The 144,179-nt window shown below is 42.1% G+C and overlaps 2 protein-coding genes across 3 annotated transcripts; one reads left to right on the top strand and one right to left on the bottom strand.

Moving 5' to 3' along the window:
• The first annotated feature begins 31,125 nt into the window (after positions 1 to 31,125).
• Positions 31,126 to 99,785, top strand: NCMAP (non-compact myelin associated protein). Its single transcript, XM_075850513.1, has 4 exons — positions 31,126 to 31,414; positions 80,982 to 81,071; positions 92,985 to 93,069; positions 99,122 to 99,785. Exons 2-4 carry the CDS (start codon positions 80,987 to 80,989, stop codon positions 99,261 to 99,263), a joined length of 312 nt encoding a protein of 103 aa, XP_075706628.1. The 5' UTR covers positions 31,126 to 31,414; positions 80,982 to 80,986; the 3' UTR covers positions 99,264 to 99,785.
• A 9,297-nt stretch (positions 99,786 to 109,082) lies between these two features.
• Positions 109,083 to 142,791, bottom strand: RCAN3 (RCAN family member 3). Of its 2 annotated transcripts, none has more exons than XM_075853211.1 (5): positions 142,684 to 142,791; positions 139,152 to 139,398; positions 134,689 to 134,862; positions 124,732 to 124,900; positions 109,083 to 116,369 (listed from the first exon to the last, which is right to left on the bottom strand). In XM_075853211.1, the coding sequence occupies exons 2-5, from the start codon at positions 139,350 to 139,352 to the stop codon at positions 116,209 to 116,211; spliced, it is 705 nt and encodes a 234-aa protein (XP_075709326.1). In that variant the 5' UTR covers positions 139,353 to 139,398; positions 142,684 to 142,791; the 3' UTR covers positions 109,083 to 116,208. The 2 variants fall into 2 exon arrangements, with proteins under 2 accessions (XP_075709326.1, XP_075709327.1); XM_075853212.1 differs by lacking the exon at positions 142,684 to 142,791 and adding an exon at positions 139,557 to 139,723.
• Between the last annotated feature and the right edge of the window lie 1,388 nt (positions 142,792 to 144,179).

Genomic DNA, 144,179 nt, shown 5'->3' with positions numbered 1-144,179 from the left:
GACGGACCCCATTATGTTATTGACACTATTAAATGAAATAGCTATGAAAGAAATATTCCTGTATATTACACTGTTTTTTTTTTTTTATATACTACTTAATGCTTACTTAACGTTTCAGGTGACTTTTCAAAATGCTGTAATATGTGTGTACATGAGAAATAACACAATTTCTGGCCATTAAATGACTTGTATTCTGCATTTTTCAGCAGTTTTCCTTCTGTAGGCGCTAACTCTAATTCACAGTTGTCTCAGGTAGTGAGTGAAGCCTAAGTGCTTTCATGTCTTCTATACACTGCACACATAGAAGAGGAGAATCCTGCTCTCCTATCTCTATCTATCACATATATAGAAGCTGCAGCAGCATGGAGGAGATTATACAGCAGTAATGAGCAGTGTAGCTGATAATTCAGCACGGGGATGACATAAAATTCTTAACAGCAGCCTATGTCTTTCTCACACTTCTCTTGTTTCCTCCCTATGCTCACGCCTCTCCATGGACTTATATTAGCAGTGTGTCTGTGTCTCTCTCTCTCTCTCTGCTTCCTCCCCTCCTGCTCCCTTCTACCCTCTCCATAGACTTGTATGGACAGGCAGTTAAGTGACACACCCCCAACTTTTGTAGCCCATCAGTTCTGCTCTGTAACCAGGGATGGAATTTGCGGGACAACAGGGGGTGGACAGTAGATTACAGGAGCAAAGACACCTAGTAGCAGTAATCTCACACAGAATTTTCATAAATAAAACCACTACATTTTAACAGTAATAAATTACAAAGTTGAGGAGCCTTAAGAATAATTTTAAAGAACTAGGCTACAAGCTGAAGGGAAGGACTTCCAAGGTTGTATTTTCTGGAATACTGCCGGTGCCATGTGCATCACAGGAAAGACAGCGGGAGCTCAGGGAGTTAAATGATAGTTTAAAGAGGCTCTGTCACCAGATTATAACTTGACTATCTCCTACATAATCTGATCGGCGCTGTAATGTAGATAACAGCAGTGGTTTTTATTTTGAAAAACGATCATTTTTGAGCAAGTTATGAGCTAGTTTCGATTTATGCTAATGAGTTTCTCAATGGACAACTGGGCGTTTTTTTTACTTTTTACCAACTGGGTGTTGTACAGAGAAGTGCATGAGGCTGACCAATCAGTGACCCATCAGCGTCATACACTTCTCATTGTTCCAGCCCAGCATGATCCGCAGCACAGTGTGATTGTGCAGTGAAAGAAGAGGGCTGGAACAATGAAAAGTGCAGTTGTCCATTGAGAAACTCATTAGCATACACTACCGTTCAAAAGTTTAGGGTCACTCAGAAATTTCCTTATTTTTGCAAGAAAAGCACAGTTTTTTTCAATGAAGATAACATTAAATTAATCAGAAATACACTCTATACATTGTTAATGTGCTAAATGACTATTCTAGCTGCAAACGTCTGGTTTTTAATGCAATATCTACATAGGTGTATAGAGGCCCATTTCCAGCAACCATCACGCCAGTGTTCTAATGGTACATTGTGTTTGCTAACTGTGTTAGAAGGCTAATGGATGTTTAGAAAACACTTGAAAACCCTTGTGCAATTATGTTAGCACAGCTGTAAACAGTTTTTCGGCTTAGAGGAGCTATAAAACTGACCTTCCTTTGAGCTAGTTCAGAATCTGGAGCATTACATTTGTGGGTTTGATTAAACTCTCAAAATGGCTAGAAAAAGAGAGCTTTCATGTGAAACTCGAAAGTCTATTCTTGTTCTTAGAAATGAAGGCTATTCCATGCGAGAAATTGCCAAGAAACTGAAGATTTCCTACAACGGTGTGTACTACTCCCTTCAGAGGACAGCACAAACAGGCTCTAACCAGAGTAGAAAGAGAAGTGGGAGGCCCCACTGCACAACTGAGCAACAAGACAAGTACATTAGAGTCTCTAATTTGAGAAATAGACGCTTCACAGGTCCTCAACTGGCAGCTTCATTAAATAGTACCCGCAAAACGCCAGTGTCAACGTCTACAGTGAAGAGGCGACTCCAGGATGCTGGCCTTCAGGGCAGAGTGGCAAAGAAAAAGCCATATCTGAGACTGGCTAATAAAAGGAAAAGATTAATATGGGCAAAAGCACACAGACATTGGACAGAGGAAGATTGGAAAAAAGTGTTATGGACAGACGAATCGAAGTTTGAGGTGTTTGGATCACACAGAAGAACATTTGTGAGACTCAGAACAACTGAAAAGATGCTGGAAGAGTGCCTGACGCCATCTGTCAAGCATGGTGGAGGTAATGTGATGGTCTGGGGTTGCTTTGGTGCTGGTAAAGTGGGAGATTTGTACAAGGTAAAAGGGATTTTGAATAAGGAAGGCTATCACTACATTTTGCAACGCCATGCCATACCCTGTGGACAGCGCTTGATTGGAGCCAATTTCATCCTACAACAGGACAATGACCCAAAGCACACCTCCAAATTATGCAAGAACTATTTAGGGAAGAAGCAGGCAGCTGGTATTCTATCTGTAATGGAGTGGCCAGCGCAGGCACCAGATCTCAACCCAATAGAGCTGTTGTGGGAGCAGCTTGACCGTATGGTACGCAAGAAGTGCCCATCAAGCCAATCCAAATTGTGGGAGGGGTTTCTGGAAGCATGGGGTGAAATTTCTCCCGATTACCTCAGCAAATTAACAGCTAGAATGCCAAAGGTCTGCAATGCTGTAATTGCTGCAAATGGAGCATTCTTTGACGAAAGCAAAGTTTGAAGGAGAAAATTATTATTTCAAATAAAAATCATTATTTCTAACCTTGTCAATGTCTTGACTATATTTCCTAGTCATTTTGCAACTCATTTGATAAATATAAGTGTGAGTTTTCATGGAAAACACAAAATTGTCTGGGTGACCCCAAACTTTTGAACGGTAGTGTAAATCTAAACTAGCTCATAACTTGCTCAAAAATGATTGTTTTTCAAAATAAAAACCACTGCTGTTATCTACATTACAGCGCCGATCAGACTATCTAGGAGATAGTGCACTTATAATCTGGTGACAGAGCCTCTTTAAGTGTTGGTGTAAGGGAGAAGGATTTGGGTTCCTATATCACTGGGCTGACTTTTCAATGGGGTAGAAACTGTATTCTATAGATGATTTGCACCTGAATGGAAGAGGATCTGTTTGCTGTGCTGGGGGAGAGAATTCCAGCTAGGGTGTCAGAGTAATTAAACTAGGGTTGAGGAGGGAGGTCAATGTACAGTTAGGTCCAGAATTATTTAGACAGTGACACAATCTTCATGATTTGGGCTCTGCATGCCACCACATTGGATTTGAAATAAAACAATTGAGATGCAATTGAAGTGTAGACTTTCAGGTTTAATTCAAGGGGCTGAACAAATATATCCTGTGAAACGTTTAGGAATTGCAATCATTTTTCTACAGAGCCTCCTCATATCAGGGGCTCAAAAGTAATTGGACAAATTAACATTACCATAAATAAAATGTTATTTTTTTAATACTTTGTAGAGAATCCTTTGCAGGCAATGACTGCCTGAAGACTGGAACCCATGGACATCACCAAACGCTGAGTTTCCTCCTTTGTGATGCTTTGCCAGGCCTTTACTGCAGCTGTCTTCAGTTGTTGCTTGTTTGTGGGTCTTTCTGCGTTAAAGGAACAGTGTCATCACAAATTATTTTTTTTATATGTTAAAGATGTTAGTGCTTTATTAAAAACGTTTATATTCATTTGTGTGTTTGTGTTTTACTTTTTCTTATTTTTACACTTTTTCTTCCCTATGGGGGCTGCCATTTTTTGTTCCATTTCTGTCTGTGTCGATTAACGACACATACAGACATGGAATACGGCAGCCACAGTCCCATAGGGACTGCGAACGGCTCCCGTCCCATTGACTTCAGTGTACGGCGTCTGTGTGGGAACTGCGCATGCGCCGCTCCCACACAGTCCAATTCGAAATTGGCGCCGTCCGGCGCCATTTTCCTGTGGACCGGAAGTCGCGGCCGGACAGTAATATTACTACTTCCGGTCGCGGCTTCCGGATTTGTGCACTTGGACCAGCGGCAGCAAACGGAGCGGACGGGCCGGAGGGAGCCGCGGCGGCAGGAGCAGGTAAGAGATTTCAATGTATGTTCGTGTTTGTGTGTGTTTACTACTGTATGTAAACCTACTACACTGTGTGTTAGCTCAAAAAATGGCGACACACAGTGTAGGAGGTTACACCGTTCAAACCCCTCGTTTATCCCGGCACTAGCCAGGATAAAGGAGGGGGGGATGCTGAGAGCTCACTAGAGCGAGGGCTTTTAACCCTATGTTGCACTGCTGCAATTTTGGGAATAGCTCCATCTAGTGACCAAAAATGGGTAGTATTATAAATTAGAATTAATTTATAATATTTCCTGACTATTTCCTGACTCGTGAAAAAAATAAAAAAAAATTGAACAATGTTTAATCACCCACACACTAAATGTTTAATTTTTAAAAAAAAACCATGTTTTTCTGGCAACACATTCCCTTTAAAGGGAAGGTGTCACGAAAAATTTTTTTTTATATATATAATATTGCTTTTAGTTTGATATTAAAATGAAGTTTATTTATTTGTGTTCTTGTGTTGTACTTTTTACTTTATTCTTACTTTTACTTCTCTATGGGGGCTGCCATTTTTTTTTTCATCTCTGTATGTGTCGATTAACGACATATACAGAGATGGAATACGGCACATACATCCCCATAGAGAATGAGAACGGGAGCTGTTCCATTCACTATAGCGTACGCCGTCTGTGTGGGAACGGCGCATGCGCTGCTCCCACACAGACCAAAAGGAAGGTCTTGGGCAGAGTGAAATCCGGCGCCATTTTCATGTGGACCGGAAGCCGTGGCCGGACAGTAAGATGACGACTTCCGGTCGCGGCTTCCGGCCATATGTTAAGGCAGCGAAGACGCAAAGAATAGGAGCGGAGGCGGCAGCGGAGGCAGGAGCAGGAAAGTTATGTTTGTGTATGTGATGTGTGTTTTACGTTCATGTATGTTTGTGTTATACTGTCTGATTACCACTGTATCTAATCCTCCTAGACTGTGCATTCATTCAGAAAATGGCGGCACACAGTGTAGGAGGTTTGAAGATTCAACCCCCTCCTTCTCCTGGTACTAGCCAGGATAAGGGAGGGGGGATTGTTTGAGGACACTAGAGCGAGTGTGTCTACCCGAAATTTGCAGCATAAAGCAATGAGGTTGCTTTACCAAATTACCAATGCTGCAATTTTGGGAATTGCTCCCTCTAGTGAACAACACATGGAAATGTTATAAATTAATCTAATTTATAATATTTCCTGACTTGTGGAAAAATTAAAAAAATTAAAACAATGCGTAATCACTTATATACTAACTGTTTAACTGGAAAAAAATAATTCTAGAGATACATTCCCTTTAAGTTTTATCTTAAGCAACTGAAATGCATGCTTTATCGGGTTGAGATCTGGTAATTGACTTGGCCATTGCAGAATATTCCACTTCTTTGCCTTAAAAAACTCCTGGGTTGCTTTCGCAGTATGTTTGGGGTCATTTTCCATCTGTACTGTGAAGTGACGTCCAATCAACCTTGCTGCATCTGGTTGAATCTGAGCAGAAAGTATATTCCTGAACACTTCAGAATTCATCCAGCTGCTTCTGTCTTCAGTCACATCATCATCAATAAACACTAGTGACCCAGTGCCTTTGGCAGCCATGCATGCCCATGCCATCACACTGCCTCCACCATGTTTTACAGAGGATGTGGTGCGCTTTGGATCATGAGCCATTCCAAGCCTCCTCCATACTTTCTTCCTCTTATCATACTGGTATAGATTGATCTTATTTTCATCTGTCCAAAGAATGCTGTTCCAGAACTGGGCTGGCTTCTTTAGATGTTGTTTAGCAAAGTCTAATCTGGTCTTTCTATTTTTGAGGCTGCTTAATGGTTTGAACCTTGTGGTGAAGCCTCTCTATTTGCTCTCATGAAGTCTTCTCCTTATGGTAGACTTAGATACTGATACACCTACTTCCAGGAGAGCATTCTTCACTTGGGTAGATGTTGTGAAGGAGTTTTTCTTCACCATGGAAAGGATTCTGCGATCATCCACCACTGTTGTCTTCCGTGGACGTCCAGGCCTTTTGGAGTTCACGAGATCACCAGTGCGCTTTTTTTCAATAATGTGCCAAACTGTTGAGTTGGCCACTTCTATCATTTGTGCTATCTCTCTGATGGATTTCTTCATTTTTTTTTCAGCCTAACGATGGTCTGTTTCACTTGCATTGAGAGCTCCTTTGACCTCATGTTGTGGGTTCACAGCAAGAGCTTCCAAATGCAAATGCAACACCTGTAATCAACTCCTGACCTTTTACCTGCTTAATTGATGATGGATTAATGAGGGAATAGTCCATGCAGCCCATTAAATAGGTTTTGGGATAATTGTCCAATTACCTTTAGTCCCTTGAAAAAGAGGCAGCTACATATTAAAGAGCTGTAATTCCTAAACCCTTCATCAAATTAGGATGTGAATACCCTCAAATTAAAGCTGAGAGTCTGCACTTTAGGCCCATATTGATTATATAACAGTATATTTAATATGTTTTGGTAAACAGCTAAAATGCCAAAACCTGTGTCACTGTCCAAATAATTCTGGACCTAACTGTGGAAAATAAAGGGGTAGTTCGGTTAGGGAGGGGTTAGACTATATTGGTGGTGGGAGAAATGGACTGTGGAGGGAGGATTAGGCAAACAGTATAAGGTGATCCATTTGTTACAAAACAACATTGAAGATAAATATGCCCACAACATTTAAAAAAAAAACAAATTTCTGATAGTGAATGCGAAAAATTTGAAGGCAAGTTAAAGTGTATGATGAATACCTATATAGTAACAGACCAAACGATAAACGTTCACGATAAACATCCACACATATCAAAAGAAAAACAAAGAATGAATACCCATGACTGTATGTGTGGACATATCACACATCCCAAAAAGGGACAAAATCAAACACCAAGTACACAAGTATGACTTGTAATAATGACAATACTTTATTAAATCTACATAAAAACATGTTGGCCATGCATGTTCTTGCAAATAAAGAAGTTCAAAAACCACAATGTGGTACATGCCACAGTGCCTGCATAATAGTAATGAGCCTAAAAGTGCACACCACACCACGAGCCCCAACGCACGTTTCACGGTAGCTTTCTCAAGGGGTACCCTTATATATAACTTGAGAAAGCTACCGTGAAATGTGCGTTGGGGCTCGTGGTGTGGTGTCCACTTTTAGGCTGATGATGCAGTATACCGGTTGGTATAGGTACTGGGACCGGATTTGATTTGCGGTTACCCCCTGGTCACTATATCTTTACACTCACGCATATACCAATGTGGGTGGGCTCTGCTCACTATATACTCTGTTTGGCTCATTACTTTCTCTATTATGCAGGCACTGTGCATGTACCACATTGTGGTTTTTGAACTTCTTAATTTGCAAGTTGTTCTTTGAATTGTTTATTATGCTTTTCTTTGCCTCTTGAGTATTCTTTACTTGTTACAGCTCTTGTGTTCTCCACATCCATGCATTTTAATTGTATGTCTTATTTTAGGTCCTGATGGCCAACATGTTTTTATGTAAATTTAATAAAGTATTGCCATTATTACAAGTCATACTTGTGTACTTGGTGTTTGATTTTGTCCCTTTTTGGGATGTGTGATATGTCCACACATACAGTCGTGGGTATTCATTCAAGTTAAAGTGTATGTTCACAAGTACCAGATGTCTAGCAATCAGAATGGGGGAGATTGAGGCCTTGATACTAGAGGAACATATCGATATAGTTAATTTTGCCAAAACATGGCTAGACTTTTACACTGTTTCGGCAGAGTATGTCTGTATGTGGGAAAGGCGGCAGAGTATGTCTGTATGTGGGAAGTGATATGAAGGTGAGTGTGAAAGAGGCAGTAGTGGGTGAAGATTGTAAGGAGGTTGAAACCTTGTGGGTGGAATTACAAATGGAGGTAAACACTGAAAAAATTATTTTTGGTGTGATCTATAGACCAACCAATATAACTGAGGAGATGGAAGATCAGCTATATAAACAAAAAGAGTGGGCTGCACAGGCAGGTACTGTAGTGGTAATGGGAGATTTTAATTACCCAGATAATAATTGGGGTCATGGTTCAGCTACATCTGCAAAGGGGAGAAATTTACTCAACCTGTTGCAGGAAATTTTTATGGCGCAGTGTGTGGAAGACCCAACTAGAGGTGAAGATCTGTTAGTTCTGGTCATTTCTAACAATGAAGAGCTTGTTGGGAATGTCACTGTTCGTGAAAACCTTAGTAACTGTGACCACAATATAGGTGCATCTTACCTATATTAAATTTTAAGAAGGCCAATTTCCCCAAGATGAGGGCTGCAATTCAGGATATAGACTGGCAACAACTAATGTCAAATAACGGTACAAATGATAAATGGGAAATCTTAAAATCTAAAGGGCATTTAAAAAATATAAATCTGAAGGTACAGCTCTACCCTTTGTAAATTACAAAGAGCTTAATAAAATCTGTGAAAAAAGTAATAAAATCAGTAAACATACAAAATGAAAGGCAGGTGGCCAAAGATAGACACATTCCCAAAAATTCTTTAAGTATATAAATGCAAAAAAGCCAAGGTCAGAACATGTGGGACCCCGAAATAGTGGTAATCGGGAGTTGGTCACAGGGGATGAAGAGAAGGCAGAGTTACTAAATGGGTTCTTTAGCTCTGTATATACAACAGAATAAAGAACAGCTGATGTAACCGGTGCCAGTGCTGTTAATACATCAATTAATATACTGAATTAGATGAAGGTAGATATGGTCCAAGATAAGTTATATAAAATAAATGTGCTCAAGGCTTTGGTACCAGATGGGTTACACCCAAGTGTCCTTAAAGAATTTAATTAAGTTATTTTTGTCCCCCTCTTCATAATATTTAAGGATTCTCTAGTGACTGGTAAAGTGCCAAGGGACTGGCACAGGGCAAATGTGGTGCCTATTTTCAAAAAGGGCTCTAGGTCATCCCCAGGTAATTATAGACCAGTACGCTTAACATGAGGGACTATATTCAGGAGTATGTGACAAAAAATAGTATTATAAGTGACAGCCAGCATGGATTTACTAAGGACAGAAGTTGCCCAACCAACCTGATATTAATTGATTTAATTGAAGAGGTGAGTAGAAGTCAGAGCCACTGTTGATATAGTGTTTTTGGACTTTGAAAAGGCATTTGACACTGTCCCTCATAGACGCCTAATGGTTAAATTAAGGTCTATAGGTTTAGAAAGTATAGTTTGTAATTGGATTGAGAATTGGCTCAAGGACCGTATGCAGAGAGTTGTGGTCAATGATTCCTACTCTGAATAGTCCCCGGTTATAAGTGGTGTACCCCAGGGTTCAGTGCTGGGACCACTATTACTCACTTTATTTACTGATGATATAGAGAAAGGGATTAATAGCACTATTTCTATTTTTGAAGATGACACCAAGCTGTGTAGTATTGTTTCCGTCTATAGAAGATGTTTGTAAATTAAAAGCTGACTTTGGCATACTGAGTGGGCATCCACTTAGCAAATGAGGTTTAATGTGGATAAATATAAAGTTATGCATCTGGGTACCAACAATCTGCATGCATCATATTTCCAAGGGGGAGCAGTGGCGTAACTACCGCGGTAGCAGCAGTAGCGGCTGCTACGGGGCCCGGGGCTTAAGGGGGCCCATGCCGCCAGCCGACACGCCCTCCCAAATGGCCGGTGGCGCCGCTAGCAGCCGTTATGGCTGCTACAGGGGTAGCACCGCTACTGTGGGGCCCGCGCCACCGAGCCTTACACAGGCACTCTCATGCCTGTAGGTGTCGCTAGCACCGGAGGGAGCCCCGGTGCTAGCGGCAGCCAAATACATGTATTAGCACTGAATGGCCGGGCATGTTCCGTGCCTGACCATCCAGTGCCTTACAATGACACTGATTGGCTAGCGGCGCGATGACATCATCGCGCCGCTTCCATGCTTGGAAGGTGCTGATTGGCGGGGCAAGTCATTCTGCCCCGCCAATCAGCGTCATTGAAGGACGCTCATTCAGCTCCTGCAGACATGCTCAGAAGAGAGCATGTCTGCATTGCCAGTGAACAGCGTGGGAACGGGAGAATGCGAGTATGTCAACTTTATAAATATTTTTTCCTCATAAAAATGTGAATGCAATTATCTATAGTGGGGGGGTCTATCTACAGGGGGGGGTCGTCTTTATGTGGGCTATTATATATAGGGGGGTCTATATGTGGGGCAGTAGCTACAGGGGGTCTATATGTGGGGCAGTAGCTACAGGGGGGTCTATATGTGGGGGTGTGGGCCACTATATACAGGGGGGTCTATATGTGGGGGTGTGGGCCACTATATACAGGGCGGTCTATATGTGGGGCAGTAGCTACAGGGGGGTCTATATGTGGGGGTGTGGGCCACTATATACAGGGGGGTTTATATATATTTTTTTTGGGGGGTCTGTATGGCGTAATCTACAGAGGGGGCTGTATGGCGTTATCTACAGAGGGGGTCTGTATGGCGTTATCTACAGAGGGGGCTGTATGGCGTTATCTACAGGGGGCTGTGTATGGTGCTATCTATAGGGGGGCGCTGTGTGGTGGAATCTATAGGGAGGCACTATCTACAAGGGGGGGGGGGGGGTTGTGTGATACCCAGCAGAGGGGAGGGGGGCCCAGTCAAAAGTTTGCTATGGGGCCCAGTCTTTCCTAGTTACGCCCCTGAGGGGGAGCTAAACTGGGAGAGTCACCTGTTGGGAAGGATCTGGTTGTACTTGTAGATCATAAATGAAATAACAGCATGCAATGTCAATCAGCTGCTTCAAGGGCCAGCAAGATCTTGTCGTGTATTAAAAGAGGCATGGAGTCGCGGGACAAGGATATAATGTTACCACTTTACAAAGCATTAGTGAGGCCTCATCTAGAATATGCAGTACAGTTCAGGGCTCCAGTTCATAGAAAGGATGCCCTGGAGTTGAAAAAAAAATACAAAGAAGAGCAACAAAACTAATAAGGGGCATGGAGAATCTAAATTATGAGGAAAGATTACAAAACTAAACCTATTTAGCCTTGAAAAGAAACTACTAAGGGGGGACGACATGATTAACTTATATAAATATATGAATGGCCCATTCAAGAAATGTAGTGAAAACCTGTTCCATGTAAAACCCCCTCAAAAGGCAATGGGGCACTCCCTTCGTCTGGAGAAAAAAAGGTTCAACCTGCAGAGGCGACAAGCCTTCTTTACTGTGAGAACTGTGAATCTGTGGAATAGTCTACCGCAGGAGCTGGTCACAGCAGGGACAGTAGATGGCTTTAACCAGTTCAGGACCGGGCTATTTTGAGCCTTCAGGACCAGACACCGTTTTGCCCTTTTTAGCATGTGTTAGTTAAATGGCTATAACTTTTTTATTTGTTGGGCTAACGACGTGATTTTTGCGACGTTTTTTCTGTAGACAATGCAGGTTTCTTTTTTTAGAATTTTTATTCATAAAGTTTGAAAATAATAGTAAAAAAATTGTAACTATATATATCAGGTAAACTATTAGATTAGCGCAAGATGTTCGAAAGGGTATTGTCCATTTAAGGAACCAGCAAATTGTTACTATATCTTGCAATACCTCTACTCAAGATTAAAGATTAAATATTACTCTGAATATAACACAGAGCTCTCCCCTACATGGGTTTGTTTGGAAATTGTGTTTGATAATATGTTCCAACAAAAGCCATGTCTGCTATTTGTATTCTTTTATTTAGGTAGGAACTAAACTCTTAATACTATGTAACTTAATATTAAGTACATTACATTTGATAAAGAAAGTTTGAAATCAAAAGATAATTAAAGGCATTATATTACAATCAGGACAATACTGCTATTGTGGAAAAGGGAAGGAGTTCCCATGGTATGCATAAAGGAAAGAAAGATTATATTCCACACATACGGAACCCCAGTGGTTTGTGGTTATTTGTTTATTGAAGATAATAACTCTTTGGCATTGTACATTTTAGGACATATTTGCAGTATTCCTTTGTTATATTATGTCACATCCCGTTTACATTAACAAGCATCGCTCTTTAAAATGTACCTCCAGTGAAAAAGAAAAACTTCACAGTGTTCTTAGATCCTAATGTACAGTATTTTTTAGTCCTAATTCACTGATGGGAAGTTAACTGTCTGCCATGTTACAGATTCAGCAAAGTTGCTGCAGCGTGGTCACTTCTACCACCTATTCTGACTTCATGAATCAGTGCTGATGCTGCTGTGATCACAGGACATTATCAACTAACAAGTTCCCTCTACATTCGCTCATACAGCTTGTAATTTAATTTGGGTGAGATATTTACGTTATTTTAGCCATGTCTCTCTCTTTGGGCATATGTTTCCCCAGGCTATTTAATGGAGAACATATTAAATAATTTTCCCCACAATTTAATTCTTGCACAGACATTTTGCATTTCTAACCCATGTTTAGCATGGATTGGATATAATCCTATAATCCTCCCATTTTGAAAAGCGAAAAAGCGTGAAACTATTTTTCCAACACCCCCATTCCTTATTTAATTTACTTCAATAGGAACATTTATTTAAAATATTCACTGGAGCTACACTTTCTTTAAGCACAAATCCCTTTGGGGATATAGTGAATATGTATGCAATTTGCTTCTGACCATCTCTCATAATGGTATGGGTGTAAAAGTCACCAATCTGTGTTTCAGTTATTAGTTTTTACATGTAATGAAAAAAGTCAATGACATCATAAAATAAATATGTGTATTTCTACTTATATAGCACTTGACACAGTACTAGATGGGTACAATGTTTTTAGTATTTATTAAAATTATTCTTATTATTATTATTATTATTATTATTATTAATATTAATATGCAGAAAGAATGTTAAGAAGAGTCTTGGCTGGACCACCTCTATAATAAAATATGCCCAGTGTGACTAAGAATCTTCTGCCGCTGCTAAAGGACAGCCCCAGGGTCAGAAGATGCAAAGGTCTAGTTCACATTTTCCATTTCCATTGCACTTTTTTCTGTTTTCATTTTTTACTTAACATCAGAAGTGGAGCCTGTAGACAAGAAAAGTATAACTGAAAGCTTCATGAGTATCCTAATTTTTTTCTATTGCTAGTTTTGTCTACAGACACAGCATCAAAATGCAAGGTAAGGGGGAGGCGTGGCTAGGCGCGCTGGAGAACGGACGTGTGAGGTGTTCTCTGCATAGGCCTCGGCTTCTAAGGGACAAACGGCTGAATAATGGGGAAAACGCACTACAAAAGACCCTTAAGGGCTCCCAGGTGACAGGGGAATCTAATACTCCGATCTCAAACTTTTTTCCGCCACTCTGCGACCAGGGTGAGAGTGACTCGGGGTGGGATAGGCCCGTTACGCCACCATTGGCAGACATTCCTGCAATGTGTGCAGAGCAGAGGCCTGCACAGATCACACAGCAGGGGGTAGAGATGGTATCCCCTGCGACCGGAGAGCAAGCTGCATCCGAACAAGCAAGTGGCAGCTTAAGAGAGAGTTCGGGGGGGGGGGGGCATTTCCACGGTGCCGGAGAACGCACGAGGTGGATGGTGGATGCCCGGAATGGCGAGGTGAGGAAGAAGCTAGAGAGGACGGTGGGGAAGGAGGTACCTCTGCAGCGGAATCTTCGCTACTGCTGGGACAAGGTGAGGGCCCGAACTTGAACTGTTATGCCACTGTGCCAGGGAGACTATTTCTGCAGGCATCCGCCCAGAGCCTCATGCTCCACCATTGCGGATGTGGGGACTTCCTCCTCAGATGATGGGTGGAACCCCCGTTGACATGTTTGCCTCAAAGATCTCTGGGTATCATTGCGGAGGAGTCTTCTCCGATATACCTTTCCCATAGGAGTCCAATGGCAGACCTACCTCTGCCAGAACTTGCGGCCCAAACCCTTAAAGGTCATCCGGAGTTGCAAGATCTGTTGGCACTCCTTCCTTCAAAGCAAGACATGGACATTCTGACCACTGACCTGAAACTGGCATGGAGATATGACTTACATGTAGTAAAATCTGAGGTTATGACCCTGAGAGCTGAAGTGGTGAAACTGGAATCACTGCAAGAATCTATGTCTGCATCTATTCAACAACTTAAGGAGGCTCATACTATATCCTCTATGCAACAGCACCAATCTCAATTGGACGACTTAGAAAATAGAAACCGGCGTAACAACATACGGCTTAGAGGCCTGCCGGAAACAACTCGTACCCCGGATTTGATTCCAATGCTATCGGTTATCTTCAATACTTTGCTCAATCGACCAGTGGATACCTATATTGAGATTGATAGAGCACACAGGGCATTGAGGCTAAAGAGTTCTGATTCCACAAGACAGCGTGATGTCATTTGTCGTATCCATTATTATGGCCTGAAGGAGAACATTATGCAGAAGGCAAGATTACAGAACGAGATTGATTTTGATGGAGCAAAACTACTCCTGTTTCCCGATCTATCGAGACGCAGGCTACGGCAAAGAGCATTGATACTACCCCTTTTGTCCATCCTGCTACAGCGCGGTATCCCATATAGATGGGGATTCCCCTTCGCCTTGCATGTGAGGATGGAGGACAAGGCTGTTTCGTTGTCCACGCAAGCAGACCTTCCATCAATTCTGTGGGCCCTGGGTCTGCTTGATATTTTCCTACCAAACTGGGATTCCTTTCAAGTAGATCGCTTGCCTATGTCTGGTGCTGCACCCATCTGGACGACCAGATCTGGATGGAGGGACAGATCCAGGTCGCCGCTGTCACAGCGACAACATTGGAGACAAAGACCGTCCCCTCCAGGACACCGTGAACGTTGAATGTTTCATGTTTCTTAGTCCATTTTTTATACAGGTACTCATTAGTATGGGGGCTTTTAGTGTTTTCTTTCCGTAAAGTGTTTAGGACAGTCCCCTAGAGATACCTATTGGGATGGAGAATAGTCCCTGTTCATTCTTAGTGTTGGAGTTTTAACCGGTTAAGGACTAAGCTGTTTTACAGCTAAATGACCAGATCAAATGTCACAATTTTGCTATGCGCTTCTTTAGATGACTATAACTCTGCAGGTGAATAAAGTTCATCTTTGAATTTTACACTCTTTTTAAAGGACAGATAGGGCTTTGTTTTAGTGGCATTTGTCAGTATACATCATTTTTATTTTTTTCTCTAAAGTGGGCAAAATTGGAAAAAAATGCAAAAATTTAGCAATTGCGTCAGTTTATGATAGCATTTTTCACACATAGTATGGACCAAGGACAAAATTTATCTCCTTTCACATTCTTCCACTTCCCCCGTGCATGGGGATACCAAATATCTGTGCTTTATTCACTGTGCGGGCATGTGCCAGGGCTTGGTATAAAAGGAGGCATTTTGGCCTTTTCGGTCCAGGAATTCTGCATTGGATTTTATAGCAGCATACTGTTTTCTGGGGGGGTGTAATGCTGTTGAAACATTAGAAACACCCCATAAATAACTTCAATCACACAAGTAGACCCCACAAGGTTTTCTTCAAGGGGTTTATCATATTTTTAGACAGTCTAGTTTTCTTCTGAAAGTTTCTTGAATAAGATGGAACAAAATAAAATTAGCAATTTTTTAGCAAATGCGTCAGTTTATGCCAGCATTTTTCACACACAGTATAGACCACGGCCAAAATTCATCTCCTTTCACATTCTGCCACTTCTCCCGTGCATGGGGATACTAAATATGTGGGCCTTATTTATCACATAGAGATGTAGGAGGGCGGACGATAAAAGAAGCTTATTTCACATATCGCCTTTTTTCAAAGTCGGTTTTACAAAACTCAACAGAGTTTCTATAACACTTCCAAAATATCTGCTCTTGAAGCAGAAATCCCAAAATATTCATCTAGGGGTATAATGGGAATTTATTTTTTGGGGGTTTCTAAAATAAGAAATTGCAGGTTTATGCTAATGGCACTATCCAGCAGATGAACTTTAGAAAATATGCAAACATGACATCCACCCCCCCCCCCCCCCCCGACCCATTCCCTCCCTCACCCTTGGAGTAAAATCGGGGGAAAAATAAAAATGTAATCTAGGGAAAATATATTTTCAACTAAAATCTAATAATTCAGAACAGTGTGGTATTTTTTAAAACATGGGTCAATGCACAGCACTGGTTTCGAGGGATATGAGGGACATCAATTTCGGGAATCTTTGCGGTGCCCGTCTTTTCTGCAGATGCGGCACTTTTTCTGGGGGTTGCTTCTAGTTGGTGTTGGGGGAATGCGAGTGATGAAATGTCTCTCAGTCAGTCGCGTGACATCCTCAGACTGGGGGCATTCTCTGGTGTCCTGAACATCAAATATGAGGCCTTCGATAATTTTCTCCTGGAAATCCAGATATGTGTCTCTGTCTCTGTTTTTTTTTAAAGCGCACAAATGAATTGTGGATTTCCACCTGTAACAGATAAATGGCCACTTTTTTGTATCAGGTTTTTGTTTTGCGTTTTACAAAATACGGCTGTAAAATCTGGTCGCTTAAATCCACCCCCCCATGTACTTGTTATATTCGGACACGCTCACTGGTTTGTGCTTGTCCAACGTTGCCCCCCTTTCCCTCACTGCCACTGTTCCTCTGGTATGAATCGTGCTTAGTACATACACATCTTTGCGATCCCTGTACTTGACCGCCAGTAATTCCTCAGATGCATAAGCGCAGGAGTCCCCCTTTACCATGCGCTTCCCCACTAATTGCTGTGGAAAACCAATTTGGTTTTTGCGAATGGTACCACATGCCCCAGTCCTTGCAGCATGCAAATGCCTAAACAGGGCACACTGGAATAAAAATTATTGCAGTACAGGAGGTACCCCTTGTGAAGCAGAGGCTGCATTATCTCCCACACGATCTTACTGCTGGTGGAAAGATCAGGGGGGCATCCAGGAACATTTATTGTGCGGTCCCGCCCTTCATAAATCCTGAAGGCGGTGGTATATCCTGACCCGCTTTCATACAATTTGTAAAGCTTAACGCCATATCTTGCCCTTTTGGAAGGTAGATATTGGCGAAAGCTAAATCTTCCATGGAAGTTGAGGAGGGATTCGTCCACACTTACATTCTGCTCAAGTTGCAGGAATTTATTAGCGGTCTTATTTTGAACAACCGATCACGGTTTGCATTGGTACTTGGGGGGGCCCCTGTGCGTTGTCATTGAAGTGGAGGAACCTCATTATTGTCTCATAACGAGACCTGGGCATTACTGCAGAATACACTGGGGTGGCTTGGGCGGGTTTTGTTGACCAGTAAGACCTAATGGAGGGCTTTTTGACAATACCCATATTTAGGGTGAGCCCCAAAAATCTTTTTAATTCCTGTAAATTGGTGGGCGTCCAATCTCTGGCATGAGTGGATGAAGGTTTCTGCCTTATATACTGAGCGGCATATAAATTAGTTTTGTGGACAATCATATTTAGGATGTCGCCAGTAATAAATAAATGGAAGTAATCCATTTGGATCAAATGTGTATTGTCCACAGTTATGCCAGGAGTGGCAGTAAATCAGTGGATTTTAGGCACAAAAGATGGAGCAGGTGCCCATACAAGAGACTGAACTGGCGGGACCAGGCTGTCCCGTGCTACAGCGCTACTAGGCCCTGCTCTTCCATGTTCTGCAGTTTCAACTGCGTCAGGGACAACTTCCCCTGAAGATGAACCTGAAGTGATGCTATCATCGTCACTACCTTAAACAGGTTCCAACTCTGACGCCATCTCTGATGCGGTCTCAGACTCAGACCACAGCATGGCGTATGCCTCCTCAGCACTAAAAAACGTCCTCGCCATAATGTCACTAACACTAACTAAACAAACTTTTTTTTTTTCATAAACACACAAACTAACTGGTATATATATATATATATATATATATATATATACCGTATATGTCGGCGTATAAGACGACTGGGCGTATAAGACGACCCCCAACTTTTACCCTTAAAATATAGAATTTAAGATATACTCACCATTTCGTGCAGGAGCGCTTCACTATGGCCATCGGCGGCAGGACCCAGGACTCTCTGTCTCTTTGAACTCGCGCATGCGCAGATAGGCTGCTTCATCGCGCGAGATCTGAGAGGCAGGGAATGAGAGGAAAGGGCGGGCCAGAGGATCTTACAGAGATGTTCCCTGGCGGCTAATACCGGCTTCCCTCAGATCCGTGGCGGATTCCGTGCATCCCGGGAGCCTGTGTACCGGACTGCAGGCTCACAAGGTAACACACAACCTGTGTGTAGACAATATGTAGACTAGGGATGTCACGATACCAGAATTTGGACTTCGATACCGATACTTCGTTTAGTATTGCGATTTCGATACCAATTTCGATACTTTTGCCAACAGTAATAAAAAAAAAATTCTTCCGTTTTCTGATGTGAGGCGCGACGTGTGATGAATTTTGAACGCACCTCACATTAATAGTAATTAATCCCATCATGTTGGGTTAATGTGCGAGGTACATGATGGGGTTAATTACTATTAATGTGAGGAACATGGAGGGTAAATTCATCGCACCTCGCGCCTCACATTAATAAGTGAATGAAAGCCGTGTTTATTTCATTTTTTTACAGCGTACACATCATAAATGATGCAAAAACATTGTTGTCCGCGCCATTACTGAATGTGTGTATTTTATGTATTGAGACTTATTTTAATGTTTATTGTAAAAAAGGTGAAGGTGTATTTTTTTTACAATTTAACAATACTTTTTTTTAACTTTATTTTTAAACTTTAATGTACTGACATATATCAGATATATGCCAGTACATTAACCTGTGGACGGATAATACACAGGCAGTTGTTAGGACATACTTGGGTATGTCCTAACAACATGAAATATGGTAAGACAGCCCTGGGGTCCGTCAATAGACCCTGGGCTGTCTGCCCATATATGGTATGGCCCTCGATCGTGTCACAGGAATTCCCTGTGACGCGATCCAGGGGCATCCCCCCTTCTCACTTTCCCCTGAATGCTGCAGTCAGCTGTGATCGCAGCATTCAGGGGAATAACGGCGGAGATGAGCGGTTTCTCTGATCTCCGCCGTTATAGAGCGGGGCTGCGGCTGTGTAATACAGCCATTGCCCCGCTCCTGACAGGAAGTGCGCGCGCGGTCAGCATGAGGTGATGCGGCCGGCGCTGCACTAATGAGCGGCAGTTCAGGCACTGAAGACAGAACATGGGGGTGTTTTGTAGCGCGCCCGCCATGTTCTGTCTCCAGTGCCGCCGCTCATTAGTGCAGCGCTGGCCGCATTGCATCATCCTGACCCCGCAAACTTATCATGACTCAGGAGCGGGACTGTGGCTGAATTACACAGCCGCAGCCGCGCTCCCATACATTCATGTGTATTATACTGAGCTGTGCGGCTGCAACGTGCATCCCTAATGTAGACAATATCCGGCATATAAGACGACCCCACACTTTTGACATTTTTTTAAGGGTGTAAAAAGTCGTCTTGTACGCCGATATATACGGTATATATATATATATATAGAGAAACATAGAACACAGCAACGGCATCAGGACTTCAGAGTAGATGAAAGCAAAAAGTGGATTTATTCACCTCAATAAAGCAACGTTTCGGTTCAACAGGAACCTTTCTCAAGCCATAACACACTAAACAAAGTGTCAGGTATTTATAGGAGGAGTATACATAAATTGGCAATCACACAATTAAATGCATAATACCATCAAAACATATACATACAAATGTGTCAGTTATATAAAAAGACATATAAAACATGTGCATAGTTCTCCCACTGTAAAGCATATAGATATCATAAAATAAATACAACAGTGTAGTGGTAAACAAACAAAGTGCTATGATTAGGGGCAATTATGGATGATTGGAAGCAGGCAGAGACTCATTAAATCTAAGCAGAAGTGTACTTACTGTACAGACGTTTATCCATGCCGAGAATAGGGAATTGCGCCCGACACACACATGTGTGTCAACTGCGCATGTCCCAAGATGGCGCCCAAACCGGATATTAAGTCCGGTGGAACGCATCTGGCAATAAATCCCCACTGCGCATGCGCCACATCGGAACATGCGTTCCACCTCTATTGCGCACGCGCCAGCTGGGATTTGTAAAGAATGCAGAGCAGAGATTGCTAATATTAAAAACAAAACTGTTATTTGTCATGATCCACATGATATCGTGGATTATAAGGTTCAACCCCCACAAAGTTATATGGGTTTTTGTACCAAATTTCCACACATCGGGAGATTTAGATAAAGGGAGCTGAAAAGACACTACTAATAGTGTACTCTGGCGCCCCCTACTGATAGAAACAGAAAATTGTATGTCATAATGGATCACTGTTATTAACTATGATCACCAATGGGGCAAAAAATGAAAATATTGTGCTATAAGGAAAGTTAGCACTCAAACAGGAATATACCACATTCCCACGTGAGTGTCACCTTCAAGGAGAAACGCATCTGTCTTGTATATTTCAGATACACAATCACATGTCAAGCAATTTTTGAGAGATATTGGAAAGCGGCAGAAGTCTTCTTGTTTCTATTTATAAAAACGTCAAATTCATGTTTGGATTATATATGTACTGAGCCATATGAGATAGCTTATTAAAAATAACATGGGTCGTAGAGAATTATATAACAGACCGAGCAGAAGAGTCGGTGCGGAGGACTCCAGGTAAGCTGCAGTGTAATGTAATGTATTGTGTTGTAATGTTATGTATTGTAATGTAATGTATTGTGTTGTGATGCCTTGTAATGTATTGTGTTGTTTGCGGTGGAGAGGGGGGGGGGCGTTAAATCACAGCCCCCCCCTCCTCCACCGCAAACTGCACAATACAACACAATACAGTATAGTACACATGACTATGAGAGCGGGGCTGCGGCTGTGTAATACAGTCACTGCCCCGCTCCTGAGTCCTCACATGTGCGCGCCGTCAGGATGATTCGATGCAGCCGGCGCTGCACTAATGATCTGCGGCACTGAAGACAGAACATAGCGGGCGCGCTACAAAACACCCCCGTGTTCTGTCTTCAGTGCCTGAACCGTCGCTCATTAGTGCAGCGCCGGCCGCATCACCTCATGCTGACCGCGCATGCACTTCCTGTCAGGAGCGGGGCAATGACTGTATTACACAGCCTCAGCCCCGCTCTATAACGGCGGAGATCAGAGAAACCTCTCATCTCCGCCGCTATTCTCCTGAATGCTGCAATCAAAGCTGACTGCAGCATTCAGGGGAAAATGAGAAGGGGGATGCCCCTGGATCGCGTCACGGGGAATTCCTGTGACGCGATTGAGGGACATACCATATATGGGCAGACATCCCAGGGTCTATTGACGGACCCCAGGGCTGTCTTACCATATTTCGTGTTGTTAGGGCATACTGAGGTATGTCCTAACAACTGCCTGTGTACTATCTGTCCACAGGCTAATGTACTGGCATATAGCTATAGGCCAGTACATTGAAGTTTAAAAATAAAGTAAAAGTAAAAACAAAGTAATGTTAAATAAAAAAAATACACATGCATCTTTTTTACAATAAACATTAAAATAAGTCTCAATACATAAAACATACACATAATCGGTATTGGCGCGGCCGTAATAACCGGCACAACTATTTTTTTGCATCATTTATGATGTGTACTCTGTAAAAAAATAAAATAAAAATTGCTTTCTATCACTTAGGCCCCATTCACACGACCGTGCCCGCAATCACGGCCCGCGATTGCAGGCACGGCCGGCCGCCGACTGCCACCCGCATTTTCGGGCCGTGCTCCCATACAAAGTATGGGAGCACGGCCCCGCAAAATGCAAATGGGCGGACATGTTCCATAATTTTCGGAACATTTCTACGGCACGGTCACCCATCCGTAGCGCTACGGAAATGTGTCCGTGCTCAATGAAAGTGAATGGGTCCATTTTTGCAGACCGCAATTGCGGTCCGCAAAAACGGAGGTTATTTACGGTCGTGTGCATGGGGCCTAATTGTGAGGCACAAGGTGCGATGATGAATTTAACCTCCATGTGCCAGACATTAATAGTAATTAACCCCATCATGTACCTTACACATTAACACATTATGACTGAGAAACATGATGGGGTTAATTACTATTAATGTGAGACATTCAAAATTCATCATTGCACCTCGTGCCTCACATTAGAAAACGAAAGAACTTTTTTTTTTTTTATTACTGTTGGCAAAGTAAACGAAGTATCGGTATCGAAGTCCAAATTTTGGTATCGGGACATCCGTACACTGTGGGTCGCGTCCCCCTGGGGGTTCGTGAGTCACTCACCGAGGTCCCGGTTCCAATCAATGCTGGAGCAAGGAGCTGACATCTCCTTGATCTAGCATTCCCTGTGCCCTGAGCGGCTCGACGCAGGCAGGCGGGATGTAGCGACATCATCGCGCCTGCCTGCGCTGAGTCACTCATACCACACACCGGAGGAGGCGAAGGATCCTCCACTCGACGTGGGAACGGGGATAGGTAAGTAATTATGCACATATGGGGGCATTATACTGTATGGGGGGGGGGCTGATATTGTGGGGGGGCATTATACTGTATGAGGGGCTGATATGGGGAGCATTATACGGTATGGGGCTGTTATGGGGGGCATTATACTGTGTGGGGGCAGCTATGGGAGCATTAACTGTGTGGGGGCATTATACTATGGGGGCTGTTGGGCAAGGCGTCTGGGCATAGGAGCGCGCAGGGGTCTGATGATGATGGTGGTGCTGGGGAGGGGTAGGGGGGCCCAAGCTGAATTCTTTAGCTACGCCCCTGTGTGGATATGTATATATATAATTATACAGGGTGGGCCATTTATATGGATACACCTAAATAAAATGGGAATGGTTGGTGATATTAACTTCCTGTTTATGGCACATTAGTATATGGGATGGGGGAAACTTTTCAAGCTGGGTGTTGACCATGGCGGCCATTTTGAAGTCGGCCATTTTGTATCCAACTTTAGTTTTTTCAATGGGAAGAGGGTCATGTGACACATCAAACTTATCGAGAATTTCACAAGAAAAACAATGGTGTGCTTGGTTTTAACGTTACTTTATTCTTTCATGCGTTATTTACAAGCTTCTCTTTGTTTACAGCCATTGACATGTCGCAGAGGTTAACACGTGAGGAGTGGATAGAAATTGTGTTGATGTCTGGTGAATGCAGTACCCGGGTCATTGCAGCAGATTTCAATGCAAGACACCCTACGAGACCACCCATCTCCCATGCTACAGTTTGCAAACTGCTTGCCAAGTTTCGTGAAACTGGTTCAGTGTTGGATTTGCCCAAATGTGGACGCATGAAAACTGTCACTAATGAAGAAACATCAGTGGCTGTCCTAGCTTCATTCAGCAAGAGCCCACAGCATAGCACTCGCCGCATGTCACTGGAGAGTGGCATCGGCGGATATTAGCTACTCACAAATGGCACCCTTACAAACTCCAGCTGCTGCAGCATCTCAACGAGGATGACCCAGATCGGCGCACTGAATTTGCAGAATGGGCAAAACAAAAATTGGAACAGGACCCTCAGTTTACACAGCACATTTTGTTCAGTGATGAGGCAAACTTTTATGTGAATGGTGAAGTTAACAAACAAAACCACCGCTATTGGTCTGACACTAACCCACATTGGATAGATCCCTCCAAGACTGTTGGAACACAAAAATTGATGGTATGGTGTGGTATATGGGGTACAAAGATAGTGGGGCCATTCTTCATCAATGGAAACCTCAAGGCCACGGGATATCTGAAATTGCTACATGATGATGTGTTTCCCTCTTTATGCACTGAAGCTGGCACGTTCCCTGAGTTTTTGCAGCAAGATCGTGCACCACCACATTATGGGTGTCAGGTCCGAGCATTCCTAGATGAACAGTTTCCTGGAAAGTGGATTGGTCGTCGTGGGCCAGTTGAATGGCCCCCTAGGTCTCCCGATCTGACCCCCTTAGACTTTTATCTTTGGGGTCATCTGAAGGCAATTGTCTATGCTGTGAAGATACGAGATGTGCAGCAACTGAAACTACGGATACTGGAAGCCTGTGCTAGCATTTCTTCTGCGGTTTTGCTATCAGTGTGTGAAGAGTGGGAGAAGAGGGTTGCATTGACAATCCAACACAATGGGCAGCACTTTGAACACATTTTATAAGTGGTCAGAAACTTGTAAATAACTCATGAAAGAATAAAGTGACGTTAAAACCAAGCACACCATTGTTTTTCTTGTGAAATTCTCGATAAGTTTGATGTGTGTCACATGACCCTCTTCCCATTGAAAAAACTAAAGTTGGATACAAAATGGCCGATTTCAAAATGGTCAACACCCAGCTTGAAAAGTTTCCCCCCTCCCATATACTAATGTGCCACAAACAGGAAGTTAATATCACCAACCATTCCCATTTTATTTAGGTGAAACCATATAAATGGCCCACCCTGTATATTTATGATGATTGGTGAATGGTGTAATAAAATGAATAAAATAAATAAAATGAAACAAATGTGAAAGTACTTTATTTCTTAATTGCACACAAAATTATATAAAATATAACATTATATATATTTACCCCAGAATGGCACCTAAAGAAAGTACAACCTCTCCCACAAGAAAACAGGCCAAAATTGTTTCAGTCCTTAAGAAGTTAAAGAAAGTCCACAAAATGTCCAATAGAAATTATCATTGGTAGGTTATTTGTCTTATGTGGACCTTTCGTGTATTTTCTCTGGTCCTCTGATTACTTACGTTCTTCAACCACTAAAGGTGATTAATATGAGTTAATCTTAAAATGCAATACAAGTCAATGACAGAAGGCAAGATAAATGACTTGGGTACCAAAAAGTGAAGATATGTAACCTTTACTATGATAAAGCAACTGCTTGTAAAACCCTGTCCCAGAAGAGAACTTCTGTCCCAGAAGAGAACTTCTTTAAAGTATTCTGTCCAGACTGATTAGATCCCCATTTACATTGCATTGCAGGGTTTGTCGCCAGCTCTCTTGGTGTCAAGACAAAGTCTTCATACTTGTTCATGCAAATCTGCATGATAACTATCAAATGGACAATCATTAATTTAATTGCCCCCTGTTCCCCTCCCCCAAATCCCTAGTGTTTTTATGTGAAATACATACTCCACTTTTCTTTCTGCCCTCATTTACTCCATACGTGTGCAGGTCTCATTGCAGGGCTGGCGGTAGTAGGGTCTGCTGGCTCCGGCAGCTTTTGTTCTTGCTCTATCCCTCACAACATATATACTAGTCCTTCTCAATGAATTAGAATATCATCAAAAAGTTAATTTATTTCAGTAATTCAATTCAAAAATTGAAACACCTATATTATATAGATTCAGTACACACAGAGTGATCTATTTCCAGCATTTTTTTTCTTTTAATGTTGATGATTATGGCTAACCGTTAATGAAAACCCGCAATTTAGTCTCTCAGAAAATTTGAATATTGGGTAAATATTCAATTTTGAAGACTCATGGTGTCACACTCTAATCAGTGAATCAACACAAAACACCTGCAAAGGTTTCCTAAGCCTTTAAAAGGACTGGTCTGTTGCTCAGTATAAGTACATTTTGCACTTCATTTGGAAATCAAGGTCCCAGAATCTGGAGGAAAAGCGGAGAAGCACCCAATCCAAGTTGCTTGCGGTCCAGTGTGAAGTTTCCGCAGTCAGTGATGGTTTGGGGAGCCATGTCATCTGCTGGTGTTGGTCCACTGTGTTATATCAGGTCCAGAGTCAACGCAGCGTCTAGCAGGAAATTTGACAGCACTTTATGCTTCCCTCTGCTGACAAGCTTTATGGAGATGCTGATTTCATTTTCCAGCAGGACTTGGCATCTGCCCACACTGCCAAAAGTACCAATACCTGGTTTAATAACCACAGTATCACTGTGCTTGATTGCAAACTCGCCTGACCTAAACCCCATAGAGAATCTATGGGGTATTGTCAAGAGAAAGATGAGACACCAGACCCAACAATACAGACAGTGGCGTAACTACCGCGGTAGCAGCAGTAGCGGCTGCTACGGGGCCCGGGGCTTGAGGGGGCCCGGACCGCCAGCCGACACGCCCTCCCAAATGCCCGGTGGCGTCGCTAGCAGCCGTTATGGCTGCTACAGGGGTAGCACCGCTACTGTGGGGCCCGCGCCACCGAGCCTTACACAGGCACTCTCATGCCTATAGGTGTCGCTAGCACCGGAGGGGGCCCCGGTGCTAGCGGCAGCCAAATACATGTATTAGCACTGAATGGCCGGGCATGTTCCGTGCCTGACCATCCAGTGCCTTACAATGACACTGATTGGCTAGCGGCGCGATGACATCATCGCGCCACTTCCATGCTTGGAAGGTGCTGATTGGCGGGGCTCTCTTCAGCGTCATTGAAGAGAGCATGTCTGCATCGCCAGTGAACAGCGTGGGAACCGGAGAAAGTGAGTATGTCAACTTTATATATTTTTTTCCTCATAAAAATGTGAATGCCATTATCTATAGTGGGGGGGTCTATCTACAGGGGGGGGTCGTCTTTATGTGGGCTATTATATATAGGGGGGTCTATATGTGGGGCAGTAGCTACAGGGGGGTCTATATGTGGGGCAGTAGCTACAGGGGGGTCTATATGTGGGGGTGTGGGCCACTATATACAGGGGGGTCTATATGTGGGCCACTCTATACAGGGGGGGTCTATATGTGGGCCACTAGCTACAGGAGAGGTCTGTATGTGGGGATGTGGGCCACTATCTACAGGGGGGTCTATATGTGGGGCAGTATATATGAGACACTATACAGGGGTGGGCTATATGTAGAGCACTATCTATAGGGGAGCTATTTTTTAGGGTACTTTCTATAGGGGTGGGCTATGTGTGGGACACTATATACAGGGGTGGGTTACCTGTGGGGCACTAGCAACAGGGTGGCTATATGTAGTGCACAGTCTACAAGGGTGGGCTATATGTGGGACAATATCTACAGAGGTGGGCTATACGTGGAGCACTAACTATAGGGGAAGCTATATATAGGGCAGCACGGTGGCTCAGTGGTTAGCACTATTGCCTTGTAGCTCTGGAGTCCATATGTGGGCACTATCTACAGGGGCTTCTATGTAGGTCACTATCTACAGGGGGCACTATCTACAGAGGGCACGGTGTGTGTGTGTGTGTGTGTGTGTGTGTGTGTGTGACAGTTATATTTAGATGTGTTGAGAATTGTAACTTTGTTTACAGGTGCAGAAATGTTTTAAAAGTGAGAAGCTGAAGACATCTAAACGGAAAACTGCAGAAATGGGTCATGCCCGGGAGAAATCCATCATAGATGTCTGAATCGGAGGGAGAAGAAAAGAACTAGAATCTGAGACGTCACCGGTGAGTCACTTAATGTAAATGTTTATTCTGCCTCTAATCAGTATTGTAGTCACTGTATGATCTGCAGCGAGATGATGGTGGTATGATTTTTTTTTTGTGAAACCGCATCTCCCAGCATATCCTTATCATTGTTTTGGCCATGCTGGGAGCTGTAGTTTTACGCCGTACAAACCTATGCGCAGTGGCGTAACTACCGCTATAGAAGCCGTAGCGACTTCTACGGGGCCTGCAGCATGAGGGGGCCCGTGCCACCCGCCGGCACGGCCCCTCCCATGGCCGCAGGCTCCGCTAGCAGCCGCTATGGCTGCTACAGCGCGACGCCACTGAAGGGGTTGTTCCTACAAAAGACATGCATCCCCTAACCACAGGATAGGGGATACATGTGGGATCGCTGGGACGCCCAGCGATGAGGAGAACGGGGGACCGAAAGTCCCCCCTAAGTTCTCCATGACAAACCTCGGACTTCCGTAGTCTGTCTGCAGCTCCATGGAAATGACTTGCACACCGGTCGTGCTTGTGCGCATGCGTGACCAGCGCTCCTTTCATTTTTATTGAACTGCGCAGACGCCGGAAGTCCGAGGTTAGTCATGGAGAACTTCGGGGGACTTTCGGTCCCCCGTTCTCCTTATCGCTGCCAGCGATCACACATGTATCCCCTATCCTGTGGATAGGGGATGCATGTCTTTTGTAGGACAAACTATAGGCCGTTTTTTTTGGGGGGGGGGTCTGTATGGTGTAATCTACAGAGGGGGCTGTATGGCGTTATCTACAGAGGGGGTCTGTATGGCGTTATCTACAGAGGGGGCAGTATGGCGTTATCTACAGGGGGCTGTGTATGGTGCTATCTATAGGGGGGCGCTGTGTGGTGGAATCTATAGGGAGGCACTATCTACAAGGGGGGGGGTTGTGTGATACCCAGCAGAGGGGGGGGGGCCCAGTCAAAAGTTTGCTATGGGGCCCAGTCTTTCCTAGTTACGCCCCTGAATACAGACGAGCTGAAGGCCGCTATCAAAGCAAACTGGGCTTCCATAACACCTCAGCAGTGCCACAGGCTGATCGCCTCCATGCCACACCGCATTGATGCAGTAATTCATGCAGAGTCAGAGCCCGACCATGTATTGAGGGCATATACTGGACATACTTTTCAGTAGGCCAACATTTCAGTATTAAAAATCTTTTTTGAAATTGGCCTTATTTAATATTCAAATTTTCTGAGATACAAAATTTTGGGTTTTCATTAACTGTTCACCATAATCAGCAACATTAAAAGAAATGCTGGAAATAGATCACTCTTTGTGTAATGAATCTATAGAATATAGGGTTTCACTTTTTGGATTGAATTACTAAAATAAATTAACTTTTTGATGATATTCTAATTCATTCATATATATATATATAAAACAGTAAAATAGTGCACTTTTGGGGTCAATAAAGCACCCTCTTTTTTCACTATAAGCCTTTTGTGAGTGGTGCCTATTTACTGCTTTTTGTCTAGAGGGACATGACTGAAACCCACTTGTGAAGTCACAGTAGCTTTCATGACCGAAACCCTCTTAAGATATCATAGTTGGTTTCCTGACTGAAACACAGTTGTGATGTTACAGTAGCTTGCCTGAATGAAACCCCTTTGTGAAGTCACAGTACCCTTCCTGGCTGAAACCCCCTTATGATGTCCCAGTAGCTTTCCTGACTGGAAAGTTACTGTGACATTCAGAGTAGCTTTCCTGACTGGAAGCCACTTGTGAAGCCACAGTAGCTTTCCTGCCAAAAACACACTTGTGATTTCATAGTAGCCTTCCTGACTGAAACCCACTTGTGATGTCACATGAGCTTACCTCACTGAAACCCATTTCTGATGTCACAGTAGCTTACTTGACCAAAACCAACTTTTGCTGTCACAGCAGCTTGACTGACTGAAACCCCCTAGGGAAGTAGTCACAGTAGCTAACCTAAATAAATCATAGTTGTGATGTCACAGTTGCTTTCCCAGCTGAAACATAGTTGTGATATCACAGTAGCTTACCTGACTAAAGCCCACCAGTAATTTCATAGTAGCTTTCATGACTGAAACCCACTTGTGAAGTCACAGTAGCTTTCATGACTGAAACCCCCTTACGATGTCATAGTAGGTTTCCTGACTGAAACACAGTTGTGATGTTACAGTAGCTTGCCTGACTGAAAGCGCCTTGTGAAGTCACAATAACTTCCCTGGCTGAAACCCCCTTGTGAAGTCCCAGTAGCTTTCCTGACTGGAAGCCACTTGTGAAGTCACAGTAGCTTTCCTGACTGAAACATAGTTGTAAGGTTGCAGAAGATTAGCTGATGGAAACCCATGTGATGTCACAGTAGCTTATCTGACGAAAACACCTTTGTGACTAAGACCCACTTGTGATGTCAGATGAGCTTACCTCACTAAAACCCACTTGTGAAGTCATGGTAAGTTTAGTGACTGATACTCAGTTGTGTTGTGATGTCAGAGCAGTTCACCTTGCTGCAACGCACTTGTGATGTTACAGTAGTTTACATGACTGAAACAAAATTGTGATGTCACAGGAGCCATCCTGACGTGACAGAAAGCTACCTGAGTGATACACAATTGTGATGCCACAGCAGCTGACAGCTGTTCACTTGCCATATTCCACATGTGATGTCACAACTCCCTTGTGGTATATCAGTAGCTTATCTTTGGGCAGATGCTAACCATAGAGGGCCCCTCTCCTTTTTTACTGCTAATTTATTAACAGCGTGCCAGCCATAGACCACCCCATTCATTATTTTTCAGAAATTCCTCACCAGTGTACAAATTCATCAGTAATTGAGAGAAGTACAGATGTAGCCAAGTTTATCTTGACTCTGATAACTTGCTGCAGCGTGATATTACACAACAAAAGCCATTGAAAAACTCAAGTTAAAGTTTCTTGACACTGTGTATTTAATGCGTTAAAAGTCAAGAATAAAGATGACTACATCTGTAGCAGTAGCCCTGTTTGTATGCAGGGCACCAGGTGGCACATATTTTATGTCCACTCCTGCCACACACTTAAGACTCCAGCTACACACACACACACACGCACACACTACTTACACAACGTCTTTTCAGGTGGTATCGTAACCTTTATCGTTATATACCTCAATAGGTATAACAGATTCAGAGATCAACTGATGGCGCCGGTTCCACTATTGTACACTATATATACGACTATATCATTTATTTGTACAATAAATTGTATTAAGCCTTTTCATTCCATATTTCACAGTTACATGTTTATTCAGAATCTTCCGGAAGTCTTGCCGACTCTCTTTAAAATCTGTGACTGCAATTCTTCTAAATGCGCTTCTATTTTTAATTCAGAAACAGGAGAGTTGCTTGTTCGACCTCCAGTCTGGAATTCTTCTGAATTAAAAATCCCACAAAGAACACAGTCTTCTGGAAACAAAGGAGGAATTTATGGACTTACCTATTCTAGTTCACCGAGGCTATATGTGGTTGAAAATATCAGCTGCTGTCTACTGAGTGGAGCACGTAAACAACGTAATTTTTCTTAAAATTCATGACAGTTTAGCAATGATACTGTAAGCAGCATGGGGTGGGTCTGTGGTTTATGGCAATTACCCAGAGGGAGTTGGGAGTAGAATCAGCCGTCTGTCTGCAGCTACTGATTTACAGAATACACAGTGGACAGGAGTGAAGGAGGAGGAGAGAGATTAATAAAGAACAAAAAAAAGTCACAGTACACCTGAACAAGGAGTGGTCGAGCCAGAAAAACAGGATCACGTTATAGTTGCAATATGGCGTTGAACTAACTCTGGTGGATAGGAACTGTATATTATTTTATACTGAAATTCAGACACCAAACAGAAGGGATCATCATGGTGAAAAGGAAGAAGAGGTGTTGAGTGGAAGCAAAGTAGAGCTCTTGCCTAGGTTTCGAGGGGTGAGGAAATCTATCCACTTTTTAGCTGTAAGCACAGGTAAGTGATAAGCTTCATTTCCTTTTTTGTAAGATTTCTACTAGACTTGTATTCAGTGTGACTTGGGCAGTAATCGGTTCCGATTCTAAGAACTAGTTTCTTATCTTAAACACCTTAACATCTACTCAGTTCTCTTGACACTTATGATAGACTTCTACACTATACAGCAAAACTTCCTTATTGCAGAATTGAAGAGTTTCGGCTAGTTTTGTGTCTTAGGTTGTTTCATATAAACCAGGAATGTCTGATAAAAGTTTTTATAGTTACTGTATGCGTCAAATAATTTCTTGGAATATGCCTATTACTAGATTTTATCAACGCAGAACAATAGATGACAGTTCACTATAATAATAAAAAAAATAAAAAACCTGACCATAGATGTAATGACTTTTCTGATGATCCCTGATAAAGTTCTTGCATCAATGATACATGGTATCATAATTATAGGATATGATATCCTAAAATCCTTTAACTTGTTAGGATTTTTTTTTTTTATATATAAATCATATTAATTAATTTAAAGTGTAACTAAACGTTTAACAAACTTCTGACATGTCATAGTGACATGTCAGAAGTTTTGATTGGTGGGGGTCCGAGCACTGAGACCCCCAGGAGTACAGACTCAATAGAAAGTCTATGAGCCCGTACTCCGATACATTTATTTCCGCAAAAAGACACGAAGCGGCTCAGCACTCACACGAGCGCTTCAGCTGCTTCTTTTTAGCGATTGGTGGGGGTCTCAGTGCTCGGACCCCCACCAATCAAAACTTCTGACATGTCACTATGACATGTCAGAAGTTTGTTAAACGTTTAGTTACTTTTTAATGATTGTTAGTCATAATTGTACCATGTATGTATCAATCTGATGAGTCATGATGATCGATAATCCACAACGGGGCATTGTTGGCCGATTTTCAGTAGGTGATCAAACATTTGTGTTGTCAGTCAATTGAATTAATATAATGTACTATTTTCATTGATCATTTTGTTTAATATTTATTGAATACAGGATTATTCTGAATACTGATTGTAATTCATGTTTAGAAAAAAATCGTTACGTCTATTGCATGCTTGGCCCAGGTTCTTACACACAGTTAGTATTGCAGCATGTAGCTCAAACAGTATCACATCTAAAAGAAAATGGCGAAAGTTGTGCATTACTATATACAATATAGGAAGTAATGTAGTTGTATTCCCTAGAAATTGTCAGAATGGGATTAAAGGGGTTATGTGTACTAGTACAGCGATTACATAGAGTTCAGCGGGGCCGTTCACATGACGAAGAGCCATATAGTCATCATTGAAGACTGTGCAACTAGACTTCTGGTCCGCCAGAAGCGCTGTAAAAATCTATTAAAATCTCAGAATCAGTGCGATGGGGAACCGGAATGTATATTAGTGAGTGTACTCCCATACTGCAGTGAGTACACTACTAATACTTTTCGGTCCCCACATAACCCCTATAAACATCCCATGGACTACTACAGTGTAGAGAATATTACAAAGCCACGGCATGTAAATGCACTATGTATGTAGTGAATCCAGCAGCATATCCTATACAGAATGTCTAGACAATCTGGGGTTTACAGATTTGATTTACATGAAAATAATCACACATTATTGTTGTTTTAGTGCGTGTACTGTAAAACCACAATCCTTTTTTCATCCAAGAACAATATTGTGTAAACAGGGTTATTAATACTTGAATGAACTTCAACGTTAGCGTTCTAATAAAAAGTCTATTTAACACATTTAACATAAAAGAATGCCAAAGCACAACTACAGTGAACTGCACCAGCTACAGTTCAAAGCCTCAGGAAAGTTACTGTAAAGGAGGGGAGGGGGTGTAGATAGAAGGGACTGACCTTAATGGATTTGTGTCTTTACTTTAATAAATATGTAACCATGAGATCTTATTGATAAAGCCGACATAAGGTAAATAGCTGAAGATCCTATGCCTGTCTCATAAACCTTGCTGCTATAGTCATTATCATGAGTGCCAAAGTGCAAAACCCATGTACATGAAGCATTCGCAGAGTAACGTCTGTTCACACCTAACATGGGGAGAGTTAAACGTCAACACATGAATAGGAGACTGAGTACATTTAATTTATTAAATCTATATTTTGTCAACAATGAATGTTCTCTTTATCGCTTTGCTATATTGCATGGGGGATTAATCAGTGTGCTCACTGATAGCCATATGGATATCAGGCGCTGGCTACTGTTATAGGATCCTTGATGAATAGGATGGATATGTTATGATCTAACATGTTCCATTTGATGGATTTGTTATTATCCATTGTGATTTTTATTGAGTCTGTCAGGTTTCCATCATGTTACTGAAAAGGATACCGCAGTAAGCTATACTATTCAGTCAAAAAGTCACTGAAACCAGACGGAAAATAACTAATCCAAGTATGTATAGAGCCTTGATGATCACTCTTTTCTCATGCTAATCCCTGCATAATGGTATCCCTCCATTAGCTTTCCATTGCCCCTAATGGGCAAAATAATGGAATCCGCTTTACCAGTCTTCCAATTAAATAAACAAAAGACCGATAAACCCATTATAAGTCAATGGGATCCATCAGGATCTGTTACAAAATATATCTGTCATAAATGCTATAAAGCCGGTAAACATGATTCAGGTTCGAACAGAGCCTAAATGGGCCTCAAATCTGACTATCAATATGCATATAAAGTTAACAACAAATATTACATTATACTTACACCATTCAGCCATGACATTAAAATCACCTGCCTAATATTGTATAATTTCCCTGGTGCTGCCAAAACAGCTCTGACCTGTTGAGGCATGGACTCCACAAGACCTCTGAAAGTGTCCTGTGGTATCTGGCAGCAAGACGTTAGCAGCAGATCCTTTAAGTCCTTTAAGTTATACTGTGGGGCCTCCACAGATTGGATTTGCTTTTCCGGCACAGCCCACAGATGCTCGATCGGATTAAGATCTGGGGAATTTGGTGGCCAAGTTAACTCTTTGTCATGTTCCTCAAACCAATCCTGAACAATTTTTGCAGTGTGGCAAGGAGGTCAGCAACAATAATTTGGTAGGTGATACATGTCAAAGTAATATTCACATGAATGCCAGGATCCGAGGATTCCTAGCACAACATCGCCTAGAGCATTTTGCCTCCCTCCTATAGTGCATCCTGGTCCCAGAAAACATAATTGATAAAACCAGATCACCTTCTTCTATTGCTCCATGGTCCAGCTCTGATGCTCACATGACTGGCGTAGGCACTTTTGACGGTGGACAAGGGTCAACATGGGTGCTCTGACCAGTCTGCAGCTATGCATCCGAAAACGCATCAAGCTACAATGCACAGTGTGTTTTGACACTTTTCTATCATAGCCAGCATTAACCTTTTCAGGAATTTGTGCTACAGTAGCTCTTCTGTGGGATAGCGTTTGCACCCCACGTGCATCAATGAGCCTTGGGCGACTTTGACCCTGTTGCTGGTTCACTTGTTGTCCTTTCTTGGACCACTATTCGACAGGTACTAACCACTGCATACCAGGAACACCCTACAAGAACTGCCGTTTTAGAGACGCTCTGACCCAGTCATCCAGTCATCACAGTTTGGCCCTTGTCATAATCACTTAGATTCTTACACTTGCCCATTTTTCCGGCTTACAACACATCTAACTTGAAGAACTGACTGTTCACTTGCTGCCTAATATATCCCACCCCTTGTAATGAAATAACAAAAGTTATTTACTTCACCTGTCAGTGGTTTTATTAGTCATTAAATAGGCTCTGTCACCAGATTATAAGTGCCCTTTCTCTTACATAATCTGATTGGCGCTGGAATGTAGATAACAACAGTGGTTTTTATTTTGAAAAACGATCATTTTTTAGCAAGTTATGAGCAATTTTAGATTTATGCTAATTAGTTTCTTAATAGACAACTGGGTGTGTTTTTACTTTTTACCAACTGGGCGTTGTACAGAGGAGTGTATGAGGCTGAGCAATCAGTGACCAATCAGCTTCATTGCACTTCTCATTGTTCCAGCCCAGCTTCTTTCACTGTACAATCACACTGTAACAATGGGCTGGAAAATGAGAAGTGTAGGACGCTGATTGGTCACTAATTGGTCAGCATCATACTCTCCTCTGTACAACGCCCAGTTGGTAAAAAGTAAAAACACGCCCAGTTGTCTATTAAGAAATGATCGTTTTTCAAAATAAAAACCACCGTTGTTATCTACATTACAGCGCTGATCAAATTATGTAGGAGATCGGGCACTTCTAATCTGGTGACAGAGCCTCTTTAATGTTAATGAGCTTCTGGCAAGAACCCATAGATCTTGCTTTTGGTGCATGGGGGTAAGCACCATTCTTCTGTTTCATATTAGAACAATCAACAAAGCAAACAGAATCCAGAAGTGTAGCTTCATACTATTTCTCATCCATCTTATTGTCCATAAAAATTGAAAAAAAATTTGTACGGGTCAGCATTCCTAATCCATTCTTCCTAAGAACTGCCCTATCTATCTGCAACTACTGTCTCTCAGTGCTTTATCCAGGATGCACTAACCACAGTCCTTGATCTAGGCCAGACTCAATATCCAAGAGAACAATTGTCTGCCATTATCTGCAAAGTTAAGTAGCAACCAAAACAATCCTTTCAGGCTTCGTTCACATCTGCATCAGGGCTCCATACTGACGTTCCGTGAGAGCTTTTCGTCGGAACGGAGCCCTGACTGACACAAACAGAAACCAGAGGTTTCCGTTCCATTACCATTGATTTCAATGGTGACAGATCTGGTGCCAATGGTTTCTGTTTATCTCAGTTGTGCAGGGGTTCCGTCATTTTGAATAGACTACACTATTGCTTCTGGCAAAATGACGGGTCCGGTGCATAACAGAGACAAACGGAAACCATGGGCACCGGATCCATCACCATTGAAATCAATGGTGATGGAAACAGAAACCTTTGGTTTCCCTTTGTGTCAGTTTGTGTCTGTTCAGGGTCCCATTCTGGCGGAAAGCTCAGACGGAATGTCAGAACGGGACCCCAATGCAGATGTGAACAAGGCCTAACTCTAGTACTCCAGAAGACAGCAAAGCCTCCCTAAAACAGAAGGATCCGAGCTTACTCCCCTCATATATCTAAAGACCAATAATGTTAATCCTCATTTAAGACTAATGGGCGGAAACATGTAAGCGTCTTCTCTTACACGATCCAAAATGGGCCGTGTAAACAAGCGCCAATCAACGAGAGAGCTCATTGATTGGCGCTCATTTGCTCCTTTCACAAGAAGCTATTATGGGTTATGTATGGGGACAAGAGCTCGTTTACTACTATCGCTAGCCCTCATACATTTTCATCATTTCGGCAGCATCTCTCCCTGTTTACACAGGGAGGGGTGCTGCTGACAACGTTTACTTGTTCATCGGCTGATCGTTGTCGTGTTTACACACAGCAATAATCAACAAGAAGCGTTCATATGAACGCTCGCCCGATCATTGGTCCATGTAAAAGGGCCTTAAATGTAGATGAAGATTAGGTCCCTTTTTTGTGAATAACCTATGTAAATACCTTGTGTTATAAGATCTTGTTGTGTATTTAGGATGAGAATAATATCCCACATTTAAGAGATATCAAATCTGAATTTTAATACAACGTTTAGAATATTCCCATTAGAATGTCTACTGTTCCAATTCTAAGAAATCATATCTTTGAATAAGCCAAAGGGAGGTCCCAATGTCCTCCATAGATGAGCCCCACTGGGGTAGATAATCTGTGCTTTTATGAAGACTTTTCATTTGAGAAAAATGGGTTTCCAGGAAAAAAAATTACAACACTGCCAACTTAATGTCTTTGGGGTCAGTGAATATCCCCTAGGAGATATCTCCATGTTTCTCAAAGGATTTTTATGAGGGAAGTCGTTTTTAAGAGTATCAAACAGTTCACTTTCATATTGCTTGCTATACAAGCTGTTTTCCCACATATGACTTCCCCCTCAATTGGTCCCACGTAATGAAAAACATGTTGCCTAGTAAAGATATGCAGAAGAATTGAGAGGCTCTATGAGTTAAGAAGAAATCTTATGGGTACAATCAAAATCATTGCCAGCTGACCGTTTTCTGGTCTATAAATGGGATTCTTAAGAGCGGTTAAAGTAACTTAACCCTCATGCTGAGTCTACAAAATAAGGAGCATTGTGCTTTAAAGTAAATAAGTCAGAAAATGATGGTATGTATCTCAGCTTCATAAATGCAGATGTTAGTATTACAACGTATATTACAAGCAACATTTTTCTTGGTCATAAACTAAATGTACTTTGAACCTAAGTACTGCTATTGAGCAACACTGTAGATAAAGAAATATGACTATGTACAGATGTAGCCATCTTTAACTTGATTCTGATAACTGGCTCCAGCGTGATATCACACAATAAAAGCCATTGAAAAGTCATTGAAAAAGTCAAGATAAGGGATACAGCCATTGTTTATTTAATGTGTTAAAAGTCAAGGTAAAGACCCTGCATAATGAACCACCTCTACAAAATGAACAATCATTTTAATTAAAATCTTATTATGGTACCTATTCTACCCATCCATAGTAATCATTAGTTAACGGAGGACATTGCTTAAAAATATATATGTTTTTGTAATTCCCAACATGCCCAAACTATTCAGTGCTGAGAAAGTACAAAGAGGGACAAGTGCCTTTTGTGTAAGAATCTGTGATAAACATTGCCTTCAGAGTCAGCAATATCCCTTAGTTATCCATTTACCAATTTCCACTTATTTCCAGTTAATTTGACTCAGAACTGTGTAGAAAGAAGAAGAAAATAAATCTCATTTTGCCATTTGGAAACCATCAACATGCAGGGTTGTTGTATATGGATGTAATCATCAGTCATGTAAGAATATTTAATTATCCTACAACTTTAATGTTTCAGTAATAAAAAAGCATTATTGCTTCTAGGGTTTCCATCCTTAGGGGCTTTGGACAATTGCCCAGTTTGCCACTCACTAAAACCAACCCTGTTCATATATGGGGAAGGGGAGTGACAACCACTAACTGCACCACAAAATTACATTTTGTTCTATGGAATCTTTTTGGGAATGTCATTTAATTGCTATAAGTGCCACATCCTCCCATTACACAAATCACCCATTTCTCACTGAGGTATATGATCTTGGGGCAATCTTACAAGGTAAATGTCTCACCAACACTGGAAAATGTTGAGTCACAGCTTCCAAAGTTATATTTTTATGTTTAAATTCAGAAAAATGCTTCATACCAGCAAAATGGATCAAGCTCCATAAGTCAAATGAAAACACCTATGGGCACCACAAAATGGGACCTACACACACACACACACACGTATATTTATATATGTGTATATATATATATATATATATATATATATATATATATATATAGGGAGAGACATAGGACACAGCAACGGCACCAGGACTTCAGAGTAGATGAAAGCAAAAAGTGGATTTATTCACCTCACTAAAGCAACGTTTCGGTTCAACAGGAACCTTTCTCAAGCCAGCTGTTGAACCGAAACGTTGCTGTTGAACCGAAACGTTGCTTTAGTGAGGTGAATAAATCCACTTTTTGCTTTCATCTACTCTGAAGTCCTGGTGCCGTTGCTGTGTTCTATGTCTCTCCCTATTCTTTTGGGGAATTGATTCACCCCCAGGTAACGAGCACATGGCCTGATTTTTTGGAAACCATTGGAGTGCTGTGTTCATCTACCATTGGACTGTATATATATCTATATATATATATATATATATATATATATATAGTGCCCAGTGCTAGATTAATGTGAGTCCCCTTGCCTCTCACTTTTGTGTGTGTGAGTACACGCGCGTGCGTGTGTGTACACAGCCCGAGATAAGGACCCCAGCATTCCCCCAGTATTTAACGACTCCAAACCCTCTTTGCACTGTGTGTATGTGTGTGTGTGTGTGTTGTCCGCCCAACCCAAGCAAGACCGAGGACATGTATTATGTGTATTAGTACAAATATAACAATTACTGTATTAAATCAAATGTTCAAACTAATGTCCTTCAACAACTTGACAGTGTCCTAAGTGAACGTAAAACGTATCGATAACGTTATTTATAACATCTGGTGTGATTGAATTCGAAATGTTCACTATTCTTTCCCGCAGCTCGTCTAAGTTTGCGATCCTAGTCTCATAGACTTTACTTTTTAAATACCCCAGTAAAAAAAAGTCTAATAGGGTCAGCTCTGGTGATCTCGGTGGCCATTCTATCGGGCCTCTACTACCAATCCATTGTTCAGAAGATTTCGAGCTTGCAGAGAAAAATGATCCGGAGCTCTATCTTGCTGATACCAAACATTGCGGAAAGCTTCTCCAGCAATATTTTGAATAGCCGGTATCACTTCGTTTCCTAGCAAATTGCAGTCATTTTCTGCATTTATGTTTCCTTCAATGAAAAATGGTCCTACAATATGATTGAGCAATAATCCGACCCAAACATTACCCTTCTGAGGATACTGGGTATGACCGTCTCTCATTCAATGTGGATTTTCGTCTGCCCAATACCTCATGTTCTGTCGATGTACAGAACCGTTTAGTTCAAACGTAGCTTCATCCGAAAAACAGGTCCAGTTGAAAATCTGATGATTATCATCAAATCGTGTCATCATTGTATCGCAAAATTCCACTCTTCTGTCATAATCATCTTCGGATAGTTCCTGAACTAGACGTATTTTGACAGAAGCACATTAAGGTCATGGAGTGGCCTAGCCAGTCTCCAGACCTTAATCCCATCGAAAACTTATGGAGGGAGCTGAAGATCCGAGTTGCCAAGCGACAGCCTCGAAATCTTAATGATTTACAGATGATCTGCAAAGAGGAGTGGGCCAAAATTCCATCTAACATGTGTGCAAACCTCATCATCAACTACAAAAAAACGTCTGAGTGCTGTGCTTGCCAACAAGGGTTTTGCCACCAAATATTAAGTCTTGTTTGCCAAAGGGATCAAATACTTATTTCTCTGTGAACAATGCAAATAAATATATATAATTTTGACTATGTGATTTGCTGCTTATTTTTTTATATAATCTATCTCTCACTGGTAAAATTAACCTAGCCTAAAAATTCTAGACTGTTCATGTCTTTGACAGTGGGCAAACTTACAAAATCAGCAAGGGATCAAATACTTATTTCCTCCACTATATATATATATTATATATTTTAATGGAGATAAAAGAGCTTTTTCAATGCCTCATCATACCAGGATGGTGATGAAATTCAATAAGGAACAGCGTAGGAGACCTGCCATGGAGAGATGATGTCCCTTCCCCTGCACTAACCCAGCGGTTAGTCAGATATCTCCCTGTTCTAGCAGCAGGTTAGAAATGCATAATCACAGATGTACTGTCTAACATGTTGGACAATGGGGGGGAAATGTATCAACTAGTGCAAATGAAAAGTAGAGTAGTTGCCTATGACAAACAATCAAGTTGCTGCTTTCATTTTCCAAAGTGCCTCTGTAAAATGAGAGGTGGGATCTGATTGGTTTCCATGAGCAACTACTTCACTTTTCCTTTGGACTAGTTTTGATACATCTGTCCCATTCTCTTAGTAAGGTGTTAAACTTCTATCTTGCGCAATGATGACTCAGGGAAGCATGCCACACTTCAGTCTCCTTAAATGTACACTAACTTTTCAAGCAATTTATGCTAATCTAAAAGTATACCTAATATATATATTTCAACTTTGTAATGTACATACTATTAAAATTTAGCTGTTTTATTCATGTAAATTGTTTGTGAATTTACTGAAACTACACTGCCGTTCAAAAGTTTGGGGTCACCCAGACAATTTTGTGTTTTCCATGAAAACTCACACTTATATTTATCAAATGAGTTGCAAAATGACTAGAAAATATAGTCAAGACATTGACAAGGTTAGAAATAATGATTTTTATTTGAAATAATAATTTTCTCCTTCAAACTTTGCTTTCGTCAACGAATGCTCCATTTTCAGCAATTACAGCATTGCAGACCTTTGCCATTCTAGCTGTTAATTTGCTGAGGTAATCGGGAGAAATTTCACCCCATGCTTCCAGAAGCCCCTCCCACAAGTTGGATTGGCTTGATGGGCACTTCTTGCGTACCATACGGTCAAGCTGCTCCCACAACAGCTCTATGGGGTTGAGATCTGGTGACTGCGCTGGCCACTCCATTACAGATAGAATACCAGCTGCCTGCTTCTTCCCTAAATAGTTCTTGCATAATTTGGAAGTGTGCTTTGGGCCATTGTCCTGTTGTAGGATGAAATTGGCTCCAATCAAGCGCTGTCCACAGGGTATGGCATGGCGTTGCAAAATGTAGTGATAGCCTTCCTTATTCAAAATCCCTTTTACCTTGTACAAATCTCCCACTTTACCAGCACCAAAGCAACCCCAGACCATCACATTACCTCCACCATGCTTGACAGATGGCGTCAGGCACTCTTCCAGCATCTTTTCAGTTGTTCTGAGTCTCACAAATGTTCTTCTGTGTGATCCAAACACCTCAAACTTCGATTCGTCTGTCCATAACACTTTTTTCCAATCTTCTTCTGTCCAATGTCTGCGTGCTTTTGCCCATATTAATCTTTTCTTTTTATTAGCCAGTCTCAGATATGGCTTTTTCTTTACCACTCTGCCCTGAAGGCCAGCATCCCGGAGTCGCCTCTTCACTGTAGACGTTGACACTGGCGTTTTGCGGGTGCTATTTAATGAAGCTGCCAGTTGAGGACCTGTGAGGCGTCTATTTCTCAAACTAGAGACTCTAATGTACTTGTCTTGTTGCTCAGTTGTGCAGCGGGGCCTCCCACTTCTCTTTCTACTCTGGTTAGAGCCTGTGTGTGCTGTCCTCTGAAGGGAGTAGTACACACCGTTGCAGGAAATCTTCAGTTTCTTGGCAATTTCTCGCATGGAATAGCCTTCATTTCTAAGAACAAGAATAGACTGTCGAGTTTCACATGAAAGCTCTCTTTTTCTAGCCATTTTGAGGGTTTAATCGAACCCACAAATGTAATGCTCCAGATTCTCAACTAGCTCAAAGGAAGGTTCGTTTTATAGCTCCTTTAAACAGCAAAACTGTTTACAGCGGTGTTAACATAATTGCACAAGGGTTTTCAAGTGTTTTCTAATCATCCATTAGCCTTCTAACACAGTTAGCAAAAACAATGTACCATTAGAACACTGGAGTGATGGTTGCTGGAAATGGGCCTCTATACACCTAAGTAGATATTGCATTAAAAACAAGACGTTTGCAGCTAGAATTGTCATTTAGCACATTAACAATGTATAGAGTGTACTTCTGATTAATTTAATGTTATCTTCATTGAAAAAAACTGTGTTTTTCTTGCAAATATAAGGAAATTTCGAAGTGACCCTAAACTTTTGAACGGTAGTGTATGTGTCTCCCTTCCTGTAATCTGCGGTACACCCCTTGTTGTCAAGCAAAATCTGTCTCTAGTTACAGACGGACTGCAGGAAGTGGTGGGGGGGGTGTCTCTTCACAGCCTGCACATAAAAGTCTGTGGAGTGGGGAGGGGCAGGAGAAGGGAGCAGGAGAAGAGAAAGATACACAAACAAGCTGCTCATAGTAGTCTATAGAGAAAGGAGGGGGAGGAGGAGGAAGCAGAATTAAAGCCACAGACCCTGCCAATAAAAATCTATGTAGAGGTGAGAGGGGAGCATGATTGTGAGAAACACACACAGATGTGCTGCAGGTAAGATTTCTATGTCACCCCAGTGCTGGATTATCAGCTACACTACTCACTACTGCTGTATAATCTCCTCCATGATGTTGCAGCTTATATATATATATATATATATATATATACACACACTACCATTCAAAAGTTTAGGGTCACTTAGAAATTTCCTTATTTTTGAAAGAAAAGCACAGTTTTTGAAAACCCTTGTGCAATTATGTTAGCACCGCTGTAAACAGTTTTGCTGTTTATAAAGGAGCTATAAAACTGACCTTCCTTTGAGCTAGTTGAGAATCTGGAGCATTACATTTGTGGGTTCGATTAAACTCTCAAAATGGCTAGAGAAAGAGAGCTTTCATGTGAAACTCGACTGTCTATTCTTGTTCTTAGAAATGAAGGCTATTCCATGCGAGAAATTGCCAAGAAACGGAAGATTTCCTACAACGGTGTGTACTACTCCCTTCAGAGGACAGCACACACAGGCTCTAACCAGAGTAGAAAGAGAAGTGTGAGACCCCGCTGCACAACTGAGCAACAAGACAAGTACATTAGAGTCTCTAGTTTGAGAAATAGACGCCTCACAGGTCCTCAACTGGCAGCGTCATTAAATAGTACCCGCAAAAGGCCAGTGTCAACGTCTACAGTGAAGAGGCGACTCCGGGATGCTGGCCTTCAGGGCAGAGTGGCAAAAAAAAAAAGCCATATCTGAAACTGGCTAATAAAAGGAAAAGATTAATATGGGCAAAAGCACACAGACATTGGACAGAGGAAGATTGGAAAAAAGTGTTATGGACAGATGAATCGAAGTCTGAGGTGTTTGGATCACACAGAAGAACATTTGTGAGACGCAGAACAACTGAAAAGATGCTGGAAGAGTGCCTGACGCCATCTGTCAAGCATGGTGGAGGTAATGTGATGGTCTGGGGTTGCTTTGGTGCTAGTAAAGTGGGAGATTTGTACAAGGTAAAAGGGATTTTGAATAAGGAAGGCTATCACTCCATTTTGCAACGCCATGCCATACCCTGTGAACAGCGCTTGATTGGAGCCAATTTCATCCTACAACAGGACAATGACCCAAAGCACACCTCCAAATTATGCAAGAACTATTTAGGGAAGAAGCAGGCAGCTGGTATTCTATCTGTAATAGAGTGGCCAGCGCAGTCACCAGATCTCAACCCCATAGAACTGTTGTGGCAGCAGCTTGACCGTATGGTATGCAAGAAGTGCCCATCAAGCCAATCCAATTTGTGGGAGGGCCTTCTGGAAGCATGGGGTGAAATTTCTCCCAATTACCTCGGCAAATTAACAGCTAGAATGCCAAAGGTCTGCAATGCTGTAATTGCTGCAAATGGAGCATTCTTTGACGAAAGCAAAGTTTGAAGGAGAAAATAATTATTTGAAATAAAAATCATTATTTCTAACCTTGTCAATGTCTTGACTATATTTTCTAGTCATTTTGCAACTCATTTGATAATTATAAGTGTGAGTTTTCATGGAAAACACTAAATTGTCTGGGTGACCCCAAACTTTTGAACGGTAGTGTGTATATATATATATATATATATATATATATATATATATATATATATATATATATATATGTGATAAATAGTGATAGCTATTTATCACAGAATTCTCCTCTTCTATGTGTGCAGTGTATAGAAAACATGATAGCAGTTAAGCTACTCTTACTAGTTCAGAGACAACTGAGAATAGAGATACAGCCTGCAGAGAGGAAAACTGCTAAAAAACTGAATACATGTAATATAATGGCCAGAAATGTGTTATTCCTCATGTAAACACATATGACAGCTTATTCTGAAAGGTTAGCTACGCTTTAATGAACGTTACAGAATTTAGTTGTAACTATTTCCGAATTTTAAATTGTTTGTCACCAACCAAAATCACCCGGAGAATGAGCTGATGGTGGGAAATGAATATATCATAAGAAAATTTGTATAATTTTTACTATTTGAGATACTAAGAAAACAGACATATATTTTTAGGTACAAAAATAAAATCTTTCTGTCCATGGAAAATAGGAGGAGTTAATAATTAGGATTTTCAGCTTCCCATACCTGGGAAGGTCTGCCTATTTGGCTTTACTATTACAAGATCTGTGACCAATTGATAATCCATGATGGTAACTGTATCGAATAGATCAGATGGTTTGGCTATGATCAGACATACGGTATGAGAAGTCTGGCAAGCCACGAGGGCAGTGGCCCACCGCACCACGTCTATCCACTGTTACTGTAGTAACTGGGGCCTTTGTAATAAACTCAGATCAATGATGTGACATTCAGTGTCGCGAGGACCCTCGCTGCGCCTGGTGCTGAAGAGGACCTGGCTCTAAAGCGAGGAATGTATGTATAAGAATACGGTTTGCTGGGGCCCTGTATCTAAGCCTACATGATGTGTGACACTCTGCTAGGCCCTGTATCTAAGTCTACCATATGTGATGCTGTCTGCTGGGCCCTATATCTGAGTCTACCATGTGTGCTACTGTCGGCTGGGCCCTGTATCTATGCCTATCATGTGTGATACGGTCTGCTGAGCCCAGTACCGCTGAGCCCAGTATCCAAGCCTATTTATTATGTGTGATACTCTCTGCTGGGCCCAGTATCCAAGCCTTTCATGTGTGATACTGTCTGCTTGGACCTGTATCTAAGCCTATCATGAGTGATACAGTCTGCTGGGCCCTGTATCTAAGCCTATTATGTGTGATACTGTCTGCTGGGCCCAGTATCCAAGCCTATCATGTGTGATGTTGTCTGATGGGTCCTGTATCTAAGCCTATGATGTGAGATTTCGTCTGCTGGACTCCTGTATCTAATCCTATCATGTGTGATACTTTATTCTGAGCCTATGTATCTAAGTCTATCCACTGTCAAAACTGGGGGAGGGAAAAGCATATGTGGCCTGTGCCCCTGATGTTTTAGGTACTTAGCAACGCCCCTGGCTGCTAGTGCTGCAATGATAGGTCACTTAAGAGATCCAGCAATGCAGGCCGTCAGCCATGAAGTGAAGTTTTGCACCGGGGCAAGAGGTTGGGCCTCCAAGAGGGTAACTGTATTGAATGGATCAAATGGAGCTTCTGCTGCTCAATGTTTGGCCCAGTTATCTGGGATGGAGTTTCTCTATCAATCAGTACTGGCTCTCTCCACATTGATGTGCATGTGTACTATATATATCATTAGTATCTGAAAAGTATAGTGCTTTAATCTTTTTAGGTTTTCCTTACATATTATACAAGGAATAAGTTCAGTTGCATAGACTATGTGATGTATAACTATACATTCTTCTGAATACGGAGATGTCTCACATCTAAATCCAGAATTACAGGTTGCTGGACATTACCAGTTAATGCTCAATGCTTTTCTAAATGACTCAGATCATGAGATGAAGCAAGAACTGACAATTATGTAGTTAGCAGATTATCTGGTACGTTGCAGATCATCTAACCTATGTTTTCCTCACAGCCGCTGACACATTATCGAATAAACATAATTTACAATCCAGATCCTTTGGCTGGAAACAAGGTGACAAGTTAATATACAAGCGGAATATCTAAGCATATCTGCCAGGAGTCATTACCACTATGCACTGCAAATTCAACCTGATGATTGTGAATCATTAACCTCTTGGATTTTGTGCCGAGTCCAAACGACAAATGGGAAGTATATAGCTAAAAGGAAGGTCACTGTTTATTTATCCACATTTTTCACGCCACATTGAGTACAGGGCAGCACATTCAACAACCAAACATACATTTTTTTTATGTCTTGAAGAAACAGATTGAGCTACAATGCTGATTTTCTATTGAATTCTCCTAGAGAGAATGCCATCAGAGGTGGAAGCGGTCAGAAAAGAGCCCCCTCGCAAGAACAGTGTATGAGCCCTAGCTCAATACATTATTCTTTCCTCATGTTTCTATAACAAACCCGTCATAGATAAGCCAATTTGTGTTGCAATCTATCATTGCATACCCTCCAAAACTCTGAAAATAAAAAATAGGCACAAGCCCACCACCATGACACACACATGCATGTTTTGGCATATTTCTCATGTGCCCCTTTTTGAGTGCCACCACAAAGTTACCAAATGAGTAAAAGCCACAGCGATAGCAGCCAGTGACAATAACAGTGACTCTATATGACGCAGCATTCTCCCCATTGTACCAGTTACAGTACATCAGACAAAGTGTTCCCCTGAATGCCATCCTGAGCCTACAGAAGTTTTAGTCAATGTCCCCATAGCTGTCAGCCATAGTGCCCCTACAAATTCCAGCCACAATGTCCCCATAACAGTGACAGCACCAAAATTTCCCTAACAGAACAGCTGGAACAGCAATTTACTAAATTCCACACTTACCTAACAGGACCCTGTGCAGCACATATGGAATTTTCACTCCAGTATTTATTTACATTTTATTCTAGGAACTTTCTATGATTTGACATCAATACGGAACATTTATTAACATATCAATTGTCAGTATAATATAGGTTTTCGCTATGTAAAAGATTCAAGGGATACAACCACTAATGTCTAAGGAGAGCTTTGGGTAACTTCTCCTGTAGCTATGAGCCCCAAGATCGGCTCTAAGTTACCAACAACATCATTGGTATTACCTGATATTTCAGCTTTATTGATGTCAATCCATTATATGTGTGTATTTGCATTATTCCCTTTCTATCAAAAGTTCAGTTTTTTAGGCAAGAATATTGTAGTCTCTTGTCATATTTATTTATTTTTTTGTATAAATTTTATAAACAAATACAGCCTACATAGTATATCCCATAACACCCCAAACCCCACTTCCTCAGGGTGGCAGGAAACTACAGAAAAAGTTACGGAAACAGCCGAGTTTGCTTGATCAGCTGTTTCCGTAACTCCCATAGGAATGAGTGGAGAAAGCCACGCGCATTACACCACCTCTTCATTTATTCTCCACCTTTTTTTCTCTTCCATCCTGCGACCTTCATTCATTCTCCGCCTCGATGTAGGGGTCAACGGCCGCCCTTACCAGGCAGGACAGGTGGTCGGGTGACAGAGCTGGGACCTGCATCTATTAGACATTTATGGCATATGCTGGGGACATTCCATTAATTTTTGAGTTGGTATTTCCATATTGGGGAGAGGCTGACTGTAGTTTCCTTGGGATTAGTCAATGTGAGTGACAGGAAGCCCAGAATGTCTGATCTCATGATCACTACTTTATCTCACAAATCTTCTGTTCTCAGGACCTCAAGTAATATTTACATACATATATGTGCTTTTATACACTTCAGACAATATCTTTAGTAGTCTATTTTTTGTACTGAATAAACTTTTCTGTTGAACTCACCTTTCATTATGCAATGCAATAACATGTGTGAGTAAAGTCCCTTATCAGACACATAGCAGTCGGCACACCCTTGATATCTGTGCCATGAGCTGTCCTTGTGCACAACCAAGTGATCTGTTGTCTATGAGAAGGTACACATTAGACAGTGGAAGACACAATGATGGTAGGAAAATGTTCCAGGTCACTGCTCTTTTCATCGTTCGTTGTGTATTAATCTTATAAAGATCAATTTCCATTGTTTGACTGTGCTCTATTGAATAGAAGACTATTTCACAGCAGCCAAGGTTCTACTTAAGCCTTGTGAGCTGCAAAAGGAAGTAAACTGGGGCAAATAAAAAAACCGAAGGTGCTCAAAAGAGAAGAAACACTCATCAACAGTTTCCTAATAAAAGGGAACTTGCCACTCGAACAGGGGCCTTTAAATTAGAAGTGCCCTAATATTCCTGGACTAATGGGCACAATTGTATTCACTTTATGGTCTTCCCAAGTGTGGGTCAAAGAGCGGTAATATATCATGCAATATGTATTTATTCTGTAAACCTGACATCTGAGAGAAAAATAAATTAAAATTAAAATTTTCGCTTTTTTATCCTCACTTAACTTTTTTGAGTGATTTATCCATAGTTTTTTGGGTTTCGTTGCTACAGTTCTCACCGTACTGTAGAAACAAAATGTTAACTTTACTCTGCGGGTCAATATGATTACAGTGATACCAAATTTATATAGTTTCTTTTATGTTTTACTATATTTACAAGGAAAAAATGAATTGTTAATAGTGTCGACTTATTCTGAAAACCATAACTTTTTCACTTTTTTATTGATTGAGCGGTATGAAGGCTTATTTTTTGCAGGACGAGCTGTAGTTTTTATTGGTACCATTTTGGGGCACATGAGACTTTTTGATCATATTTTATTCTATATTTTTGCAGGGGAGATGAGGTGATCAAAAAACAAAAATTCTTACTTTTTAATTTTTAATTTTTATGGCGTTCACCAGGCAGATTGAATAATGTTTTATCGTGATAGTTCGGACTGTGAGTGGACGCGGCGATGCCAGTTATGTTAATTTTTTTTACATTGCTTTTGGGAGAAAATGGCGAAAGGGAAGATGTATTGAACTTTTAATATTTGTATTTTTTTTACATAGATTAAAAAACTTTCTTTAACTGTATTGTACTTTTTTTTAATAGTACCCCTAGAGGACTTGAACCAGTGATCATTGGACCGCTTGCACGATATCCTGCAATATTAATGTATTGCAATATATCATGATTTTGACGGGCTCCTATTAATCCCGCTTGTTGCACCGAAGTGTCGACTGTAACATACAGCCGAAACGTTCATCTTATCGTTTTTAGGTTAAACATTCTAACAACTAATATATCTTTAAAGGGGTCAAAGCTCTATTTTTCTTATATAGTGTTAAATGGCAAAATGCTTGCTGCCTGCAGCCACCAATAGGGGGAGCTTATGAGCTTATGTTGTATTATTGATAGTGGTGACTGCTAGCAGCCAGAATTGTATCATCGAGCTTTATGTCTGTACAGGAGATATGAAGCTCTGTATCAGAGAAACAAAGCCCGGACCTCTATAAACATAAGCTAAGAAAATAATCAGCACAGAATTTTGGATATATTTAGATTTAAAATAAAAAGCGCTATCAAACTGATGCTCAAGGGTGGACATGCACTTCTAAGCCTTCAAGTTCAGCTTTGATCGGGTGTAGCAAAAAGCCTAACCCAAAATAAATGTACATCACTGTCGTTTCTCATTGGTATATTTTTTTTCTTTACTTTTACACATTTTCTTTTTCCTTACTTCTTATGTTATTTTACAGATCCAGGTTACATGTATAGCATACACGGAAAAACACTTACGTAAAATTACAACTGAGACACATATTATTGCATGTACTTATATCAATATGGGCTTTTTAAATTGACATTAAGCAGATGAGGTAAATCTGGAATAACACACATTATTACATGATTTTATGTAAAATTTCAGAGGGAATTTAAAATAGAAAACAAGTTTAGCGTCTTTCTACAGAGAGGCCTGTATTTCTGTATTTGCTGTCAAAATATTACAGACAGGCGATTATTTGCCAAATCAGAGAGCGTATTCATTATGTGAACAGTACTCCACAGCTGTATTCAATTGCTGTGAGTCCCAACCCACTTGTAAAAAAATCCAAGAAATTTGATATAAACATAATACAAAAATGTTTTCCTGCCCTGTGAACAAACTCGTGTCTTCTTGATTCAGTAGCAAATTCCTTACATCCTCAGAAGTATAACAGTGTCTTATTCACCGGCCCCGCTTCTCTTTATCTGGCATATACGCTGATCTGAGATAACAAGTCTGTGTATCATGGTGACTTATACATTTGTTTCTTGATATGTGACTGCTTATAGATGGAAGCATTTCATACTGTTGTCGCCAGAGCACATTTTATAGTATGTTTGTTAACCTGTGTAAATCAGGCTACACGGTTTGATACTACAGTCGAATGCAGAAATGGCAAAAATGTTCAATATAGGATCTACTTTTTTTGAAGCCTGGAGAACGCTAATGCAAATTTTGTGTGTGTCCTTTTGGCTCCTTTTTCAGAAGCCTCTGTGCCCACGTAACAGTGATAGTAGTCAGAGTTACTTATTGCACGTGCTCCACGGCTATGCCTTTCATGCTTTGTCCATGCATGTGTGTTGCTCCTCTACTCTGCCCTGCCCTGTGCTAGCAGGCATATTAGCCATCAGGTAGCGTGTGAGACCCGCACCAATGAGTCTTTCCCTAGAAAATGGTGACGGTAACAGCCAGTTGGCCTAACATCAACACTTACTAATCCCTGTTATGAAGTCTACTGGTAGATCTACATCTTCTGTTTGGTTTCACTAGCCTAATGCAACCATCTGGTCAATACTTAGACACTGATAGCCAGATGATGAACTCTTCCGGTTGATAAAGAATAAAGAAACTTTCCATCCGAAATAATTGTGAAACTATGTAAAGGCCAATTATCGGGCAAATGAGCCTTTACATAGCGCTTGTTCCCGATAATTGCTGTGTAAACAGGGCAACGATCAGCCGATGAATGAGAAAAGGCTCGTTCATCGGCGGACTGCATTGTTTTAAGTGCCGAAACTATTCTCGTCAATGACAGCATTTCAACCACTGTGTAAACAGGCAGATATGATGCCGACTTGATAGAAATGCATGGGGACGAGTGATCGGAATAAGGAGCGCTCATCCCCATACTATTGCCGATCAACGAGCTCGTTTACACGGTCCACGTCGGGCCGTGTAATACCACCTTTAGTCTTAGAGTTTTTCCCTAAAGGAGATGTGCCAGTCTCTTCTACAGGGCAAATGTACCAGATTCATTAACAGGGTGCAATGACCTATTGATAAATCAGTTGTAGGGAAAAATAACACCAGGTCACCATGCTCTGGAAATTGTTTGTGTATATTTCCTAGATCAGCTATTTCAACCCAAAAATGTATATGCCTTATTGCTCAAAACCTCTTTCTCTTTCAAGATGGTAACTATACTTGTACGTACAGCCCCGGCTATGGTGATCACTAACACATATGACCTCTACAATGAGAAGGTTAAAACATTGTAATTCTATAAGTTACACAGTAATGTCTGCATATAAATGAACACAATAAAAGTTAAACCTGCTAAAGGATATGGTAGTGCTTTGTACAGTGATTCTAAGAAAACAAATCACATGTTTCGTATTAGATTTAATATTCCATTTTCTCTCTCTACATTAGATGGCCTATTAATCTACATGCTATTACTTTGAGTTTAAAGCGCTGAGTGCAATAGATTCTAGTTATGACCTATAGATCCACAGCACTCACTATATACTGTATAGTTATTGAAATGCAAAAAACATGAACAACCTCTAGGCAAGCTCTCCCCGGCCAATGGCTGCTTTGTGGGAATCACAGATATCATCTCAAGAAATAAGTATTGTAAGTAAGATCAAAACATTAAACATTACCAAAATTACCTCATGGCATTAGGGGGAAGTTACCTTAAAGAGGTTGTATGAGATTAAAAAAAAGGGTCTGCTTTTTTTCCCCCAGAAACAGCTCCACTCTCATCTATGGGTTGTGCCTGGTATTGCAGCTCAACTATTTTCAAGTTAATATTTCTTGGTATAATTTTGTAGATGACAGAGAAATCCATATCGGGTTACAAATGACTTTATTTTATTTCCCTTCACAATTTATGAAGACATGAGGGGACATAGGGGTTTACCTGTCTTTTCTCTATAGGTTATATTCCATATAGAGCGATCTTGATATGAAATATGTATGTTGCATTATAAATACTCTAATGTTCGGGCTTTGTTGTATTTTAAAGTCAACTTTTGGGTTAAGTTTTGTATTGTATATGTTTACATCAAATAGGAGACTATTGGAAATCTACTGATATCTTTCTGTGCATTGCATAGTCCTGATTTTTCTAGTTATTTGGGGGTCAATATCGTATATGGAGTTGCGTCCTATTTATGTTATTACTTATGAAACATATATGTGCAATTATTATAAGATACATTGAAAATAACCATTTATTTAACCATTGTTATAGTATTAATTAAAATAGCAATGGAAAAAGTACAATGAAGAACATTTATATAAAAGGGTTGTCCCATCTGGATAACCCTTTATCTAATGGAGTACCCACTGGGGGTCCATCAGTTTAAAACCTATGTAATCAGTTGTTTTTGCAGGCAGAGGCTGTTAGTAGCCACAAATTTCTCAGGAGAAAAGTGGCATTACATGGCGCCCATTCAAACAAATAGGTTACCATGTAATGCATGTAATGCATGGTCGCACTAAGTCCTCCAAACCGGAAGCAGCTCTTTGCAGTGGCTCTCCAGCTTGGGTTAATAGAGAGGAGACCGAGCAGGAAATCCATATGTCTTAATGGGGCTTATGGCAGGAGTTGTAAAGGTTTGCTTTCAATAGCTAGATTAGTAAAATACTTAACTTGGTATTAATTCAATTGGTTGATTATTATAATGTTATCATTTATGTAGTTGTTGAAGTCAAATGCTAGGAAAAAGGAGGAAATACATTAATAAATCCGTGTTGCATTGCTGCATTGGATCTTACGCAGAATGATTTACATAAATTTTAATAATTATATTAAATATAAAGCAAAAACTAAAACTTTGCCTATAATTCCTTACCACATTAATCCTCCATGGGTGTAAAACCTGTTATTGCCTGACTGATTTATAGTTTTCATCTGTTATTCATTTTTTAGCCTGTGTGGCTGGTATATCTGCCTTTCTCAGATTAATGAATTCTTGCACCTAATATAACAATGGGCAGTGGCATAGCTATAAGGGTTGCAGAAGTCGCAATTGCAACCAGGCCCCGAGGCCCCCCCGCACCACGTCTATAAAAATTTACTATAGTAACTGGGACCTATGTAATAAACTACACGGGCCCCTGTTACTATAGTGATAACAATATACTTACCCTACTCGTCCCCGAGCTTAGTGGAGGTACTGACGACTTCCCGCGCCATGACATCACGAGCTCTGCCTCGGGCACGTTGCGACGCTGGATGGCATCAGGACCTCCACTGTGCCTGGAGTCGAAGAGGAGGGTAAGTATAACATAACTGTCTGCTAGGGCCCTGTAGAAGAGACACCAAAATGAATAAGGGGGGAGGTATGCAAACACAGAGACTCAAATTGGGTGAGATCCCAAGCAATCTGTGTCAATAGATTAACATAACAAATGAAAACAATTGTGCATACTGCAGCCATGATCCCCTAGACCTACCTCCCAGGAAGCAAATCGGCGGATTCAATTCCCATGTATGTAGTGGTGTAAATTGAGTGCTTATAAATCCGTAAGGCCTAAAATGTTAGATCTCCTTATTCCCATTGGGAAACTCAGATTGTTGAAACGGGAAAAAAGTACAGTTAGTCCAAGACAGGGTGCGTGTTTATCCCACAATTTTAGAATCCCAGACGATGAGGGGAGGGAGGCCAATTCACTGGGCCTATCCACTCTCCTCAGAAAAGCAGATCTGGCATAGGAACACCCTACATAGCCCTCTCGAGCTTAACCCATTGTTGTAATTCCCCATTGTGAAACTAATTCAATACAGGCAAAAAGAGTAGCCACCCTATGGTAAGAAAGCAAATCAGGTAAGCCCATGCTCCCTCAGCCTTGGGGCATATGAGGAATTTATATCCCAATTTGGGGGTAGATCCTGACCAAACAAAAATGTCCCAATTTATATAAAAATTAATCTTTGAGAAAAAACCTCTATTACTGGGTATGAAACCACTGCCACACAGAGGTACTGTATGAGCTCATAGCAGTCAATGGGCACAATATTACTTATACATACAACACATTTAATATGTCTATGTGTCTAAGATCCCATATAAAGATGTCATACTAAAGGTCAATTATCGGGCAAACGCGTGTTCAAAGAATGCTCATTCCCAATAATTGCCATGTGTAAAAAGGGCAGCGATCAGTAGATGAACGAGCAAACACTTGTTTATCGGCTGATCGTATAGTTTTAAATGTGTAAAATATTATCGTTGTCGGCAGCACATATCCCCGTGTAAGCAGTGAGACGTCCTGCCTACATTATAATAATGCATAGGGACGAGGGATCAGAGTAACGATCGCTTGTCCCCATACTAGCACCTTCTGAAAGGAGCACACGAGCGCCGATCAACGAGCTATCTCATTGATCGGCACTCGTTGCACCGGCCAAACTTGGCTGGTGTAAAAGTACCTTAACTGTCAGTGTCAACGAGACCTTTTAAAATGGTCATACACAGAATGATTTTTATTGACATTTGATGAAGATTCAATCATGAACCAAAATTTATTTAACAATAGCTCCATAATTAATTGAATTTTTCCCATTAGGCCTCATTCACACGGCAGGGTTTCCCGGCCGGGTGCCGGCCGTTCATAAATCGGCCGGCACCCGGCTGCATTAGGAATAATAGACCCCTAATGGGGCTATTCACACGACCGATTTTTTGACGGCCGGGAAAACCGGCCGTCAAAAAATAGGACATTCTCTATCTTCGCCCGGGTACCCGGCCCCCATAGAAGTCTATGGGGCCGGGTAATACACGGCCATCACCGGGATGTGTCCCGAGTGATGGCCGGGTTTTCCGGAGCTTGCGCTCTATCTCCTCCTCCTCACAGCGCAGAGTGCATGTAAGGAGGAGGAGTTGATGCCATTCTGACGAATGGCATCGCTGTACACTGTGTGGCAGGGCCGGGGTGTACAGCAGGTGGAAGGGAGCGCTGCGCTGGCTCCCTTCCCCTGCTTGAAAAGCACCCTGGCCCGGCGACACCTTCGATGGCGCCGCTAGCAGCTGCAGCTGCTGCTGCTGCTGTGGCTGCTACTACTGTAGCGACGCCACTATAGCAGAGCGGGGAGGTATCTCCCCGCTCTGCTATGTGCTAGCCGCACTTTAGCTCCTTGAAGGAGCGGAATCCCTGTGTTTTCGGGGATTCCGCTCCTGGACAGAGCGCTTGATGTCTCTATCCATATCTGGGCAGTGACATCAGGGGAAACTTCTGAAGCGGAATCCCCGAACACATGGGGATTCCCCTTCAGGAGTTGCCGCTGATGTCACTGTCCGGATCTGCCCGGCCCGGCACGGATGCAAAACTTAATGCAAACCGGCCGGGCAAAATGGGCGATTTTACCGGCCGACACTCGGGCTCGTGAACGACCCGGTCGTGTGAATCCCGCCTTAGGCTGGGTTCACTTCATGTTCATCTGGCCCACCAAATGTATGCCCCCGATGTATGCAACTAAATGCGTATACAGTTGCATGTTTGCCATTGACTCCCATTTAAAAGAAAAGTATACTGTGCGGCATACCAATAGTTGTATTTAAAGCATCGTCTGCACTTTTAAAAGAGTTGGGCCTCTTGAATCCTGTTACGACCAGAGGGTTGAGGACCCACTGGGCTATTCCACCGATGGAAGCAGCGGCTGGCAGTGGATAACAGGACACGGACAGGTAGCGGATAGCTTGATACTGGCTGATGACAGGTAGCTGGACAGCGGATACAGGCCGACAATAGACAGCAATAGCGGACTGGATTCAGGCTGGTTGCGGATAACGATACATGCTGACAACAGACAGCAATAGTGGACTGGATTCAGGCTGGTTGCGGATAACGATACATGCTGACAACAGACAGCAATAGTCGACTGGATACAGGCTGATAACAGATAGCCACAGCGGACCGGAATCAGTTGCACACAGGAACCGTCGCAGGATACAGTTAGGTTGTTCCAATATTGCTCAGGCAGGGTGTGTCCAGTGAAGCAGACTAATATGCCTGGTGATTCACAGGAATTGGCTGGGGAAGGATTTGGGTGTGTGCGCACTGGCCCTATAAGAGGCAGGAAGTGAGCGTGCACCTGCCCCATGGGCAGACCCAGCAACAGAAGGAAGTGCACGTGCACAGCAGTGTGGAGTTCCAGGAACTGTACAGCTTGTACCAAAGGTAACCTGGCAGCTGTGTCTGCTTAGGAGAGGTAGTATGCCCACAGAGCGCTGGCGTTACAGATCCCAACGTATCCCGGTTTATGTTATATGGGTTTCATATGCCTAAAGAACACTCTTTTGGTATATCTTTGGCTATTAAAGTCTGTGGGCACGTCGGCATGTAGGTCGGGGGATTTTTGCACAGATGTGGTGTGAACCTAACCTTTGTCAAACATTTTTGCGCCTAACTTGCCAACGTCTTAGGATCCATTTTAACAGATGCCTGATACTTTGGCTGTACAAGTATGAGATTATTATTACACATTTGTGTCCAAACTTTCACAAACAAATCATTCAGTGCATTTCCAGTCTATCTGTAAGGTGTTTTTTTTACCTTTACAATGCTATGTCACTTGTATTTGGGACTTGCCGTAATTCTGGTTTGGTGCTGTAGTAAGGACAGAGCTAGCATATACAGGAACATATATTGTTCGAGGCAATGAAATCTTCATGTGCTGTTGACGATGGATGCATGATCACCACAGTTAAAAAGAGACCGACAAGGTGTCTGCCCACTGTGTCCAATGCGCCTTTGTTCTCATCGGGAGCTGTTTGCTTACAAAAGAGTAAGAATGCAGCAGAAAGACGTCAGAGGAAAGAAATACCTGTCCACATATCTGCATTCCACCCAAAAGAAACAAAATCCGGCCATGTGATCCGGAACTTTACATAAAATCTCTATGTTTAATATAAACACACCCTTACAATACAATACAAATTCATAATTATATATTGGCATTGTTAAAGATGTTCTACCTACATGGACTGCATAGGTTATTATATTTTTTATTTTGCAGATTTTGTATTGTAAAACTGTTTGAATAATAATAATAATAATAATAATAATAAAGTTAGATGGACAATACGTTACAGTCCATTGCTGTGTGTAGGCAATAATAAACTGGAGCTCACCTTGGAGCCGGATCCCATATCATATTGCATTATCAGCAATTCCCTAATTATGCTATTACCCGGACTCCCTCATTCTCAATAATAACATTATAATGGTCAATTGATAGTAACACAGGTGCTAAGGTTAAAAAAGACACACGTCCATCAGGTTCAATCTATTATCCTACACCATTGATCCAGAGAAACGAAAAAACTCTTTGAGATAGTTCTCAACTACGTCATATAGGGAGAGAAGTTCCTTCTCAAATAAACCCCTGGCTCAGTTACTCATCGTCCATAATCTAGTACTTATAGACTGTATTATTATGTCTTTCAGCAAAGGTATCTAGAACCGTCTTGAACTCTTTCAACCGATTAACCGCTCTTACAGTAAAGAATCCCCTTCTATGTTAGTGTAAAAAAGCTTATTTCCTTTTGGTGTAGTATATGCCCACATGTTATAGTTGAAGTCCTGGGTATAAATAGATCATGGAAAAGCGCTCTGTATTGACCTTTGATATAGTTGTACATAGTAATTAGATCTCCCATAAATCGTTTTTTTCAAACTCAAATGTTTTTCTACTTCAATCCACCGATTAATTATTTTGATGATAATGTAATTCCCTTATATAAAAATGTAAAATGGCTTCAAGGCGACAAGTTACTTTAAGCACCTAAATGAGCGCAAATGTACTAATAATAATGGTGTCACTCCTAATATATATTGACCAATAAGAAAAATTGAATTGGAAAGCCTAACATGCAAAGATAAAGGGAAAACTAGGGCTTCATGCACATGGCAGAGCTTGAACCCGCATCTATCAGACATCTATGGCATATTACGTGAAAATGGCGTAAATGTTTCAGTTGGGAATGCCCCAGGCTTTCAACTACAACTGTAAAAAGACTAATCTTTTCGGTACTGATTAAAGGGTAACTAAACTTTCAGAAAACTTCTGACATGTCATAGTGACATGTCAGAAATTTTGATCTGTGGGGGGTCTGAGCACTGAGATCCCCACCGATCGCTAAAACGAAGTGACAGAAGCTGAGTAGTTTATGTAGGGGCCCATAGACTTTCTTTTGAGTCCGTACACCGTTACCTTGGCTTTCCGAGAGTAGCTGAACAGAAACCAAGCGGCTCAGCGCTCACCTGAGCACTTCTGCAGCTTTGTTTTAGCGATCGGTCGGGGTCTCAGTGCTTGAACCCCCACCAATCAAAACTTCTGACATGGCACTATGATATGTCAGAAGTTTTCTGAGAGTTTAGTTACCCTTTAAAACTGATGCATTTTGGCATCTTTTTGAGACTCCTATAAATTAATATCATCTGTTAGCAACCATCATACTGCAAAAAAAAACTAAAGGGTGAACCCACTCTAAATCTAAAGTCTGCCGTACCTACATGGACAATGCAGTGAATGCCCCTTTCATGCCATGTTTATTGGCTACATCATACGGATACATTTGGTTAGCAATAAAACGTATCCAAACATCTCCTATTATATACAGTATCCACCACTTTCAATAAGTCAGACATATGCAAAGAATGTCCTTTAAGCATTAAATTAAAGGGGTTGTCCACTACCGGACAACTGATGACCTATCCATCAGATAGGTTATCAGTACATGATCTGTGGGGGTCCGACACCCGGAACCCGCACAGTTAAGCCACTCCGGCTGCCTCCAGGCACTGGACGTACATGCCGGAAGCAGTTGGCTCCGGCCACGGAATTGCGGCCAAGCTGCAGTACTGCAGCTCTGCTCCTATTCAAGAGAATTGGGGCAGAGCTGCAGTTCTGCAGCACGGCCGCTATGCTATATACGGAGCCAACTGCTTCCAGCTCCATACATCGCATAATGGGCAGTGACATTCGGTGCCCACAGGCCACCAGAGCGGCTGATCTATGCGGGGTCCGGGTGTCGGACCCACAACGATGATCTACTGTTGACCTATCCGGTGGATAGGTCATGCAGTAGTCCGGTAGTGGACAACCCATTTAACAAACATCTTGGCACTTCTTTATTTTATTTTTTCTGTTTAGAGTCAAGTTGGCTGTTACACTTTTCAATATACTGCAAAAAAGCATGTTCTACAATATATTTAGTTTTTTGTTTTTTACAATTTTACAATGAAAGGCAATGTCGGGCATGTGTAACTGTAGGCCATACAATTTCATATGTTTTTTGCAGTTGAGTTATATTTTTTTCTAGGAAAAACACAAATCATACCTTAACTGTACGGCCATAAACGTGATATGAAAAGAGGTTAAATACAGTTTGTTGTTCCTTGTTATCAGCTATGCGCCTATGATCACTACTTTATCTCATATGTCATTTCCGAGAACCTGCAGAAACATTTACGTGTAGAGTGAATTATATTAGCAGCTCTTGCGAGCTTTGTACAGGTTTTGTATTTTTTTTTAACAATTGTACAATGTTCAGTGCTCAGTAAGACGTTGGATATGGGTAATTATTTCTCTAATAAGCTATTAAAATGGTTTTACACTTTGGAGACCTCTTACTTATATGACAATTACCAATCCTAAGGCAGGAGGGGTTGTTCATAAGAAGACTACTTTTCATCTCTTACATTAAAGTCTTAGAATTGGTGTGACACTATGAAAGTAAAGAAGTAAATGAATTGGCAGTGGCTCAAATACATCACAGTTCTCTGTTGACCCGTTCACATATCATTGTAACCGCCAGAATAAAATATTAGTAACCAGGATTGGATTACAATCTGTACTCGCTGTGTAATTATGGAAAGGAATTTAATATCCCTGGGTAAGGCAAAACAGAGGGGTCTGAAAGTGGGTATGATAAAAGCTCTTTTATGTGCTTGGCAGAGGCACACAAACCTTTTGCCAACATTACAGTGTAGGACTGGCATTATTTAACAGCTATCAGTAGCAAAGACATTCCTAAAAATCAAGGCTATAACAAAGGGTTCAACTAATTTATAATCTGCAGTGTACAGGATTCTAGGGATTGGGCTTTATATAATACTTTCCCTGTAATCTTAGGTAAGCCATTTTATCTACATGCGACTCATACAATAGTAATATGTAGGCAAATATGCATATAGGTCTATGAAGTAGATGTCAATTTCAATTTGATGTTGCCAGGGGGGCAATTAGTGGGCTCGTACTACTGTATAGTGCCCAGTACCTAAAAAGGCTTTGGCACAATACCAGGTTTTTACTGACCCATTAACCTAGTGGTGCGATTTCCTGTTCCTGGTTACCTAATACTTTAGTATCTGTACTTGGTGATCCAGCAGTTACTTGCCTATCTCCAGGGACAGAGAGGTTCAGGTCATCTCTGGTGATACACTGGTCATCAATGGTGATTCATTGGTTTTGCGATCATTTCCGGTCACCCAGTGGATAGTTACATTCATGCTCCATCCTTGTTCCTGGTCTAGAAGCTGAAAAGTTTTCCTGTACCAGTCTATATATTAACTGATGTACGATGAAGAGAATAGTCAGTATGGAATGATCAGGAAAATGGAGTTCAATGATATAAAAATTTTACTGATCTCAACAATTAAATTGTAGTATTTACACTGAAGTGTGTTTTACTCTAATATATTTTTATGTATTATATACACTATATACAGTTTAATACACAATCTCCTATTTGTATTTGATTGATACTTTGCATATTAAGGAATGCCTGATTCATACCGAACATGTCAAATGATTTGAAGGTATTCAGCCCATTGCTGTTGAATCAGCCTGGCTGGTGGAGTTAAACAGAGTCTGTGTAAGTATGTGGGGAAGAATACCCATTCCTTAAAGGGGATTTTGTGCATTTTTATATATGGCAGAAATGTGGCGTCCATTATTTTCACACTGTCGTAACTTGCTTTTCTACGCCAGATAAAGACAGGTTATGTTGTTCATGTGTGATGCATTGTTTGCTCTGTAAGTTTATTTCTTTTGGCAGGATCAATCAAAGATGGTTGACTGGTTTGTTCTAAATCTTTGGCGCCCTGAGAAACAGCCGGACACCGTATTAGTTAGTTGTTTGCTGCGCCATTAGCAATGTGGTGATGCTGCAACCTCACACTGGGGGCGAGGCCTAGTACAAAGGCGGCTCTCCCAGCCATTGTTCAGTGTGCAGACAAAGCCTGAGGAACTTGGTGTTTGACTGTAATGCCCGTGGTCGCTTACTGCCAGCATTTCCCGCTTACTGGCAGCCGCGACTGCAGACCTCCCAGGACTTGCCGGCGTCTCCTCCTCCAGAAACGCCAGAACAAACTGCTCTCTCATGCTGGTACTCCTAGAGTGCACATGCTCGCCCTGGTCTTAAAGGGCCAGCGAGCACACCTGCAACTTAGTCCCTGTCCAATCCCTACACACCCAGGACATTAAAAAGGACTCTGCCCACTTCCACCTTGCCTGAGCAATGTTGTGTCTTTCCTACGTTTGTCTTGCAAATGGTTCCTTAGCTGTATCCTGTATCCCGTATCCTGTTTCCCGTATCGAGTATCTGTGTTTAGTTATAATGCCTAAGTCGAGTGTCCGAGATGACTTCACCATCTATGTCTGGTGCCCGTGCCAAACCGAGTGTCCGAGACACCTTGACCATTTGTGTCCGGTGCCTGTGTCAAAACAAGTGTCTGACACGACTTCACCATCTGCGTCCGGTACCCGTGCCAAACCTTGTGTCCTAGATAACTTCACCATCTGTGTCCGGTGCCCATGCCAAACCAAATGTCCGAGACAACTTCACGGTTTCCCAGCCAAGTCCAGTGTCCGAGACAACTGCACTACTCCAGTCCAGTGCCCTAGCCAAGTCCAGTGTCCATTACGACTGCACTACTCCAGTCCAGGGTCGTAACCAAGTCCAGGGTCCGAGATGACTGCACTACTCCAGTCTGGTGTCCGAGCCAAGTCCAGTGTCCGAGATGACTGCACTACTCCAGTCCGGTATCCTAGCCAAACTTCATTATCCGGCACAGACCTGCTTCCCACTGACTGTCTAGTATATACCCACTTCTGACCTTCCAGGTACTTTATCATTACTGACTCTCACAGACTGTTGATCAGCAGCTGCTCCGTTATGGCGGAGTGGCCCAGTGGGTCCACATACCTTCAAGGGCATGAGCCTCTCCTTGAGCTGCCAGACAGTCGCTGTGAGTTGCGGTTAAAAGGCAGGACCCTCCCTGCTGAGAGGAGCAGAGCAGACTATGAGGCCTAGTTCCTGGCCTGAACCTCAACCTGTATTCAAGTGACTGTGCCTCTCAGGTATTATTGCTGAGAAGTGTCATTGCCAACACCGTGACCGGGTGTAAAGTAACTCCAGTCTAAGTAAAAACTAGGTTTTGCTTTTACTCCTAGTCTCTGTGCCAACTTTTCCGCAACTACCCTGCCTTGGCCTTTATCACCTCAAGCCTGTTTCTTACATCTGCATGGGGAGCTTAGACATGGCTTCCACAGCTAGTTCTATTGCTGTCGATTTGGATCATGTGTTTTGAAATGCCCTCACCTTTTGATGTCCTGTGATTGTTATTGGTTGTTTTTAAGATACACCTCGTGCATGGATACAAATATACTAATCTACAATAATAGACAATTACAATGAATTCACTTTAATCCCTGGTTCCCATAAAATAACACTGCTACAAAAATGACTATATAAAAATGAAGGAAAATACTTCATGGACATGGTCAATAATATGTAAGACAGGTACCGGGAGTCTAAAACAGACTTGACATGACATCAATATTGTTTTTCCATTGTGCTTCAGCTGAATCCAACTTGCGTGAAATGACAAACAGATATACAGTATTAGCAAGAGTGCAGAGCAGAGCGGCCGGATGTTTAATCAAACGTTTGCATCCTTTGAGTAATTGAGCTAGACAGCTACAAAATCAACCCTTTCCTTGCCTTCCATGCCACCGACATATAGTAATAATGAAAACTGAAAACAGCACATTTACCCAAAATACTTCTGAAATAATCCTGTGAACGATTATCAGCTGTTGCATTATATCTTTTTGTAGAAGGGACCAGGGATTCATTAAAGAAACCCCCTACATAATATTTCTGCATGGATACAATCAGCAATCATATATAAATATAGCTTATGGAGCATTTTTGTTACATTAAAATTCAGATGCACTTTCATGGTCCTAAAATTCTGGAGGCTATTTAAAGTTTTCATAGTCTTAATGGATCTTCCTTCCAGCCTAGAAAAGCTCCATTATCGCTGACTGCAATGTGGGTAAAAGGGAAGGATCATATTCTTTGTAACACTTTTTGGCATTATTTACTCTATTTGTCATGTGATCCTCTCTAGAAGATAAAGCAGTAATACTTGTCATGTATGGCATTAGGTCCTCTGTTCTTCTAACATTGGAATCAATGGATATGTTGGACAACCACTGATATCAATGGTTGTCATATCATGTAAAGTAAGACCGGTGGCGATCAGTTGCTGCCTTCAGAATAAGAGATAGGAATTGTCCAAACCAGACAACCCCTTTAAGTTTTTCACTTGATAATATATCAACAAATATGTGAAATTCATACTTTTATGACTTGTGTAAATAAAAAAACTGAGTTCTGTCTAGTCATAGACGCTTTGTGGATAATTATAAAAAAATATAATAACATTGATTTATATAATGCCAACATATCCCATAGTGCTTTACAATGAGCAGATGCACTGGCCATGGTCACAGTGGTCTGCATGTGTAATCTATATTGACTGCCCTTCAAGTTGAATGTCATAGATAAGGCAAAAATGCTGCCGATCCCTGCCATGAAAGAAGATTATTTTGATAAGGATATTTTTGATTGTTTTCCTTCTCCACGGGAAGGAGGAATATCCAGTTTCCTTTTAACCATATTCTCTTTATTCTTATTAGATTACTGAATTTCAGCCTTAAGAATTATTAATATGTATGCTTTAGGAGTGTAAATGATTTTAGATGCTGGGCATTTAATATGTCTTTCATAAAGAAATGCCGGAGATGACATATCGATAACAGAATGTTTGACTTAAGCATTGTAAGCAGTTCCACATTACTTAGCGTCACCTAAACAAGTTATTTTCTCCCTCAGGGTGACATGTCATATGCTCTTTTCTCGCAGTACTTAAATAATATACAGGTATATGACTCAGTCGGCGCATATTGTGCCTGAAACACTTAACATTTGTTGTTTAATGACATTTATAAGGTGTTACTGAAATTTTATTATTATCTTAACTGGCCTGAGATTTTATTAAAATGATTGTGGGTTTAAGTTACAGTTTTCTATGCACTGGTATATGTCACTGGTGATAGGCAGGCATACTATCAATTCTAAGAACCCAAATTAGTAATGCCCATTGGCCCACTCATTACAATCGCAGGATAATTGGGTGATGCATGGCCACCTTGTAAGTGATTCTTTCAAAAGGTGCCGTAGTAACTTGAGTTACTGAATGTAAGTAGAAGATCTTCAGCAAGCAAGCATTCATGGAAAAGTTTCTTCATGTCACATATTTTTTTGTTCCTGGACATTATTTGCTGGTTCTCAGCTGTACTAGTTTATTTATACAAACAGTTTTGACCAACTCAGAGGACAACCTCAACCAAACGGATACGTAGTATCCACCATGCTCACACACCAGATATAGCAATAATAATGCTAGAGAGGGAGGCAGCATTTAAACTAAATTGAAGATATAAGGCTTCGTTCACATCTGCGTTGGGACTCCGTTCATGGGTTCTGTCTGAGCTTTCCGTCAGTGGAACCCATGAACAGAATCCAAACTGAAAAAACACCGAAAAAGGCCATACTTACAAATGGACACAGCCAGGTCAGAAACGCTGATGAAGGCGAGTGAGCAGGTGCTTTAAATAATAATAGCCACTCCCACTAGTCTTGAGGGGAGTGGTATGTGGTGCATGGGATGTGTAGTAAGAAATAATAAATGAATAGTGTATGTGCAAGTGTAATAATGTGAGTGAAATATAGGGGGCAGTAATGAGTAAAGTGCCTAAAAAATAAATGAATAATGGGATGCAAGTGTGTGAAACATGGAGGGATAGTGTGTAAGCCATGAGGCGCAACGTGTCTAGCCAGGTAGAAGCCTATTTGTGACGCCTTGATAATTCATAGAGCGGGCTACCCTGCTTGCTAGGCCAAACAACAACACACCATGCTCTCCCAGCATCAAAGACCTGGCTGTGTCCAAAAGAAGCGAATATAAGTAATAATGAAAAATACCTGGGGTATTAGTGATCATTTTGGCCAAAAGGACGCAAGCTCGCAATCCACGACAAGGATCCCCAGACTTGCGAGTCCCTAACTGGAGCAAAAAGCTCCTGATGTACAGACAAAACAGATAAAAACAAGGACATTTATGCAAAAACACCGAAAAAGGCCATACTTACAAATGGACACAGCCAGGTCAGAAACGCTGATGAAGGCGAGTGAGCAGGTGCTTTAAATAATAATAGCCACTCCCACTAGTCTTGAGGGGAGTGGTATGTGGTGCATGGGATGTGTAGTAAGAAATAATAAATGAATAGTGTATGTGCAAGTGTAATAATGTGAGTGAAATATAGGGGGCAGTAATGAGTAAAGTGCCTAAAAAATAAATGAATAATGGGATGCAAGTGTGTGAAACATGGAGGGATAGTGTGTAAGTCATGAGGCGCAACGTGTCTAGCCAGGTAGAAGCCTATTTGTGACGCCTTGATAATTCATAGAGCGGGCTACCCTGCTTGCTAGGCCAAACAACAACACACCATGCTCTCCCAGCATCAAAGACCTGGCTGTGTCCAAAAGAAGCGAATATAAGTAATAATGAAAAATACCTGGGGTATTAGTGATCATTTTGGCCAAAAGGACGCAAGCTCGCAATCCACGACAAGGATCCCCAGACTTGCGAGTCCCTAACTGGAGCGAAAAGCTCCTGATGTACAGACAAAACAGATAAAAACAAGGACATTTATGCAAAAACACCGAAAAAGGCCATACTTACAAATGGACACAGCCAGGTCAGAAACGCTGATGAAGGCGAGTGAGCAGGTGCTTTAAATAATAATAGCCACTCCCACTAGTCTTGAGGGGAGTGGTATGTGGTGCATGGGATGTGTAGTAAGAAATAATAAATGAATAGTGTATGTGCAAGTGTAATAATGTGAGTGAAATATAGGGGGCAGTAATGAGTAAAGTGCCTAAAAAATAAATGAATAATGGGATGCAAGTGTGTGAAACATGGAGGGATAGTGTGTAAGTCATGAGGCGCAACGTGTCTAGCCAGGTAGAAGCCTATTTGTGACGCCTTGATAATTCATAGAGCGGGCTACCCTGCTTGCTAGGCCAAACAACAACACACCATGCTCTCCCAGCATCAAAGACCTGGCTGTGTCCAAAAGAAGCGAATATAAGTAATAATGAAAAATACCTGGGGTATTAGTGATCATTTTGGCCAAAAGGACGCAAGCTCGCAATCCACGACAAGGATCCCCAGACTTGCGAGTCCCTAACTGGAGCGAAAAGCTCCTGATGTACAGACAAAACAGATAAAAACAAGGACATCTATGCAAAAACACCGAAAAAGGCCATACTTACAAATGGACACAGCCAGGTCAGAAACGCTGATGAAGGCGAGTGAGCAGGTGCTTTAAATAATAATAGCCACTCCCACTAGTCTTGAGGGGAGTGGTATGTGGTACCATAGGTTTCCGTTTTCATCACCATTGATTTCAATTGTGACTTATCCGGTGCAAATGGTTTCCGTTTTGACGGAATGAATAATGCAGTAGACTACAGTATTGATTCCGTCAAAACGATGGAACCCTTGCACAACGGTGACAAACGGAAACCATTTGCACCGGATCCGTCACCATTGAAATCAATGGTGATGCAAATGGAAACCTATAGTTTTCCGTTTGTTTTAGTTTGAATTCCATTCATGGGTTCCCCATGAACAGAGTCCCGACACAGATGTGAATGAAGTCTTATTAATATTTTGTGGAAGAATACCTATGTTTCACAACTAATGGGCTAGAAATGGCCTCCTTACTTGCTAAATTTCAAGGCAATTTTATAAGGGAACCAGTAACTGGTTTCTCACATACTATTATTAGTGCAATAAACACTTTATATAACATATGTTATGGTTGCATTATATATTTGTGAGAAATTTACACAGATAAAATATCAGAATTAATTTATAAATTGTAATACAATGATCCAATCTAGCAATAAAAATAACATTGCAAAAAACTTCTGAAACTCCCTATCGCATGGCTCTATGAGAGTGACTTTATCTGAAGTATTATCTGAAGTATTGTTACTGACTGTCACAAATTGAATAAGAAATTAAGTGAGTGTCAATCAGCAAGAGAGGGAATTTTCAGGCTAAAGCTAGGGATGGAAAGAAAAGCATAGGAAATAAGGAGAGAAGGAAAATAGAGAGAAATAAGAAAAATAATTGTTTGCTGGGTCTGGACGGCCAAGCATTTTCCCCCATTAACCACTGGTACCTCCCAAATATGCTATCCAAGGGAAAATGTTCTTTCAAACAGAGGTTTGGACTAAACAATAAGGCCCACGGAAAATAAAATATTGTTTGAGTCTCACCTGATATTTAGAGATACAGGGAATGGTTTACCTTAAGGGCACATTCAGACGTGGTGGAATTGCTGTTGAATTTCGCTGCGGACAGTCCGCAGTGGAATTCTGCAGAAGCCGTTTTTTACATTTGTTTCTATACATTTTTAGGAAAGTTAGTTCAGATGTTGCAGAAAATAACTGTGCGGAAATCAGGCTGCGGTGCAGAATTTTCCCTCTGCAGCATGCTCATGACATTGCAGAGAAGAAGCGGAATTTCACTGCGGATTTCAACCTCTCTTCTACTTCCATGTGCATGTTATATCCTTCCTGGTAAAGTTTATAAAGACTTTTGCTGGCCATACATTTAATATAGCCTTCGGCCATCAGCTATTGCTCCCGGCTCCCCCATACACATACACGCTCAGCTCGGCCAAGCGTCCATGTGTACTCATGGAGAAATCTGCTGCCAGACTCCTTTGGCAGCGGTTTATCTAATATAGAACAAAGGATTGGGCAAGTTGAAACTCAAAAAGCCTGATCCTTCTCTCCCCCTACATCTGCTGTCAGTTTAGTCAGGACATCTGTCACGATGCGGGGTGTGGACCCACTGGGCCATGCCGTGTAGCGGGATGGCAGCTGGCAAAACAGGTAAAGTCTATAGTTCAGAGAGGATACCTGAGGCAATGTAGACAGTAGCAAGGCAGGCACGGCAGGAACCAAGCGACGGGTAGACGTCAGGCGTGGCGTTAGCAGAACAGGCGTGGAACGCAACACAACTCGGCAACAGCTCAGCACGGCACTAGACCAGGAAAGTACAGGAACAGGATATAGGAACAGGGAACACTAGGAAGCTGGAAGACACTAGGGGACCATTAGCATGACAAACTTTAGGTAACAATCAGCGCTCTGGCAAGGAACAAGAGGGCAGAGCCACTTTTATATCCCAGAACATTCTGGGCTAGATTGCAGACTTCCTGCAATTATTCACGCACTGGTCCTTTAAGGCCGTGCACGCGCGGGCACGCGCGCCCTCCGGAGACAGTCTCGATATCCAGAAGTGAGTGCCGGCGCCTCACAGGAGCATGACGCTGCAAGCCAGTTGGATGTCCATGGCCAAGGCCGTCGAGGGGTAAGTCCGAACGATGGGCCGTGACCATAGATGTTACAACATCGCCATACACATTAGATGGTCCTGATGAAATTGGCAGGTTCGGCCAACATACAGTACATCTAATGTGTACGGCCAGGTTTTATTTGCCATTGTCCATAGTAAGCTTTTCTCCTATCACTCCTATTTTTGGTCTGTTTCCCCACCAGCTAAAGTTATCCAGAGAATTATCCTCGAGACTAGCTGAGGAACCTAAGATCTGTGGCCAGCGTACCTCAACCCTAAGCTAAGTCTTGGGAAAGGGTATTGTAGGAATCAGATGTTAAAATATCTAAAAACTTCTGTGTCGGTCACAGCACACATAAATTTAGAAAAGTCAAGCGAATAAATGCACGCGTCATCATCTATCTATAGATTACTATGAGTAAGACCTAATGCTCAAAATGCGTAAGTGATCATTTATGGATTTTAAATGGTTACTCAATAAAGGAAAAAATATTTTCACTGCTGTTTGTAGTTCCAGGCGGTTCCAGTGTCCCCAGTTTTGCATGTGGGTTTGTGATATTTACTGAATAATTCTGAAAGCTGATTGATTTAACTTTTCTACTATCTAAAGATTCCCTACTTCAGTAAAGGTGTTTGTCCAGCCACCATTGAGGGTATGTTCCCACGCTTAGCAATAAACGTCTGAAAAAACAGAGCTGTTTTCAAGCCGTTTTTTTTAGCAACCCGTTTTTTGTGGCGTTTTTTACGGCCGTTTTTGGAGCTGTTTTTGTATAGAGTGAGCAACGGCTCCAAAAACGGCTCAAGAAGTGACATGCACTTCTTTTTCACGGGCATCTTTTTACGCAGCCGCTTTTAAAAACGACCGCATTAAAAAACAGCCCGTCAGAACAGAACAGGCCGTTTTTCTGCCGTTCACGGGTATGTTCACATGGCTTATCTTCGGACGTTTTTCCAAAAAGACGGACAAAAAATTGGAAAATTTGAAAAACGGCCGCGTAAAAAAACCTCCGTGAAACGAAAGTGCATGTCACTTCTTGAGCCGTTTTTGAACCCGTTTTTCATTGACTCCAAAAACAGCTCCAAAAACGGCCGTGAAGAAAAGCAAGTTGCTAAAAAAAACGGCTGAAAATCAGGAGCTGTTTTCCTTTGAAAACAGCTCCATATTTTCAGACGTTTTTGCTAAGCGTGTGAACATACCCTTATAGAGGCTGTAAGCTTCGGAATGGATTCTCTCATAATGGGGCTGTGTCTTTTCATTCTAACAAATAAAATTTCTTCCCCTAATATATTCTGTAATATATTTTTGATGACAGTTAATAAATCTGTCATCGGTTCTATTTGAGCCTAATATGTCTGAAATAAGATGATAGGAAAACATCTGCATTTTAGAATATAAAATTTGCCCTTTTCAGTCTAGGTCCAGTCTAAGACCTGGCTCCATAATAATCACATGATAGTGTGTGCATATAAATAAACAGGCAAGAATCGTAAGTGGGCATATGCAAACACAGCTTTCATAGCCCAGCACTGAAATGTGCTAAATTCACATACTCTGGGGAAGCTTCGTACTCGTCATATCACAAACAATGGCTCGCTTCATCATGGGGATAAACATTTATCCTGATAAACAGCCAGAAAGTAAAAGTTCTGAATATTTTTCTACAAACCCTTTATTTTGATTTAAAAAAATAAAAAAAAATATTTACAATGTAATATCGAATCTTAACAGGTCCTTAACCCCTTAAGGACCGGCCTATTTTGGGTATTCAGGATGCAGCTTTTTTTTTTTTTTGCTTTCTCATCGCCACATTCCAAGAGCCATAACTTTTTTATTTTTCCGTCGGAGTGGCAAGGATTATTTTTTCGGGATGAGGTGTGTTTTTTTAATGCCACCATTTTGCGGTACGTATAATTGGTGGATTAACTTTTATAAATTTTTTGGGGGTAAGGAAATAAAACAGCAATTCCACCATTGGTTTTTGTGATCTTTTTGCATGTGGTTTAAATGACAAGTTAACTTTTCGCTACGGCTTGTTACGATTGTGGCAAAATATGACAAAGATGTGTCTTTTTTAAGTTTTAGTACTTTTGCTCAATAAAATAATTTTTGTGTCGCTGTATTCCAAGAGAAATAAGGTTGGGTTCCCACAGTGAAGATTTGCTGCAGACTTTGCATGTGTATTTTAGCCAAAACCATAAGAGTAGACCTATAAGGCCTTTCTTTATATATTTCTTTTGTTTAGATTCCGTTCCAGGTTTTGGCAAAATAAAAAACGCGTGCAAAATCTGCAGCAAATCTGCACTGTGGGAACCCAACCTAACTTTTATATATTTTTTTTGTCAACATTGCATGTTTTTTTTATGTGGGATGAGCTGTAGTTTTTATTAGTACCATATTGGGATACATAACAAAAGAAAATTCGTCATTTTTTGGGATTTCTTCGTCGGGTTTAAATAATATTTTTTTTTATTGTTCTATGTGTTGTTATGATTGCAGTACTACTATATATGTTAATTTTTTTATGGTTTACTGTTTTCACTACATAAAAATATATTCAAGTGAATGGGACCAGGCTGTGGAGAACTGCAATCCTAGGCACAGCAACTACAGAAGTGTACGACGTTGTGTCTGGTAAACTATGAAGAGGCCCTAGCGTTCGTCACCATGGCCCCTTCAGACAGCTGATTGGTAGAGTGGACCCCCACTGATCTGATATTGGTGATATATTGTAAGGATAGGCCATTAAAATAAGTGTCCCAGAAAAACCCCTTTAAAGACTATGTACACCTTTGAAAATGTTTTTTATTTTTTTGTAAAAATGTGTATTAGTGTGTTTGGTGCAACTTTTTAAATACTTTTTATTAAAAAAAACAAAATTAACTTTTTGAGATACAGCTGCTTTGTATCCTGTATACAGAGCAGCTGTATCTTGCACTGAGACCCGAATCCGTCAGGTCAGCGGCACTGATGGGTTCAGTGTCTGCGGGTCCTGTGTGTCTCTGACATGCAGGACCACCTGTTATCGATCACATCTAAGTTATGAACTTAGATGTGATCGGTAAAAGCTTGAACCTGCGAGTCAGAGACATGGGAATTTCGTTTCCCATTTTAAAGCACACATGTGCTTCTAATAGATCATTGAGCGTACATTTAGTGCAGTGAATTCTTACAGATCTATTCATTTTCCAAGGAAAATACTCTTTTTTAATAACCCTAAGGGTATGTTCACACGCACTAATTACGGACGTAATTCGGGCGTTTTTGCCCCGAATTACGTCCGAAAAATGCGCCTCGATAGCGTTGACAAACATCTGCCCATTGAAAGCAATGGGCTGACATTTGTCTGTTCACACGAGGCGTATATTTACGCGCCGCTGTCAAATGACGGCGCGTAAATAGACACCCGCGTAAAAGAAGTGACCTGTCACTTCTTTGGGCGTAATTGGAGCCGTTATTCATTGACTCCAATGAAAAGCAGCGCCAATTACGTCCGTAATGGACGCGGCGTTCAAGCGCCTGCACATGCCGTTACGGCTGAAATTACGGGGATGTTTCCTCCTGAAAACATCCCCGTAATTTCAGCCGTTACGGACGCTGCCGTGTGAACATACCCTAAGGGGGGAACTACACAGAGTTTTTTGACGAGTTTGATGCGGAAACCGCGTCGGAAAACACTCCCAAAAAACTGCCGAAAATACCTCCCATTGATTTCAATGGGAGGCGAAGGCGTTTTTTTCCCGCGACCGGAAAAACCATCTCGCGGGAAGAAGAAGGGACATGCCCTATCTTTGGACGTTTACGCCTCTGACCTCCCATTGGGAGGCAGAGAAAGCGTATTTTGCGGCTTTTTTTGCCCGCGGCGCTCAATGGCCTGCAAAAAACTCTGTGTGAACCCAGCCTAAATGTTACTTAGTTTGTTTTTGCACAATTTAAACTCATGAAAATATTGACGTAAATCTGCTTTGAAGATGTGTTTTTTGGCATTTCTCCTTTTGTTACGCATCTATCACTGTATGACAGAGCAGCCAATACTCTCTGATGTATAGAAAGTTTGACATTTAAACGAATGCAGTGCTTTAATTCGCTGCCATTTGACAACTGACAGTAGAGCTTAACCAGAAGAGTGATCAGTCCATAGTTGTATGTTTAATTTGCTATTAAAGTCGAAAGTTGCTTCCGTCTTCTTTTCCTCCTAAGGTTGTTAGTGCATTGAAAGTGACCATATGGTTTTTTTTCCTTTTCCTTGTATAACAGCAAACACCATACCTAATAGGAAGTAAATATAATATAGTGAAAATCTATATATGTATCTAGAAAAAAATGTACAGCTACAGAGTGATTGAGGAAATTGTGCATTATTTAATGCGTAATAAAAAACCCACCAAATTTTATGTGCAGAAGAGTAACTCAGATATGAAGTGTTTTATGGTGGCTGTTTCTTTACTTGTGTGTGCTTTAATACAGAGCCTCATTGTATGTTATTGAGCAAATATAATGAGCTATTCATAGAGACTAGCAATGCATTATGGACCAGCTAGTAGCGGAGCAGTTACTTTTTGCAAGGGCTCTCTGCTTAAGAAAACTATGGCTTATTCGTTTGTCCAGTAAAGGACTCCCTAGATGTGCAGTATATTTCATAATCATGGAAGCGGTTAGGAGAAAATATTTCATGGGTAAGGATCCCTGTGGGTCTATAAAGACAGCAGTGTTCCACCAAATGTAAATAAACTAGGAGTATATATACCAAGCAATCGGTTTGACAAACTGCATTAAAATATATTTTTCTTAATATAAAATAAAATCGGCCTGTGCAAAGAGACAACGATATGTCCTTAACATTGCAGGTACCCCCACTTTTATTATTTTATATGTTCATTGTGGAGTGTAAAAGCACAATATATCCCAGGGCAAAAATACAAATGTAAACAATTAACTGTTAGTTCACATGACGAAGTGTTAGGACATGTTCACACGTGGCGGAATTGCTGTGGAATTCTCCAGCGGACGTTTTTTTACATTTGTTTCAATACATTTTTAGGCAAGTTAGTTCAGACATTGCGGAAAACTACGCTGCGGACCATAGGCTGCGGTGCAGAATTTTCTGTCTGCAGCATGAACTGTCTGTTGCGGAGAAGAAGCGGAATTTCACGGCGTATTTCAGCCTTTGCTACGCAAAAACTGAAATCTGTGGCAAGTCCACTGTGTTTTCTGCAACGTCTGAATTACCTGTCAAATATGCAAATGTTGGTGCAGATTCGTTGCGTAATTGCCCCAAATCTGCACCAACATTTGCAGCGGAAAAACTCATACCCTTAGGGTATGTTCACACGCAGTGACCAGAAACGTCTGAAAATACGGAGCTCCTGATTTTCGGACGTTTTGTAGCAACTCGCGTTTTTTACGGCCGTTTTTGGAGCTGTTTTTCAATGAAGTCAATGAAAAACGCCTCCAAAAACATCCCAAGAAGTGTCCTGCACTTCTTTTGACGAGCCGTCATTTTACGCGCCGTATTTTGACAGCGACGCGTAAAATAAAGGCTCGTGGGAACAGAACATCGTAAAACCCCTTGCAGGCAATGGGCAGATTTTTGTAGGCGTATTAGGGGCGTTTTTTCAGGCGTAATTCGAGGCGTAAAACGCTCGAATTACGTCTGAAAACAGTGCGTGTGAACATACCCTTATTGTTAGACATTTAAGTCTATTTAGTGGCACACAGAGTCCCTACTTTTTCATATTACAGAGTCGTAGGCACTCCATGTCCCGCTGTGTGGTGCCTCAGTACGTCAGGGTATTCCTCCCTATTCTTCTGTGATTCTTTTTTGTCACGGACTTATACAAAAATTTAAGGCTTGCGGAAGTACAGTATGGGCCCATAAAATATTGTCATGTTATAGATTTGTCCAATATCGATCCGTAAAACAGGCATTAGGACAGGAGTGTGGACCCACTATGTTCAATTTAGATTTGACTGGGGCTAAAGTGGGGTGCAAGGTCTAAGGAAATTTGCAATGTTCGTCCTCAAAATGATCCTCATTATAGTATAGACTATATGCTGGAAATCGGTCGCATTTTTAGGGGTAGTCTTCAATGGTAACTGCTGAAGGCTTGTAGATGGTATTTCTGAAGTGTGGTCAAAAAGCAAAAGCGCGGTTGTACAAATCTGAGGTCAGGGCTGACCGCGTTCATGCAACACAATAAGACGTTTGCAGGTCTTGGTAGGCAGCAAAATGACAGGCTCAAATCTAAAATAGCAAACCGCAAACATCTTCACAAATGTACAGGATGCAAAGCACCTTGTTTATGAGGCAAGGTGTAGCAGTTCCCAGCAGCGTTAAATAATCAGGGGTGATTAGCAACAGGCCTGTCCCTTTAAGAGGTAGGAGAGCTCACGTATGCCCCTCTATGGGGGCCAGCACTGGCAAGACAAGGAGAGGGACATCAGTCACACAAGTATGTTCAGCGGCCTGTTAGGGCTAGTTCACATGGCGGAAAAATCCACCGCAGAACTATTCCTGCCAGCGGCAGGAAGATTCCTCCCTTCCATTGATATCAATGGGAGGTTCAAGTGGAATCCCCCTGTAGAACTAGCAGGGCGCTTCTTTTTGCCGCTAGCTGAAATAATCAGCTAGCGGAAAAAAGAAGCGTCCGACGTCCGTTGAAATGAATGGGAGGCGGAAATTTGCGGTGGATTCATCCGTGTGAACAAACATAGGATTTAGAAACATTGTACGCATTTGGAGTTCTTTGTATTTAGGGATTGTTGGACTAAAGTCAAGCATTAGGATTTTTTCCAGGATTGATTTGATGGACTATGCTTGAGACTGAATGCTAAGTACAGGGCTGGCTCCAGGCTCATGTGGGCCCTTTGGCAACACAGACTTAGTAGGCCCCTTTGCAGGGGAACTCACGGCGGCAGTAAAATGGCAGAAAACATCACTTTGTGCTCCCATATAGACGTTAGGCCCTGTTTATGTCCCCATATAGAAATTAGGTCACCAGTTTGTACCCCAATATATTTGGACATATATGGACAGTGATGTCAGGGGCTTCCGCAGAGACGGAGTATCGGAGCAGAGCACCTGGGACAACTCCTCTCCTCCTGATATCACTGTCCATATATGGACAGTGATGCCGTGATGAAGGCAGCTACAGCACCCGGCGGCCGATTGGGCCCCCCCCAAGGGTAGTGGGCCCTGGCACTTGCCCGGGTTCGCCAGGTACTGACTCCGGCCCTGGCTAAGTATATGACCAGCCATGTGAAGAGCACTTATGAGATGGGGGGCACAACTGCCCTGCAAGAAAATAGAAGGAATTATAATGGATACACATAAGGCTCTGTTCACACTGGTGTCACAGCTTCTGTTATGAATATGACAGATCTGTTATGATCTGGAGTTATAATGGGTCTCTTTAGCTTCTTATTCTTTATTACTGGATCAGACAGCACAGCATGCTACGTTAGTCTGACTATTCAAATGCAACTGAGACCCGACGAAAAAAAACAACTAATGCAAGTGTGAACAGAGCCTGACCAGTTCTGTTAAAATGTATAGCACTTTATATAGACATAAACATATAACAAGTTGCATTGAGAATGTATACAATTACCTGAGATAATTGCCTATAGTTGGATGGAGCTCCACGACAAAAATGTATATTCATTACAGCTTCGGTAGAACAGTTGATCATTACTACCAACATCACCAGTTAACTCTACAGCCATATTTTGGCTTCTGCAAAAACCCTGACTAAGGCCTAGTTCACACAGTTCTTTGTTATAGATTTTGAACCACCAGCGTTGTTCTAACGCTGTTTTTTCTGTCTTTTTCACTTTGTTTTTTTGGCCACGACCGTTGAATCTAATGCAAGGACAGTGGGCAAAAAACACAGCAAAAAAAACGCTCAAACGAGCATCGCAGGTTTTTTCTGCCCCCAATTAATTTCAACAGAAGGACAGAGCTGGAAAACACTCAAAGAAAGAGTATGCCGCTTTTTCTTTTCCACTTGCAGCCAGAAGCTGCCTGGGAAAAAACACCTCTGCCTCCCATTGAAATTAATGGAGGGGTGGTTTGGGACTTTTTTGGTGCTGATTCCGACGCGGTGTCCACGTTAAAATCAGCCCCAACAAACTCAGTGTGAACTGACCCTAAAGGCCCTTTTACACTAGCCAATTATCAGGCAAACGAGCGTTCACAGAACAATGATAATGATGAACGAGCAAACACTGATTGCATCGCTTTAAATGCAAAAACTTTTATCATTGTCGGCAGCATATCTCCCTGTGTAAACTGCAGAGTGGCATTAGTAAGCAGTGGCAGTCAGCAGCAGCTGCTGGTGGACCCTCTTTTAGTTAGGTTTGGTCCGGGCACCTTACAGCAGTACCCCTAGTACTGCACTGTATACTGGTATAATTTGCAATCTTTATACGTCAGTATTAGGCCATGATCACGCAATCAGGATTTGATTAGGACTAAGTCCCCGATTCCACAACTAAATCCCTTTCAAATCCACTGACATTCTGCATCCACTACAAGTGAATGGGCTATTTTATACCCTATTCCCATGCAGTGGAAAGAATTCTGCTTGAATTTCTTCCGCTCCGCAAGAAAAAATCCTCTAGAATAATGAGCATATTCATTATTCTCGTGGAAAAGCAGTGGATACGTTGGAGTTGGAGCTATCAGGCTGGCGGCTGCGTATGGCCTGCGGTGGCCCTGAGTGCTTAAAAATGCCAGGGCTGATTTTAAGTGCCAGTCCTGCCCTGCTTGGTAATGTGACTGTTGTGCCAAATGTAATCCACTTCTGGATGACCGTCTTTACTGTGTTCCATCATATATCTAATGCCTTTGAAATTCTTTGGTACTCTTCTCCTGACTGATGCCTTTCAGCAATCAGATCCCTTTGATGTGTTGTAAGCTTTTTACGGACCATGGCTTTTGCTGTCACATGCAACAAAGGAAATGTCAAGAAAATCCTAATAGAACAGATGAACTTTATATGGGGTTACTCAGAATCACTTTAAATAATGGCAGCTGTGTACTGACTACTATTTAACATGAGTTTAAATGTGATTGGCTAATTCTGAACACAACCACACCCCCAATTATAATTGGGTGTTTACATTTATGCAACTACATCCTTCCTTTCTAAGCCCCTCTGTAGGTCCAAACAGCAGTTTATTACCACATATGGGGTATTTCCTTAATCAGGAGAAGATGCTTTACAAAGGTTGAGGTGCATTTTCTTCTTTATTCCTTGTAAATATTACAAATTTCTGTTTTTTCAGAAAAAAAGTTAATTTTCATTTTCACAGACTAACTCCAATAAATCTAGCAAAAAAAAACCTGTGGGGTCAAAATGCTAACCATACCTATAAATAAATTCCTTGAGGGGTGTAGTTTCCAAAATGGGGGTCACTTTTGGGGAGTTTCCACTGTTTTGGCACCACAAGACCTGTTCAAACCTGACATGGTGCCTAAAATATAATCTAAAAAGAAGCAGACCCCACAATCCACGCAAATGCAAACATAAAGTAGACATATGGGAAATGTTAACTAGTGACTATTTTGTGTGGTATTACTATCTGTTTTACAAGTAGATACATTTACATTTAGAAAAATGCACATTTTTGCAAATTTTCTCTAAATCTTGGTATTTTTCACTAATAAATATTAAATTTATCAACCAAATTTTTCCACTATCATAAAGTACAATATGTCACGAGAAAACAATATCAGATTCGCTTGGATAGGTAAAAGCATTCCCTCGTTATTATCACATAAAGTGACACATGTAAGATTTGAATAAATCGGTTGTACCACAAAGCCAAAACAGGCTGTGTCCTAAAGAGGTTAAAAGTGGAAAAAGTTCTGCAATTATTCATCTTGTGTGGATTTACTGACATGACAAAAACCTGGCATTTTAACAGGGGTGTGTAGACTTTTTATATCCACTGTATTTCATGCAGGTCCATATTTAACAATTTCACTCATAAGACAGATTAATTTTGTATGTTCCCTTTAATTACAATACATCAACAAACTATATCCACATATGTGGGACAGCACAATTAATCATGAATATGGACTCATAAGATCTGGGATAACATGCTTAGTGGGGCATATTCCCGTTTCTGTTTTTGAGATGTTTATGTTCGCAAGCCACAAGTCTCATCTTTCAGCCACACCATTGGTGGAGTTACGTTGGAGCATCTATTGATATGTTTGCATTAAATGAGATGCCATCTACTCCTCTTGAGTCTCTGGGTTGACTGCAAGATGTCTGTAATCCATGGTTCCTCAACCTGTGGTTCTCTAGCTATTGTACAACTATAACTCCCATCATCCCTGACATTCTACAGTTGCCAGGTCATTTTACAACAGCTGGAGAACCACAGACTGGGGAACATTGCTGGTGGAGTTGGAACTTCTGTCTCTTCTCAGGGTATGTGCACACACACTAATTACGTCCGTAATTGACGGACGTATTTCGGCCGCAAGTCCCGGACCGAACACAGTGCAAGGAGCCGGGCTCCTAGCATCATACTTATGTACGATGCTAGGAGTCACTGCCTCGCTGCAGGACAACTGTCCCGTACTGTAAACATGATTACACTACGGGACAGTTGTCCTGCAGCGAGGCAGGGACTCCTAGCATCGTACATAAGTATGATGCTAGGAGCCCGGCTCCTTGCACTGTGTTCGGTCCGGGACTTGCGGCCGAAATACGTCCGTCAATTACGGACGTAATTAGTGTGTGTGCACATACCCTTATACTTTTTCCAGTGTTCAAGCAGAGGTTGTCTACACAGGTTTGGTGTGTGTATACAGGCATGATCTTACCACTAACCTTTCAATTTTGATTTTGGTGTGGTAGCCAGGAAATATCCTTTTGACAACCTAGATATTTCTGCTACCCCTGGCAACATGTTCAAGCTCTATTGGGTAGACCTTTTATAATATTTGTCTACTTATAGATTGAATAATGATAAAGTAGACAGAATGGCGTGTATCTGTTATCTTTATTCAACCCGCCAGTCAGCCATGTACAATATTACCATTTGACTACGGTGCCCCCTTGTGGAAAAAAAAATACCTTACATACAAACTTTACTAATAAAAATCCAAAATTGTAAAATAGGATATCAATATGTGTTGGGAGGGAAGGTATCTACACTGTGGCAGTTACCATGCTTAACTAATATATAAAGGAAATAATTGGTATAAAGAAAATATCTCTGTAATCACTTTCTCATAAAGTAAATGCTGCTTATCAGCCATATTCTACAGCAAATACAATATTTCAATGTTATCTGAACTTTTTTTTCCATAGTTGTCATGGCAACAACATCTCAATTAATGAACACAACATTATCTTCGGTTAATACGACGACAAAGTCACAGGAACAGATTCTTTATCAGAGTAAGTACAATTCGACTTTCCAACTTGGCATGATTGTATATTGTGCTATCTGGCAGACTTCTCCTTCCACGCACTGGCATATACTTCTGCTGATTGTTCCATGTGCTATTACTAAATATCACGCGATACATGCTAACACCAAACAGGCCCACAATACCGCACTCAGAACACATAACAATACATTTCGGACAGCAAGCGATAACATATGAATGCATTAAATACACTTCCATTCGCCATGAAGATTTGTACAATAAACACATAAGTTGATGGAATATGAAAATATTTGTGTGCCTTTCCTTATTCATTAATGTTGTACCTACAGATTATAATGAAAATGTACTTATCAAAATTTTGGATTCCTGGAGTCCGTAGGCAGCACAACACAAATGGGTTTTTTCCCCTATATACAATTATATACAGACAGATTCATTAGCAGTTATTAACTAATAAACTTCAATCAATCGGCCCTCTATAACTAGGTGAAAGTATTCCAGACAGTGTATGGTTATGTAGCAAAAAGAAAAAAATTTAAACGAAGGGAAACTTGTGCGGCCTACGGACTCCAGGAAACTTTTAGTTTTCCTGATCGTCCTGCGGCAGCACAACACAAATGGGATTTGTAAACAAGTGAATACTTAAGGGGGGCAGGAGCCGATGTTGCTAATTGAAGCACTCGCTTGTCAAAAACAGAACCCTCTGCTGCTAGAATGTCAAATCTATAGTGGCGCATTAAAGTGGAAGAGGAGGTAAACGTATCTGCTCTGCAGAAGGTAATGTGGCCTAATTCGGCCCAAGATGCTGATGTAGAGCATGTGGAGTTGGCCCGTACATGCAGAGAAGACTGTAAATGACTAGGTAAGCTCTATTGTGCTTTTAATCCAGCGTGCTAATGTGGCTTTGCTGGCCTTCTGACCCTTATTGAGGCCTTGGTGCTGTAGAAATAGACCTTAGTTTTTTGTATGTAAGCCAATACCGCTCTCCTAACATTCAAGGTATGTCAAATGCGTTGTTCTTCAGTTTGAGGATCTGGAAAAAAGGCAGGAAGAGAAATTTCTTGGTTAATGTTGATGCTGAATGGCACTTTAGGAAGAAATCCAGGCATTGTACGAAACAGTAAGCATTCTCCCAGATCCCTGAAGTATGGCTCCCTACGGTATAACGCCTGCAGCTTGCTGATTCATCCAGCTGAAGTGATTGCCACTAAAAAGAAAGTCTTAAAGGTGAGAAGTCTAATGCTGGCTTCATTCAGGGGTTCAAACGGACCTTTAGTCAAGGCCGTTAGGACTATTGCTAGTACCAAGATGGTGCTGGAGCTTAAAGAGTGGAACTCAAATTGTTTATGGCTCTGAAAAAAGTTCTGACTAAATGTTGACTAGTAAACTTCCCCTGCAGCTGAGCATTGATCACAGTAAACTGAACTTTAAGTGTATTTAGTTTAAGACCTTTTTGGAAGCCTACTTGTAGGAATTGCAGTATTGCTTTCAAAGTATCATGCTGCATGGAATACTCCTCACACCAGGACGTAAAGGTTTCTCATACTCAATTATAAACCTTGACTATAGATGGCCGTCTTGCTCATAGAAGGGTATTAATAACCTCAGAGGATAGACCCGAGACTTTTAAGTTTTGCCTGCCAGCCTCAAGGCAGTAAGCTGTAACATGTGGGGTCGAGGATGTAGGGGACCTTTCTGGGACAGGAGATCCGGTACATTGGGTAGTCTCCAGAATCTGCCTCCCTCGATAGAGACCACATGTGAGCGAACCATCCGCTGCGGGGCCAGAAGGGAAGAATAGCTATCACTTGGTCTTGGAAGGAAGAGCAACTGAGAATATCCACCTTGACATTCAAGACTCCTCTGATGTGCATCACCGAGATACCCAGAGTGTTGTGCTCTGCCCAGCACATAAGGTCTTTGCAATGTGCAAACATTTTGGAACTCCTGGTTCCTCCCTGCTTGTTTATATAAAACTCTGCGGGGAGATTGTCTGATTGAACCACCAGATAGAAATTTCCTGTAAATATGAGGTTGCCCGTTCGACCGCCATTAGTTCTCATAGATTGTGCCACTTCCAGTTTTGACCACTTGCCCTGCGTAAATGGACTAGCTACATTGGCACCCCAACCCCAAGAGGAGGCATACGTGTTGATGTTATGCCGAGAGGAAGACAAGTGAACCGCAGGTGGCGTATTCCTCTGGATGTCTGAACTGCTATCCTCAGATATTTCCAATTTCTGAAAAGTACAGAGACATGTAAGTAGGCATTTGTGAGATCTATGGTTGCCTTGCCATAATGTTGTTTAATTCCAGAAGGGATAACACTGAACGAATGGATTCCATTTTAAATCTCTTCTTCTGGAGATATGTTGAGAAGAGTAAGATCTATAATTAGTCTCCATATGTTGCCTAGTTTGGGAATGGCAAACACCATGGAGGGGTTCTTCTGTCGGAAAATCTTCTAGTGCTGACTTCTGGATAAATTCTTGCAGAAGATGAAGAATCACTGGATCTTTCCCAGAGTTGAGAAAAAAACGATTTGGGGGTTACTTTTAAAAATTCTAGTGCATACCCGTTCTGAATTGTTGAAGCAACCCATGCATCTGATGAAGTCATAGACCATAAAGACGAGAAATTATTTCATCTGGCTTTTACCTGCATAGGAAGAGTCCTGGCATCATAGCTCGTTTCTGATTCGGACCATTTTTCAGGAAAAAAAAGAAGATGATTGCTTATTTGATCTAAACTTACTTATTCTGTCAAAGAACTTGTTGTTTGCTCTGAATCTTGGGGGCTTCTCCTTTGACCACGAAAGGACAGCTGAAAGGGCTTCTTCTTGGTTTCTGGGAATTTTGCGCCTTTACCTTCTCCATTGGATTCTAGAATCTTGTCCAATTGTGGACCAAAGAGGGTTCCGCGATAAAAAGGGCAAACTGCAAAAGTTTATTTTTGATGGAGTATCACCATGTTAGAGAGAGAGGAAAATTTCGTAAGATCTATAGGAAAATCACATAAAAATTCTAAAGCTGATTTCATAATAGGTAGGGTCTGCAAGATCTTTTCCAAAGAGACTCTTTCTTCCAAGTCCCAACATAGCTGGCTTATGATTCTTAGAGCTCTGGCTATGGGCACTGAAGCTGAGGCTGAAACATATGCAGCAGAAGAAGCAAAATAAAACATTTTGAGGATGGATTCAGCCCTGCAGTCCATAGGGTCCTTCAAGAGGGATGCTTCCTCAGAAGAGAAGACTGCCTTCTTAGATAATCTAGCCACTGGAAGGTCTACTTTAGGGACTAAATCCCAGGACTGGGAAAAATTTCCTTCCACCTTGTATGTAGACCTGATCTTTATGTTCGGATCTACTCTCTTATCTGGCTTATCCCATTCTCGTTCTATCCACTCATTAAGTGTATAATGGCCTGCAAGCATTTTTCCTTTCAAGGTAGGGAACTAAAAAAGTCTGTCCTTTTTTGGCTTGTAATTCACAATTTTATCTGATTCTATCGTTTCTTTGACTGCTTTGACTAAAAGTAGGGTGCTGTTCCTTGCGGAATATATAGAACTCGTCCTGGTCATCCGAATCTGAGTCCTCTGACACGATTTCCCCCTCTGATCTGGATGAATCCCCATAGGACTGTAGGTTAGTAGAAAACTCTGGTGGAGAATTTCTGGGGCGTTTCGATTTTCTTGAGGGACCAGCTTGGTCAAATATAGTAGCAAGCTGATCTTTGAGTATTTCCTTTAGGAGCGATACAAATGCCATAAAAATCAGAGGATAATTCATCTAGTAATGTTTCCTGGCATCTTTTGGAAACTCTATGTTTATATTTTCTAGATCTCTTCCTGCAGTCCCCATGGAAAGACATCTGAGGAAAAAAACAATGCAAGAATGAGCCAGAGCCATAGATATATTTGTAATATACAACATTTAACTACATAAACACAAAGGTGATTTAAAAGTAACATACAGTGGTATATAAGTTATATGATAGTTTCCAGCATGAATAAAAAAACAGAGGCATAAACCACATACACAATCCCAAAAAAGATTCATCAAAAGTATCAGCTAGGTGAAAGAGGCTGACATAAATTAATATACCGGTAATGAGCTCCCTCTTTCGACACCATGCTTACCTCTTAGTAGCAGAGTGTATAGCGAGCTGGCTGAGCACACTGTGAGGAACACAGCCATGCATTATAAACCTCATTCGAAAATCCGGCTTCCTGCCGGGCGGAATGTGCATGCCCCGACTTTCGGTTTGGAAGCAGGGAAGACTGCGCGTGCGCAAGGCACCGTAATGAAGCCCCGGCATCCCAAACTCCAGAGAAACTGTACATCCCCCTGCTAAGAGGTTTGCACATTCCGACAATTCTGGGGAGAGGGAGGCATGTCACCAGAGCGCCTAGATCGCTAGAAGGGGTTTTCCATGTACCAAAGCATATCCTACATCTTGGTACACCCTAAGGCTGAGGGACAGGCGTAACCTCTATCCAACCTGGAACATATTAACTCCATCATAGCCGAGCTACAGGAGATTCCATCTCTGACAATACCTAGGAGAGAAATAAAAAATACACTGTGTCTGGGATCCTTTCACCTAGTTATAGAGGGCGATTGATTGAGGTTTATTAGTTAATTACTGCTAATTAATCTGTCTCTATATAATTGTATCTAGGGGACTAAAACCCATTTGTGTTGTGCTGCCACAGGACCATCAGGAAGATCAGTATATGTATTTGTGTATATAGCACCATCATCTTCTATAGCACTTTAAATAAAACAAAACATTTAGGTATAACAAGCACACAAAGATTATGTCTGTCACGGCGCGGGGTGTGGACCCACTGGGCCGTACCGCGTAGAGGGATAGCAGCTGGCCAACAAGGTACAAAACAATGTCTATAGTTCTGAACGGGTACCTGAGGCAATGTAGACAGTGGCAGGAACACGACTTGGCTCTCACAGCAGGTGACGCCGCGGATGCAGCGGGAAGACATGACTTAGCTTTCACAGCAGGTAACGCTGCGGATGCAGCGGGAAGACACGACTTGGCTTTCACAGCAGGTATGCTGCGGATGTAGCGGGAAGACATGACTTGGCTTTCACAGCAGGTAACGCTGCGAATGCAGCGGGAAGACACGACTTGGCTTTCACAGCAGGTAACGATAGCACAGGGTACAGGCAGCAGGAACGGGTAACACTGGGGACTGGAAAACACTGGGAGACCTTTAGCAAGACAAACTAGGGTATACAATAACGCTCAGGCAAGGAACCAGTGGGCAGAGCCCCTTTTTATAGTCCAGCAGCCATTTTGGCTGATAATTGATTTTTGACAGCTGGACGCGTACTGGCCCTTTAAGGCCGTGCACGCGCGGGTGCGCTCGCCCTGCGAGAAACAGTATGAGGACCCGGAAGAAAGTCTGCCAGGAGGAGGCGGACGCCAAGCAGAGAGATGTCCATGGCTGGGATCGTCAGGGGGTGAGTTAGAACGGCGATCCCCGGCCATGGACGTAACAGTATCCCCCCTCTTACGCCCCCTCTTCTTGGGACCAGAGCGGGAAAGAAATTTCTTCACGAGGACAGGGGCATCGATGTTCTCCTCTGGCTCCCAAGACCTCTCTTCTGGACCAAATCCCCTCCAATCCACCAAGTAAAATGTCCTGCCTCCTACTTTCTTGGTGGCCAGGATCTCCCTCACTTCGAAAGTTCCGGATGAACCGCCAGGAGCCACTGCGGAACTAGGAGTCCTGGAGTAGCGGTTCAGAACCACGGGTTTTAGCGAGGAGATGTGGAAGGAGTTAGGGATCTTGAGGGTAGGAGGCAGTTGAAGCTTGTACGACACAGGATTGATCTGCAGCAGAATCTCTAAGGGTCCAAGGAATCTGGGAGAAAACTTGCAAGATGGCACCCTCAGCCGGATATTCCTGGAAGACAGCCAGAGCTTTGTACCTGGAAGAAACTGGGGAGGTTCTCATCTTCTAGTGTCTGCCTTTCTCTTCATGCGGTCCACCGCCAGCAGAATAGAAGATCGTGTCTGCTGCCATATTTGCAGAAAGTTCCTGAAGGTAGAATTGGCTGCAGGCACCTGAGACATAGTAGAGCCGGGCAGGCGTATTCGAGGATGTTGGCCATAGACTATGAAGAACTGGCTGGAGGTGGTGGACTCACTGGTATGGTTATTATAAGAGAACTCTGCCCACGGGAGCAGCTGCACCCAGTCATCATGTCTTCTGGAAACAAAGTGCCGTAGGTAGTTCTCCATTTGATTAATCCTCTCAACTTGCCCATTGGACTGAGGGTGGTAAGCTGAGGAGAAGTCCAACTTTACAGCGAGTAGGCCGCAGAGTGCTCTCCAGAACTTAGAGGTGAACTGGACCCCTCGATCCGAGACAATATGCAGAGGTAATCCATGCAGACGGAAGATGTGTTGCATGAAGAGATCAGCCAGTCGAGCGGCAGAAGGCAGGCCAGTCAGGGGAACAAAATGAGCCATCTTTGAAAAACGATCCACCACCACCCAGATCACACTGCATCCTGCAGAGGGAGGCAGATCTGTAACAAAATCCATAGCAATATGCCGCCAGGGGGCCTCGGGCACAGGCAGTGGTTGGAGCAGACCGGCTGGTCTGGAGTGGGCACCCTTGTTGGCTGCACACACCGTACAGGAGGAAACAAAGTCTATGACGTCTTTGGGCAGCGTGGCCCACCAGAACTGACGGGCAATTAGGTCTCGTGTCTTACGGGCACCCGCATGTCCTGCCAGCTTGGAACTGTGTCCCCAGCGAAGGATTCCTCCTCTGTCTGCCAGCCGTACGAAAGTTTTCCTGGAGGAATGTCTCTAACCTGCAGAGGGTTGACAGAGTAGATGCAGGAAGGATCGATAATATTCTGTGGGGACTCCACAGTGTCCTCTGTCTCAAATGACCTGGACAAGGCATCGTCCCTCACATTCTTGTCGGCAGGTCAGTAGTGGAGTTCGAACCGGAACCGTGCAAAAAACAATGACCATCTGGCTTGACGAGGGTTCAGCCGCTGAGCAGTCTGTAGGTAGGTCAAGTTCTTGTGGTTCGTGAAGACCAGGATAGGATGAGCTGCGCCTTCCAGTAGGTGTCTCCACTCCTGCAGAGCCAGCTTGATGGCCAGTAACTCCTGATCCCCAATCGAGTAGTTGCGCTCTGCAGAAGAAAACAGCTTGGAGTAGTAACCACATACCACCGTCTTGCCTTTCGAACCCCTCTGGAACAATAGAGCACCGGCACCAATAGAGGAGGCGTCCACCTCTAATGAAAACTGCAGGGACACATCAGGATGGTGCAGAATGGAGGCAGACGTGAAGGCTTTCTTTAAGGTTTCAAATGCGATCTCCGCCTCTGGAGTCCACACTTTGGCATTCATACCCTTCTAAGTGAGGGTGGAGATGGGGGCTGTCAGAGAAGATAAGTTGGGGATGAACAGTCTGTAGAAGTTGGCGAATCCCAGGAAGCATTGTATGGCCCTTAAGCCTTGGGGACGTGGCCACTCCAGGACAGCCTTGACCTTTTCTGGGTCCATCTTGAGACCCTGATCAGAGATGATATAGCCCAGGAAGGGTAGAGACTTCTCCTGGAACACGCACTTCTCCAACTTGGCGTAGAGATGATTCTCTCTTAATCTAAGCAACACCTGGCGGACATGGACCTGATGAGTCACAAGATCTGGGGAAAAAAATCAAGATATCATCGAGATACACCACAACACAGACATAGAGGAGGTCACGAAATATGTCATTCACAAATTCCTGAAATACTGCGGGAGCGTTACACAGGCCGAAGGGCATGACCAAATATTCGTAGTGTCCATCACGTGTATTAAAGGCAGTCTTCCACTCGCCTCCCTGACGGATCCGGATTAGATTGTAGGCCCCCCGCAGGTCAAGCTTGGGAAAAAATTTTGCCCCCCGTATACGATCAAAGAGCTCTGAAATCAACGGTAAGGGGTACCTATTCTTCACCGTGATCTGATTGAGGCCCCGGTAGTCAATGCAGGGTCGAAGGGATCCATCCTTTTTTTTTACAAAGAAAAACCCGGCTCCGGCTGGGGATGAAGATTTTCGTATGAAGCCCCTCTCTAGATTCTCTTTAATGTAGGCCGACATAGACTGGGTCTCTGGCAAGGAAAGAGGGTATACTCTACCGCGAGGAGGGGAAGAATCAGGAACCAAGTCGATAGGACAGTCGTATTCTCGATGTGGTGGCAATATCTATGCCTCCTTTTTGTCGAAGACATCAGCGAACTGAGAGTAACAAGGAGGCAGCCCTGTCAATGACTGAGGCAAAGAAGGCTGGGATGGATGGACATGGCCCAGACAGCGGTCTAGACACTTGGGGTCCCACTGAAGAACCTCTCCAGAGTTCCAATTCAGGACTGGGGCGTGAAGACGGAGCCAAGGCAAACCCAGCAGCACGGGGTTCACGGCCTTGGACAGGACATACAGAGAGATGAACTCGGAATGAAGAGCTCCCACCTGGAGTCTCAATGGCTTGGTCACAGACAATACTGGGTCAGGTAAAGGCAGTCCATCTACCGAGGCAACGATCAATGGTCTCTCCAGAAAAACAGTAGGCAAATGAAGAAGATCCACAAGGTCCTGACAGATGAAATTGGCTGCGGAGCCAGAGTCCAGGTAGGCAGAGACTGGATGAGGTCTCCCGCCAGCGACAATGGTCACAGGAATAAACAGCTGGGACGAGAATTCTCTCAAGTGCAGTAGCGCCCAGAGTTGTCTCTCCAACCAATCCCAGGCGTTGGGGTTTCGTAGGCCCCTGGGGACACAGACGCACGACATGGCCAGCGAGGCCGCAATACAGACAGAGTCCAGAGGTGCGCCTGCGCTGTTTCTCTTGATCAGACAGTTTAAGCCGATCCACCTGCATCGGAACCTCGGGCGCAGCAGAAGAACAAGGCAAGAGGGGTTGCTGGAAGTTGGGCGCCAGTCTAGGAAGCCATTTCTCCTGAAGAATCTCTTGGGATCTCTCTCTGAGCCTTATGTCCACGCGGGTAGCCAGTAGAATCGGGTCATCCAGGGGATAGGTCATGCTAGAAGGATGCAACCAAGGCCTCATTGTTCCAGGACAATTCTCCTGCCAGAGTCCGGAACTGGATGGTGTATTCGCCCACGGAGGCGTCCTCCTGACACAGGTTAAAGATAGCAGTGGCTGCCGATGAGACTCGTCTAGGCTCCACAAATACAGAACGAAACAACTGCACAAACCCCTGGAAGTCTCTGGTCTCGGGTCCCTGTCGTTCCCAGATTGGATTCGCCCACGTCAGGGCCTTGCTGGCGAGTAGGGATACAATAAAGGCGATCCTGGCTCCGTCCGAAGGAAATGCTTGGGCGTGCAGAGTGAAGTGGATTTGGCATTGGTTCAGGAACCCCCTGCACGAACTTGCGTCTCCATGAAACAGAGGTGGCAATGGCAGCGAGAACCGAGAGTCCGAACTGGAGCTGCCAGGAGGTGTAGCAGGAGGGTCGATTGGAGGAGTTTGACTAGGAGCGATGACAGAAGAAACTAGCGCACCAAGATGCTGCGCCATGGATTCTACTGCCACAATGAGTTGATCCTGTAGCACTTGCAGATCCTGCAGGTCCGCCTGCATGGCTTGGGAGGATGACAGGCTCTTGACTTGGCCAGTGGGGCCATGGCCTGAGCATACTGTCACGGCGCGGAGTGTGGACCCATTGGGCCGTACCGCGTAGAGGGATAGCAGCTGGCCAACAAGGTACAAAACAATGACTATAGTTCTGAACGGGTACCTGAGGCAAAGTAGACAGTGGCAGGAACACGACTTGGCTCTCACAGCAGGTGACGCCGCGGATGCAGCGGGAAGACAAGACTTGGCTATCACAGCAGGTAACGCTGCGGATGCAGCGGGAAGACACGACTTGGTTTTCACAGCAGGTACGCTGCAGATGCAGCGGGAAGATACGACTTGGCTTTCACAGCAGGTAACGCTGCGGATGCAGCGGGAAGACACGACTTGGTTTTCACAGCAGGTACGCTGCAGATGCAGCGGGAAGACACGACTTGGCTTTCACAGCAGGTAACGCTGCGGATGCAGCGGGAAGACACGACTTGGCTTTTACAGCATTTAACGATAGCACAGGATACAGGGTACAGGCAGCAGGAACGAGACCTTTAGCAAGACAAACTAGGTTATACAATAATGCTCAGGCAAGGAACCAGTGGGCAGAGCCCCTTTTTATAGTCCAGCAGCCATTTGGGCTGATAATTGATTTTTGACAGATGGACGCGTACTGGCCCTTTAAGGCCGTGCACGCATGGGAGCGCGCGCCCTGCGGGAAACAGCACGAGGACCGGGAAGAGAGTGCCGGCATCTGCCAGGAGGAGGCGGACGCCGAGCAGAGAGATGTCCATGGCTGGGATCGTCAGGGGGTGAGTTAGAACGGCGATCCCCGGCCATGGACGTAACAATGTCAGACTATGTTCACACTTGCATTGGAGTTATTATTGCCGTCAAAACAACGTAAACCTCAACCATACCCCATTATGAGTCAATGCATACAACGTATAATCTGAAGCCATGGCACCACAGTTAACAGAGCCTTGCATACAGATCAACTCAAACGAATTCAAAAGCATAGCTATAGGGGGCAGAGACATAGCAGTCTCATCCAGGCTTTGGTACTTGAGGGGTCCTCTGCCACATGGATACCAGTATTATAAATAGTACATTGTAGGGGGAGGGCCCTGTTACAAATTTTGGATTGTGGTCCAGGAGCTTACTTTTACACCTCTGTGCTAATGAAAACATAAAGTATACTAAATCTATAGCTGAGAGCCCTGCCTATATGTGCTTAAAATCTGTAAGTAATATAAAGAATAGGGGTCGATACAAGAGGTAGGGGAATAAGTAAGAAGCCCTAATGCTGTGAGGTGGTGGTAGCATTGGAACAGAGATATCTGTTGGTTGAATGCTTGTTCGGCTGACTGCTATTTCACCGTCTCAAGCATGTTTATTTTAATAGGGAGAGGGTAATAAGCTTCTAACAGACCATCTGGCCATGGGTTATCTTCCATGGGAAAAGGATTGGACATATTGAAATCCAACATGCCAAATCCCTCTTTCCCCTGACATTTGCTGTCAGGAAGCACCTATATGCACATAACATAGTCTGCCAATTGGGTGGTTTGGCTGTCTTTTATCGCATGTGTATGACCAACTTCAGCAAGACATTTGGCCTGATTAGAAACTTGTCAGGTGAGTTTTCAAAGTTCATTAAAGGGGTTTTCCCTTCATAGAATGTTATAGCATTTTGCTAGGATATGTCACCAGTTTCGATCCTAAGGCTAGGTTCACACGACCTATTTTCAGACGTAAACGAGGCATATTATGCCTCGTTTTACGTCTGAAAATAAGGCTACAATACGTCAGCAAACATCGGCCCATTCATTTGAATGGGTTTGCCGACGTACTGTGCAGACAACCTGTCATTTACGCGTCGTCGTTTGATAGCTGTCAAACGACGACGCGTAAAAATACAGCCTCGTCAAAAGAAGTGCAGGGCACTTCTTTCAGACGTAATTTGAGCCGTTCTTCATTGAACTCAATGAAGCACAGCTCAAAATTTACGGCTGTCAGAGAAGCCTCGCAAAATGCGAGGAGGAGCAATTACGGCTGAAACGAGGCAGCTGTTTTCTCCTTGAAAACAGTCTGTCATTTCAGACGTAAAAGCCTGCTACCGTGTGCACATACCCTAAGAATGAAGGGGCTGCAGCGCTGGTTCCCTTGCTAGGAGCTCTGTTGCAGTTTTCTGCACAGAGGGTGGAGGGGAGTGCCGTGCAGGGAATATGAATGGACTGTAGCACTAAACCAGCACTGGTGTCATATAATGTAATTCTTCTGTTTCTCTTGCAGGTGCTGGTGCAATAGTTGCTGCTATTGTGGTTGGTGTAATTATAATATTTTCATTAGTACTCATCAGTCTGAAGATGTATAACAGGTAAATAATATTGATAAGTGATATCCATATTTAAAGGGGCTTAGATCGAAGTAAGAAGTGCTGTCCAAGTTTCCACTAGTGGGGTTAGGCAATAAAGTCAGAAATATTATCAAGTCGATGGAAATAGGTCAGATATCATGAAAATAAAAAATGGTGGGCAACTCTATTAAAAATGTACAATAGTTAACTGTAATTGTAATAATACAGTTATAACAGGCGCCAAAAAAAAAAAAAAAAGAATACATATATTTTCAATATCATATTTGACAATTTTAATATCATCCACTGGATAGCAGCGCCCAAAGGTAGAGGAACATTATTTATTTTTTTCAAATAAAATGGCCATCAAATATATGAAGAAATAGGAATAATAATCACCTATGTGTAGTGGTCATTTACACAATGAAGCAGTAAGTTGTTGACAGTTGCCGTCTGTATTTTGGAACAGACTACGTAAAGAGGCTCGGTCACCAGATTATAAGTGCCCTATCTCCTACATAATCTGATCGGCCAGAAATGTAGACAACAGTGGTTTTTATTTTGAAAAACTATCATTTTTGACCAAGTTATATACAATTTTAGATTTATGCTAATTAGTTTCTTAATAGACAACTGGGCGTGTTTTTACTTTTTACCAACTGGCCATTGTGAAGTGTATGACGCTAACCAATCAGTGCCATACACTTCTCATATGTCCAGCCCAGCTTCTTTCACTGCACGGCGTGATCTCGCGAGATCACACTGTGCTGTCACATACTGCCACAGAAAAGTTACCGAAGTGTCTTGAGAGTGAATAGACATTGCCTCCAGCCAGGAAGTGATGTCTATTCACACTCCCGACACTTCGGTAACGTTTTTGGGGACTTACTCACACAGCACAGTGTGATCTCGCGAGATCACGCTTGCTTTGAGGCTAAGTTCACACTACCATTACTATTAGTTTACCTCTCTTCCATCAGAGGAAGAGAGGATCGATACATTAAACGGAAAACTACGGTTCCGTTAGAATTACCATTGATTTCAATGGTAATTTTTTTCTAACAGTTACTTTCCATTTGTCTCTGTTCGCTAGGTTCCCGTTTTTTTGAACTGAAACAAAAGTGCAATCTGCAGAACTTTTGTTTCCGTTCAAAAAAGCGGAAACCTAGCGAACGGAGACAAAATGGAAAGCAACTGATAAAAAAGAATTACCATTGTAATGGTGATTCTAACGAACCGTTGCTTTCCGTTTAATGTATCGATTCTCTCTTCCTCTGATGGAAGAGATGTAAACTGATAGCCAGTGTGAAAGAAGCCTTACCTATATTGCAGTGATCATAAGTTACAGACTATATTGTAGTCCATATGCAGATTAAAACCACAAATTGTTAAATGGTGTTCATAAGTAGACATTCAGTGTTCAGTCATAACATTAAAACCACTGACAGGTGAAGTGAATAACACTGCTTATCTCATTACAATGGCGCCTGTCAAGGAGCGGGATATATTAGGCAGCAAGTAAACAGTCAGTTCTTGAAGTTGATGTGTTAGAAGGAGAACAAATGGGCAAGTTAATGGATCTGAGCGACTTTGGCGAAGGCCAAATTGAGATGGTTAGATGACTTGGTCAGAGCATCTACAAAATGTCAGGTCTTGTAGGGTGTTCCTGGTATACAGTGGTTAGTACCTACCAAAAGCAGCCTAAGGAAGGACAACATGTGAATCAATGACAGGGTCATGGGTGCTCAAGCATAATGAATGCATGTGGGGAGCGAAGGCTAGCCTGACTGGCCTTATCCCGCAGAAATATGTCAGAATACGCAGTTCATTGAAGCTTCCTGCGTATGGGGCTGAGCACTTACCTAAACAATGTTTTAGACCAAGTACACTCCTTCATGGCAACAGTATACCCTAATGCAGGGGTCAGGAACCTTTTTGGCTAAGAGAGCCGTAAACGCCACATATTTTGAAATATAATTCCGCGAGAGCCGTACAATATGTTTAACCCCTTAGTGACCACTAATACGCCTTTTCACGTCATTTACTACTGGGCTTTAGGCTAGGCTGACGCCTTTTCACGTCAGCCTAGTCTAAGTCCTGCACGGGTCTCCCGTGCAGGCAGGAGCCGGGGCTCTGCTGTCTGATGACAGCTGAGCTCCTGCTCCAACGCCCGCGATCGAAGTTTACTTCGATCGCGGCCGTTTAACCCGTTAAATGCCGCCATCAATAGCGACCGCGGCATTTAACTTTGTTTACAGAGGGAGTGCGCTCCCTCTCTCACCCATCGGCGGCCCGCGAATGAAATCGCGGGTCTCCGATGGGGTGTCATGGCAGCCGGGGGACTGATAAAAGCCCCCAGGTCTGCCCTGGACATATGCCTGTTAGGACGCGCCGGAGGCACGTCCTAACAGATTGCCTGTCAGATTTACACTGACAGGCAATAATGCTCTGGTATACGAAGTATACCAGAGCATTATAGCAGCGATCGGAACATCGCACAGTAAAGTCCCCTAGTGGGACTAATAAAATCAGTCATCAAAGTGAAATAAAGATTATTAATAAAAAGTACAGTAAAAAAATAAATAAAACCATTTTTTTCCATAAAAAGTGGTTTTATTTAGTAAAAGTGTAAAAAAAAAAAAAAAAGTACGCATATGTGGTATCGCCGCGACCGTAATGACTCCATTAATAAAGTTAATATGTCATTTAAACCGCAAAGTGAACACCGTAAAAAAAAAACGCCAAAAACTATGGCGAAATTGCAATTTTTTTCCATTGCCCCCCAAAAAAGTCATAATAAAAATGAATCAATAAGTCCCATGTACCCCAAAACAGTACCACTCAAAACTACGTCTTGTCCCGCAGAAAACAAGGCCAAAAAATCACTACATTGATGAAAAATAAAAAAATTACGGCTCTTGGAAAGCGACGATGCAAAAACAAATAATTTTAGTTCAAAAGTGTTTTTATTGTGCAAAAGTCGTAAAACATAAAAAAACCTCCACATATGTGGTATCGCCGTAATCGTACCGACCCATAGAATAAAGGTAACATGTTAATTACGTCGCACAGTGAACGGCGTCAATTTAAAAACGCATAGAACAATGGCGGAATTTCAGTTTTTTTTTATAATCCCCCCCAAAAAGGTTAATAAAAGTTAATATAAAAATTATATGTACCCAAAAATGGTGCCATTAAAAAGCACAACTAATCCCGCAAAAAACAAGTCCTCATACAGCTATGTAGACGAAAAAATAAAAACGTTATAGCTCTTTGAATGCGACTATAGAAAAACGAATAAAATAGCTTGGTCATTAAGGCCTAAAATGGGCTGGTCACTAAGGGGTTAAAGGGCCATTGACAGATCAATCGCTCCAATGTTCACTTAGTACAGCAAGGAATGCTCCTCCCTGCTGTATAAAGCCACAACTGGACTGAAACAATGGTAATTAGCAGTAAAAAAATTAAATAAATAACTTACATTGTGAGCTTGCGATGCATGACATCAGTCCAGCAGTCTGGCTTCTTCTTTTTCCTGCGCATGACTGGAAGCTGGCATTCTTCCCACCTGATGTTGAGAGAATGCCAGCTTTGAGGCATTCGCAGAAGAAAGAAGCTGGAATGTTGGACATGTCACACAACGCATTGTCAGTTATGTCAATTATCTATTTTATTATTTTACAGCGAATTATTGTTTAGGTCCAGCGGTGGCTTAGTGCAGCAGAGAGGAACACTCCTTTGTGTACTAAGTGACCGCTGGAGCAATTGTATCTGTCAGTGGCCCTTTTAAAAGTGTTGGTCTTACAGAAAATGAACAAAAAAGAGAGGCTCAGACCCATCTGGGAGACCTCCAGAGCTGTAATAAAGCGCTCAGAACAGATTTTTGCCCTGATAGTGGTCCTTTAAATCAGTTTCTTATGCCCACAAGAGATTAATTTAAAGCCCCCAAGAGTGTAATATGGGTGGCAGATGTTTTTTAAGGCCATATTTTTATTTTTTTTGGGGGGGGGGGGCTATATTATGGATTATGTGGGATTATTTTCAGGGGTGAAGTGGGAAGGGGGGGGTTGGTGGGACACACTGTATTACACAGCCCCTTTATTGATGCAGCTCACTGCTGCTGACCATGAGGCTGTGTAACAATTTCCATGTTATAATGTTCACCTTCAAAGCAGCAGCACAGCCAGGGGTTTCTGGAACGTCCAAGGGAGACACAAGGGAGGAGGCAGATGCCGCTTCACTAGGGGACGCAGGTGCGTGCTTGCAGACGGCGCGGCTATGCAGGGAGTTATGGGAAATGTAGTCCATGCTCCCTGCCGCTCACCACTGCCGCCAATGCTTATCAGGCCATCAAAGAACTACCGTATATGTCGGCGTATAAGACGACTGGGCGTATAAGACGACCCCCAACTTTTACCCTTAAAATATAGAATTTAAGATATACTCACTATTTCGTGCAGGAGCGCTTCACTATGGCCATCGGCGGCAGGACCCAGGACTCTCTGTCTCTTTGAACTCGCGCATGCGCAGATAGGCGAGGTACATGATGGGGTTAATTACTATTAATGTGAGGAACATGGAGGGTAAATTCATCGCACCTCGCGCCTCACATTAATAAGTGAATGAAAGCCGTGTTTATTTCATTTTTTTACAGCGTACACATCATAAATGATGCAAAAACATTGTTGTGCGCGCCATTACTGAATGTGTGTATTTTATGTATTGAGACTTATTTTAATGTTTATTGTAAAAAAGGTGAAGGTGTATATTTTTTTAAAAATGTAACCATACTTTGTTTTTACTTTATTTTTAAACTTTAATGTACTGACATATATCAGATATGTGCCAGTACATTAGCCTGTGGACAGATAGTACACAGGCTGTTGTTAGGACATACTTGGGTATATCCTAACAACAAGAGATATGGTCAGACAGCCCTGGGGTCCGTCAATAGACCCTGGGCTGTCTGCCCATATATGGTATGGCCCTCGATCGCGTCACAGGAATTCCCTGTGATGCGATCCAGGGGCATCCCCCCTTCTCACTTTCCCCTGAATGCTGCAGTCAGCTGTGATCGCAGCATTCACGGGAATAACGGCGGAGATGAGAGGTTCTCTGATCTCCGGCGTTATAGAGCGGGGCTGCGGCTGTGTAATACAGCCATTGCCCCGCTCCTGACAGGAAGTGCGCGCGCGGTCAGCATGAGGAGATGCGGCCGGCGCTGCACTAATGAGCGGCAGTTCAGGCACTGAAGACAACATGGGGGTGCTTTGTAGCGCGCCCGCCATGTTCTGTCTTCAATGCCGCAGATCATTAGTGCAGCGCCGGCCGCATCACATGATGCTGACCCCGCGCGCATATGTCAGGACTCAGGAGCGGGGCTGTGGCTGAATTACACAGCCGCAGCCCCGCTCTCATAGTCATGTGTACTATACTGAGCTGTGCGGCTGCAACGTGCATCCCTCCCATAGACAGGTAGGAGCCCTGTCTGCGAGCCAGATACGGCCATCAAAAGAGCCATATCTGGCTCGCGAGCCATAGGTTCCCGACCCCTGCCCTAATGGCAGTGGCCTCTCAGCAGGATAATGCACCTTGCCACATTGCAAAAATTGTTCAGGAATGGTTTGAGTAACTTGAATTTAAGGTTTTGACTTGACGTCCAAATTCCCCAGATCTCAATCCTATTGAGCATCCGTGGGATGTGCTGGAAAAACAAATCCGATCTATAGAGACCCCACCTTGCAAATTGCCAAACTTAAAGGATCTGCACTTAATGTCTTGGTGCAAGATATCACAGGACACATTCAAAGGTCTTGTGGATTCCATGCATCGATGGGTCAGAGCTGTTCTAGCGGCACAAGGGGGACCTATACAACATTAGGCAGGTGGTTTTAATGTTGTCGTTGAACAATATATGCTGTAAGTCACAGAAATTCAGCCTCTTAGTTCAATCTTCATCCTACTGTAAGTTATAGGTAATATTACTGTTGAACCACCTAACATATGGTATGGTTTTTATACATACATATATATACACATTGGTGAATTTTTATTTATACTTGTAATTTAACAGGCGTACGCGAACAGAGAGAGAGCTCGGAATGAAAAGCACCAAAACAACAAACACACCGAGCACAAGAGCTCAAAACAGTTCCCTCAGTCAGCCAACATCTTTAACATCTGTTCCACCCGACATCCACCTTGAAAACCGATGACTTAGGAGAACGTGTGCTGCGGAAAAATGAAGTTGAGTTTGATTTACAATTAAAATTAGTTTAGGACAATGCATTTAGATCCCAAGATCTTCATTGAAACACTGAAATTCAGAATGTGATAATAGGGATTCAGAATGTGATAATAAGTCTCAGCTTCCGAGACCATTCCTACACTCACAAGCCTATCCTGGATGCAGTAAACTCATACCCACCAGATGAACTGTGAAATAAGCCATGTATGGGGATTAAAAAAAATGGTTTCTTTTACCAAACTAGTGCATGGAAAGCCCCACTACGCCACAACGTCTCTTTCACCCCAAAGGAAGACTGGGGTACATTTCTAGAAGCATGACTGACCTTATGGCTTTTATATATACATATTTATATTTATATATGAAAGAATGTTGTATGTAGATTGTTGTACTTTCTCTATATTTTCATATATGTCACAGAATATTGTTTCGCCATTATCTATTCATTAAAATCACTGTGCTGAGCAGATAATAAATCTATAAAAAAGTACCAATGTGCAGTGAATGTCTAGTAAAGGGTAAATAAAGCTGGCCATATACACATGGATCACTTTGTGGATACAACCATGCTAAATGATAATCTTTGTGTGCAAAATAATTTCTACAACAAAAGTAGTCAGCAGGGTTATTGGAGATGTTAGAAACTCTTCAGATATTTAAGATCATTGTATTATAAATAGTTATCTGCCGAATATTTCTTGAGTATGTAGTATTAGTGAGTTTGGATGGTAGTAAAATATCTCTTCGTGGATACATTTCACGACAATTTATGGTAAAAATATGTAGGTGTTTAAAGATCTGTGTTTATGGCCATCACCTAGTGTGAAAGGTTTTGCCTATCCACTGACAGCAACTTTCATGTAGTAGCCGCGGGTCTGGCTCCTGATACCCCCAGTAAACTGCGGATTTTGATGGGGAAAGGCAGGGCCAGACATTACATGTAGTATAACATGCAGGCGATTCATATAAATAGTCGTCCATGTAATACATAAACGGCTTAAAGAGACTCTGTCACCACATTATAAGTGCCCTGTCTCCTACATAAGGAGATGGGCGCTGTAATGTAGGTGACAGTAATGCTTTTTATTTAAAAAAAACGATCTTTTTTCACAAAGTTAGGAGCGATTTAAGTTTATGCTAATGAGCTTTCTTAATGCCCAAGTGGGCGTACTTTTACTTTCGACCAAGTGGGCGTTGTACAGAGGAGTGCATGACGCTGACCAATCAGCATCATGCACTCCTCTCCATTCATTTACACTGCACTAGCGATATAGTTATATCGCTATGTGCAGCCTCATACACAAACCCTAACATTACTACAGTGTCCAGTGTCCTGATAATGAATACACATGACCATCCAGACTGGTACTCAGAATCCTGACACTTCTGAATCTTTTTTTGTGAGATTCCGGCAAGTGAAACAAAATCTCGTTTAGCTCCGTGATCTCGCGAGATTTGGTTTCACTTGCCGGAATCTCACAAAAAAAGATTCAGAAGTGTCAGGATTCTGCGTACACATGACGTTCAGGCTGGATTTCATGTGTATTCATTATCAGGACACTGTAGTAATGTTAGGGCTTGTGTATGAGGCTGCACATAGTGATATAACTATATCGCTAGTGCAGTGTAAATGAATGGAGAGGAGTGCATGATGCTGATTGGTCAGCGTCATGCACTCCTCTGTACAACGCCCACTTGGTCGAAAGTAAAAGTACGCCCACTTGGGCATTAAGAAAGCTCATTAGCATAAACTTAAATCGCTCCTAACTTTGTGAAAAAAGATTGTTGTTTTAAATAAAAAGCATTACTGTCACCTACATTACAGCGCCAATCTCCTTATATAGGAGATAGGGCACTTATAATGTGGTGACAGAGTCTCTTTAAGTCAGCCACTGGCTGTCTATTCTAACATATAGAGGAGTCCTCAAGCAGGTGGAGCCTATCTGTGATGTCAATATGCCATAATATAGACAGGTGACACCTTCATGAGACAAGCCATGGGGCTTCTCTTCCACTACTGACTGTTTGCTAAGGAGGATGTAGATGTTAGGCAATGTGTATCTAGCAATCAATCTGTCTCAAATGTTTCAGCGCAAAGCTGGATTGTCTCTGTGCTGGCTGCAGAGAAGCGAAAAGGCAGCACGGCACCAGTTGGCAGTGGCAGATTAAGTGTACCATGGGCACTGGGCTGTTGACAAAACTCGGGCCCCCTCCTTCCCCCTCACATGCAATTCAACCCCCCCCAACACGCTGACACTGTACCCGTCAGTGCCACTGACCTGACGGATACAGGTTTTAGCACTAGATACAGCTGCTCTGTATTCAGGATATAAAGCAGCTGTATCTCAAAAAGTAAAAATAATTTTTAATAAGTATTTAAAAAGGTTGCACTAATCACCATACACTATTTTATTATTTTTTTAAAAACTTTTTCAAAGGTTTATATAGCCTTTAACACATCAAATAAAAACAAATTGTAACACCTCTTATTAAAGGGTAAGTAAATGTTCAACAAACTTCTGACATGTCATAGTGACATGTCAGAACTTTTGATGGGTGGGGGTCCGGGTGCTGAGACCCCCACCAAGTGCTAAAACTAAGAGGCAGAAGAGCTCTTTCATTCGGTTTTATGGGACTTACGGAAACCGCGTAGTTCAGCAAGCTACGCGGTTTTCGTAACTCCCGACCATGTAATCAGGATGTGGCCAGGAGGCAGCAAGAGCAAAAACAGGTGGATATGTCATACATTTCCCTTATGCGAAAACTGAGGGCTGTATGGGTGGATTATATTGCAAGTGGAGGTGAGGTTGTCTCACTGACTTCTGGGGGCTCTATAGGGAGGTCTGAGTGTCTGATTCTGACATCTCTGTGGGGGGAATAGCCCGCCATAGAGCCCGCCGCTCAGACCTCCCTATAGAGCCCGCAGAAGTTAGTCGCTCAGACCCCCTTATAGAGCCCCCAGCAGTCAGACAATTTGACTTTCCCTTGCAATATATTAGTAACTAGTGAGGGCTCTATGGGGAGGGGGGGATTATGCTGAATGGGGGTTCTAACCATCTAAGTGACTCTAGAGGACTCTATGAAGGGGGGAGTAATCCCCCCATCCCCCATAGAACCCTCACTATTTCAGTATTTATTATACAGCAGGGGGGGGGGGGGTTGAGCGTGTAACTGACTGCTGAATGTCTATGGGGGGATATTATTATCCCCCCATAGAGTCCTCTGCAGTGTTAGATGGAAATCTCCCCCCCCCCCCCGTTGTATAATAAATACTGAAATACTGAGGACTCTATGGGGGTTGGGGGGATTACTCCCCCCTTCATAGAGTCCTCTGCAGTGAGTTAGATGTCAACTCCCCCTGCTGTATAATTAATCCCCCCTTAGCGTCTGCCGATTGTTGCTTGGGGCAGGAGGCGAACAGCAGACTTACCTTCTTCCTCACTGCTCGACCACCGCCCTTCTCTTCTGTTCCTCACTGGCATTACATGCAGCGTCAAAGAGGGGTGTGTTCTACCGCCTAGCAGATGCACGTCTGCTAATCCTATCCAGCCCCTGCTATTACTATCCCTCCTCCCCATCAGCACTGCGCTGGCAGCTCAATTCCATTCCAGTACGCCCCTCCCTTCCCTCCCTCTCTCAGCAGCAGCGACTAGCGGCGCTAGCACTGAGTCTCAAGTGATTTTTTAAAATGATGTGCGGTTCGGGCGACCATGGGCTCCTGGGATCATTGGGCCCCGGGCGGTCGCCCAAACCGCCCATATGATATTCCGCCACTGCCAGTTGGTAATTCTCATACTCCATCTCATCCTACGTACATTAATTATTGCGATTTTTCTAAAATTTAATACATTTAGGTATAGAACCTTCGTAACTAGCTCATTTGTGTTCAGCCAAGAATATCTAGAACAGACACATGATATTTGTATTTTGTGTAGCTAATAACAGCAAGTGCATTTTTTACTTGGGACAGGAGATGCCTCATTTTAAGTAATGTTATTATTTGTAGTTTACATGCTTTTCATCGGCTGATCGAAGCCCTTTTACACTGGCCAATTGTCGGGCAAACGAGCCTTCACAGAACACTCGTTCACGATAATTGCCCTGTGTAAACAGGGCAACGATCAGCCGATAAACGAGTAAACGCTTGTTTATCAGCTAATTGTACTGTTTTAAATGCCGAAAATATTATCATTGTCGGCAGCACATCCCTGTATAAACAGGGAGACGTGCTGCTGACATAATAGAAATGTATGGGGATGAACGATCAGAGTAATGAGTGCTCATCCCCATATTAGCTCCTTGTGAAAGAAGAAAGAGAGGGTCGATCAACGATCTGTCTCGTTGAACGTCGCTCGTTTTTACAGCCCACGTCGGGCCATGTAATATCACTTTTATAGAATTCACAATTCTGAAGTCTTCAGACAAACATTCCCTGCTGGTTCAATGTCTGCACAGAGCTTGCTTTAATTTCGGGAAGTGTACTCTTTATCACAAATACGCTTCAGTAATTTGATGAAGAAAAAAGTATCAACCCACTTTATTATTGGAGCTCAGATAAGCGGTTGGAGATTTGTCTGTCAACAATCTTGTTGAGTGATTCTAATCATAACCAGCAGAATTGTCAATGCAGATCTTGACTACACATAATACCGACTGTAACTTATGATCAGCACAAAAGGGTACAATACAATGTATATACAAAGTTATGTATACAAGTTGTAAAATTATGTTTGAAGGTGAACATGTACTTCATCACTAGAGGGCACAAATCTTCCCAGATATTCAACAAAAGTAGCAAAAAATTTATTAGAGATGAAAACATGATGATCACTTTTTCTGGACCAACTACATTTTTAAAGCTCAAGCTTAGGGCTCATACCCATCGCAGAGTGTCTGTACGGCCATGCATGGAGCCTGTATGAATCCTTAGTTCATAGCTGTACAGCCTCCATGTGTACATAGATTATTTTTTCCCTAGAAGCAATGCTTACTTTTAACTCCGTACATACAAAATCTAGTTGAACATGCTACAATTTTTGGTTTCCAAATTAAATTGAAGACATACGGAGGTACACTAGAAAACTCATGCACCGTGTGAACATACTTGTGTTGCATGCATTGTTCAACTCATTGCTTACCTTTGGACCTAACTGTTGTGCATTAGTGGGCATCTGCAGTTAAAATGCCCTATAGGGCAAGGTCAGATATTTTAAGCCGATCATAGAAAAATTGCATTTTTATGTGATCCTACCAGCATTCTTTTATTTTTCATTATTTGTAGTTAAGAGGAATGCATTGAAAGATATTATGAACAAAGTAAAAGATTTTACATGTGTTGCAAATATCATAAATGTATATTGTGGAAAGTCTATTTTCATGTCCAATTACTGATTAAATGGATCAATATTAATGTTTAGTAAAAGCTTAATAAATGGGAAACAAGTACTATCCAGCTATATTCACTTGTAGGAGATTTGGTGCAGAAATTTGTGTTACTGTCCCATTTATCTGAATGGGGTTTACAAAAATCCATGCACATACCACCCCACTCATATGTAAGAAACTGATTTTCAGTTGCAGACATTTCTGCAACAAATCTGCTGCATGTAAATACGCCCTACATGTTCTGACCGATAGGATACATTTTCATTAGTAGGAACCATAACTTTTTATATCACAGACATAACATTTATGGTTAACAATCTTCATTTGAGGTCGAATTGAGACCGATTATGGTTATGACTATGGCGACCTTTAAGCTTTTAAACCTTATCATGTTGAAATAACAACAGATTATTTATATGCATACCACAAGGGGGGAAAAAAGTGCCTTCTTATCAATCTACTGTTTAACAATATTCGGAAAAACATTGACACGAGATTTAAAAAGACTTGAGTCACGATTTGCCTGTAGAAGAAATTGTTTTGTTAACTGATTAATGGCCCGTTTACACTGGACAATTTTTCGATTTGTTCATTTCCGTGTGACCGTAATGATAATTGACCAGTGTGAAAGACGGAGAACAAGAACGTAATGTGATAAAACTATTATTTATCATTAGTCTTCATCAATCGCACCACCTTAGAAATCGAATTTCCTCCGTGACTGCAAGAATAAAAATGATGAAAATGTCCATCGTATACTCTTTCATGATTTTTCAACCCACTGACTAGATTGAAAAGTAGTTGTGTTTAAAGGGACCTTAACTCATTCATTGGTTATGCTATGTAAGTCTTGATAAGTTTCTCCTGCAATGAATGAATTAAATTTAGGTACTCTTTGGATTGTGATTGTCAACCTATACGTTATAAAAGTGCTGCCTTCATTCTTTTTATATTTTGAAGAAATATATTGTATTTTACAATAAATGTTTCAGTGGTTGAAAATCTCTCATATTGCACTCCTGATTCTTTGTTACTCCTTAGACGTTCCTTAGTTACTCCTCAGCTTACACTCCAGCATCTATGTCTGAGAGGTTCAGCTTCTAAAGGCTTAATATCAGATACGTACAATTGCTATTAATTTCTTCTACCAAATCTTTGCGTTAACATGGTTGTATGCTTAAATGGGAGCAATACCTTGGCAGAGAACTATTCCCCTCTGTGTGGCAAATTATATTGCAGAACGAGGCAAAATCTTCCCTTTGTTCCCTTTACAAAAAGAACCAATACAAAATATTAATGCACTTGTACCACACCCCAGCACCCCTTCATAAATGTAATCCTCTGATCCTGCACTTTTGCTGGAAATGTCTTAAACCTCCTGGGACCTATTTCCACATTTTCTAGGACTGTGAACTAATAACTCCTTACTGGTCTATGGTCCAATCCCTTACCTTAAATATTCAAGACTTTACTATCTCTTTAGACTCCTTGCATTTTTTAATGAATGTCCTACCCAAATACGTTAACAAAAATTGTTGCTACACCATATTTTCACTGCAACAAAATGCCTTATTGCACTTTACTGGAAGCAAATTTGGCCCCCATCGTTTCAGGACCTAGTCCATAGGATTAAAGAGGTTTGTAATATGGAATATGTAACTGCCAATCTTAAAAAACACACTGGATTGCTTCGACCTCATTTGTACTCCCTGGGACAACGACTGTTGGCAAGATATCGGCCCACCAGTGCTCTTTTCTCCTCTATCCCCTCTTCCCGTATTTTACCTCTCTTTCTCTCTCTTACTCCTTGATTTGTTCATCTATTATTCCTGTTGATTTTCTTTGGTTTAAATGTTTTAGTGCTAAAACTTCTCTTTACAGGCCTGCTTTACTAAGGGAATACCACCATTCACAATCTTTTGACTTGCGGTGACTAAAGATAATCGCTACCGCTGAGATATTTTTAATCGGAAGAACACTTCCAAAACAGAGTCAGTAATACAAATCTAGGAATGTGAGGTGATGGGTAGGTAATAGTCTTGTAATATTTAAAATGTCACTTTTATTACATACACTTAAAATACATTCTTATGCTGCCATTTAAAATGTATATATCACCGTCAGGATAGGTGTATTCCTTCTGCCCACTGAACATGAGGGTCCATAAAGTTTATGGCCTCATAGAGTATATTAAAGTGTTGTTTGAATTTATGATTCTCCTCTATGTCTCCGTATGTTACTGGTTATTGGGCCGATCAATTCCTCTCTCTTCCCTAGGCTAAAGGGAATGTAGCTTTGTTCACATCTATGAGGTGTTTTGCACAGTGTGTTACCATATCTAGTTGCCACAATGCCATCTTGTATTCACTTGCGGTGTCTATTGTGAAATGTCGCACATCCAAAAGACATGTCTGCAGGAGAGTAGTTAGCTGGTCGCATTCCCGTCACCTCATTGCATGTGTACAGAACACCACCGCAATGACTGTCCTTATCCTACTACATCTTACTATGACCCCTTCTGAACCTTAAATGAGAATGGACATTTGCTTTGCCACAAATTCTGTTCAATGGACTATACTCCCTTTCTAAAACTTTCATTTGTAGCTGTCGAATCCCTAGCACCGTTATGTTACCTCGTTTCTTTAATGAAGAGAATTGTAAATACATTTTTTAAAAAAGTACCTCTAATAATATTCTCAGCCACATCTCCCTCCAGACTTTTAAAAGTGTCAGTAGGAGACACGATCCGGAGAGGCTAGGTAACTGTACGACACAGAATTTCTCTCCTGCAAAGCTTCTGCCCCCCGAAACAGGCATAAAATTAATAGATTTTCTAAGAAGATGTAAGATGTATCAATGAAATAAGTGCAACAGTCGAAACGTTATCCTAAGAAATATAGTACATACTAAATACTGAGTATGACAACAACGAAAAACATACTGAATGGACCAATCAGCTTGTGTATCTTATGATCTCAACTTTATGAAGCCCACCTAGAGGAACCTGCACTATGTAGATTAACCATAAATTCAGGCCAGAACCAGCAAAAAAATAAATAAATAAATAAAAAAACAAAAAATTTACCTCCAAATAGAATACAGGCACACATAGCATATAACACAGTTAAACCATAAGCATGGAGCATGAGAGTAAAAAGCAAAGTCTCAGAATCCAGCAAAAGGAGTTATCTGAGTCCATTCAGTCTTGGTTACATCCACATCATTGGAGCCCAGGTTTGCAAATCTTTTTTTTTTATATTGTTCTGGACAAATTAGTAAAAAAAACAAGGATGGGCAAAATATTTTATAAACACATTTTGTTTTACTGCAATTTTGCTAATATTATCAACAGTGTCCATAGAACATAGTACCAAATAGCACCAATTGAATAGTACCACTTGTATCCCACCCTGTAATGTATACTACAGTAATCAGTGAATAGCTTAACTTTTACTGTCTTGTGGATATAGCCTTATAGCCTATATATAACTTATATATAATATATATATATTACAAATTTAATTAAATTTTTTCATATTTTTAGTGATTTGTCTGCTCATAATAACAATAAAAAACATGGAATTAAACTAATCTAGAAAATAAAAGCCTCATAAGTCTTGTAAAAAAAAAAAGTTAAAATAGTTGTAATATTCAAAGTGGCGAAACTTTAATGATATTATCGTTTAAAGAAGCACTCCACTTTATTTTTTTATTGCACCCTCCATTTGTACCTTGGTGTTTCAGTGGGGCGCTGTGTGCAAAAATACTTACCGATCCCCGCATCTTGTTGTTTTATTGGGTCCAGCGCCGCTCACGTGATTTTCATTCTGACCTGGTCTGGAATCGCTGCTTTTCAGAAAACTGGAAGTCAGGCTCTCAATGCATTCCTATGGAGCCTCGTTCTGGCTCCCATAGGAATGCATTGAGAGCCTGAGTTCCTGTTTATTCAAAAGCACAGTGACTCCAGACAAGTCAGAATGAAGATCACGTGAGCTGCGCTGGACCCGAAAAATACAAGATGTAGGGATAGGTAAGTATTTCTGCACACAGCACCCCACTGAAACACCAAGGTACAAATGGGGGGGGTGCAATAAAAAAATAAAGTGGAGTGCTGCTTTAAAGAAATGCATATCAGAAATGGAAAATTTGACTTCGACACAGGGGCATCAATGACCCTTGGTCATGAAAGGGTTAACTGATGGAGTAGGCCCACCGGATTTCTTCAAAAAAGTAGCAACAGCTAAGTTTGTAATTTGTCACAACTCATTGTGTCAAACTAATGATGACAATTCAGCTCCATCTGTAGTTCTAGAATTGTCTCATTTTGAGGAGTCAAATGCTAAATGCAAGTTTGTTGGAAATTTCCAAATATTAAGACACAAAGATGTAGACAGAAACAAAGAAAGTTGGACAATAGACTTTATTACATACAACATATTTTGAACAAGAACAAAACATTTCCAAGGGTGATGTGATCCTTTCTTTTGCCTGGGCAGCTAGACGTGCCAGTTGAGAAGAAACCATTTAACAAAGTTGCAATTTTTCTACCAAACATTTGACGGCTGGATGATGCATAGAAGCAGGTCGTTTTATTGTAAAGGAACATACAGTAAATTAATTCAAATCTATAAAACTTAAAGATTTGGCAGTTTAAAACAGGAATATTTAAGTGGGAATCAAGTAAAAAAAATTAAATAACGATACAATGCCGGCATACCAATATACAGTATGTCATACATTTAGTAGCACATAAACTGAAGTCCTCTACAACATTGAATCCCAGTGTATAGAAATGCATAGGAAAAGTAGATTATGCATAAAATGGAAGGTTCCCCTTTAACCTTTTTTTGACGTCATTGACTCAGAAATCTTTGGTTCTAGGAGTCTGTAGTTGGAATTTCGCATTCACTGCAATGTGGATGAGACTTTGACTACAGGCTCGGAGATCCAAAGATCTCAGTCTCATAAAACAAAAGGGCAATTCTAGAGATTTGTGAGGTTTACAGGACACATACCCATACCATTGAAGATGTTGAGAGAAGAACCTCCGATGCAGAATACTGTATCTTAATTTATTTCTATTTTTTTTTTTGTAATTGTCTCATTTATTTTTAAGATAAACTTTTATAAAAGTCGGCTTAGACAGGTTTGTCTCGTAAATAGGCTTAATGGGGTACATGCTCTCCTGACCTATTTAAAATGCTTGCTTAGATTTTTACTGAATTTGTGTGTCAGAATCGACTTGCCTGACACTTCTTGGTTAAGGGGTATGACATGCTGGAAACCTTGCAGACATTTAGAAGAAAAATATTTTGTACAGTTATGACCAGTCATTCATTGTAGAAGGGTCGGTAGGAGAGCACTTTTGAACCTGAGATTTCCCAGGAAGACCAACATAAATGACTTTATCAGAATGTAGCCCTTTTGACCACAGAGGCCCTTTTGACCACAGATATTATTCCCAGGGTCTGTCATTTATAAATGCTGACATATGGCATTATATTTAGTGGACAGCCACTGTGGCCACTGTGGCATAAAGGTTGACAGGGCTCAATTAATAGCTAAACTTTTGGAGCTATGAATTGGGTTGGGAATATAACTGCTGTCAATACTTGGCTATTTCATTGCATTTCACAGTCTCTAAAATTGGACAGAAATCATAGTGGGCTCCTACATTGGCTTTCAGTAGACACTAGATCAGCTCCAATGCTCAAACAATAACTTACACTGGCATTGGGATCCATTGGCCTCATGTCGTCTGCCACCTTAGGGCATTGTGCTGCAGTCCTTAACGTCACAGTGTCGTTCTTGACATGGTGACTCGGTTTTAGTACCATAGATGTAATAATCATTAACAATAGTGGTTTTATGTCTGGAGTGTTAAAAAAATCTTTAGGTTTATAGGTACTTTTACAATTCAGGGCACCATGAGATAAATGAGAGACAATTGCTAAATTGAAATTTATTTATGGGGTGTTTAAGGTGATGACCTACATCCTAGAGAAAGGTCTAACACATTCTTTCTGGTACAATCGGGACATTGACTTAAAAGTAAAATTAGGTTGGCTTTTTAAAAATGATCATTTATTTTTGTTGTACTGAAGGTAAGGGGTTAACATTTTCTAGGTGAAAAAAAATTCATACAGATGCGAAATGGGATTAAGAGGATAAAACTAGATAAACGATGCCAGAATTATTAATATGAAAAAGAAGACAAAATGTTTGGAAATCAGGGGAAATACAGCATTATATGGTGTCCATAATAGAGTATATGGACAGGGGTTCATGAGACAACCCCTTTAAAAAAAATAAAGTGTTAATGCTGTGTAAAAGACAGAATACTGAATAAAACAATGTTGCTCTCCAACAAGAGTAACAAAAAAATATATATATAATATGAAAAATCTGATAGTGTGGACATTAAAAGGGAATTCACCCTAAAAAAAATTGTTTAAAAAATATCACTAGTAGAAATCCTCTACGAGTCAAGTTGTTAAAAGCTCTATTCAGCCGTTTAGATATATCATGGTTTCTAGGAAAGCTGGGTGTCATTAAAACTGCAAATGCAACTCCCACAAGTGAAGTTCGTGACATTTCCAAGAGTCCTAAATCTTAAATCTGCTTAGATACGCAGTGATACAGATGCGTAGCTAGGGTTTCAGCACAGGGTATCAAAAAACATCCAAGGCCTGAGTGGACCACCAACCCAGGTATCACAGGTTTACAACTGCAGAGGCGCATCCTAGCTGTTAGAACGGGTCAGATGTATAAAATGATTGACACCAGCAAGTGATGGTGCAGACAAAGATCCTGTGCCCGCACCATCACGTTATGGTCTGGTGGTTTGCAGGAACATGTCCTATTTTTTTGCTCTTCAGGGATCCCTCCATAGACTCTAGTCTATAGATGATGTGCGATAACGCGTCCCGCAGGGGTGCAGCGCAGATGCCCCTCGGACGTGAAAAACTGCAGTTTTATCACATCCGAGGTTTGCTATGCTCGTGTGAATGTTGCTGAAGGGGAAATTCTCTAAAATGCTATAGAGAAAGTGGTATTCCAACTCCTATTCTTACCGATAATATTATTTTTCAGGATATAAAAGTAAAATTGTGGAAAATAAATATCTAAATATATTTTACTGTCTATGAGACTTTTAATTGCATTCTGATCATTTTGAAAATCTTCATTTTATTTGTAGAGTGCTAACACATTCCTTAGAGCTGGACAGATACTTTACTTACATCAGTCCCTGCCCCAAAAGAGCTTACAATCTAATTTCCCTAGGACAAGCACAAAAACCATATAAACAAACAAAAACACTGAGACACATTGAGAGAAATTACATGGGACAACCTGTATGTATGTATTTATTCATTACTGCGGCACGGACTTGTCGTGGGCACGTTCAGCTGTAAAGCAAATGTCTGAACTGCTGTTCACAGCTCGGGCAAGATGGCTGCCCCCATAATCATGTACAGAAAATAGAATACAAAAGTATACAATAACAAAATAAAAACAGACTTGAGTAGAAAGAATATGTTTCAGTATCTTTTTTTAATTAGAATAAAAATATATGTGATACATTCCGTTTAAATCATATGGAAACATGTTGGTGTAAAAACATGACCACCAATAGACTTGGGGTTTCTGTGGTAATCCTATGCCAACGTATACAGGTTACAATGGAGCCAAAAAGAAACACTTGGTCCAAGGTGTGGAATGATCTATACTTGTTGGCTAGATTACGGTGTGTTGACAGCCTGAACATGTAACGGCTCTGTCCGCTCCTGCCATATTCTGTTCTTTTCACAATCACAAAAAATATCATATAAAACAAGAAGCCTAGCTGTGTCACCTGCACATGGATATTTAAGAAAACTAGTGCACTAAGTCTCTTAGGCCCCATGCACACGACCATAGATTTCATCCGTAATTACGGACCCATTCATTTCTATGGGCTACTGACACCTTTCTGTATTTTTACGGATGGGTGTCCGTGCCGTAGAAATGAAAGAACAGGCCTTTTTTTTTGTTCGTAATTACGGCACGGACTCCCCATAGAAGCCTATGGGCGCTTCCGTAATTGCGGACGGCTACGAATGTGCACCCGTAGCCTTACTTATTTACGGAAGTGTTGCCAGGCAACGTCAGGTTTTCAAATGTTGCATATCCTTTGTGGTTTTCTTCTTTTTGCGGATCCGTAAATACGGATGCATTTCAGACCATATTTACGGACACCGTTCCATTTATTCAGATAATTTACGGAGGACTATAAATGACTACAGATCTGTATTTACGGATGGATAAAATCTACAGTCGTGTGCATGGAGCCTTAGGCCCCATGCACATGAGCGTAGAATTCATCCGTAATTGCGGACTGTAATTACGGTCCGCAATTACGGACCAATTCACTTCTATCGACCACGGACACCTTCCCGTATATTTGCGGGAAGGTGTTTGGGTCGTAGAAAGCCTCCGCAGAACATTGGACATGTCCTATCTTTTTCTTTTTACGGACCATGCTCCCATACTTTGTATGAGAGGACGGGCTGAAAATGTGGCTAGCTGTCCGCGGCCACCCGTGCCCGTAATCGCGGACTGAGATTACGGTCACAGCCGTGTGCATGAGACCTTAGACCTCATGCACAAAACCGTAAGGATTTTTGCTGTCCGCAAATACGGATGCATATCCATAGCCGTAAGTGCCCATAGACTTCTATGGTATGGGCAAGTCAATTCCCACAACAGTGGACAAGAATAGGACATGGAGATCGTTTCTACGGCCCGGACACATATCCGTAATACATATCTGCGGCCCATAGAAATTGAATGGGTCTGCAAATTCATCTGCAACTTCCTGATCCATAATTACGGATGGGAACTCCGGTTGTGTGCATGGGGCCTAAAACTGCACTAGAAATAGACTAAAATGAATATATAGCTTTCCTCTGTGTTCCGGTTCCCATTAATGTCTGGCGCATATAGCAACTTTCCATGTTATGTCAATTTTACAAATACATCTGAGAAGATAAAGAAACTGTATTGATAGACTCTACGTTAAAGTTTTCTATGCATTGCCTCCATGTTAAAATGTTAATTTAAAATATCCCCACAGGGGACTTGGTTCACAGTGGATGTTTGAAGAATATTCTAAAATGCCACAATACAGCAATAAAAATAAAAAAAAAGACACTTACCTAGAAAATTTCTATAGAAACTATACGCAAAATATACTGTTGCTATATACACTCGTTTAAATAAATGAAATTGGAAAAAATAAACAATACAGAAAATTCTATTGAAACTGTAGATCCAAAACTGCAGGATTTAACAGTGAACACTGCAAAATGATTTTATAGCACCCTAAATACTAAAGAGTATTTGTAACGTTCTCAAATACATACGGACATCCTAGAGACAAACAGGACAGGCTCTGGAAATGCATCTCTTCCTGCACTTGGTTTCCCCTCCTCTAAGCTGGAGCATGGCGATTTATTGCACACGATATCTTGCAATTTTACATGTAATTTTCTACCATCTTTCTAAAGGTAAGAAAAATTAAATGGCATTGTTATTGTTATTTATTTTAAAACGCCAGGTCATTGCACGCATTTTGCGATATTTGCAAAGATTTTAATGTGACTTCCCTATAGTGATATACTAAACATCATATTGCACACATACAGCATTGTCTAGGGCATTTAGTCGCTGACCTTAAAAGGAGTATGCCATGTTTTCTGTTGCTTCAAACAACCTATGTCTAAAGTTTTAAGAGTCCAGCAGAAATAGATGGACATTACTTCTAAGTGTTTTTGCTAGCAGGCTAAGGCTGGCTATAGAAGTAAAAAGAGGTCTGCTGGCACTTATGATCAGTAAAACATCTACTATTTTCTGACCCCTCTATTAACAGTTCATTCCACATGCACAGTAGGGGTGCAAATTGTGACTTTTTCTTCGAGGAAAGGGAAAACCGATTGTAAAATCTCCTTGTGAACTTTAAAGTCACCAAAACTGGTGGATAGCTGGTCACACAAAGGCCAAAACATTGTGCAATGAATGACCAGCTTAGGCTTCGTTCACATCTGCATCAGAGCTCTGTTCATGGGTTCAGTCAGACCTTTCAGTCAGGGGAACCCATGAACGGAAACCAAACGGAAACCAAAGCTTCCCGTTTGCATTACCATTGATTTCAATGGTAACGCTTCCGTTGCTAATGGTTTCCATTTGTCTCTGTTCCATAAGGTTTCTGTTTTTTGGGGGCTGTAAATTATGAAAAAGTGCCCCAAAAGTTACGTTTTCAGCTGACGCATTGAATTATTCTCTAGATGGAACACTAAAACAAAATATTTGTAACAAAAATGATTTATGTTGTTCATTTCATTTCTATTTCCGTCTTCCAAATCCTTTACTTAACTACAATGAAATGTAACGAATAATGATCATCTTACCACAGTAAGTGCCCATGTGTAGTACAGTCCACTTAATACAAGACACATTTTAACATTCACCATATATGGCTTATTCAAAACACACTAGACAGTACACCATCGGCATCCGGTTAGAAAAATGTCATAACATGTCATTTAAGGTGCCTTTTAAAGGTTGCATCCCACATAGCAGGCTATAAAATACATTCACCATCATAGCAAAAGTCTATCAATTTGAATTTTCCCATTGGCTCTTATAGAAACTACTACATACCCTAAACAAGTAGTGCTCTGGGAAAATGTATAGCTACTAACAGTGCACATAGATCTAGAAAACAGGTTAGGATTGCTAACTATTTGTAAGTTACTTTTCCAACCTTGTTGACAATCATTTAAAATCCATTTGCACTTACATATAAATATAAGTTGTAAAACAAGTACATCCAAAATATAATCTGGAGTGTGGCACTGCCATCATATAGGCATTCTATGGTGTCTACCATGTTGGAAACCCTTGTTTCCTCCTCCATGCGCCACTTGGTTTCAGACAGACACCACTATGACTAAGGTTTCCATTGATGTTAATGGAACACTAATAAGGAAAGGACAATAATGCTACTTTTTGCAGTTTATCATGTGTCAAAAATATGTGAAAAAGCATGTTTGCAAAAAGCCACCATATTGCACCATCAGCTGTGAGAAACTTGGATGACTAAGGACAATGTCCCATATTAAGTAGCTAATACCCTGTAGTTTCGGCAAACAGTCTATTTCACCCAAGCGTCTGGGTACATAGTGGTTAACGTCCTTGCTACGAGGGACTGTCCCTTTAAAACAGCGGTATGGGACACAAAAATACACGTTACTGCAGTCAACTTTTTCGGCTGCAGTATAATGGCTAAAACACTGATAAAATGTAACACATTCATAATAGCAAATAAAAAGTACATAAAATAAATACAGCATTTATACCACTTCTGATAACGTGATCTAGATTGTCTTTAGCTATATACATAAAGTGATTAAGAACTACATTTCCCTTTTTAAGATATGTTTTCCAATTCTATGTTTGTTTTTTTGTTACAGATAAAAGGCGTCAAACTAGTTTAAAGAAGCAGGGGGATGTGTAGGACGCTTAGTCTGAACGATCTTTTGTTTTGGTTCCCTCATTTCATCCTCCTCTTCCTCGGTTTCACTTTCACACACGTGAACCACCACGCTAGGAGTTGACTCTGTGCCTGCATGCAGTTCATACTTCTCTCCTAAAGAAAAAACACATAAGAAGTTAAAGCAGTAAAAGTTAGAGATGCAGAAATCAGGGTCTAATAGTATGTACTCACTAAAATTTAAAGGGTCGTCTAAAATTACAGGAACTCTAATCCATAAGATTAAAGAACCTATACAAATACGCCTGTTAATACAGTAACCATTACAGTGTCAAGGAGAAAAAACCTGACAGGTTAAGTTTCAGAGGGTCTCTAACATACAGGATCCACCTGTAATCTATCATATCCAAGTTAGGAACTTAGATGAGATGGTTAACAGGTGGATCCTGTGTGTCAGAGATACAGGACCCGCCAACACTTTGTGATTTTCACATTTCAGGGCGTCTGTTTTTCTTCTACAAAAGGGGTAAGAAGATGAGCAGTTGCACATCTAATCACCCCCCTTCACATAATCCAACCATTTGTTGACTCGATCGGAAGTTTACTGGCATTTGGATCACATATATTCTTGATCTTTTCAGTTCTGGCATGTGTGAAGATACACTATATGGACAAAAGTATTGGTACACCTACAGGAGCTTTTAGGACATCCAATTCACAATTCATAAGCATTAATATGGAGTTGGTTTACCCCCTTTGCTGCTAAAACAGCTTCCACTCTCCTGGGAAGGATTTCTACAAGACTTTGCAGTATGTCTGTGGGAATTTTTTCCCATTTATACAGAAGAGCATTTGTGAGGTCAGACACAGATGTCCCAAAGGTATTCCCTTCACTGGAACTAAGGAGCCTAGGCCAATCTCTTAAAAACAACCCCATCGCATTATCCCTCCTCCATCAAATTTTACAGTTGGCACAATGCAGTCAGGTAGGTAACGTTCCCCTGACATTTGCCAAACTCAAACTCATCTATCAGACTGCCAGATAGAGAAGTGATTTGTCACTCCACAGAACGTGTTTCCACTGCTTCACAGTCTAGTGGCAGTGTGTTTTACACAGTGGGACAGAGCAGTGGGAGACGAGGGTGGGTTAGATGGCGCTCCGTACTGAGCGCCAGTCTAACCCGGAAGAAACTACGAGCAGGTTGTGTCCCTCGGCTCTCCCAGCAAAACAAACGGACACCCATACAATAGAGATGATGGACTCAAGCAATCTGCTTGAGCAGTTAGGGAGGATGGCGGCCGAGCGGGGCACGGACGAGCTGCGGTCCCTGCTGGCCGGCCAGGCGGGAGAACCGCCGGTGATCGGGGTAGCTGCGCCCATAACGCACGGAACGGTGCTGCTAGGAGAGGCGGAGGCGGCTTGGGGATCGCAGGACCGCGATCCCCAGAAGGGACATCCACGCTGGTCCAGGCAGCCAGCGAGGGTGAGCCCAGATGGAACTCCCAGGGCCTGGCGCAGGGTTGGGAGTCCCATCAGGGACCCTGGAGGCTGGGGCCCTCTGCCCTCTCATCCTGGGCGTAGGCCCCGGGATTGCAGGAATCCCGTCTCCCGGCCGGGGCCGGCGAGGTCTGGTTCCCAGAAGGCGGGGGACGCACTCAGGCCCCAGGACAATTGTGCTAGGATCTGCGGCGGGCCGACCTGGTGATGCTCCAGTCCGGCGGCCTGCCTGGCCTCCATGACGGCATTGTGGACGACGACATCGCTCGGCGACCACAGTCGGTGGGCACGTTGGGCAACGGCGATGGGCGGCGCCCCACGGGCTCAGCGATGGAGGACCAAAGGGCACGGACAGCGCAGTCGTTGTTGTTGCCAGAGTGAGCGGAGGGAAGCAGGAGCGGCCCTCCAGGGACTGCTGAGACGGGATACAAGACCCACGAAGTGGACCATGCGGGATAACAGGAGGCATATCAAGGAGGACGACGGGATGATCCGGTTTCCTCGGCTGGTGGGACCACAGCTCCTACGCAGCCCGGTGAGTACACAAGTCCGTATTTTACTAATGCTAGCCTTAGCTTACCAGGGCGGGGCGTCACAAGGGGGGTTAGGAAAGGGATCATGTACGGGTGGGGTAGGGCAGGGGCAGGACAATAGATTGCATGATTTGTTGGGGGGTGTACGGCAGTTATTGTCGCAGTGGCAGAATGTCGGTTTATTGGGGAGTTTGTCGCTGGTTGATGCGTGGGCCGCGGGCGTGGCTCAGAAGTCATGGGAGACAGGCACTGGCGCGCAGGGGGTTACAGTTCGGGAGGTGGGCGCGGCAGTGTCGGTTCAGACGGATAAGGATGGAGAGGTGGAACGGGTGCGGTTAGATGATAAGGCAAAGGGGGAGGTTTACGTTTGCTTTGAGGGCCCTTTGGGAGCGCATTTAAAACCAGAGGTTAAGGAGAAGATGTGGAAGGACGAGTATGTGGAGATTTTTTCATGGCTACCGCTGGAGAAATTTAATTTGGATAATCCAAAGCGGGTGGAGAGCAAGAAAGAGGAGGAGGAGAAGCGTAGGTATAGGTTAATACCGGATCGGAACGAGATTACTCGTTTCATTCTCAAGTCCATAATAGTTACTCTAGAATTGATATGTTCATTGTAGATAGGGCGACACTTCTTTTGTCACAATCCACGACTATTGGGAGTATACGGTGGTCAGACCACGCGCCAATTACTCTGATGATTGCGGAATCGTATAATACTAATCCAGATTATCTCTGGAGATGCAATTCTTATCTTCTATCTCATCCTGTTTACAAAACAGACATAGAAAGAGATCTCCACGAATATTTTCAACAAAATGATACGCCGGATGTTGGAATCTCCTCCCTCTGGAACGCTCATAAAGCGTATATTAGAGGCACTTTTATACGATTGGGGCACACGGTTCGCAAAAAACGTCTAGAAGAGGTATCTCTGTTGACAAACGAAATACGCCTTGTAGACGCAAAAAACAAACTGTCTCCATCAACGGAGTGGGCTGCACAGCTACTCCTCCTTCGCCAACGCCTACGTCTTTGCTTAATATCGGAGTATGAGAAAAATGTAAGGAAAACTAAAGGCCGATATTATTCACAGAATAATAAGGCAGGGAAACTATTGGCTGCTCGTCTTAAGGCTCAGTACCAGAAGACTAGAATACCTTATTTGATAGATCCCCACACCTAAAAGAAACGTATGGACCCTAGAGATATAGTAGATCAATTTAGAAAATATTACTCGTCTCTTTACAACTTAAAAGACGACCCCTTTACTAATTGTCCCACTCAGCCTGAGATAGTGGATTTTCTCCGGAAAGCATCCTTGCCTAGATTGTCGGCAGAACAAGTGGGATCTCTAAATGCCCCAATCACGGAGCTGGAAATTGTGACTAATATACGTTCCCTTCCTCACGGCAAATCTCCAGGCCCAGATGGTCTGTCCAACTCTTATTATAAAAATCTATCTACTATACTGGCCCCTCATCTAACTAAATTCTTTCAGCAGGCCATGGATCATGGTTTCTTTCCTACGGAAAACCAAGCGGACATTATTGTTACTCTCCCTAAGCCGGGCAAGAGTCCTGATAATCCCCAAAATTTCAGGCCCATTTCGCTATTGAACTCAGACCTCAAACTCTATGCTAAGATACTTGTAGCAAGGCTCACCCCTCTGCTGACTACTCTGGTAAGCATAGATCAGGTGGGTTTTGTTAAGGATTGTAAATTTACTTCACCTCATTGAAAAGCGAGCTACACCAGCACTGATGCTGGCTCTGGACGCTGAGAAGGCGTTCGACCGTATTAATTGGGCGTACGCCTTTGCAACCCTGGGAGAAATGGGATTTGAGGGCACTATATTGAAAGCCATTAGAACTTTATACTCAGCACCCACAGCGAAAGTTGACACTAATGGCATCCTGTCCACAGAGTTTCATATAACTAATGCCACCAGACAGGGTTGCCCATTATCCCCACTAATCTTTATACTTTCCATGGAGCCGTTAGCTCAACACATTAAACGTTGTGTGGACATTCAGGGAGTACAATGTCGTGAGGTATCACATACTATTTCATTATATGCAGATGACATTATCTTATCTTTAACTAACACAGAACCATCATTAGAAGCGTCCATGGACATTATTAAGGCTTTTGGCACAATATCATACTATAAATTGAACGCGCAGAAATCGCAAATACTTCCTTATCACTTAGACCCCTCCACATTACACTTTCTTAAAACTAAGTATCCCTTTGACTGGCAAATGAAGGGTATCCAGTATCTAGGGATAACTTTGACTTCCTCCTTTAGGGCCCTCTACGCGGCTAACTATGAGCCTCTTTTGAAAACCATCCAGGCAGACACGGATCGATTACTTAAATTCAAAACCTCGTGGCTTGGCCGGATTGCAGCCTATAAAATGCTTTTATTGCCTAAACTGTTGTATTTATTCCGAACCTTGCCTATTACTCTCCCCAAAAGATTCTTTCAGATCGCACAAAGGAACCTCTCCCAGTTTATCTGGTCAAAAAACCACCCTCGAATTGCTATGCATTTACTGATCAGAGACAGGAAGGTTGGCGGATTGGGTATACCGGACATTCATAGTTACTATATCGCCACCCAAGTAGCACAAATTTCTAGTTGGTGGGCCATGGACACAGATAAACAGTGGCTACAAATTGAGACTTCTTATATCTCGCCTCTACCCTTAAAAACTACACTTTTCTTGAAGTTCTGGGATTTAGTGCCTCCAGGTCCATTGTCCCCACTGGCAAAGACGACTCTGGAATGCTGGTCCTACATTCAGAATAATACACCTCACCGTATTTCTTTACTTAAAAGTTATATTCCCTTAGAATTTTTTATGCTAATAATTCCAAACCTTAATCAGACGTCGTGGATTGCTGGTGGTATTACTGATGCCTCCTTATTGCTCGACAACAATCACTTGGTGACTTTTTAGCAGCTTAAGTCAAAATTTTCTCTACCCAACTCTGACTTTTATAAGTACCTACAAATAAAACATTGCATGGAGTCCACCAGCAATCTTGACGCTTTATGTAACTTTAAATTATTTGGTCACTTCTCCAGACGTATTAAAGGTCTAAAACCCATATATAACACGATTAAATCTCACTATTCTTTTACCAAATCTCACCTAGTTAAGTCATGGGAAAGAGACTTGGGGAAATCGTTTAACGAAGCCACATGGCTGGCCTCTTTCAAGGTCATACATAGGGCTCTCCCGTGTATTCAACATGTCGAGGCAGCACTTAAGACATCCCTGAGATGGTACTACACCCCTGACCGTCTACATAGGATATACCCGGAGTCCTCGCCTCTCTGTTGGAGAGGGTGTGGCAACACAGGTTCCCTTTTCCACATTCTATGGCAATGCCACAAGCTAGACAGGTTCTGGGCTCAAGTATTTGAGTTGCTGGCGCAAGTAATGCAAAGTCCAGTTTCTTTTTCTCCTCAAGTAGCGTTACTATTCCTCGAACTGGAGGGTTTCCCTTCTCTTGCGAGATGCCTCATTTGTAAAATCCTAGTCATGGCAAAGCTAGTTATCACAAGATACTGGAAGAAGGTAGACACCCCATCATTTGATGAACTCTTAGCATTAATTAACACGACATATGCCTATGAAAGAATACTTGCCTTAGGTAATTCTGCATTCGCTAGATTCAACCTTTTGTGGAACCCGTGGTACAATAGTACCTTCTATAAATCTCTTTAAGCAGGTTCTGTCCTATAATTTATGCAATGTCATGCTGTGTTTATTTTTTCAGTTAGAAATGACGTCATGAACACGTATGTACACACATATTTGGATATTGACTGTGTAATATGGCTTTACTGCACTATATGAATGGTTCTTTTGTTTGGTTTTTTCTTTTATGTTATTTCTTGTCATTTCAATCAGATCAAATGATACAGTTTAATATCTGCTCCATTGCAATGTCTATGATTCACTGTTCTGTATCTCCTGCATACTTGAAATATGTAAACTTTCATATGATAAAATTCTCAATAAAAACTATTGAAACGAAAAAGCATTTATGACCACATGTGATGTATAGCCGTACTCGGGAGAAATTGAATTACAAATATTGGGGTGCTTTTTCTCCTTTATCCTTCGTAAAATTGAAAAAATTCCACATTTTAGAGGAAATAATGTTGATATTAATTTTCACGGCCTAATTATAATAAATTCTGCAAAAGACGTGTGGGGTCTAAATGCTCACTATACCCCTAGATAGATTCCTTAAGTGGTGTCGTTTTCCAAATGGGGTTACTTTTGGGGGGCGTCCACTGTTTTGGTCCCTCGGGGGCTTTGCAAATTCGACATGACACCCAAAAACTATTCCTGCTAAATTTGAGCTCCAAAAGCCAAATAGCGCTCCCTGCCTTCTAAGCCCCGCTGTGGGTCCAAACAGCACTTTATTACCACATATGGCGTATTTCCGTAATCGGGAGAAATTATTTTACAAATGTTGGGGTGCTTTTTCTCCTTTATTCCTTGTAAAAATTAAAAATGTCTAAGTTTTTTCAGCAAAAAAAGTAGATTTTTACCTTTACAGACTAATTCCAATGAATTCAGCAAAACAACTGTTTGGTCAAAATGCTAACTTTACCCCTAAAAAAATTCCTTGAGGGGTGTAGTTTCCAAAATGGGGTCACTTTTGGGGGGTTTCCACTATTTTGATTCCTCCAGTGCATTGTAAACGCGACACGGCACTGAAAACTATTCCAGCAAAATCAGAAATCCAAAAGGCGCTCCTTCCCTTCTGAGCCCTGCTGTGGGTCCAAACAGCAGTTTATTACCACATATGGGGTATTGCTATAATCGGAAGAAATTGCTTTACATATGTTGGGTTGTTTTTTCTACTTTATTCCTTGTAAAAATTTTAAATTTCTATGTTTTTTCAGATAAAAAGTAGATTTTCATCTTCACATACTAATTCAAATAAATTTAGCAAAAAAACCTGTGGGTTCAAAATGCTAACTATACCCATAGATAAATTCCTTGAGGGGTCTAGTTTCCAAAATGGGGTCACTTTTGGGGTGTCTTTACTGTTTTAGTACCACAAGACCTATTCAAACCTAACATGGTGGCTAAAATATATTCTAAAAAAAGGAGGCCCCAAAATCCTCTAGGTGCTCCTTTGCTTCTGAGGCCTGTGTTTCAGTCCATTACCGCACTAGGACCACATGTAGGATATTTATAAAAAACTGCAGAATCTGGGCAATAAATATTGAGTTGCATTTCTTGGGTAAAACCTTCTGTGGTACAGAAAAAATGTATTACAAATGAATTTTCAAAAAAAAATATGACATTTGTAAATTTCACCTCTACTTTGCTTTAATTCGTGAAACGCCTAAAGGGTTAAAACACTTTCTGAATGCCGTTTTGAATACTTTGAGGAGTGCAGTTTTTAAAATGAGGTGATTTATGGGTACTTTCTAATATACAAGGCCCTCAAAGCCACTTCACAACTGAACTGGTCCCTGAAAAAATAGGCTTTTGAAATTTTCTTGAAAATATGAGAAATTGCTGAAAAAGTTCTAAGCCTTGTAACGTCCTAGAAAAATAAAAGCATGTTCAAGAAACGATGCAAACATAAAGTAGACATATGGGAAATGTAAACTAGTAAGTATTTTGTGTGGTATTACTATCTGTTTTACAAGTAGATACATTTAAATTTAGAAAAATGCTAATTTTTACTAATTTTCTCTAAATCTTGGTGTTTTTTTTACAAATAAATATTGAATTTATAGACCAAATTTTTTCCTTAACATAAAGTATAATATGTCACGAGAAAACAATCTCAGAATCACTTGGATAGGTAAAAGCATTCCGGAGTGATTACCACATAAATGTCAGATTTGAAAAATCGGCTTCGTCCAGAAGGCCAAAACAGGCTCAGTCCTGAAGGGCTTAATGCGACAATGGAAAAACACAAAACAATAGCTTGGTCATTAAGGCCTAAAATAGGCTGGTCACTAAGGGGTTAAGAGGTTGCCCAATACTTTTGTCCATATAGTGTATGTGCATGTAGACATATGAATAAGTGGCATGTACGAACTCTGCACATCTTGTACTTTTATTCTAGGAGGTGGTGTGCATCTTAGGATCTGCTTTGGTCACAAACATGTTTCTGCATTTTTTACAAAATGTTACACTTTGATGCCACAAAAGTGCCCATGAGTGTAAAGTGCTGGGTGGCATTTTCCCAATGTGCCAGGTGTATACATTAAGACAATATATGAGGGTATAATATGATATTAATGTCCAATTTACGTTTTACTTGCGCATGTCAAAGGTACACCATTCTAGCTACCTTCGTCACGATATCCCCATGCTGGATGAGCTGGCCTCCTTATGCAATAATGATTATAGGTTTGACTTTTTTATTATCTTATTCCCTTACATGAACATAGAGTAGTCCCCAGATGTGGTATTTCCGCTTGTGTTGACTGACTTACCTGGGCCAAGCTTTGACACAGCACAGAGTAAATCATAGTTTATCACTGGTGTTGGGTCTTCACTTTGTTTCCATCCGACAGGAGGAGATGCTGGTGGTGAAATTAGAAACTGTTTCATTGGCTGCGGAGGTAGCAGAAAGGATTTCTCTCCTTCACTAGATACTTGGGCCTAGGGAAAGAACAGAGCATTACAGACCATTGCAAAGCTACAATAAAAATCTAATGGGAATTTCAAATTTCACTGTAAAAGATGTACAAAAAAAATGCAATGAAGGGTGGAGCTGGGCATAACAATAAAAAATGTTTTACAATTTAAAACATCAGGTTGGATTCTATGAATAACAACCCCATTCACATTTCCATAACCTTCAAACTGACAGTAGCAACTTATTAGCCTATCTATGCAGGGGCAAACAAAGGTTCCAAATGCTTTGGTGCCCAAGGTTTGGATGGCACTCCTCATTATACTCACATTACTTTTACAAAGTCTGGTTTAGGGGGTTAGTCACAGCATTACAGGTAATTTTGGATGATGAAGAATTTAATGAATTTTTTGGGAGTGGTCAAGGACAATATTGTCCCATTTTATTTCATATAAATAGATACATAATTTTGAACTGATTAATTTCATAATATATCTTTATAGAGGTCGGATTTACGTTTTTCTAAAGCAGAACTCAACTCCCCTCATTCCCTTCACACAGCCATAGAGTCAAATAGTAAAAAAAACTTTCTGCCTGAGGCCACAACTACAGGGAGCTCAGTGCATACAAATGTATACAGGTCCCATTAAGCTGAATACGAGCTGTATAAATTTATATGTAAGGAGAACCTGCAAAAGAATGACTTTTATTATTTAACGCTGGCTGTGTGGATGCCTCTCCCAAGCAAAGCCAGGGTACTAGGAACCTCCCAAACTGGGTGTGCCCCTGCCATGGAGGTTAGAGGAGGTTGCTGTCATGTGCTGATGACCGTCAGAACAGCCCCTCTCTTCTGTCACTTGACAGAATACCGGCACATTCTTGTAAAACAAAATATCAAGTAGCGCTCGTCCCGGGGATTCCGGGCCTGGGGAAGAACTTGACGTCACTGTCCATACATGAAGAGTGAAGTCAGGGGCTTTCAACTGCGAGATCCCCGTCTAGAGCATTGGTAGCGCTCTGGCCGGGGACAGTGCTGTTAGAAGCTTTTAACTACAGGGTCCCCAGCATCGGTAGCGCTCTGGCCAGATACTCCATAGTTGAAAGCCCTTGACATCACTGTCCTTCTATTGACAGTGACATCAGGGGCTCCCTCCAGTAGCGGAATCCTCGACCAGAGCAATGCCTACGTTTTGGCTGAGAAATTCCGGGTTTTTAAAGCTCCTAACGTCACTGGTTATATATGAACAGTGACGTCAGGGACTTTCCCGAGACAGAAATCCCTGGCCAGAGTGCTGCTCCTGACGGAATGAAAAAAAAACTAGATGTGTACAGGGCATAACACTCCGCCCCGATGATGGCTCATTAATGTGTGTTTTTCATAGCATGCAAAAATGTTAAGTCTTGTTTTTGAGATACATTTTTTTAACTGAGTCGAATACTACAACATTTTACAAATTTGACATTAAAAAGTTAACGTTGCATTATAAAGTACATTTAGAAAGTATTGGGACTCTTTCACGTTAAAAATGTTGTCATTTATATTTTTATCATCAACGTACAGACAATACCCCATAGTGACAAAAGAAAATCAGGTTTTAAAAAACCGGGATAAAAAAACCTGACGTGTCCTTTATATAAGTATTCAGACGCTTACTCAGTACTTTGTTGAGGCACCTTTAGCAGCAATTGCAGCCTTAACGAAGACCTCCAGTGGTAACACAGCTTTCCATGTCTGTATTCCCCACCTGACTGAATACCACACTTCACACTTCTTTTATGTATCGTCTACTTACTTTTTGAACTGGCGACTTGTCTGTGCTTTAACTGGTTCCCGACCGCTGGCTGTGTATTTACGGCCAGCGGTCAGGGTCCTTAAAACCCGCGCCATAGACTTTTTACGGCGTGGGTTTTAACTTGCTGCCCGAGCGATCGGGCAGCTGAATGTTGGGTCTCCGGCTGTCAGTGACTGCCGGGGACCCTGAGGAGAGGATAGATGCAGCTTTCGTTGCTTCTGTCTTCTCTGATCACTTGTACACAGCGCTCAATGAACGCTGTGTATAGGAATAGAGGCAGCGGCCGCGCCGCTGTCTCTATTGCTCCCGGTGTTCATGTGACTGGTCACATGATCGCCGGGTGCCATTAGTGACAGACTGCTGCTGGGTCTTACTAGACCCAGCACAGCCCTATTAGTGACAATCGTCACTATGAGAGGGTTGATTTCCCCTGCTGTGCAGCTCCAGTTACAGTGGAAAAAGATGGTGTAAAAGAAAGAAAAAAATATATATAAAGTCCCCCAACGGTCTTTTTTGACCTTTGAGGGAAAGACCATAGTAATAAAAAAATAAAAGTAAAATAAATACACATAAAATACACACCCCAAAAAAAATCGTTCCCCCCCGCCAATCATTGTTGCAACGCTAGCGCTGACCCAATTACCCTAATATAGACATGTAATATATTAAAATTTACGGTAGACAATGACGATTACAAATAAAAGGTCTATTTTAGGGTAAAACTATGTTATTACCAAAAAATAGCTGAAAAGTAAAAAAAGCTTATTTTTTACTATTATTTTCAAACTTTAAGAGTAAAAATTCTAAAATAGCAGAAAGGATGTGTATAAAATTGATAAAAAAAGAAACCTGCATTGTCTACTGAAAAAACATCGCAAAAATCACGTCATTAGCCCAACAAATAAAAAAGTTATAGCCATTTAACTAAGACGTGCTAAAAAGGACTAAACTGTGCCTGGTCCTGAAGGCTCAAAATAGCCCAGTCCTGAACTGGTTAAAAAAGCCTCCATCTTGATTCTTAGATTTCCCAACTTTCTCTTCCTCTCTGCTTTAAAATCAATCCCATGATGCTTCAGCGCAGCATCACATGACCAGCTAAAGACCATAACATTTCTGCATGCTAGGGGACCCTGTGATTATCACTCTCTCTATATTCTCCTAAATAAGCTGAGAAACCATATGTATACAGACAGGGAGGCTACACTAAATTATTCTACATTATACCTGTGTATAGCTGATGATAGAAGTTTATGTCCCCCCCTGTGTAAAACTAGTGCGGTACAGGAATTGCTGAAGCCTGTGATGGGTGACACATAGATCTCCATGGACTCAAGTAGAGAAAGCGGGTCACCGAGCCGGATTCACACTGCTGCTAAGCAACCATCCCAGTCTGATATATAGAGATAGAAGCAGCAAGAAAAATAACAGCTGAGAGTCTGACACATTGAATACCATAATGGAGCACATGGGAAAGTCTAGTTTTGACCAGGGTGTCCCTTTAAGTCTTCTTGAATAGGATGCTACAAGCCTGGCACACCAGTATTTGGGGATTTTTTTCCCATTCTTTCATGCAGATCCTCATATATATATAATATAATTATATATATCATATATATATATAATATAATTGGAAATGAGCTTAGATTGGCACTCAGAAGAGCAGAGGGGCTGGAGACTGAGCCGTCAGTGAGCCTGGCTGTCAGGATTGACACACATTGATTGTGATAGAGGCAGGTTGCATAAGCAAAACAGTGCAAACGTTTTTTTTTTATCCCACATAAAATCATCCATGTAATGCAATAAAAAAAATGCTGCAAAGTTATCCATAGCCTTGAACCTTTGCCCCAGACCGAGGCTTATAGTCTGGAGATGGTTTTAAGCAAGGATCTGTCAGTACTTTTCTGTTTATCCTTCGCACAATTCAGACTAACATCCCAGTTTCAGCAGCTGAAAAACATCCCCACAGCAAGATGCTGCCACCACTGTGGGGATGCTATTGACCAGCTGCTATGCCTGGTACCTCCAGACATGATGCATTTAGACCAAAGAGTCTTGGTTTCATCTGATCACAGTTTTAGTTTTTATTATTTATTCTGTATTAGCACTGCCATGTTTCCCCCACTGTGTGCCACGCTGTGCAGCTGAATGTTGGTGGCCAACCAGTGTGACTGACAATTTCTACTATGCACACCCCAAACAACACTGCAAAACATAATTTTCACAAAGAATATATATGTCTTATTATATAAATATTTATTAAATGTATGCTATGGATGGGTCATCTGCTAACCAAGCAGCACAACATGGACATACAGCACAGAGTGTGCCCTCTGTGGATGATACCTAGGGGAAAAAAAAAAAAATAACAAAAAAAAAACAGTACACAGCGCCGCATGGTGCAAGATAAACCTGGTGGATAAGGTAGATAAAGTGCAAGGAGAGGAAGTTGCGCTCACCTATAAGGGTTGTACAGGTCAGGTACAACACTGATGTAAGCGTGTACAGTTTAAAAACAGCTGCAGCTCCCCAATCCAGAAACCGGTAGCGTAAGCACGGTAACGCAATAAGGATTAATGTAAAAGAAGTAACATGTATGGATATACAGGAAAGCGCTGTTTCGACACAGGACATGTGTCTTCGTCAGATCAAGGAAGACCAAACAATAAAAGTATCTTATATACTGTCACGTATGGCAGCTGGTCAACAGGGCGCAGGTCAGGGTCTATAGTTCATATAGGGTACCAGTGGCAGCTCGGACAGTAGCAAGGAAGGCTTGGCTGGGATTAGGCAGCAAGCAAAGGTCAGGCGTGGAGTAGCAGGACAGGCATGGTATACAGCACAGCACAGCAACAGCTCAACACGGCACTAGATCAGGATACAGGAACAGTGAACACTGGGAGCAGGAAACACTAGGGGACTGTGGAACACTGTGGAACAGGACGACCGTATGTGCAGACATCTCTGGAGAGAAGGGCGTCGACTGGATGGAAGGAGTTCATGGTCAGCGACCACGGACGTTACAGTATCCCCCCTATTACACCCCCTCCTCTTGGGACCAGAACGAGAGAGAAACCTCTTAATGAGGGTAGGAGCGTTGAGATTCTCTTCTGGCTCCCAGGACCTCTCTTCTGTACCAAACCCTTTCCAATCTACTATAAATAGAATAAAAGGTTCTTCCTCTTACTTTTTTAATGTCCAGGATTTCTTTAACCTCGAAGGTGTCTGAAGGACCGCTGGAGGCAACTGCAGGGCTAGGAGTCCTGGTAAAGCGGTTCAGAACCACCGGCTTCAGGAGGGAGACATGGAAGGAGTTGAGGATCTGGAGGGTAGGAGGCAGCCGAAGCTTGTAGGCGACAGGGTTGATCTGCTGTAGGATCTCGAAGGGTCCAAGGAACCTGGGAGCAAATTTGTATGACGGCACCCTCAGTCGAATATTCCTGGAGGACAGACAGACCTTCGTGCCAGGAATAAACTGAGGAGGTTTTCTTCTCCTTGTGTCCGCTTTCCGTTTCATGCGGTCGACTGCCAGCAGGATGGAGGATCAAGTCTGCTGCCAGATCTGCAGAAAGTCCCTAAAAGCTGTGTCAGCAGCTGGTACCTCGGACGTATCAGGCACCGGGAGAGGAATTTGTGGGTGTTGGCTGTAGATAATGAAGAATGGTGTCTTCTGTGTGGACTCGCTGGTGTGATTGTTGTATGAGAATTCAGCCCACGAAAGCAACTGCACCCAGTCATCATGCTGCTTGGAGATGAAGCGGCGTAAGTAGTTCTCAAAGCTCTGATTGATCCTCCCGACCTGACCATTGGACTGAGGATGGTAGGCCGAGGAAAAGTCCAACTTTACACCTAGGAGTCCGCAGAGGGCTCTCCAGAACTTCGAGGTGCACTGAACCCCCCAATCAGACAATATTCTGTGGTAAGCGTGCAGGCGGAAGATGTGGTGGATGAACAGCTTGGCCAGTAGAGGAGCAGAAGGAAGACCGGTCAGAGGAACGAAGTGGGCCATCTTCGAAAATCGATCCACCACCACCCAGACAGCACTGCATCCAGGAGAGAGAGGCAGGTCAGTAATAAAGTCCATAGCTATATGCTGCCAGGGACCATCGGGCACAGGCAATGGCTGGAGCAGGCCAGGAGTGAGCGACCTTGTTAGCTGCACACACTGAGCAGGAGGAAACAAAGTCCAAAATGTCTTTGGGCAGCGTGGGCCACCAGAAATGATGGGCGATCAGATATCAGGTCTTACGGGTCCCCGCGTGACCTGCCAGTCTAGAGGAGTGTCCCCAGCGGAGGATTCTTTCTCGGTCAGCCAGGCGCACAAAAGTCCTCCCTGGAGGAATGTCCCCAACTTGCAGGGGATTGACAGAGACAATGCAAGACGGATCAATAATGTTCTGTGGTATCTCATGGTGTCCTCTGTCTCGAAAGACCTGGACAAGGCATCGGCCCTCACATTCTTGTCAGCCGGGCGACAATGGAGCTCAAACTGGAACCTGGTAAAGAACAGCGACCACCTGGCCTGATGAGGATTCAGCTGTTGGGCCGTCAGAAGATAGTTGAAGTTCTTTTGGTCCGTAAAAATCAGGATGGGATGAGCTGCACCCTCTAGTAGATGTCTCCACTCCTCCAGGGCCAACTTGATGGCCAGTAACTCCCGATCTCCAATCAAGTAGTTGCGTTCTGCGGAAGAGAAGAGCTTAGAGAAATATCCACATACCATAGACTTGCCCTTGGAACCTCTCTGGAACAGGAGTGCACAAACACCGACAGAGGATGCGTCCACCTCCAGCGAGAACTGTAGAGAAATGTTGGGATGATGGACGTGAAGGCACTCTTCAGGCTGTTGAATGCAGACTCTGCCTCAGGAGTTCACACCTTGGCGTTCATGCCCTTCTTAGTGAGGTCAGAGATAGGAGAAGTCAGTGAGGAGAAGTTTGGAATAAACTATCTGTAAAAATTGGCAAATCCCAGAAAGCGCTGTATGGCCCTCAAGCCTTGAGGGCGTGGCCATTCCAGAACGGACTTTACCTTTTCAGGATCCATCTTGAGATCTCTATTCGAGACAATGTAGCCGAGGAATGGCAGAGCATCCTATTCAAACACGTACTTATCCAACTTAGCGTACAGACTATTCTCTCTTAACCGCAGCAAAACATGACGGACATGTCTGATGAGTCACAGGGTCTGGAGAAAAAAATCAAGATGTCATCAAGATAGACCACAACACAAAACATAGAGGAGGTCACTGAAAATGTCATTAACAATCTCCTGGAAGACCGCAGGAGCATTACACAGGCCGAAGGGCATTACTAGATACTCAGTGTCCTTCACGGGTGTTAAATGCAGTCTTCCATTCGTCACCCTGGCGAATCCGGATTAGGTTGTAAGCCCCACGCAGGTCTAGTTCGTAAAAAATTTTGGCATCACGTATACGATCAAATAATTCAGAGATCAGCGGCAATGAATATTTATTCTTCACCGTGATTTGGTTGAGACCCCGGTAGTCAATACAACTACGCAGGGAGCCATCCTTTTTCTTGACGAAGAAGAACCCGGCTCCTGCCGGGGAGGAAGACTTCCGTATGAAGCCACTCTCCAAGTTCTCCTTAACATAGGTGGACATGGACAGAGTCTCTGGCAAGGAGAGAGGATTTCTCCTACCACGGGGAAGGGATGCACCAGGGATCAGCTCGATAGGACAGTCATACGCCCGGTGTGGGGGCAGTGTCTCCGCATCCCTTTTGCTGAAGTCGTCCGAAAATGCAGCATAATCCTGCCAATGATCGAGGCTGAGAAGGCTGGACCGAACGAATCTGCACCAGGCATCAGCTGTGACACTCGGGGCCCCACTGGAGAACCTCTCCAGAGTTTCAGTCCAGGACTGGGGCATGTAGTCGGAGCCAAGGCAGACCCAGCAGCACAGGGTTAACGGCCTAGGACAGGACAGAAGGGTAGAAGTTCGCAGTGGAGAGCCCCTACTTGGAGCCTCAGCGGCTTTGTCACAGCTATAACTGGGTCTGGCAGAGGTAGTCCATTTACTGATGCAAACATCAACGGTCTCTCCAGAGGGGTAGTAGGTAATTGGAGAAGGTCCACCAGGTCTCTACAAATGAAATTAGCAGCGGATCCAGAGTCCAGATACGCAGAGACCTGATGCGTTTTCTCACCGCACACTATGGTCACGGGTATGGACAACTTAGACGGGAGTTCTTCTTTACCCAAGGTTGTCTCTCCTACCAACCCTAGGCTTTGGGGCTTTTGGGGACACAGACACACAAGATGGCCTCCGAGGCCGCAATAAAGACAGAGTCCCGAAGTGTGTCTGCGTTGTCTCTCCTGGGTAGATAGCTTACATTGGTCCATCCTGACAGACTCCTGAGGATCGGCATCTGAGGATGGCAGGGGTTGCTGCAAGGTAGGGGCCAGACTTGGAAGGCCTCCCTCCGGACGAACCTCTTGGAGCCGTTCTCGGAGCCTTCTATCAATCCGGGCAGCCAGGATGATTAGGTCATCCAGGGTAGACGGCAGGTCTCGAGCGGCAAGTTCGTCTTTAATCTTAGGAGACAGTCCATGCCAGAAGGTAGACACCAGGGCCTCATTGTTCCAGAACAGTTCTCCCGCCAGAGTGCGAAAGTGGATGGCATACTCGCCCAGAGATATGTCTCCTTGGCGTAGGTTCCGCAAGGAAGCCGCAGCAGAGGAGACTCATCCAGGCTCCTCAAACACTGTGCGAAATGTCCGGAGGAACCCTTGGAAGTCACGGGTCTCTGGTCCTTGTCTGTCCCAGATAGGGTTCGCCCATGCAAAGTCCTTGCCAGTAAGAAGAGAGATGATGAAAGCGACCCTTGCGCCATCAGACGAAAATGCCCTTGAATACAGGCTGAAGTGGATCTGGCACTGGTTCAAAAATCCACAACATGTACTTGTGTCTCCATCATAGCGGTCAGGAAGTGGCAAAGAAAAATGAGGATCAACACCACCAGGAGGTGTAGTCTGAGAAACAGTACAGCCAGGAGGTGTAGTAGGAGGAACGGCAGCTCGTGCCTCCTGCCGACATGCGAGAATGTTCAAGGCCTGGAGGAGTTGGTCCTGTCGAGACCGGAGGTCTAGCATATCCGCCCGCATCTCTTGCGACTTCGTCATGGTCTTGGATCGACCAGCGGGGTCCATGGCCTGAGCGTACTGTCACGTAGGGTTTGTGGACCCACAGGGCCGTACCGCCTTGGCGGTATGGCAGCTGGCCAACAGGGCGCAGGTCAGAGTCTATAGTTCATATAGGGTACCTGTGGCAGCTTGGACAGTAGCAAGGAAGGCTTGGCTGGGACTAGGCAGTAGGTAGACGTCAGGCGTGGAGTAGCAGGACAGGCGTGGTATACAGCACAGCACGGCAACAGCTCAACACGGCACTAGATCAAAACTCGAAACTCGTTGCCTTATATTAAACAATTCAAGGAATTTATCACCGCTATTGAATTCTTACCAGCAGTGCTCTCCTGTATATCCATACATTTAACTTCTTTTACATTAATCTCTGTGGACGATAGGCATGGACATCTTCCCTGGATATTAAGCAACTCAGTGGGGGAGATTTACAAAGCAAAATGTGCCAGATTCCTGTCTCTAATTGCGCCAAAAATGAGCTGTGCAGGGAGTTGCTCCAAATATATTATGGGATTTAGACACTTTTTACACCGGCTTTGAAATTTTGAAAAGTGACAATAAAACGGCTGCGTCATAAAATGTGCCATATTTATTAAAGGCCTGCGACACTTTTTTTTTTGCTGTTGTTGGTAATATCCCTGGACAACCCCCAATACAATGTAAAGACATTTATGAAATTGGTTGGGAGGTTTGATGTAATTTGGTAAGTTAATAGATTGCATAGTACTCTTTACAAGTGGGTGGGATGGGAAGATTGGTGGATGGAATGTTATTGTCTCATGTGTTACTTGTTTGTACACTATGAAAATGTGTTAATAAAAACTATTTGATTTAAAAAACATTTATGAATCATACTGTACCTGTGCAAAATACAATTTCAACTTCTTTCCATTAAAGTCTGACTCATGCAGTTCAATTCTCGCTCTCGCGGCTGCTTCTGGGTTACTAAAATTAATTCTCACTCGCCTGAAGCTTTTGAACAACTGGAAGGAAACCTGGTCATCATATATTGTGAAGAGAGCTTTGAATCTTTCCTGTAAGAAGATACAGAAAGCAGCACAAATTAGAACTTTCAATACATAGAATATTATTTTGTCAAATATTCTGGGTGAGGTGGACATGGCAATGACCATGGAACCCTATACTACCCCATCTACTGGCAGTGGCATGGCTACAGGGGGTGCAGAGGTTGTAGTCACACCTTGGCTTTGGTGCTGGTTGTCTCAAAAGAGACACTGATGGCATATTGCTAGGATATGCCATCAGTGTCCAATTCAATCCGACTGCTGTGACCTCTTCTGATCGCAACAACAAAGTAGAAGGGGCACTAAGAAAGCACTGTGCTACTTCGTATCATGTCCATTCTGCTTGGCTTTCTCCAGAGTTTATATGGTTAACCCTTAAGGCCAATGTGCCCTTTTAGGCGTTACAAAGACCCCTCAGCCACATCAAAGAACAGGCATTCTATAGATGGCCACTACAGTTGGGGGCCCAAGTACAGATATTGCATTAAGACCCAGAGACTTAAAGGGGTTGTCCGAGATAGCAAAATTTTTTCAAAAACTGTGTCATACATTACCCCTTATACAGACAACCTAAATAAAGCATTATTTGAAAAAAAAATTCTACTTAGCACATTTCTTCTTTGAATTTAGCACCGCTTGTTTACATGCAGTTCAGGTCTGGTTTGTTGATCTTTCCTTGTGATGAAACTTGTTTTCCGTGCACGCTCATTGCAGGCTGCAATGAGCGTGCACGTACCTTCCAAGTGTTCACGTGAGCTGTCCTTGCTCCTCCCTGCTGACATCCTTCACTGGACTTGTCTCCTTGCTGACATTCTTGAAGGATGGTGAGCAAATGTTACCCCCCCATTATGTTTTCTTTCTCTTTTCAGGTCTATAAACCGCTTCGTGTCTACCCTAACCCTCGTCCACCCTCTTCTATCTCATGTCTCTCTCCACTAAGGCTATGTTCACACAGAGTTTTTCGCAGGAGGAATATCTGCCTCAAAATTCCGTTTTGAAGTTTGAGGCAGATTTACCTCTCCCTGCACGCTGATTTTCACAGCGTTTTTCGCCCGCGGCAATTGAGCGCCGCGGGCATAAAACAACGCGAAATACGCTTTCTTTGCCTCCCATTGAAGTCAATGGGAGGTCAGAGGCGTAAAAGCCAGAAGATGAAGCGACATGCTCTTTTTTTCCCGCGAGGCAGTTTTACTGCTCGCGGGGAAAAAGACGCCGACACCTCCCATTGAAATCAATGGGAAGCATTTTCGTGCCGTTTTTGACGAGTTTTGCGACGCTGCTTCCGCTTAAAAAAACTCGTCAAAATACTCTGTGTGAACCTGTACCTAGCGCTATTGTGCGTAGCGCTATTGTAACTTATCGGAGTAGTGGAATCCCACTATGGTCGGGGATTCCGCTCCTGCACGCTTTGCTTGGACATAGACCTAGGCAGAGACATGAAGCAATCCGTTGTGGACCGGAAACATAGTGGCGCTGTCTACTTAAGGGCGGATTTACACGAACGCCATATACGTCCGTGCAACCCGCGTGTTGGGCTAACGACGTGATTTTTGCGACGTTTTTTCCGTAGACAATGGAGGTTTATTTTTTTATCGTTTTTATACATACCTTTATTGCCATTTTAGAATTTTTATTCATAAAGTTTGAAAATAACAGTAAAAAAAATAAGCTTTTTTACGTCTCAGCTATTTTTTTTTTGGTAATAACATCGTTTTACCCTAAAATAGACCTTTTATTTGTCTACCGTAAATTTTAATATATTGGCTGCATGCGACCCGTGTGCTGCGGGTTATATACAGTACAGATGCTGTCACTGTACCTCTCTAGTCCACAGGTGCCGTCCCTTTTTACTTTTTTCACTGTGAACACGCATAGGCGCGCTCACAGTGAAAAGCTACATAGGCTGGGCCGAGACCATGTGATCGGGATACGACACGACAGTGGAGGTGGAAGAAAAAGTGACGTCAGAAGTCATGTGATCCAAAGAAAAGAGCTGCCAGAGCGGAGAACAGAAGCAAGATCGCACAGGTAAGTATATTATTAAACTATAAATATGTGCATTATGGGTTTAAATTTACAGTAAAAATATATCTCGGACAAACCCTTTAAAGCTTTACCTTGGTCTACGTATTTTCATTTTGGTTTGATCTTACTTCAATCCCTACCAGACCGCTCACTGTCTTTTGACGACAAACGGTGCAGGTCCCGAGTCTACAGCGGTGTCTTTTGGCATCGCTGTAGAAAAACCTAATGAGCACTACAGTGAGTGCTCATGCTCTAAGCAGGAGTTGTTACTAACAGCTCGTGAACATAGAGAAACTTCCTGAATATGGCCGGGATCCGAGGTCCATGACCACGGCACGATCAAAGGAAACTCCTCCCTTTCAATCGCATCAACGGGTTTTTCCAGTGACCCGATCGGACACTACGGGACTCTTCTGCAGTAAGGGACCCAGGGCTGTCTCTTCAGTATGCCTGCTGTAAGGGCACACTATGTTTAGCACTAGCAGCAGTCATAGACATTACCAAACAGGAGAATGCTAATATTTTATACGTATAAAATAAAAGTTGTTAAAAAGTTATCCCTTTATGGGTTTAAAAAGAAAGTAGCAAAAAATAATAATTCTAAAAAAAAAAAAAAAAAAAAGAAGTGTCCACAAAAAGGTCATTATTTCACATAAAATATTTTTATTGCCCATACATGACATAAAAACTAAAAAGCTACACATATTAGGCATCTACACCACCATAATAATCTGAAAAATAAATGTATGAGATTATTTAGCGTAAAACATGACCGGTTTAAAAAGAAACAAGTAAAAAAAACAAGTAAAAAAATTTTTTTTATATTTTCACAAAATAAATGACATCAAATTACACAGTAATTGATTTGTACACCCAAACTGCGCAGGACAAACAAATGCCAATTTGCCCGCATAAAACAAGGTCTCATATAGTCACGTCAATTAAAAAATAAAAAAAAAGTTATGGTTGCGGAGGCAAAAATGAAAAAAAAATTAGCTGGTCATTAAGGCTTTCTGGCCTGGTCATTAAGGGGTTCAAATGAAGCACAACTTTTGCACATGATATAAAATATTAAAGTCATTCCGTAATATATATTTACTATAAAAATGCTTTTTGCGCATCAGCCATTGGTCGTGGTTGACTGGGGGCTAATAACATGGAAATACAGGTATTCAGGTGAAGAACTGAGTCTTACTGATGATCCTGTGGCACTGGAAGGAGGCAAAGTGGCCAAATATTCCCATTTCTCTTCCAGTCAAGTCAAAATACCATGTAATGTAAGGCACAATGGACGCAGAGCATGATGGGAGTTATCTTAAGAGCTGTAGTTTAGCGATATCAAAGTAAGTGAAGTAATGGAAAACATTTTTGAAATTTTCAGATGTTATGCACAAGAGCAATGTCCTTTTCTAAGTCAACTAAAACTAGACATTTTTAATGACCGAACGTGAAAAAAATAGCAAATAAATGTGGTAAGGGGCCAAGTACAAGTTAATAAACTCCATTAATCCCCCCCAAATTTTTTTGGGGGGGGCCACTGGTTAGGCCAGGTTTAGAAGCAAAGTATTGCAGCGTTGGGGGTCATATACCTCCATCCTTGTTGCTCTCTTCCATAATAGATAATCTTGTATAACGTATATATACATACCCTAACTATATTTGTAGACCAGGTCATGACATACTTTTATCAGCTTTCATTAATCCTATTTGCCTGAGGACAGGCAGTAGCGCAGGCGCTGATGTCACAATGCTAAAGTTGGTGCTGACACTACTGTCTGTCCACAGGCCAGTAAAAGTAATGAAGGCAGGTAGAAGTCATGTAGGCCCTGGATCTAAAAGTGTAGTTAAGAAGTGTTAAAACATGGGTATCCAATATGGAAAAGCGCAAAAGACTGAGGATGACCGAGGAAAATGACCCCAACCCCACTACACTTTCCCTACTACAGTAAATATATATGTTTGTATGTATGTATATGAGTGTGTTGGTATGTTCAATACAAAATCCCATAAGTCTGGAGGTTCTGATAGTCACTCTTTGGAGGTTCAGAGGATGCTGGATTTTCAGAATGTTACTGTATATGTTGATATCAGACTACTTGTGTCAGGAGCAAACTGGATAGAGACAGTCTGATTCCTTCGTTCCCTAATATTTTAGCCTATGTACCCCGAAATTGGATTTACAATGTAGATACAGGTTTTGAAGAAAAAATAAGCAACATTTCCCTAAGATTGCTCTTCAAATAAAGAGGAGTTCACTCCATAGCCATACATACCTTCTGATCCTCTAACTCAAAGACCGACTCATGGACACTACATGCAAACAGAGATGTTGGAAGGTCACTAAAATCCATCAGTTCTTCAAGGTCATCATCATTTTCACCAAAGATCATCTCTTCCTCTTCCTCCTCTTCTTCCTGGTCACTACTGTATATATCCGAGCTTTCATTCCAGGACTTCATGGTGTCTCTCAGCATTGTTAAATTTCCCAACCCCGTGGATCTATATTCTTGTCAAGAAAACCTGAGGAAAACGTATATGTAATATAGTGACATCTTGTATAACTAAATAATACACCGACGTTAAGTCAGGATCCTGACTACAGTATTAGGCTATACAATATAGTAAATGATGACAAACAACGATTACAACAGTCTACCAAAAATAAGCGCCATACTGACGGTGCCCAAATTTCCGATTCCCAGGTGTGCTGACGCAGTAGGGGCCTGTAGTCTGCTCACGCTTGGAATCAACTAAGGGAGTGGTGAGGCCCTTAGTTGGTTTAGGCCTTTTCGGACATTTGCCCCTTTTATAACCTGACAAAATATTCTGGAAGAATATACGATCTTTCCTAATGAAAAAGGAGACATATGCTTTAGAAGTGGAGCGTCATAACTCATTCCGTAAGACTGGAAATTCAGAGCTTGCATGAGTGTCTGGCTAGTTTCCAAGGTAACAGAAACGCATGGCACAAGCCTCGCACTGGTAGACACATAAACAGGGTCACATTGACTTTTGTCTCAGCAAAACGTGACATTAGATCGGTATTTTCTGCTGCATCTAATCCCATAGGGACTGTGCCGTACTTGAGGAATTCATCGGAAGATGCTACAAATTCCAATACTATTTAACATTACTTTATCAGAGAATCGAGATACAGCTGAAAGATCATTTTACTATTCCTTTTCATATACTAATTTTTATTTTCAGTGTGCTACAATTTTACAATGGTTTTGTATACGTCTTTTGTGGTAAATAATGGCAGCGGTTTTTGTCATATCCATCTGGAGGCCACAATTTTTATACCAGAGCCATCTTGTGGTCAAGAGTAAAACTGCAGGTGATCATCAATTCTCTGAAACTTTCCTTGTTTGCCAGTGATCAATTATCGATCAGATGCTTTCCTAGAGACAACTTATCGCTTTCATGCTTCTGCTATCTGATTATTCTAGTATAGGTATAGCAGTGTTCTAGTAGATAGTATAGCAGATTTGCGGATGAATTGCAGATTCAAAAACACGTTCGTGTGCATGAGGCCAAACTGTAGCATGTTCAGCTTTTGTATCAAAGAATGTTGCACATCTACTCAGTATTTACTGCGAAAGCACCCAGGACCAAGTTATAACATAACTAAACCAGTCATTTTACAAAATTAGGACCAGTGGAGGCTATGTAATCGACTAAAGATGACCGCACATGCAAGAGAAGTTGCCTCATTAACCTATTTTTAAATACCCTATGAGGACGTTCTTAATTAATAGGGGGGGGGGGGGGATACTACATCCATAATTTCCATTAAGTAGCCAGAGTAGAAAGTAGCTGAAAATCGCGGCGATCTCTAAAAGATCCAGGACATCCATACATCACACGGATACCTCATTGATTTCGATGGGCACCATGTAATCATTTCCTGGTGGAGTACATCTTGCTTCCAGGTTGACGCACAGATTGCAGCTGAACGCTAGGGGTCCCTGGGACAACGTGTGATCAGCTTATTTTGTGAGGACCCTCCTTACAAAAAGGGATTGTCCAAAGCAGACATCAGTTACTATTTATGGGAGATTAGAGGGTATCTGTCTATGTCCTAAGAAATGCAAATCCATGGGTGCACTTGGGTCCTCCAGAGCAGAAAGCTTTACTTGACAAGGCTCAGACCTCCAATAACAGAGAGATCCTGATCAGAAATCCCCACCCCTCTAATAGGACATAATACAATGGATTGTAGAGAGCTCCTTTAATGCAATTTGTTTGTATTAGCACACACATATATATATATATATATATATATATATATATATATATATATATATATATATATCCTTTACATACGTCGGCCTAAATAACGCTTCTTGCAACTTTTTTCTTTTTTAGGGCTTTTATTTATCACATGATGGTAGCATTAAAATTGATGCAAGTTGCAATTACATACAACTCAATTCCAAAGGACTACAAAAAGTGTGTGTGCAGGTCCAGCCTAAATCTTAATAAAAACAGGACTAACAAGTAAACAAATAAAAAAACCACAACAAAGAACACAATGTGTACAGTAATAGAAAAGTAAATAATAAAAGTTACACAGTAGAACTAAAATGTACTTCTTCTAAGTATTAAAGAGGCTCTGTCACCAGATTTTGCAACCCCTATCTGCTATTGCAGCAGATCGGCGCTGCAATGTAGATTACAGTAACGTTTTTATTTTTAAAAAACGAGCATTTTTGGCCAAGTTATGACCATTTTTGTAATTATGCAAATGAGGCTTGCAAAAGTCCAAGTGGGTGTGTTTAAAAGTAAAAGTCCAAGTGGGCGTGTATTATGTGCGTACATCGGGGCGTTTTTAATACTTTTACTAGCTGGGCGCTGTGAAGAGAAGTAACATCCTCTTCTCTTCAGAACGCCCAGCTTGTGACAGTGCAGATCTGTGACGTCACTCACAGGTCCTGCATCGTGACGGCCACATCGGCAGCAGAGGCTACAGTTGATTCTGCAGCAGCATCAGCGTTTGCAAGTAAGATCGACTTACCTGCAAACGCTGATGCTGCTGCAGAATCAACTGTAGCCTCTGGTGCCGATGTGGCCGTCACGATGCAGGACCTGTGAGTGACGTCACAGATCTGCACTGTCACAAGCTGGGCGTTCTGAAGAGAAGAGGATGTTACTTCTCATCAGAGCGCCCAGCTAGTGAAAGTATTAAAAACGCCCCGATGTACGCACATAATACACGCCCACTTGGACTTTTACTTTTAAACACACCCACTTGGACTTTTGCAAGCCTCATTTGCATAACTACAAAAATGGTCATAACTTGGCCAAAAATGCTCGTTTTTTTAAAATAAAAACGTTACTGTAATCTACATTGCAGCGCCTATCTGCTGCAATAGGAGATAGGGGTTGCAAAATCTGGTGACAGAGCCTCTTTAAGATAAAAAAAAAATCCCCTGCATATAGATTATCCAACAGTGAAACAGATCTCATTCATCAACAATATAAATATATAAATAAAAAAAAAAATATTTGTTTGTTTTTATGCCAGGCTTTAGATAGTTGGCACCGAATGATTCCAAAAATATACGAAGGCTTCAAATCAGAGGATCACCGGGGTATAACCAATCATCTAGACAGACAGCCAGTGCCGATCCATGGTTTATGGCAGGGACAGGGTACCATGTACAGCCACTCCTCCCCATACATGTAACAGTTGGTATAATATCAGGCCACAGTCATAACACAGCTCCGGCACTGCAGCACTATGTGCGCCATCACATCAATCATGGCAATGACCTTGTCACCCACCCCATGCAATCCAGTTACCTGATAACCCAACACCTGCAGTCCCGCCCCTCGCACTTCATCCCCCAGCTGCGTCCTCTGGCTGCACACTGACAGCTGTCAAGAGCTCGCACGACTGACAGCGCTAGTAGCCAATGAGGACCTCCACTGAACTCTCTTCCACCAATCAGAGAAGGCGGTAACTTACGGGAGCAGCGCTGATTTCTCAGACCATTCAGTTTCATAAGAGTCGTGAACGCTTGTCAGACTCATTCTTATTGGCGCATTGTTATAGTGAAGGGGATTGGATGGTTCATCTGGCGCTGTGATTGGGTGGACAGGTGTCTTCTGCATTTGGATTGGTTGTTGGTCATTTAATAAAGCATGATTGGAGGAGAGATCGTTGTTGTTATTCTTCCGGTATGTAGTGTTGTAGGTCTTGTTGGGGACAGTGCTTTTGGATCAGATTCCGTGGTCATTTTTTCTCCTGTCTCTCGTTTGGATCACTAGACGTGCATTCACTATAGTAGTCTGTAAATACAGATGTGGAAACAAGCGATGGATGCTTACTAGAGCGGATGTGTCTGTTTCCTGGCGGCCTCTATCAGTCGCATTGCGCAAGAGGACAGCAATGACTATGGCTATTAAGATAAGAAAACGCCACCAAGAAAGCTTTATAGTGGGGATAGTATTGTCACATAGAACATATATATATATATATGATGCTTCTGTCACTGTATACAAGGCGGTGAAGGGGTTATTAGTCACATACCTGGTGGTCTAGGGTAGTGGAGGGGTAATAGGAATATTCCTGGTGGTTTAATGTGATGAGGGGTTGTTTCATGAAGACAACTCCTGCCTATATGCCCTATTATGACATGGATTTCATAAGGTCATCCCCTGCTCGGAGGAAGATGCTTTAAAGGGGTTGTCCCATCTTGGACGTTTATGGCATATCCACAGGATCTGCATAAATGTCTGATAGATGCGGGTCCCAGCTCTGGGATTCGCACCTATATCGAGAACTTGGGGTCACCCGACATCTGGTTCGGTTAGTGGAGAGAGCGCCGCGCACATGTGACCTCCATTCTCCATGTAGGTGCGGGCCCCAAATCTGGGAGCCGCATCTATCAGACATTTATGGCATATCCTGTGGATATGCCATTAATGTTCAAGATGGGAAACCCCGTTAAAGCATCTTTCTCCGAGCACGGGATGACCCACGTTTTGAAATCCATATGCCATTATGTTGCATTAACCGTTTCGGAATTACATTTTTTACGTAGTCCCTCCATTTTCACAGTCTCAAAATTAATTGGATAAACTAGCAGTATTATAAATCACTTTAAATCCTTTGTGGGTCCTGTCTCCAATAGGTGAAAAGCATGCTCAGTTGGATTGAGGTCATGTGACTGACTCGAGCATTGACGAATATCCCATTACTTTGCCTTCAAGGGTTTGTGTCACACACATTTATGGCATGGCCACAGGATATGTCAGAAATGGCTGATAGATGCGGGTCCCAGATCTAGGACCTG

The sequence above is a fragment of the Rhinoderma darwinii genome, chromosome 2 (genome assembly GCF_050947455.1).
Source record: "Rhinoderma darwinii isolate aRhiDar2 chromosome 2, aRhiDar2.hap1, whole genome shotgun sequence".
Classification (NCBI taxonomy): domain Eukaryota; kingdom Metazoa; phylum Chordata; class Amphibia; order Anura; family Rhinodermatidae; genus Rhinoderma; species Rhinoderma darwinii.
This window is presented reverse-complemented; position numbering and strand designations above follow the sequence as displayed.

Coding starts and splice junctions, on each gene's coding strand:
- NCMAP (XM_075850513.1), top strand. CDS start 80,987: ATGGCAACAACATCTCAATTAATGAACACAACATTATCTTCGGTTAAT. Junction 81,072..92,984: donor GGAACAGATTCTTTATCAGA/GTAAGTACAATT, acceptor TTTCTCTTGCAG/GTGCTGGTGCAATAGTTGCT. Junction 93,070..99,121: donor AGTCTGAAGATGTATAACAG/GTAAATAATATT, acceptor GTAATTTAACAG/GCGTACGCGAACAGAGAGAG.
- RCAN3 (XM_075853211.1), bottom strand. CDS start 139,352: ATGCTGAGAGACACCATGAAGTCCTGGAATGAAAGCTCGGATATATAC. Junction 124,901..134,688: donor TGAAATTGTATTTTGCACAG/GTACAGTATGAT, acceptor TTCTTTCCCTAG/GCCCAAGTATCTAGTGAAGG. Junction 116,370..124,731: donor TGTGTCAAAGCTTGGCCCAG/GTAAGTCAGTCA, acceptor TTTTTTCTTTAG/GAGAGAAGTATGAACTGCAT.